Source organism: Perna viridis, chromosome 13, assembly GCF_037379345.1.
Source record: "Perna viridis isolate PV_CMFRI_1.1 ecotype Kerala chromosome 13, ASM3737934v1, whole genome shotgun sequence".
NCBI lineage: Eukaryota > Metazoa > Mollusca > Bivalvia > Mytilida > Mytilidae > Perna > Perna viridis.
In genome coordinates, this window is record NC_142457.1 from 28,886,495 (window position 1) to 28,996,939 (window position 110,445).

The following is a 110,445-nucleotide window of genomic DNA, read 5'->3' on the forward strand; positions in this document are numbered from 1 at the left end:
TTTAAAAGTAATCTATAAAAAATATCAAAACCAGAGGTCAAATTTCGTACCCCTTTAACTCAAGAAACAGTTACAGAAAAGTATACCCTGTAAAAAAACTATTAAAACAGAATTTCAAAAGGAACACATTGACATCTGAATAATCAAAATTGTAATAACAATAACTTGTTTCTATCTATACTAAAAATAAAACCTATTTTCTTCTTTTAGTCCCTTATTTTCAAAAGGGGTGGGCAAAAAAAAAAAATAAAACAAATTATAAGACCGTTCCCCAATACGTTCTAACACGACTGTTGTATAAAAACTGCACGTTGGTCCCACCCCTCCAGTCTGTATTTAGTAATAGCAACCATGTTTGTAGACAGATAGAAAATCCCCACTTCAAGGTAGGATACCCTATGGAATATTCATACTGTTTGGTATCCTGAGGCCATCTAAGAATCAGGCAAAATGTATATAAGGTGTGGCACATGAAGGAAAAAACCCAAAGATTTTATTGCATTAACCAATTAATTATGCATGATAACTACCAGAAATAACCATCAAAGTGTTTGTAAACTTTGCCTTTTTAAGATATTGATAGTCAAATTTAGTTGAAATGCACTATGGAAAAATGGCAGGAAAATTTTCCCACACTCTTTCCCTATATTAGCAGTCAAAAAATATCTACATCACAGATGCTTGTTGATAAATAGCTTTTTGATTGTTTTCTAGATGTACTGAATATATTTTTGGCAAAAATGACTAAATTGGAATCAAAGTGCTGTCAGCACAAGAGGTTTTTGATTCTTGTGAACATTGTAACATGAACAAAATTTCAAAGATTACATGATGTAAAATAAAATTGTGATCATACATTTCCATTTCCATATCTAACACCAAGAACTGTTTTTCCCTAATATGTATAAACTGAATGTCAATCCGTACTTATGATCCAACTTCAAACACAAATACAAATTTTGTTCCATTTCACCTTTTTCCTAATTTTTTAAAACTGTCCAAAAATTAATCTGCATTATCATTAAAAAACTACAGTAACAGATTATTTATTATACAATGTACTCAAATAAAACCCATTTCAGGTTAAGAAAATAATTTCCATGATGAACAAAAGATTTCCAAAAACTCTCATCAATTTGAATTTTCCGGCCAATTTTACTTGGTTAAAATCACAGCTCATCACTTCCTGTATACTAATGGTATATTATTAATGAAAGGATGGAGAATATGATTGACAAGTGTGTGAAATGGTATATGCTTAACACATTTCATGCTTCTTGACTCATTACTGCAAGAACTAAATTCCCTAAAGGCAAACTTATTTCTTAATATCTTCCAATTCCTAAAAGGAGTCCCTCAAATCCTCAGCTGATATGAGGATTAGATCTCAATTCTACTTGCAGAAAAAATAGAATAGTACTGAGCTGAATAATTGCAAGAAGCATATTTACTGGTAATAAAAGAGGTATTGAATGATGTAAAAGGAATTAAATTTTGACTAAATTTTTGTGTAGTGTTCAGAAACAGTAGAGAAGTACAAGTGATAGACCGGCAACATAAGGTATTTTGATAAATCAAAAAACCTAAAAAATGATGTGCCACCCATTGCCTGATTCTTACACAGAATGGTACTTAAAGAATCTCAACCTGTCTTAGTTTTCTTTTCCTCTTTTTCTAGCCCGGACTTGACTTTTTATGAGCAGCTCATCAGGTGTTTTTAGAGAAGCAAAGGACGCTTACCCTACTGGTGCAACCAACTGGTCTATGCTCCCATGTTGTAGTGGAGGTGGAGTCCAAGTTGCACATTTGCTTTCGTTGCTTTGTAAGTGTTATTTTGGTTATTTTATGTTCTTTATTATGTGTATCTGTTTTCCTGTCTGGTCTTTGTCCCTGAATTACAATCTTTCATAGGCATAGGAAACAAAAACTTATTGGTACTGTTTTGGCATCCTATATTTAAAGTACATAACATCTAGAAATGTCTTAAGAGGATAAGAAAACAGGTGAAAGATGTCAAAAAAAAAATTATTGGTACTGCATACTGTACCTGTCAAAATTATTGGTAAGGTCGGAGCAGTACCAACTGTACCAGTTCCTACACCCATGTCTTTTGATTTCCACTTGAATCTTGATTCCCTTGATTATCTTTTTATGGTCATCCACAATTTGATTGACAGATAAGAAGTTTCCAATTCACAGATGAGACAAGTTATCTTCAGACAGATTTTATATGTTACTGACAACCTACCACAGACTAGCTGTCGTGGTGTAGCTCCAACTTTACCATTGATCTACCCATAAATAAAGCCTTAGGTACCAAGCATGAGCAAATATGTCGTTCAAATCTAATAAACAGGTCAAATGGGTTTTCTTATGTTATTGTAAATATTAAGTACAAATACAAATGTAAAAGAAAACTCAAAAGAAAATGTTTAACAATACAGTTTGTAAATACTCAAAATTAATCATATTGTTTATCTCACAACAAACCTGACACATTCTTTGTATAGCAATAATTTTGACTATAAGTGTCATAATAACACAATGTTTCTCTATTTACACAAGGTATTCATCCTTAATAATCATTAACATGATCCAGGAAATCCAGGAAATCAATGAAAATAACTACATCTTAGTAGCATAATTGGTGAAAAAACTATGTTATTATTATCTTTGTTTCTGATTATCTTCTATAATTGTGGCACGCCTCTTTGCTCTCATCTTTGCACGTCTATCTCCCAGAACTGATTTCTGTACACCTAGAAATCCGAGTGGTCCAATTAGTAATGCCAAGGCCCTAAAACATAAAACAGCAGCAATGTCATACGTATTATAGAATTAACAGCCAATTAACTATTTAACTATTAACTATTTAAGAACTTAAAAAAAACATTGAAAATAAAAAGGTAATCTGTCTCATGTCTATGAATATAATCACTATGTTGTAAATTTGAATTTAAGGTACTATCTTCCTGTACAAAAATGTCAACTGGAATCCAACTGGACTGCACCAGGATTCCAGCAGGATTTTGAAAAAATAACTAAAATCATCCTGTTGAAGAGCAAGACACTTAATTAATGAAAATTCCTGCTTTGAGAATCCTTGTCCTGCTTTCAATTCCTGTTACAGTTATTTGTACTTTCCTGGTCATTACCAGAACAGTAATAGGATTTTCTCTTAAGTTATAAACACAACAGGAATTTTTAGTTTTGTTATTTTTTAGAACTGGATTTTTTTACTTAGAATTATTTTCATCCATACAGAACAGGATTTTTATACCTAGTCATTTTACCCACTTCTACATAGTTCTAAAGTAACACATGATTTTGACAATTTGATGTTAACGATTATATTACTATTTCTAAAAGATTTGAACATTATGAAAGTCAATCATGTTTTAAACCAAACAAGTCAGTTCAAGTCTAAATTAATATTCAAGAATTGTTGGCTGAAAAAAAGTCTTTTACTGCATGCAGATAGCAAAAGTTCATCTAATATTGGAAGATTACCTGACCTTACATTTGTGTAATGCCTAATTATTCTTCAATTAAGCAGTTGCTGATTATTTTTCATTTTTTGTTATAATTTTACAAGTGATATCCTCTACTTTCTGGCTGTTGGCCATTTTTGCTGACCTATCAATATTTTGAACATCTGTGTAATTCTGGAAGTTCTCATGGTCAGAGGCAAGCTTGAAATAAATTTGTTTAAAAAAAAAAATAAAAGCTTTTTTTGTGTTATATTTTGATTTTCCTTTTTTTTACCCATCAAGTCTGATATTTGACATTGAGAGATTATTGAGGGCCCCAGGGTTGATATTTTTTTCAATAATATTATACACCATTTATTCAAGCTTATAATTTAAAAACATAAATTATAATGAAAGTACAAACACTTTAGTATGCAATATTCTTAATGATGAATTGTTAGAAAGTATTGCTTTGCCATTTATGATTATAAGCTAAATGATACCCATTAGGATCCCTTCATTCCAGAATGCATTGGTAACCACATGACATGAGTATTTCAACTATTTGAAAACTGACTGCCATTACTATCTGGTAGTTTAAGTCTGGGCATTTTCCTCATTTGTTCAGAAAAATTTCTTAGTATAGAAGATGAATTCTCTTTGTGTTCTGTCAAGAAATGATAAAAAGCTGCACATAAGCCTTTGATGTACAATGGGAAGGGAATGTTAACAGGAAATTTGGAAAAGAAAAATTCTCAGGAGTAAATATAACAGTGACTGGAGTGAGTCTGGTAAGTTTTTGTTTTGTTAACTTGCAAAAATTGGCTTCATTACTATATCTTATTGGATTTGAATGGATCAATGTGAAACACTTAATAGGAAGTATAAATCAAAAGTGCATTTTTTCAGTACACACAAATTATATCTAATACAGGGAATATTTTGACTGAAAAGACTATGGTCAATACTACTACTGAATACAACTTCTTTTGTGTATAATCTGGTAGTCTGTGTTATTTATTTAAACTTCTGATATATCAGACACTCTTATTGTAGCCAATCACTAATCCCATGTTATATAATATCATCTAGAGGTCTTAAGATGATCCAAGGTTACATAATAATATCTGGAGACCTTAAAGTCTCGAGGTGCCAGTGTAAGTACATGTAGATCAACCAATATTGTGCCTTAAATCAGTGGCATGCTGGGCCTGGGTTTGCCCTTTGAAATAAAAAGAATGTTTGTATATCCAATTCTTGTAGATCTCTTAAGCAAGTAAAGTTTATTTACCTGCAAGAGTAAATATGGGTAAAAATGAATTTTCTGAAATTGGAAAAGGGGGTGGTGGTAATCAGAGTTCAAGGGATCATGTGTGGATGCATACCTAGTCCTACTTTTTTTGGTCAAATATTCATCTATGTCATATTCTCAGTAAACAAGAATAGTTTTTTACACTGAGTTAATTACTGAATACTTCATTTTGATTTTAATAGAAACCATCCTTAATTTTTTTTCAGGTCATGTATCATCCTGGTGCAAAAAAGAACAAGAAGCAACTGTGTCCCTCATAAAAGCAGCTGAATGCGTAGATAACAGAATGTTTTGCATATGCAAAAAAAAAAGGCATGGACCTTTATGAAACCAGAATAAAACTTACATTCATGTGTTCTAAAGTGTAACTGATTGAAATATTAGAACTTATCTGTTTTTAGTAAATTTTGTATTCATAATTGTGTTTTGTCCTTTTTAAATTCACACTAGATGTTGTACATAGTTTTGCTAAAGATCTGGGTTTAGATTTTGAAAACTATATTTCATATATCTTTTAAAAGAACAGGATCATTAGGGAAACAGCATGATTTATGGCATCATGTAAAGACAGCAGGGTTCCTGCTATGAGAGCAGGATTCTAGGAACATTTGTAAATTCCGGGTTTGAGAGCAGGATTCCTAGTTCAGAGCAGAAATCCAGTATCAGAGTATGATTCCTGGCATTAATTGTTGAGAAGGAATCCTGTTTTAGTTCAGAGCAGGATTCCTGGTTTCAAAAATGGGATTCCTTCTCTGCTAATTTAAATATTTCGGCCTATTTTCCAGTTGGTTTCCATGTCTTGCTCACAACAGGATTTTGTAACTTTCCTACTGGAATTTGGAATATCCTTATCAACCAATAATATTACAGTTATCTGGAATATCCTCATTGGCTCCCACAGATGAAAATATCCTAAAGGAAAATCTGCAAAAGTGGTAAATGATAATGACATGCCATCCACTTCAGTTAAAAGGCAGCTTATGCTTGGCAAGCACTTTATGTCACTTTTATAGTAAGTAATTGCCTAAAAATCAAATTGTATATGGACGCCTATAGTTATATATGTAGATGCTTTTGCTTCAACTGTATGACTTTTTACAGATAACTGATATTGTCCTTATATACAAATTTTAATGTTGTTATATTTGTGTAATTAATACTGCATAGTGAAATCAATCAGTTCAGATTGGCTTATCATTTCATGAGAACCATGGTAGCTATGCTACACCCCAACTGCTCATGCATATTCATTATTTTGAAATGCAAAAAAGCAAATGCAGTCTGGGAGATGTAAAAGTAATTCATATCAATTTTAGGGGAACTTGGATTTCAATATGCCATGTTTTCCCTAATTTTTGCTGGAACTGGCCAAAAATAGCTATGAATAGGTCAAAACTTAATGTTGCGTACAGTTGTTGAAAAAAAAACAGTTTGAATTGAACAGGCCAAAAGTATGCTTGAACCATGCAATTTGACCTCCAGTCACTTCTTGGGAAAACCATGTACATGAGGGTGCAGTTGTACATATGTTTGAACGAATAAATATTTGTATTTGTACTATTGTGTCTCATGGGTTCCACTGTAACACGGTATTGCAAGACATGTAGAATAAAAACATGGAAAAATGCACTTTTTTTGGTATTTCTGGTGCTGAGAATTGGGACCAAGTGTTAACACTAAAACTATATTTTTAACAAGTTTTCCCAAAAAATACTAAAAATAAGCCAGAATTTTTTTTCAAATTTTCTAAGGTCATGAATTCCATGATTGAAGATGAAGCTAATTGAAGGGTTTACAAGTTATCACGGTCTCTTGATTCTTGTAGTTACCATCCAGTTGAAATTTTCCCCATAGGTGAAAGCTTCATCGTGGCAAAGAGCTGTTATTGTTACAACTTTTCATTCATGCCAATCATGGTATAAATAAAGGCCAACGAGTTACAATTTAGAGCGTATAATTGAAGACGATGAAAATTTTACCTCCAAGTCACTCATGTGTTTAAAATTATCATGGTATCATGAATTAAAAACAATCGACGAGAAGAAGTCACCTATTTTTGATTTTTGGGTTTTTTATACATATATACAAAAATAATGAATTATAAAGTTATCAAAAATTGAAATATCAACCTATCGAATAATTGAAATTTCTCTTCTTCCGTTCTCAATTCGAAACAAATATATAATGAAATTATTTGTTTCTGAAGATATGTTTTGAATACTACTTGTTACTTCTCGACCCCTCTAGTCGGTAATTGGTGAGGCTGCGCTCGTGAGACTGAAAGCGTCTTAGTCACATTGACGACATCTGTCAAATTTAGAAACACGTGTTGTGTTTGTTTACATTTGCTGAAATGGACAGCGAAAATGTAGATGATGTGGATGATCAAGTAGCTGATATAAACGAGGAAGACATTGTTGAAGTTCTTGAAATAGAGGGCGATGGTACGTTAACAATTTTGCTCAAATATAAACAATAAAGCAACCGATGTCAAGCAGAAAAAAATAAGTGATATGCAATATTATGAAATACATGTACAGTGTAACGGGAGTTCGACTGTCTCTGAGTTGTCATACTAAAAATTTCCATCTCATTAAGTGTCAAATAGATTGGCAATTAAACAGCCAAATAAAACAAATGACAATAATGGCGATGTTGAATTGAAATATTACCAATGTTCTAGGATTTTTCAGAAATTGAGGTTTCCTCGGGAAAAAATCCATATAAAATCAACTTTCCCACAGTCAATGACTGCTGTCTTAACAAAACAAATCCTTACAGCATTTGAAGTTTTCAACTTGCCACAGGAAAGTGTAACTAAGTACCTAACTTTCCCTGACCCAAATTTCACTTGCCCTGGAAACAGGAAATAGGAATACTAGAATAATGATTACTGACTTATTTTATTTACATGGACATTTATATCAAAATGGCTATTTTGTCAGATCTGGTAAAAACTCGGATAGGGAGGGGGCACTCCAATACTTCTTTGATAGGGGTGCCACCATATTAATATATTTTGCCTTTGAAAAAAAATGTAAACCTCTTCATTTATTTGGTCAGGAAAAAACTTAATCCAGTATATGTAAGAAGTGTTCCCTTGATTATGATACACTGGTACATATTATAACAATATTGATCATTCATTTATTCTACAAATATGAAAATAGTTACAACAGGTCAGATGACAGGACAAGGAAGTTTTTAACTATCCATATAATTTGTATTGTAAACTTAAAAATTATTTCCCCACCTATTCACATATTTTCAAGCTAAAAAAAAAAAAACACTCCTTGAGATGTTTAGGTTTCCCACACACAAAATAAAAGAATGCTTCTATTGTGCATTTAAACACAGAATAAATGAACACTTCCAGTGTGTGTTTAAACACATGATAAACGAACACTCCTAGCATGCATTTAAACACACAATAGACGAACGCACATATCGTTTATACGCACGATAGATGAACAATGAAAAATAATAATATTTACAAATAATGAAGGAATAAAAAGAAGAAAATTAAGAAGAAGAATTAATGAAAATATATAAATTAATAATAGCAATAAAAATATAAATAAAAGTTGAATCGGAGTACAAAAATAGATGAACGCTTCTATTGTGAGTTTAAATAAACAGTTGAATCGTGCATTTAAATGAATGCTCCCAGTGTGTATTTAAACAAATGCTTCTTCATGTAACGTGTGTTTAACTTAAATGAACGTTCCTATCAAGCGTTTAAACGAATGCTTCTATTGTGAGTTTATTGTGTGTTTAAATGATTGCAAAATGATGTGAAAACACATGATAAAGCTAAATTGGGAAACGTGAACGTCTCAAGGAGTGTATCTATTTCAGTGGCATGTCTTATCACCTTATTCATGTATATAGGAAGTGGCCTCCCAGAGGGTAAAATGATCACAAAGGCTATTTTGCCAGCCCTAATTAAGGTGGGACATTACCAAATGGTGTTACCGCATGAGTTATAGTTCTTGAAATTAGAAATAACACAATATACATGTAAATGGGTATGCTTTTAGAATATTCATTAAATAGTTATAAATGGGTTTGAACAAGTTTTTAGGCATAATTTGACCAATTAAGATGATATATGATCAAATACAAATGTAATGTCCATGGTACTGTTATGTAAGGCAAAAACACTTGACTGTACTAATTAAAAGCAAACAAAATTCTTGTCTTTAGTCATCACTTTGTCAAGTGATGTTTAAACTTTTTCAAATGTCTTCTCTGAAACTACAGGATGGATTGCAACTAAACTTGGCATGAATGTTCCTTAGGGTGTTCTGCAAAGAACTGACTTGGGGATTTTGATCCTTTGAAAAACATGGTAGCTGTTACTAGAAATAGAACATAGGGGCCAGACAGAAGTTTTTCACATTTATCTTCTGTCATAGGGGTAAAAGTACTCAGCATGATGAGATCTACATGTATCTGTGGTCAAATTTTTATGTTAATAAATCTGTCAAGCTATGTTTGAGTAATTACCTTTTTTGAAATTTTTACCTCACCTGGCCCAAAGGGCAGTGTGAGCTACAAAAAAGATGTATTACTATCACTTGGATCTGTTGTTGTGGTCTGTCGTCATTGCATTAACAATTTTTCAAAACTCTTCTTCCTGAAATTACTTGACCAATCAGGACCAAACTTTGTATAAATGAAATCTATCTGTGGTCAAATTGTTGTATTAATCTGTTGCACCATGTTTGAATTATTGCTCTTTTTCGACGTTTTTCTGTTTTTAATGTTATTTCTTTGAAACTGTTCTCCTCTGGAAATACCAGATAAATTAGAACCAAACTTGGTATGAATATTCGATAAGGTATTCTACATATAACTTATTTGAAGATTTTTGACTAGAAAAACATGTTGCTAAAAATACAACAAAGGGGTCAGTCAGAAGTTTTTCTCATATATCTCCAAAACAGTTACATGTACATGTAGGTTTAGCAAAATTTTTCATATGCTGAAATGATCCTTATTTTAAGGCCTACAAAAGTGCATTGGATTATAGTCATCGTACGACTCCTTATCAGAGATGTTGGCCTTGAAAGGTGAAAAATTATGTTTATTTTTTACTGTTTTCAGCCAATATCTTGAAAAGATGATAGGTAGGAAGAAAATTTAATTGCTGAAATGATCCTTATGATAAGGCCTAGAAATGTCTGCAGGGATCAAAGTTGTCGGATGACTCTTGACAGATTCATTGCCCTTGAAAGGCAAAAAATATGTTTTTTGCAGTTTTCATACAATACATGTATCTTGAAAACTATGATAGATAGAAAGAAATATTCTTTGATGACATGATCCTTATGATAAGTCCTACCTAGGTCTTTTGAGTCAAAATTGTCAGACAACTCCTTGTTAGAGTTATTGCCCTTGAATGCAAAAAAATTACCAGGTGAGCGATTCAGGCTCATGGTAGCCTGTTGTTATACCCCTGCAAACAAAGTTTTGGGGTATATACATGTAGGAATCACCCCAACTCAGTGTCTGTCTGTCCTTCTGTCCTCATTTCTTGCAAGCACAAGTCCTCCTAAACCGCTGTAGGGATTTTGATGAAATTTTATAGGAAGGTTGGATATCATATATATAGACGTGTATAAAGGAATGTAATTACTGCTGGAGGACTCCTTAGGAAGATAGATCAAATTTAGGGTGTTATATGATAAAACTTTATAAGTGCAACTGCTCCTAAACTGCTCAAGGGATTTTGAAATGTAATTTTATGGGAACTCCTAAGATTTAGGTATCATATGTAGATGACTCCAAATGCAGATAATTGAAATTAAGGGTTTTACATGGGAAAACTTTGTAAGGGCAACTCCTGCTAAACCCATCAATTTTAGAGGAAGGTTGGGTATTATATGTAGATAAGATGTGCATGAAGAAATATAATTACTGTTGGGAGACTCCAAAAGGAGATAATATCAACAAGTGTTTTTTACATTTAAATCCATTTGAAGTGGAGATATTCTCTAATTATAATGATTATAACAAAAATAAAATAATAAAATATACACTATATGAAAGCTGTAAAAAAAATACATGTATGTATAATTACATTATTTGTCTAGTACATTTGCAGTGCCCTGTGTCTTTATCACATTGAATAATACTATACCACGATCTTATTGATGATCACAAACTTGTAACAAAAATATTAATTTGTCTAAAGTTAAGAAAGCATCAAATGATGCAACAACAATAAGGTAGGGAGAAATAATTTTCATGAACAAGGCACTTAACAGGTCTGTATAGCTCAGAGCTTGCAACTGTTCATACTGTCATCCAATAACCTGGTGAACTTATGTTCATCCAATATCCTGGTAAACTTCTAATTATACTGTCATCCAATAACCTGGTACACTTCTGTTCATTCTGTTCATACTGTCATCCAATAACCTGGTAAACTTCTAATTATACTGTCATCCAATAACCTGGTAAATTTCTGTTCATACTGTCATCCAATAACCTGGTAAACTTCTAATTATACTGTCATCCAATAACCTGGTAAACTTCTAATTATACTGTCATCCAATAACCTGGTAAACTTATGTTCATACTGTCATCCAATAACCTGGTAAACTTCTGTTCATACTGTCATCCAATAACCTGGTAAACCAAAGTTGTTCGCTATCAGTGTGTAGTTTTAGCTTGTTTGAATTTTTCTTTGGATCTTTTTGTTTGTATTAATTAGGGCCGGGCATAATAGCCTATGAGACTATTTTACCGGATCCGGCAAAAAAGCCATGTCCTACATGTATTTATATCCAATTTGCACAGTGTTAATATTCATATGGTAATTATTGGAGATGTGCACCTTCCTTTTTGGAGAAATTCTACAAGCTAGAATCTTGGTTCCCTTGATAATTCTTTTGGAGAAATTCTACAATTTTTCAACCTTTCTTACACGTTGAACTAAGGTAATTTGGTCCTTTAACATAATAAGTTGTGTACAGTACCTACTTTGTAAAATCTATAACTAAAAAACATGTGAACCAATATCATTCAAAATTTGCCCAGTGCTTTATATTTAGCCTGATACATGTGGACGATATGAATCTTATTAGTGAGAAACTGTAACATATATTTTATATGGATATTTACATGTTGACCTCACTCATTATTTTAGCAGTATATGCTACATGTATCATAAGTACTTACAGTAATTCATAACACACACTATACATCTATAGTTTCTTTAAAAACATGTAACGTAATTGTTCTTGTTTTTTCTTTTGTTTCGTTATTCTGTATTTTAACATTTTAAAATATTTTAGTTGCTTCATACACTCCTTTTTCAGTTTTTCTCATAGAGAAATGACTTTTAATTGCATCTTGGTGAATTGAAATATAAAAGATAGCTGATTTGATTTCAAAACAACTTACTTAAGAAAGAATGAAATGTAATTATCTACTTTCATATATCTGTTAACATTTATTATACCCCCGTTCCGTAGGGGAGGTAGGTACCAGTATTCTGTTTTACACTAGTCCATCATTTTGTCATTCTGTAATATTTTTATTGTAACAAAATTCTCAGCTTCTTTAAATCACAAGCTGTTGATATTTCATACAAAGCTTCATATGGGTAAACTGTTTCATGGGATGTATTTTTATTCTCATATGACACCTACTTCCCACCCCCACCCCCATACCTTTAGGGTAATTTATTATTCGACTTGATGTTAAGCCTTACTTGTACACTCTTGTTCTTTGGCTTTATCATGGTAAATTTTTTATCTACAAAAGAAAATAACTTGACAAGGCTTACACAATGTATTATTTTAAATGTACATTAGTGCATGTACATGTACAGTTTTATAAACCTGTTAATGATCTAGGTATTCATTTATCATGTTGATATGACTTTGTGTTCTTTTAATTTCAGGTTTGGCAGAGAATCTAGATGAGATAGAAATAGAAGGAGATGAAGATGTTGGTGATGTTACAGATAACTCAACTGTTGTCTTCACAGAGCATAAAGGTGGCTGCTAATTCTTAAATAAATTTAAGTGGATGATTGACAAAAGAACATTATGCCAGCACATGTGAAAAATCTTATTTGGCAATAGATGTACAATACATTAAATTTATTTGATGAGCTTTAGGAACAGTCAAATGATGACATTTCCCTGAGCTGATTGTTTCTGAGGGAATAAACCTGACCGTTTCTGAGGGAATAAACCTGACTGTTTCTGAGGGAAATAAATATATTGATATTGATATTTTGCGTATTGTTTTTATCATGCAACCACATTCTCTAAATGAAAGTTAAAACATGTGAAATTTGTCGAAAATAATTTATCTTTCGAATGTGGCGGTCGGCGAAGTACCTTTACACTTTTTACCTGTTTCCCGTTTTTCACATTGCTCATAACTGAAAAGATAACCAGGAGACAGTATAATGCAGTTGAGGAATGGAGCTTTGTATTATTCAACACCCTTTATTTGTATGGTAGAAAGATTAGTTGCAGGATAGATAAATATACTTGTATACCTACACTTATACTTTTAAATTTCAAGCTATGCCAGAGATTTTTTTCTGTTCTGGAAAAAATCTCTGGCATAGCTGAGAAATGTTCTGTTTCTCTTTGTCCTTGCTGTAAACCTCTTTGCATGTCATCAAACATTGAGATATATAGCACAATGAAAAGTGAAATAACAATTAATACAAATTGTACGACTTATATTTTTTACAATTTTATTTACTTTTGTAGTCATGGAATACATGTATGTGTCCACTGTCTCTAATAACATGTAGTTATCTTATATGTTATGTAGTCTCATACCAATAGTTACATGTAACTTATTTCTATTTACTCTTTGAGTCAAAACTGACTTAAGTATTGTATTATTTCAGTATGTGAAAGAAGTATAGATCTTATTTGCAAATGTTGAAAAAGTATTGTCGTCTAAATAACAAGAACTTAACTCTAGCTTTAACTGTTTGTGGTTTTTTTTTATTTTCAGATGCTATTTTCACAATAGATATTGATAAGAAGTCCTGTGATCTAGTTGTAACAGGTGGCCAAGATGACCGAGCATTTGTATGGTCTTCAAGTACTGGAGAACAGCTAATGGAGTGTAATGGTAGGTAATATATAGTGGTGGCCAGGATGACCGAGCATTTGTATGGTCTTCAAGTACTGGAGAACAGCTAATGGAGTGTAATGGTAGGTAATATATAGAGGTGGCCAAGATGACCGAACATTTGTATGGTCTTCAAGTACTGGAGAACAGCTAATGGAGTGTAACGGTTGGTAATATATTGAGGTGGCCAAGATAATCAAGCATTTGTTTGGTCTTCAAGTACTGGAGAACAGCTAATGGAGTGTAATGGTAGGTAATATATAGAGGTGGCCAGGATGACCGAGCATTTGTATGGTCTTCAAGTACTGGAGAACAGCTAATGGAGTGTAATGGTAGGTAATATATAGAGGTGGCCAAGATGACCGAACATTTGTATGGTCTTCAAGTACTGGAGAACAGCTAATGGAGTGTAACGGTTGGTAATATATTGAGGTGGCCAAGATAATCAAGCATTTGTTTGGTCGTCAAGTACTGGAGAACAGCTAATGGAGTGTAATGGTAGGTAATATATAGAGGTGGCCAAGATGACCGAGCATTTGTATGGTCTTCAAGTACTGGAGAACAGCTAATGGAGTGTAACGGTTGGTAATATATTGAGGTGGCCAAGATAATCAAGCATTTGTTTGGTCTTCAAGTACTGGAGAACAGCTAATGGAGTGTAATGGTAGGTAATATATAGAGGTGGCCAAGATGACCGAACATTTGTATGGTCTTCAAGTACTGGAGAACAGCTAATGGAGTGTAACGGTTGGTAATATATTGAGGTGGCCAAGATAATCAAGCATTTGTTTGGTCTTCAAGTACTGGAGAACAGCTAATGGAGTGTAACGGTTGGTAATATATTGAGGTGGCCAAGATAATCAAGCATTTGTTTGGTCTTCAAGTACTGGAGAACAGCTAATGGAGTGTAATGGTAGGTAATATATAGAGGTGGCCAGGATGACCGAGCATTTGTATGGTCTTCAAGTACTGGAGAACAGCTAATGGAGTGTAATGGTAGGTAATATATAGAGGTGGCCAAGATGACCGAACATTTGTATGGTCTTCAAGTACTGGAGAACAGCTAATGGAGTGTAACGGTTGGTAATATATTGAGGTGGCCAAGATAATCAAGCATTTGTTTGGTCTTCAAGTACTGGAGAACAGCTAATGGAGTGTAATGGTAGGTAATATATAGAGGTGGCCAAGATGACCGAGCATTTGTATGGTCTTCAAGTACTGGAGAACAGCTAATGGAGTGTAACGGTTGGTAATATATTGAGGTGGCCAAGATAATCAAGCATTTGTTTGGTCTTCAAGTACTGGAGAACAGCTAATGGAGTGTAATGGTAGGTAATATATAGAGGTGGCCAAGATGACCGAACATTTGTATGGTCTTCAAGTACTGGAGAACAGCTAATGGAGTGTAACGGTTGGTAATATATTGAGGTGGCCAAGATAATCAAGCATTTGTTTGGTCTTCAAGTACTGGAGAACAGCTAATGGAGTGTAACGGTTGGTAATATATTGAGGTGGCCAAGATAATCAAGCATTTGTTTGGTCTTCAAGTACTTGAGAACAGCTAATGGAGTGTAATGGTAGGTAATATATAGAGGTGGCCAAGATGACCGAACATTTGTATGGTCTTCAAGTACTGGAGAACAGCTAATGGAGTGTAACGGTTGGTAATATATTGAGGTGGCCAAGATAATCAAGCATTTGTTTGGTCTTCAAGTACTGGAGAACAGCTAATGGAGTGTAACGGTTGGTAATATATTGAGGTGGCCAAGATAATCAAGCATTTGTTTGGTCTTCAAGTACTGGAGAACAGCTAATGGAGTGTAATGGTAGGTAATATATAGAGGTGGCCAAGATGACCGAGCATTTGTATGGTCTTCAAGTACTGGAGAACAGCTAATGGAGTGTAACGGTTGGTAATATATTGAGGTGGCCAAGATAATCAAGCATTTGTTTGGTCTTCAAGTACTGGAGAACAGCTAATGGAGTGTAACGGTTGGTAATATATTGAGGTGGCCAAGATAATCAAGCATTTGTTTGGTCTTCAAGTACTGGAGAACAGCTAATGGAGTGTAATGGTAGGTAATATATAGAGGTGGCCAAGATGACCGAACATTTGTATGGTCTTCAAGTACTGGAGAACAGCTAATGGAGTGTAACGGTTGGTAATATATTGAGGTGGCCAAGATAATCAAGCATTTGTTTGGTCTTCAAGTACTGGAGAACAGCTAATGGAGTGTAATGGTAGGTAATATATAGAGGTGGCCAGGATGACCGAGCATTTGTATGGTCTTCAAGTACTGGAGAACAGCTAATGGAGTGTAATGGTAGGTAATATATAGAGGTGGCCAGGATGACTGAGCATTTGTTTGGTCTTCAAGTACTGGAGAACAGCTAATGGAGTGTAATGGTAGGTAATATATAGAGGTGGCCAGGATAATCAAGCATTTGTTTGGTCTTCAAGTACTGGAGAACAGCTAATGGAGTGTAATGGTAGGTGATATATAGAAATAGCCAATTGCAAGATGATCAATCAACTGTACAGACTTCTAATACTGGAACACAACTAGTGTAGTGTAAATATTAGGGTATATATAGTAATGTATGGTCACTTAAAATTTTGATGTCCCTGCTTACACACTAACTTGGTACATCTTAAGTCCTCAGAGTATTCTTGAAGACAGTTTTGTTTTAAGTTACATAGGAAGACTGGTTTTCCAGAAGCACAGGATATTGTACTTTGCATCACCCTTGTTTAATCTTGTACATTTTTTATCATTATTCACAAATTTTGCTTTCTTCTTAGGTTTTAAAGATTCAGTAACATGTGTAGGATTTAGCCCTGATGGTGGTATGGTTGCCATGGCAGACCTAAGTGGTGTCATCCGTGTGTTTAAAATAGAAACCAAGAAGGAAGTGTGGTCATTTGAATGTTCTGACACTGAGGTATGTAAGATTACCACATTCTAATTGTAAGTTCAAACACAAGCAGGCCATTGATAGGTGAGTATCATATATATTTATGGTAAGATGTCATTCATGAGGGTTCAACATCCCTCTGATGATTTTCTCAAACACAGAACCAAAAGTCCTACTTAGATTTTAATGGAGATTGATATTGAAAGCTTGAATCTTGAAGATCAAAATGTTTTGTTTTTGTATTACATGAATCACTAGTTATATAAACCTTATCACAGTCAAGACAGTATCTTTACAAATTTTTAGACTTTACATTGACTCTTCAAGTCAAAGCATAACTGATGTAAAATATATTATATCTAGTTTGTCACCAAATTCTTTATGGGTAAATCCATGACACATTAGTGATCATATTACATTTAAAATAAAAAAACATCAAACATTACTAATTGTTTTCAAAAGTATTTATTGTATTGACTGGGACTATATTATGTTTTTTTGACAACTTTCCTAGTGGTTACAATGGCATCCTGTTGCTAATGTCCTATTGCTAGGGACTACTGATGGAGATGTTTGGATGTGGAAGATACCAAGTGGTGACTGCAAAACATTTCAAGGACCTGGATTTACTGCTAATATAGGCAGGATATTACCAGATGGTAAGTGATAGTAACTGGTATACACAAAGTGCCTGCAGTAGAGTGTATTAAATACATGACCTGAGACGACAAGCAATATGTGTTTTATTATACTAAATACCTTTGAGCATGTGAATTGATATAATGTATATAAATTGCTAGTCTAGAGAGTGAAACATCCTGGGATCATCATTCATCGTGTCGTTGTTTACAGGCTGGGAAAGACAAAGACCCAAATAATACCCCACTATATTTCTGTGAAAAAAAAAAACATGTGGGACTCTTTAAAAAAACATGTAAAAAAGAAACATGTATATCATGTGCTGTAGTAAATCCGTTTATTATCTGTTCAGGTATCTATTTTTTCTGTGTTAAACTGACCTAAAATATGTGTAATAATTCAGGGATGTCAGTAGTATTTCCAGTAGCTGGTAAATTGAAGAAAAATTTGCAAGAGATTACCCATTTTTTAAAAATAGTGTAGCCTTCAAAAGATGAGCAAGTAGCCATCAAATTTTGCCTTTTGACGGCTTCTATTGATATCCCTGAATAATATTGTCACATTCTATTCTCCAGTTACTGTACACTGAGTACAAGTGGACTTAATGTCGTAAAACAGCAAAATGTACTACCAAAATTAACATGATTTCTAGGTTAAGTTCGTTTAAGAGAATGAAATGAAAGAACTTTAATGCTGTATGACATTTGTTATTTCAGGCAAAAGACTTTGTGTAGGCTATGATACTGGATTGGTCAAGATATGGGACCTAAAGGATGCTACCACAATACATAGTTTTAATCCTGGTAAACTCTTAATTTCTGTAAATAACTCAAATTCAGTTAAAGTGCGCCAAAGGCAATTTTCGTAGTCACAAGCTATTTTCAAAGACAAAAAACTATTTCCTGATATAGCTTCGGGTTCAACTTACTATCAGGGTTATGCCAGATTGTAAAAACATAGTTTACGGGACATTGATCCGGTTCACTGAACAAAAAGGATAAATATCTAAGACTCAGTCGACAAAAACCCTATGTCACAAATTAGGGTTCCCTTAAAGAAATACACAGAAAAATATCAAATACTCCAAATGAAGAACACCCAATAAGTTTTCTAGGGAGAAAAATGGCTAGTAAACATAATTGTAACAGTTATTTTTACACCAAAAACGATTTAAAAAAATTTTCCACAAAATACGGATGTCACATGAAACACAGTGAATTATGTTACAATTTTCCTGAAGCTGTAATGCAAATGTAACTGGCACATACAGTAAGTCTGTGTGAGGAAAAAATACCATGAAATTATAAACAAGATAAAAATGAATGATTCACACGTAAAGGATAATGTTTTTATTGAAAAAAATACATGATTGTTATCTTTTTTCCAAATGTGCATTTAATTGTGAATTACGTTATGATGTCTCTTGCTTCTGTTAATGGTGGTAGCAAACTTTCCATATTCTTATTTAAACACGCATCAATGTCAGTCATAAATGGCTCTTAAACAGATTTTCAGGTGCTATATATTTTTTCACATTCTTGGTCAAGTACAAATCCAAGAATTACATTACAGTGAATTACGTTCAGGTAATTTCTTTTCAACAGATAAAAAACACTGTTCTCGGAACAAATTAAGTATAAATCATTATCAGTGACATCGCCTGTCATTCGGACATCTTTAAAAGGGAAGTTGTGACACGGGAACAATTTTTAGGCTTTCATGAGGTTAACATTCCCTCTAGTCTTAAGTGTCCTTAATTTCTGTTAAGTGCAGTTATTTAGATATTATTGATTTTCAGTTTAATTTAATTTAGAAATGGAGAATTCTTGTATTGGTAAGATGTTATGACAATGGTATATTGTTATGTATGATATATAAATTAAGCATTGGTATATATTACGGTGTGACGTAATTCACAACATTGTAACGTAATTCACTGGTTCATAAACTGTATTTTGATTCCAGAAAATGGTTTTACATGACAAATTGTCTTGAGAAACATTGAATTAATGCTGAACAAAGATAAGAATAACTTTCAAAAAACAAAAGTCATTCAAAAACTATTTAATCATTGCAAGAATGTAATTAACCACAAAAAAAGATATGTGTGCTTCTTCGTGAACCGACATAGATAAATTATTTTTTTGTTTTTGTTTACTCAGACCACTTGAAAACAAGGAATATATATTGAACTCAGGCATAACTGCAATAAAATATTTGATAATGCACCTTTAAGGATATACCAACGATCAATTTCAATTTCTCAGCTATATAGATGACGTAATATCTTTAAACAATCTTAGCTTCAGGGATTTGATATATCGCATCTTTCCCAAAGAACTTGAGATAACGGATACCACAGACACTGTGAAGTCAGCCTCATATCTTGACCTGCAAGTAGAGATCGATGGTAAATGAAAACTATTGACCAAACTTTACGAGAAACATGATGAGTTTTCATTCAGAATTGTCAACTTTCATTTCATCTCTGGCACCATCCCTTCAGCCCGCGTATGGAATTTTCATATCACAACTCAAACATTATGCCAGAGCTTGCCGTAACTACGCAAACTTTTTGTATCGTGCTAGACTTCTTGTAATTAGGCTTCTGGAACAGGGTTATGTTGCTACTAGATTGAAGTCATCACTACAGACGTTTTATGGTCGTCATCATGAACTTGTGGATCGTTATGGTGTATCCATCTGCACCATGAAAATTGATTTGTTCAACGTATCATAGTTTTCCTTCCCTCTTTCGTCTACCCCAGATTTGACTTTTTATGAGCAGCTCAACGGATGTTTCTGGAAAAGCAGAGGACGCTTACCCTACTGGTGCACCTGGTCCATGCTCCCAGTTTTCAGTGGAGCCCAAGTTGCTCATTTACTTTTGTTACTTTGTATGTATTATCTTAGTTACTTTATCTTCTATGTTGTGTTTGTCTGTTTTCCGTGTCTGGTCTTTGCCCCTGGATTACATTCTTTTAATTTCCACTAGAATCTTGGTTCTCTTCTGTTATAAAATATAGAGCATCTTAAAAAAGATAACAATTTTTTAACAAATATTTGTTGCGTGTTGTGAATTTATTGTTGATCTATCAAATGGTATCATTTGAAGCACAGTTTTGAATAATTATATGATGAAACTATTATTATTCATCATGGGTGTTCAGAAGTAACGTAATTTACTACCAAAATATACTGGGCATGTTCAAAATTTCATACAGGACATAAATCGACCCATCAAGAGCTATCTTGTGTGTTTTCTTGCAATTCAAACTTTGTTTTATTAAAATTAAAACATTTGAGTTGTTTCCAGTATTCAAGATGTCTGGCCGCTTTTCTGCTCCTGTTGGGGCACTTTAACTGAATTTGAATGTTATGTTTAAGTAGCATTCACATTTGTCACTTTGCTCCAAATAACCCCAGATTTATCTCTGAATAACCTTTTGACGTCAGAGAAACAATGTAATTTCACATTGTACTTGCATTAATCGTTAGGATGAAATGTCTGAATTTTATATGGACAGTTACTCAATACTAAACAAAAAGTTGCAGTCACTTTATGGAGGGAGACATGTTATAGTGACTGTATTTCTTTCCTTTTTGTTCTCTTTCTTCTCATGGAAAAGTTTGGTGGGGGCCATTATTTTTTGTCTATTGACTTAGATAAAAAATACTAGCATTTGGCATGTAGATGTATTACCATGGCTGTCACATATTATGGTGACATTAGCAGGGGTGGACATCATTTGCCATTTTATTTCTATTTTACACATGAAATTTCCAATAAAAGGGGGTGCAAACCCCCTGCACCCTCCCCCTGGATCAACCACTCTATTTGTGAGATCTTTACTTCACATGACTCTTTACCTTGGAATTTAAGCTTACATTTATCACTAATTGTTTTTACAATGTGATGTAATTAATTTCTGATGCTATTGAGTAGCATGCTGCTAATGCAAGTAAATAAAGCTTAGTAAAGGTTACAAAATTTTGCTTTTGGTGCAATAGGATACAACTATAAATTCTAACATGGGATACATTGTTCATACCGTAATTACTCCTAATGCTCTGGGTTTAAATATCTGGTTGTATCATGTCACATCCAAGAATCATTTTGTCTGACATTCTTTTCATTTGTAAAAATGTTATTGATACATTAATATTTAAGGTCGAGAAGGTCATAGCTCAACTGTTGTCTGCATGGACTGTCACCAAGACAACACTACAATAATGACAGGATCTACAGATGTTACCTGTAAACTTTATAACTCTAGCACAGGGAAGGTAACAATTTCTCTAAGATTTAATAAAAATGAAATGTGCTGAATTTTATTGAACCTTTTATCGTGTAAAGTTAGGTAAACTAAGAAGAATGTTAGTCATCATTTGAGAAGTATCCTAAGTAACAGGAATCAATTCAACTTTAAATTATTATCACATGACTTTGTAATCAGCTTTGTGATTGGTTAATTCCCTGTTTATTTTGTACATGTTGTATAATCTAATTTGGATCTGTCATTCAAATGGATATATATATATTTCTATTTGATTTTTAAATTCTTGACAAAATGCTTACATTATCGAATGAGGAATTATTTATTTGATCAAAACTTGAAAAGAACTTCTGATGTCACTTGATAAATGATGTTCAAGACTTTATCATGTACATAGTTATTGTGCATGATTTAATTTGATATAAAACTGAATGCCTTATTGGCTTTTTCTTTTGTTTATTCCAAGAATTTAATTTCAGAAGTACATGTAACAAGCTTTCTGATTAGGTAAAACATTTTGTTTGTTATCTCAGGGACAAAATTTTGTTGTGTTAACCTTCTTCCGTCAAATTTTGATACTGAAATAAAATAATAAGCAGTGACTTATGCTTGTTTCTGTCTACATCCCCAATGCTCCTAGTGTGTACTTGAAAATAACCTGGTTAGCAGTTTATATAGTGTGCACCACATGATTTGGGTTATTTCTTCATTGACAAAATATGTATACACTATTTTACAGCTTCTAGGAACACTAGATTGTACAGATAAAGATTCAACAGAAGACAACTCTGTAGAATCATGTGGATTTTCTAAAGGGTAAGTAAAATAAAGACCAAGACTATTTTACTTTGGATGATTATACCATGCAAAACAAAAGAAATATAAAATTATTAAACTTCAACAGTTCTGTTAAATGGTTGACACTCATATTGTATTTTTAAATGGATGAAAAGACACGAGAGGACCTCTGAAAAGGGAAATTTGATTCTCCAGTGCAAATATGTCAAGGAGGGTTTAAGTGTATCTTTTTGTGAGCTATGTTCACATTATACTTGATGTCAGAATAAACATTTGATAGGAACAATGGTCAAATCACCACCAATTGAAAATCGCCTTGGTAATAGAATCATAGCCAGTGTGATAATGTAAACAATAAAGTGCTGGATGGCAGTGTTGTTGGATTTAAGCAATTAAGATTTTAGGGAAAAGGTGTTAAATTTTATAGTTGAGCCAGTCTTTCAAAAATGGTTAATACATCACTGACCAAGTTATTATTTGCCCCACAGGTATAGTTCAAATAATTTAAATAAAACAATTACAAATTTTTGATAAAAAAAGATTTCTTTAAATTTTTGTGACATTTTACATGAAAGTATATTATACAGTGTTCTGTTGACATATATTATAGGTTGATTTAATGATTACAGCATATTTTTTTTTCATTATAGACAAAATTATGCAGCATCTGGCACATTGTTAGGTAAACTAACAATATGGGATGTACCAAGTCAGACAGCAAGAAATGTTTGTCCACATCAGGTAGGTCGGCTGTACCAAGACAGACAGCAAGGAATGTTTGTCCACATCAGGTAGGATGGATGTATCAAGTCAGACAGCAAGGAATGTTTGTTCACATCAGGTAGGTCGGATGTACCAAGTCTGTTCACATCCGGTAGGTCAGATGTACCAAGTCAGACAGCAAAGAATGTTTGTTCACATTAGGTAGGTTGAGTGCACCAAGTCAGACAGCAAGGAATGTTTGTTCACATCCGGTAGGTTGAATGCACCAAGTCAGACAGCAAGGAATGTTTGTCCACATCGGGTAGGTTGGATGTACCAAGTCAGACAGCAAGGAATGTTTGTTCACATCCGGTAGGTCGGATGTACCAAGTCAGACAGCAAGGAATGTTTGTCCACATCGGGTAGGTTGGATGTACCAAGTCAGACAGCAAGGAATGTTTGTTCACATCAGGTAGGTCGGATGTACCAAGTCAGACAGCAAGGAATGTTTGTTCACATCAGGTAGGTCAGATGTACCAAGTCTGACAGCAAGGAATGTTTGTTCACATTGGGTAGGTTGGATGTACCAAGTCAGACAGCAAGGAATTTTGTTTGTGTACATCTCCTGTGATGTGTACAAACTTTTTGGAAATTAAGATATTGATTATTGTACATTTATCGGCAATTTGTCCTTTTTTTTCCTTTAATGTTTCTGCCTGGTATTTTTGGTATCTTGCATGCTGGTTGTATCACAAAAATATCAGATAAAACAAACATGATTGACATGATGTAAACATGGAAGAATCGATTAGGGATGTGGTCTTTATCTTACTTTTTTACTTGATTTTTTCTGGGGACAAAAGTTAATAAAAAAATGAATGTATTTTATAAGTAAATAAAAATCAGATTACTAATAAACAGAATAATAGTTACTTTTAAAAGTTACTACTTCAGCACCTGGAGTGTTCGTATCGCAACTTATACGTTATGCCACAGCTTGCCGAGACTACACAGACTTTTTGTATCGCACTAGAATTCTAACAAATAGGCTTCTGGAGCAGAGATATGTTGCTACAAGATTGAAGTCATCACTACAAGTGTTTAATGGTCGTCATCATGAACTCGTGGATTTTTTACGGTGTATCCATCTGCACCATGAAAACTGATTTGTTCAATGTGTCATAGTTTTCCTTGCCTCTTCCATCTACCCCGGACTTGACTTTTTATGAGCAACTCGGTGGGTGTTTCTAGTAAAGCAGAGGACGCTTACCCTGCCGATGCACCTGGTCCATGTTTCCAGTTTTTAGTGAAGTCTGAGTTGCTCATTTGCTTTTGTTACTATGTATGTATGATTTTAGTTACTTTATGTTCTTTGTGTATGTCTATTCTCCATGTCTAGTCCTCGTCCCTGAATTACATTCTTTTGATTACCGCTATAACCTTGGTTCCCTTGATTACTCTTCCAATAAAGCTACTGACAATATCATGTGGAATATCTCGAACTCAATTTCACGTGCTTGTTGAGATATTCCACATGATATTGTTTGTATTAAAATTGAAAGTAACTATTATCCTATATGTATTGTAGGCTGGTATTGTGAAGTTACAATGGGATGCTTCATCACCTTTAGTGTATACAGCCTGTTTAGATGGTATTATCAGGTTATGGGATGCTAGAAATGGACAGTGTGTAACACAGTGGACAGGACATCGGGATGCCATCTTAGATTTTAATATCTCTAGGTAATCCTTTTCTATAATTTCTGGGGACTTTTTTTCTATTTACTGTGCATAGCAAATAGCAAAAGAGAGCTCTGGGTAAGATCTCAAAGAGATTATGTTGGTTGTTGTCATCAGCTCTTGCAACTAAGTCATAATATACAAAACTGGAAATGAAAGCATAGTTTTCTCATCAACACTCCATTCAAAATATCACAAGCAATTAGTTTTCTATTACAGTAACAGGTACGGATAAATGCCAAAATATTTTAGGTCTCATCACTCTCAAAATAGGGAATGAAATTGTGGACCATACTTTTATGGCATCGTATCACATCATAACATTAAGCTGTTTAGTGGTAGTTGTGTGCAAAAATTGGGGTTGGAATTCAGCTCTAAAGGGGATTTTGTTTACACAGTGTTGAGATTTACACGTGTTGACATTCACTTGTGTGTATTGTATGCATAATGTTGGTAGAAAAAAATCTGTCTGTGAAATTAGACTCGGTCCAGAAATTGAGTAAGATTTTTTTAAAATACATTTCCAAATAAATCCAGTCTAATAGACATTTTTCAGAACGGCGAAAATTGATACCTGTGAATATGTTCACTTGACAGAATCCGCGAAAATTAACAACTGAGAGATATAATACAATTCCAGTAATTGGCTTAAAATCTACGAGTTCATTTCTTCCACCTAAGTTGTACATTTTAATTAGCAAAACTTGCAGTGTCTATGTAATATCCACAACTTCTTTGTTTTAATTGGAAAGTTTTATGCTTGCCTTGTTTTGTTTATTTTTCTCTCTTGTTTTGTTTTTACTTTGAACACCATTATTACTTCAAATTTCAGGGATGGAAAGACACTAGTTTCAGTATCAGAAGACAATACAGCCAGAGTTTTCTCACTTCATACACCAGATTGATGATGATGATAATGAACATAATAAACTGCCCAATTTTTCATGCTTTTTTCTTTTATTATTGCACCTAATGGATCAAGTATACCTGATGAATTGATTTGACTCTAGTTTTAATTTATTGTCCTTGGCTGCAACATGACCTAGTTATGATCTGCATCCATCTGTTACTTTTATTTTGTGGAACTTCTTCACTGATTTATTTTATTTAAATTAGCACAATATGAAGTTGATCATCCTGTACCAGCATTTTGATGAAACAAGTTTTACAGTGACTTCCTGAATAGGACACTTTTGTGATATGTTAGTCATAATTTCATATTTACTAATATCTTAAAAGTCTATAAGAGTCCATATATTACAATATATCATTCTTTAAATACATTCATTGAAGGTCACACCTTTCAAGGTGTGACAACTTGTATAATCTACATGTATAGCAAGACAAAGCAATGAAAACCACTAATTTTCCCACACTACATGCAAAGGCACACAAATTTATAAAAAAAAAAAATTAACCAAAAAATATTCACCAAACATGTCTGTGTACAATTATATTTCACTGTTGCCATGGATACTGCCCCTGAGTGTTTCGGACAGAAGTGTCAATTGGTACAAGAAGTTTTTTTACAATGGTAAATGTTGATATTTTCAGCCTCGATTCTCCAACTATACATGTTATTAGTGAACATGTTTTAATACAAATAAAATTATTGGTTTTACAGAGTTACAGCTTACATGTACACAAAGTAGGTACCCTTTAAGTACATCAGACAGACCGATGGAGTCTGGTAGCTTCTAATTCTGAGGTGCCTTCAAGTGCATCAGACAAACCAATGGAGTCTGGTGGCTTCTAATTCTGAGTTCGCCTGAATATAGCTGAAATATTGCTGCTTGGGCATTAAACCCCAACAAACAAACAAACATCTAATTCTGAGGTGCCCTTAAGGAGGTAGACCTAAGGTAAGGGACACAACTCTTAAAAATCATTGGAACGTTTTTATTCAGCATTTTACATCAATCTCATGTAAGCATCAAAGTGACTTGGACTAATTTCATTCTGTTTCAAATGAAAGCTTGGTAGGATTTGTTGAAATTGAATATGATACAAAATATATCACTGATTTCAAGAGTAATGTCCCTTACCCTAGGTCTACCTCCTTAAGTGCATCAGACAAACCGATGGAGTCTGGTGGCTAGTAGGCCTGATGTGCTCCTTAAGTGCATCAGACAGACTGATGAGCCAGGTGGCTACTAGATCTAAGGTGCCCCTTAAGTGCGTCAGATCAATGTAGTCCGGTGGCTACTACTCCTGCATTACAAAGAAAACTGTTGTTCTCTGGTAGCAAGCCACATGAAGGACATCTGCCATAAAGCGGACCAAATAAACAGAAATCAGCAAATTAGGTTTAATAGATTCTGCATGCCTGTCTAACATTTATATTTTTGACTTTTTAATGGTAAGCAATCACATGGTCTACATCAATATGGGACATGTGATTTAGAGTGACAGGAGACAAGCTTTCAGAACACAAATAATAAAGCCACAATGGAGATTAAAAATCCTTTTAATTACAAATCCAACAAATTAAGGAATATGACTGAAAAATTGTACAAGTTTTGTTAGACGCATAAATGACTTTTTTTTTATATATATGTATATATATATATAACATTGGTGAACTGACTCACACAAATATACATTACATATACATATATGTAACATCGGTGAACTGACTCACAGATATACATTACATATACGTAACATCAGTGAACACACTCGCCCATTACATTCTTTTATCATATAGTAGGCCAGTAATAGCCAAAAAAAAAAAAAACTTCAAATTTTAATAGTTTTTTTTTTTCATTAAACTTTCAAAACACTGCATGCAATGTACAATGTGACTTTTTCAGAAAATTGATCAGACTTATAATTCAGGACAACAAGTGATGACTCTAACCAAAAGGGAAATATGCACAGATTGTATCAACACTGACTGAAAAAAATGTTAAAAAATTATCAGTACAATAAACAGTAAATTTATTGTATCATATAACATAACAAAACATCAATGTAATTTACTAAAAAGCTACACATTGTGTAGAATGAAAATGGATTTCTCACAAATCATATATCATGGTCTTTTTATCTGAATTTCATAACAATATTCTATAAATGTTATCCACAAACCAAACAAAAAGTTAATACCAATTTTCCACCCATATAAATACAGATAGACAAATGAGAATAAAAGACAAGTTACTTAGATGTATATTTGAAGTTCTACCATTTTATTTATAGAGAATAAACCAAGTAAACATAAATGGTAGATTCTCATCCAACCTTCAATATAAATATGGTTAGGGCAGGAGGATTTTATTTTTTAATTTTATTTCTTACTTCATATTTGCTAGCCTAATCTTGGGTATTTGAAGTTTAAATATGTTCTAAATCCATAGCTACGTCAGTTTCAGAGAAGAAACATTGTTTTAGTCACCATGAAAAAAAAGATTTGTATGTTATAGTATCTTAATACTAGAAACTGATGCGAAAAAAATCCTGATTTTTTTAACCCCCCCTTTTTTTTCTTTTCAATTAATTTTATTTGGCCGATCTGATCAAGAATGCAATGCATCTGATTTGAAAAAAGTATTCTATACCTAAATCTGTTTCACGAAGGTGTGATGTACCTATTATAGTTCTCCAACAACTCAAATAATTTCAACAGAACAAAAACAAAAAAATTACTGATAACAACCATGAAATTGAGTAGATCTCTCTATTGCACTGTAAGATATCATTAGTATAAACATTTGAGATTCATAAATCCAGACCTCGATCACCGTAAAGAGTAAAAAAACATCAAATAAATAACATCAAATACAAATAACGTAAGTCTATTGCACAGTCTTCTAATGTAATTAATGATAATTACCTTCTATAGTCTTAAGATATTGATCAAGTTCAATTAAAGGCAGATATATTGTAAGTAAATAATTAAAAAAAAAAAAACATGAAAAATGTTTAACAACCATTAATTTATTTCATTCACAATGTATACAGATATAAATGTTATCCATAAAGATAATTGCACATAACATGTAGAACTCCTTGTTTTTATTTGGAACAGCCCGCCCAACTTTTTTAACCTCATTTTAAAGATGATTTTTATAATAATTGATCGTAATATTTCTCAAATTGACATTTTCAAGAAAAATTCTTATAACAACAAATGCATAGAAAATTAACTCTAAATATTAGTCTCACGCTTTGGAACCTTATTTGAATTTTAAAATTGCAACAAATTGAAAGAAAAACCAGCAATTATAAGTTAGATACTTGAATGTTGTAATTGCTTGTACAACTTTAAATAAATATGGCAAAAAAAAACCCAAACATTCATAAAATTATCAACAACAGAATTAACAGATTCCAACCATTCACATTCATACTGAGAAAATCTAGTTAAAACTTTCCATCCATGTGACATTAGAGTACAATTCAAAAAGGTGAAAAAAAATTGAAAAATCACATGACATATACAGGGAGATAATCTCTGTTCAAATATCAAATTGCTACTTATTGATTGGTTAACATATGGATGCACTAGAGTTTACATATGTTGATTGGTTGGGTCCAGTCACATGAAGATGTACTGTTACTTGGTTAATACATTGATTGGCTGGTTCATTGAGTACAGGTCTACACTGGTGAATGATGAACTATTCAAAACACAAAAACCATGTAACAAAGATGTTGATTGGTTAGTTCCACTATGAATGTAAACTCTATATTGATTGGCTAACTTAGAAAGAATGATGACCATGCTGACAGGAACAAATTGAAATATTTAAATTAATCATTATTGATTGGTTAAATATCTATACTGGCTTGCTTAATTGGTTTAAATTTAGAGTTCCGTGACGGTGACCCATAACGAGGATCCATAGAATCATCACTATAAAGTCTATCCTCATGTTTATAATCATGATCACGTAGCCGATGGTCTCTGTGATCACCTGACCTCAGATCACGTTCATGCATTTTATCGTAAGTTCGTCCCCCATCATGTTCATGTACATGTCTATTGTGATGCCCATGGTGTCCATCATGGCCTCGTTCTGGCGATATTGAATGCCGACGATGTTGATGTTGTCCACCATGTGGGGCCGTATTGTGCCTACTGAGTGATGCAGGGGAGTGTGGGCTATGTAAGTGATGACGCGGTGTATGGTGAGGCGCCATGTCAGGAGGGTTGGCAGCACGATAATAGGCTTCTAAAAACTCTGCTAAATGTTCACAAGCATCTTCTAACTGGTTCTCATCAAGTATCACATCAAACATATTCTGAAAAAAAATTAAAATCAACATTTATCGCCTTGTTACAGACAATGTATTGCAGACAAAGACATAACAGAAGTTTATTTTACTTGTTTTTGAGCTGATTTTTAATCTATCAGTACACCCAATATATACCAAAAATTACTTTTCAAAATGATACTAAAAAAAACATTTTCATACATCTTGCAATTCTGGTACATATACCAAAAAACTGAAATATATTTCACACTCTATTGGTAGTATTCACTACTTCTCTTTATGGTTTCAATACTGAAATAACTATTTCATACAGGTTAAGATACAGTATCAAGATGATTACATTATGTTGACCGAATGCCATTCCTGAATAACATGCCTTTACTTTTGCTGAGATGATCTTAAGGCTGATGCAAAGGTCTATATGAAGTTGATAAGACAATATATAGAACTTTTTTTCTTTATTCCCAGTCGGCAACTTTTACAAAAGAGGACTTTAGGTTTTACACTTATTCTGACGGGCAAATTAGTTTTCCACCCTATTTTAGCCATTCTAGCAAATATACAACTGATATTTAGTACATTGCTTTTCCAAGAAGTTACAGTTCAAGTTAAAATGTTGTTTGGGTCCAGTTGTTGAATTATGACCCTTGGACTTTAAAAATTAGTGCAGAACACTTTTTTTGTCATACTTGCAGAAGATTAAGCTCAAATTTTGTTCTGGTCTGTTGAATTTTCCCTGAATTATGGCCCTTGGACTTACAAAATTTTATTGCACTCAGTTTTTCACACTTTGCTCGTTAACAAATTATGCATGAAGTTTGCATAATTTTCTCTGGTAGAGGACTGTATTGCCATGCAATACTCTCAGCATGCTTGTTTACCTAAAGACTTCTTAAACTGATAGGTTGACATTGGGTGACATTTTCATGTCTATTAAATAAAAAAAATGACCACATAAGGATAAGGGACAAGTTAGACATACTGTCCCCACTTCAATATCCAGGACAGTTTTCTGAATAACTATTCATACCTTGCAAAAATTTAATGTTTTAGGACAAAAACAAGAGGAAACTGGGCTGTTTTATATACGTGTATTATAAACTTACACTATCACATTGATTTAACTTATCAGCAGCTACCAGCTGTACATTCATGTTACGACTCTGAGATTTACCACGGGATTTGATTAATCGCTGTAATACCTGAAATAACAAAATTCTATGAATCATTATCTTCTCAAATAACATTGGCACAAATGCCCCCACTGCAAACTTGAGGCTAAATAAACCAATTAAGTCCAGAGGGAGACAGAAATCGCATGCAAGAGCAAGGTTTTCTGTAAGGTTGGTGGCACCAAAAAAATTTGGAAAAAAAATCAAGAAAAAACTCCCTTTTATACTGTACAAGTAACTGGAACTTTTGCAATGTGCTCTATCAGGACACAGCATGATACACCTGTAGAGACTGAAGACTAATTTGTACACAAGACTTGAATTTGATACAATTATGAATTTCAATTTTGATTAAAAGTTTGAAACCAGATAGGATTTTTACAAGTTCTGAAATGGTCAAATAACTGAATTACATACAATATAACTTGGGGAAACAGACGGAGTGACAATATTATTTCTATATGCTCCCAAATTTTGCTTCCAGTAGAATAAACAATTTAACAAATTTGCCTGGAAATTTATGTGAGTGTTCATGAGAATTGAAACCACCCTAATAGTGTATAAAATTACTCCAGCAACTCCAACACATATGGTTGGAAGCTTATAAAAATCAAAAGGGAGTTAGCAAGTCATCAAAGTTCCATAATAATTGCTGAAAATATTTTTTGGTTGTGCCAAAAACTCTCCTTTTAATAAAGTCCCATACCTCAGATATTTAAAACAATTAAAAGGGAGCTTACATCAATAGAAAGAAGCTTCATAAAAATTGGTAAAAGCTATAGTGGCAAGTGTGAACAAAGGATGGACAACAGCATAATGATATTGGTAATAGAAAGAAACAATTCACCAAAGCTTCATAAAAATTGGTAAAAGTGTTTTTTAGTTATTGTGGCAAGTGTGAACAAATGATGGACAAAGCATAATAATCCTGGAAAGATTGCATTATTAGTTTCTAATGGATTTTTTTTGGTAATATTCTTCTAATCAAAAAAAAATTGTTGCCAGTTCCTTGAACAATGCCATTAGTTGTGAGTGGTAACAAACACTTAAGTCAGACTCACAGTAACATAGATCCTAATCCTAACCACCACACACTTTATACAATATTGCAAGATTTTACAGTTAGAAACAGATAAAAGTGTATTCACAAAAAGTTGTAAATGTAAAGCCATACTCTAGTAGTTACCTTGTGTTAAATTAGAAATTATTGAGATGTTTTTTATCATTCCAAAATTATTACTTAACATATATAAATAGACAAACATAGATGAAGATTTTTTTTTTCAGTATAATAAATAATACACAATAACAATGATAATGACCTTTGGTGAAGCTATTTTGACATAAACTATGATGGGTGCTAACGAAGTCTTGGCTAGTTGTGATGGATGGTTTATTGTATCACAATCTAAGGCTACTAGTTGTAGTTGTCGACATAAACCAAATATTCGTTCAATTTCCTCCTGAACCTCCCCTAAAAATAAAACATTTGGTGAATAAAATAGGTAAAAGATATGCACTATCTGATACAAAATTACTTACACCAGAGTATTTAAAGCTAAATCCCCTTCACTCCTATAATGCAAGAGGTTGGATTTCCTTCTACAGAGTTAGAAATAGAATACCCTTGAAAATGAAACAGGTAGGAACACCAAATCTCATATAATGAAGAAGGCAGGAACTCCATTCCAGCATACCTTAATTTTGGGATCCCCACCTTAAAGCAGGCAAGAAAAGCAAATTGCTCTTTCAACAGATAAACTGTATTTTTTTTTGACATTTCAAAACAAACATCTTCACAGAGGTTCAGTATAAAATTCTAAGTAACCTTTCTTCAAGAAAAAATAAATACACTACATTCTCTTCATTGCAGTTTTTATATAACATGAACCTTTCTAAGTAATTAAAATTAAAATTAAAAATAAAAATTAATTGTGGAAGTACCATTCCATATAAAATCAGATTGTACAGCATATGATAGAAACTGATTCCCTATGATTGTGTGGTTATGTATTTACTTTTAACATTTCTTTTCCAAAGTTTGAAGTTCTCTGATCTCAGCATTTTCTCTTCAGATATATATTTTACTCAAGAATGCACTATGATTCGAGAAGGTAACATGTGTCAGAAGTGAATGGTTTTGTTGTAGAGGTAAAGCCTATAAAAAACACATTAATTATTGCAGATTTTTATGTAGCTTAACGTGCTATACTAAATGCCATCCTCTTCATACCAATAGCATTCTGCTCTTTTAAGATATTTTTTAACAAAGAAAGCATTAAAACCCTATTTTGCAAGGGAGATAATTCATAAGTATTCAAAAGAAAACACAAACATTTTAATTAGTTATAACTGTTCAACTAGTGGTTTATCATATCATTGTTTGTTATTGTTTTAATCCTTAAACATTTAAGGAAAGAAATTAAATTATAATTTGGAAACCATCACCTGTCACTCATTCTTATATATTTGTTTGATTTTTATCATCATTTCCGTTTAACTGTTTTATATTGTATAAATTAGTTTGTTCAAATACGATAGAAAATATTTTCTGTTTTACATGTAGTATGAGTTGAATGTGCTGTTGTACGAGTGACCATATCTTAGATTATCAGGGTCATAGATTAAGTTAATAAAATAAAATACAACTTATTAAAACAGCAAATATTTTCTATCCTATTTGGACAAAATATTGCAATGGAAAAGAATGTAGAATATTTATTCTTCAAGGAAGGTTACATAGAATTCTATATTGCCTATGAGGGACAGACCTATTTGTACTAAAATATTAGACTTTGTTGATGACACACTGCTACAATCATGTCTAGACCAACAGGAATATGTGAGATGTCTTATAACTTGTGCTGTACATCTGCATTTGAAGTTCAAATAATCACTTCCTAAGTGCATACAGTACAGAGAGATTTTGAGCCATTCTTCTATCAGGACATCTACATATATCACGACATATATAGGACCTTGCTAACACTTTATTTTTTATACAGCAGGGATGATTTTAAGCCATTAACAAACAAGGCAGAAATGGGCAAAATCAGAAGTAAATAAATAGTTAAACAAAAAAAGAATCATAACAGTAAAATCCGGATTTGAAACAGCAGAAATCCTCTAAAATACCAGAAAAAACCATCCCCAATACTAACTCATATTTATAGAATTTAGTTATCGACAACATTAATTTTGTTTTGTGTGTGTACTTACCAACAGCAGTCATTTTATTGGTACTAGTACCCAGTACCCTATTTGGTTTGTTAATTATTGATTTTCTAGCTAAAGATATATCTACAGAAACTCTTGTAATGATTATTCTGAAAAAAAAAAGAAAAAAAAACATATTTAAAGAATGGTAAGTCATTAAAGCATTGTAAGTTTCACTCTGATAATCCTACCAACAACTACCTGTCTGTCTAAGATTTTCATGGGGCACATTTTTCAATAGCAAAATTTTTTTAGGTAAAAATAAAAAATTTAAACAGCAAGATACGATCCACACCAGTCAAACACTGTGGACACAATGTTAGTTTTTGATACACTTCAACATAGGACTTAAAAATTCATTATGGACACAACTGGTTTGGAAACAATATTGCACAATATCTTGAAATTCAATTCAAATTAAAATTCTGCTTTCAAAATACTGTCATGGATCACTTTGAATCCCATTATCTCAAAAGCAGTTAATGATAGAGTAAATTTGCTAGCATACTTATTAAACCCCTTGTAAAGAGGAACAATTTTCAACAACAAAAAAATCATTAAAATAAGAAGAAAACTTTTTAAATACAGTCTTCCAAAAAATGATGTTTTCGTCCCCTTAGATCCCTTGATATTCATAATTGGTGAGAAATATTCAAATACTGATTAAAAAATGCAGATATGAACTTCCAGTTAAGGAATCCAGAGGAAAAAAATTCAAGTGGACCAAAAAATAAGTTGACTTTTTTTTTCAGGATGTGTTGCCATTTTTGCCCCTTATAACAAAGCTGTAAGATATAAGAATTCTGACTGACATAAGGAAACAGGGAATTTCATAAAGAACTAAATAAAACAAGAATTCTCAAATTTGGACCAAATATAAAACAGTTTTTTTAGGGTGTGGCCACTTTTTGGCTAAATACTATTGAAATCTGTTATATATTTGTAACTCATTTTATAAGAAAACAATAACTGTCAAAATTGAATGAGAATTAAACCTTCTACGTCAATTTTCGATAAACACCCATATTTGCCCCATTAATATTTGATGCAAGTATATTATTTCTAGGTACTTGTTTTAATTATTTTCTTTCTAACAAGAATGATTAAAGCTACATTGTACTTACTTGCCCTCAAATTTATGTTTTAAGAAATCAAAAAGAGCTTTCTGCATCATATCAGTAACTTCATAGCCCTTTAATGAAGGTCCTACCAAAACTATAGGTCTCATAGAAGGCACTACCTCATATGGTGGAATACTATCAGACTAAAAAGAAAATATTGATATTACAAGGAATTTTAATTGCAACAGGATTTCACTTTATTTTCAAAATCCAGAACCATTTATTTTAAGATTTGATTAAAACCGCAAATGCAAGTTATTAAGTAGCACTCCAGCTAAGAATCATGCAAAATGTGATTCATGGGTAAAAACCCAACATATTTTTATTTTTGATATTTTGTTTGAAATGCCATAATAAACAGAAATTCAGCTTTTCATATAACCCGTGTTCTTAAGAGATAAAAATTATATAGAATGCACTGCAGATTTCAAAATTATGTGAGATAACTCTATACTTAAGAGCAGGCAGATTTGAATGAATAATTACACATTTCATAGTGTAGACCAATAAAACAATTTAATTACAAAAATAAAATATATGTTGCTTTTTTTTGGGGTGTATCACATTTTTCAGAGTTTGCATGATTCATACAAAGACAGCTACTTAACAACCCTACGTAAAAATTGATGATGTTTCTGTTAACAGTAGTGTTGAATAATATAAAGAAGACCAAACAAGCCCAAGTCGCTAAAGGTTTATTTCAATTGGAGGAATACAATCACAATAGGTTACAAATTAGATACTGATCACACTGATTACCCTCCTTTGTATGAAGACTTACCTTTTTGAAAAACGTCTTCTTTTTCTCTTTTCCACTAGGTGCTGTTACACTACTGGAAGGTTTTGAGTTGCCAGCACTATCACTATCATCCACAGTGCTTTGGCCTCCATCCATACCATTTTCTGTGTCCATTCCAATAACACCTAGATCTGGAGTAGGAGGTGTTGAGCCACGAGAATTGGAAGGATTTGTACCACTACCTCCTATTTGGGAGGAAGAAGGGTCTTTTCTGTAACCATAAAAAAAATTCTTATTTTCTATCAAGTGATATAAATTCTCCTGTCATTGATCTGCAGCTACAAATAACTGAATGGTAACTTAAACTACGTGTCAGGGTTTTAATGGTTACTTCAGAGCGGCTGCATCCACCTGCTGAGCCACACAAAAAAGTGGATTGTTTGTAGAGGGCATTATTGTCATCATACCTATCAAGTTTCAAAATACTGGAACCCATAGGTTCAGGAGTTGATCTTTGAACATTACACAACCAGAAGCTTGAATAGCCTATGATGGCCATCTAGTTTGATCAACTAAAATTTATCACATGTTAAAGTTTTCCTTTTCATTATTTTTGGCCTAGTTTAGTCACCATTGGTTGAGTAGAAGCAGTGGTTTAAGTGTATGCATAGTATTTTAATGTGTCTTATACTGCAATTATTTTATTTGAATAACCAAAATGTATTAATAAATTAACAGTCACTGACAGTATATAATACTATGCCTTCTTTCCCACCCTTGCATGGACTACCTGTTTATCATTTTTGGAGGCCACCAGTGGGGAAAAATATTATACATATATATGACATATAAAATTATACTTGATTAAAATATGATTAAGACTGCAGTATAAAGACAATATCAGTTTTTGACTAGAATACTAGAAATTAAGATATAAGAATTATGCAAGAATGGAAAAAAAAACTGGCTAAAGAGCTCCATAGAGCACAAGTAACTTGTTTTAAATATTTGTATATACATGTAGTATTGGACTCTATACAGATATTACTTACATATAAATATTTAACAATCAATACTTTATTCAACTTCAATGAAACATGCAGTACAATTAAGGCCTGTAAGTAGTACATAAAGAGTTGATAGTACTTACATAGTACAAAGTCCACCACCCCATCAACCAACAGTTCCTGACTGTAGTTGATAGTACTTGCACAGTTAGTGTGCCCCCCCCCCCATTAACCAACAGTTCCTGGCTGTAGTTGATAGTACTTAAATAGTTACTGTGTACCACCCCATCAACCAACAGTTTCTGACTGTAGTTGATAGTACTTAAACAGTACACAGCATAAAGTCCACCACCCCATCAACCAACAGTTCCTGGCTGTAGTTAGTAGAACTTACACTATATTAAGTCCCCAACCCATCAATCAATAGTTCCTGGCTGCAGTTAGTAGTACTTACACTGTATTAAGTCCACCACCCTATCAACCAACAGCTCCTGGCTGTCACTGAGAGTACTTACACAGTACACAGCATTAAGTCAACTACCCCATCAAACCAACAGTTCCTGGCTGTAGTTGGTAGTACTTACACAGTTTAAAGTGTATCACCCCCATCAACAAACAGTTTCTGACTCTAGTTGATGGTACTTACACAGTATAAAGTCCACCACCTTATGAACCAACAGTTCCAGGCTGTTGTTGGCAGTACATACACAGTATAAATTAGACACCCCTATTCACCAGTAGTTCCTGGCTGTAGTAGGTACTATTTACACAGTAATTAAATGACCTCCCTGTCCACAAGCAGTTCCTTGCTGTAGTAGGTAGTACTTACACAGTATAAAGACGACCACCCCGTCCACCAGCAGTTCCTGGCTGTAGTTGGTATTTCATGTTTTCTAACTTGGCAGGGCTAGGTATGAAGCCTACATTACATCCTTCCTTTACTACACGCCCTATCCACCAGTCATTGTTAAATTTCTGAACAGAAAAATCAACATTATCTCAGAGTTTTGTAGGCCAACACTTACAACAATATAAGTAATTATTAACTTACATATTACATAAACAGCAGATCATAGGATAATAAAGATATACAGATTACTATAAATATTTAAGATAATTAGTAAAAGTCAAACCTAAATTAACACATGAAAATTACGAAGTGTAGCTACAGGCATCTTTTTAGCAAATGTTCTAAATACAATACCAGATAGAATACACACTGTTTTCAGAATCTTGATAGTCAATCAGATTCTGATAAAAGATTAAAATATATTTAAATAGAGTTTTTATGTCTTCAACCTTGCTTTTAATCACATGCACATGCACATGCTGTGACATGGTTAGGACCTTTGACCATTAACAATTTTACATCACTGAATTTACAGATAAATGCCTCTAATCCAACCCCCCCACCACCAAAAAAAATGTATTCAACTGCTTTATAATAGGAAGCACACGATGAAGAAAGGGAGGTAATAAAAAATAATAATGAAGAATAAACGCGATATCATCATGTTGGAACTACCAACAATGATACTGTAATGACTTAGAAGTGTTTTGAAGATTCTGGCCTTAAATGATTTGGACTTAAGTAGACCCCATCAGTGAGTCATGTCGCCCTCTAAACCCAATAAGTGTGCCATCCCCCCTCAAAACCCCCCTCTAGCAATTTCTCTTTACTAAACCAAGACAGTAAGTCATGTCTCTCTACAAAACCAGACAGTACACCATTTCCCCCTCTAAACCCTAACAATGAGCCATGTCTTCCTTGTAAACCAACCAATGTGCCATGCCCCATCTAGCGAAATCCGAGAACAATGTCTCCTTTCTAAACCCAATCAGTGAGCCATGCCTCCCTAAAGTAAAATCAGAGAGCAATGTCTCTCTTCTAAACCCAAACTGTGAGCCATGTCTTTCTACAAAACGAAGTAAGCCACTTTCCCCTCTATACCATAACAATGAACCATGTCTCCCTTCTAAACCCAATCAGTGAACCATGCCACCCTGTAGCAAAATCAGAGCAATGTCTCCCTTCTAAACCCAGATAGTGAGCCATGTCTCTACTTAATAAAGAAAGTAAACCACTTCCCCCTCTAAACTCTAATAATGAGCCACATCTCCCTTCTAAACCCAGATAGTGAGCCTTGTCCCACTCTAAACCCAACCAGTAATTCTTTAAAGTACTGTTTTATGAACATTTTCATACTTAATTCTAAAAAAAACAAAAAAAACAACAACAAAAAAAACGCCTGTATGCAGAAAATGGAAAGATAAAATATAAAGAGAACTTAACCATATAGGAAAATATAAAATATCAGAAAAACATGGCAATTCCATGATTAATTCAACACCTATGGGAGCCAACATCAATATCAGAATTATGTAATAGACAACAATAATACTGCTCTTCTTTCAATCATTTACAAGCTTAAGGGTGATTATAAACCAGAAGTAAGTGTAAGTTTGAGATTTACAAAGCCTTGCTACATTCATTCAATTTAAATATTCTGGCAGTTCCTAAAATACGTTGTCAATTTTTATGAACAAATAGGACTAGAAATCTCCATATGATTGCAATATTTGTTGTAATTTTGCTTGTCATTGGATAACACAATTAAGTTTACAGATTATGGCCATACATTAAGTCCCTTCAGGATTATTCATAGCTCACTACAATATGGTATCCATTTCTTCATGTGTGTACTTCTTTTTTATTGTAGTATACTAACTGTAAACTTCCTTTGTGTACTTTTTATTGCATTATACTAACTGTAACTTCCTTTGTGTACTTCTCTGATGTCTGTTGCTGATATGAAGCAATAATGATATGATTGATTGATTGATTGTGGTTTGAAGTTTCCATGACAGACACTCAGTAGACGGTGCATTTCAGAATAAAACATTAGACCAATTGAACAACCTCTGACATAATTAGTCAGATCTTTATATTTATAAACAATAGCTGCTTTTTATTACTCTGACATAATGAGTCAGATCTTTATATTTATAAACAATAGCTGCTTTTTATTACTCTGACATAATGAGCCAGATCATTATTTATAATGAGTCAGATCTTTATATTTATAAACAATAGCTGCTTTTTATTACTCTGACATAATGAGCCAGATCTTTATATTTATAAACAATAGCTGCTTTTTTATTACTCTGACATAATGAGCCAGATCTTTATATTTATAAACAATAGCTGGTTTTTATTACTCTGACATAATGAGCCAGATCTTTATATTTATAAACAATAGCTGGCAAGCAGACATTTAAGGATTTCAACACATAATATCAATGATTACAACAGCTGGAAATCCTGATATATTTCATAACTGCTGAAAATCATGATATATCTCATAACTGCTGGAAATCATGATATATCTCGTAACATAATAAATAGTGAACTGAACAGCTGAAATATGGCAAGTACTGCAGGACTTCAATCCAAACATCTTCTCGGGAACAAGGCACCCATGATTTTTCTTTAAAGAGAACAGACAGAGGGAAACGAGAAAAGAAACAATGTGCAGGGCTTCATCATGAATAATTCTGACATTCTGAAAATGACAGCATAAAATACAAGCGTGAGTAATCAATAAGTGTTATACAATGACTGTATAATATAGCTATGACTTATTGATTTTTACTCACTACACCATCCTAATCAGCTGTAGACCTTCAACTTATCTTTCAACTTCAAATTTGCAATAACGTACATGTATTACAAAACATTGCGAAAATTTTTAAGTTTTCTTGGAACTATGTTGTGGTAAATGACCAATAAAATGTTCTTTCATTGTCTCAAATTCCTAAAAACTCCATTCTTCTCGAACATTTGTAGGCAGTCTTCACTATTAAGCAGTAGTCCAAAGCCCAAGGAAGTGGGCCTGTAAAATTAACTACTAGCCAATAGTCACTTAATAAAAATTTCGGAAAAATGTATTTCAGGCCAGTGAACTAATTAGTTGGTTGTGAAAACTGTATAGGAGTATATAGAATAAAACAGCTGGTAGTTTCTTAGATGCTTCATATTGTGTAATACCTCTTTTATATGAAGAAAATCTTTAATATCAAAGTTGACATGATGATGCTCCACTGGACACTCTTTGTCACCATCCCCATTATATGCCACATTAGTACGTACAGCAAATGCTACTGGCTTAGTCTGAAAAGAAGAAACATTCAAATACATGTAGTATAGCAACATCAGTATACAGGGCAAAAGGTACTGGCTTAGTCTGAAAAGGAGAATAATTCAAGTACATGTAGTACAGTAACATCAGTATACAGGGCAAAAGGTACTGCTTAGTCTGAAAAGAAGAATAATTCAAGTACATGTAGTATAGCAACATCAGTATACAGGGCAAAAGGTACTGGCTTAGTCTGAAAAGGAGAATAATTCAAATACATGTAGTATAGCAACATCAGTATACAGGGCAAAAGGTACTGGACACAATATCAGTTTTTGACACACTATTCATAGGGACTTACATGTAAAGCTCATTATGGACACAATATTGCACATTATTTTGAAATTCAATTTAAGAATAAGGGTCATTAATGGATCACTTTGTAATGTTTTATCTCAAAAAACAGTAAATAATATGACTAATTTGGTATACATACTTCCTCTTGTATTTTGGCTTGGACTTTCATATGGGATCCACAATCTAGCACAAATTTTGAAATGCAATTAAACAAAATTTATATGTCATTTTTTTTGAATGTGGCCCATTTGACCCCTCATAACTTGAAAATAGTAAGAGATGACATCTGAATTCTGATTGACAAATGCAGGCTGTATTGTTCATAAGAATCCATTTTTTTTTTAATTTCAGAATTGGATCAATAATAAACAAGCTACTTTCTTGACATCAGGAAAATGATGCATGATTCTGGCATCCTCCCCTTTTAGGTCCCAAAAATACCAGAAGAGATCTGAACAACCTACTAAAAAAATATTTCAAAATCAGACTAGAAATAAACAAGCTACCTACAAGGAATTGAAAAAAAATACTTGTTCCTGGCCCCTTTGTTGTCCCTTATTCTTACTTGGCTCAAGTCACAACCCTAAAATCAATAACAGTCCTTGGCACCTTAAAATATAATTTGAAAAGGATTCATTCACTTATAGTCAAGTTATTGTCTGAACATCCGGAAAATGCATGTTTCCGGCCCCACTTTTTGGCTCCTAACTTCTGAAAAGTTCCAAGTCTTTACCTAATAAATCAATCCAAGTCAGACCAAAGTGGTATAGAATATAAAGGAACAATACAATAGACATTCCTATGCTTTTATTGGAGTTATATAGTTAAATTTCATGAACTGTTTGTTTTAGGCCCTTTTCGGTCCCTTATTCTAAATGGGTTGAAGTATAACCACCCCCCCCCCCACCAATCATTAACAACCTTCCTTGTGCTGTTTGGAACCATGTTATAAAATTTTATAAAGATCAACCAACTACCAACTAATACTCAAATTATGGCATGAAACCAAATGTCTATGAACAATGATGACACAGAAGACAACAGCGCCATACCAATATACAACTGCAAATTTTTAAAACATTATAGCCAATGTAACTCAGCTCAAAGGAGAACTACTGTAGTTGACATTTTTAACAGATTTTTGTAATGTAAGCATTAAATATTACTTTCAGGTACCAAGTTCATAGGAAAGTCTTGTATACACTTGAGCAATATTTCATGAAGAGTCAAAATTTCAAAAAATGTTTGATTTAAAAGTCATCAATTTTTTTTATAATTTCCTCTAAACTTAAGCTAAAAATCCAGAAAGTTTCATGTCAACATTAGTTTTTATTTGCAGCTGAAATAGTAGCGCAATGTATTGAGATTTCCCAGACAAAATTAGTATTATATAAGTCTAGCACTATTGCTAGTTAACTTACTTTAGCCTTTAGTAGCTGGTCCTTGGCTTGTCTTGATGTTTCTTTTCTAAGAGCATCTCGGTCATCATCCAGTGAGACATCTGAAGGTTGACTGTTATTAGATTCCCCTGAACCCTGTAAATAAATAATGTACAGATCATTCAACACTGAAAATATATGAAAATCACGACTTAGTTTGTGACTTTAAACAACATTGAAATTTTACACAACATGGACCATTAGAAGTTTGTTTTTGGTCCTTTTTGGCCATTAATTTCTAAAAGTTTGAGCCACAACTGCTAATTTCTAACCTAACCCTTCTTTTGTGTTATGGAACCTTGTGATAAAATTTCTGTTATCCAAATGATTAGAGAGGACATGGGTAACACAGATGACAATAAAGCTGCTGACAACAGCCCCATACTATATTATTGCTAAAAATAGGCAACAGCACCATACTACGTGTGTATATTACAACTCAAAGTAGACAACAGTGCCATATTATATCACAGCTAAAAGTAGACAACAGCGCCATACTATATAACAGCTAAAAAGTAGACAACAGCGCCATACTATATAACAGCTAAAAAGTAGACAACAATGCCATACTATATCACAGCTAAAAGTAGAAAACACGGCCATACAATATAACAGCTAAAAAGTAGACATTAGAACACATACTTTATAAGGGAGGTGCCCTGTGCAGGTCCGGGTGTTAAAAGAATAGGCCTGCAGCAGCGCTAAGTTTGTCGTAAAAGGCGACTAAATAGTGCTCAGAACCCTAGCCGGGGGCTAGGGCGCTCTGCCCACAGAGCAACTGGGATGTGTGCCCCAGGTGGTTGAATGGGGTACCCCTGGCGTGTTACATGCTGGGGTTGTCAGGCTATAATATGGAAAACCTGACTGCAAACCATAGTGGTACCCTGTGTTGCGAAAGATGTCACGTTCCTCGCACATTAAAGAACCCTACTGTGGTATTCTCCCGGAGTAGGAACCATAGGGTTTCGCCACAGGAGGCTAAATTGCCCGACCCTACCCACCTCTCCCTATTTCCAGTGGCAATCTAAATTTGTCGACCCCATTGTCCTTGTGTCCCATCCCTCTTTCATTTCATCATCATTTCATGTTCATCGTCTGAATATAGCTGAAATATTGCTGCTCAAACGTTAAACAAACAAACGAACAAACAAATAAGGGAGGTAACTCAGAAAACACCTATTCCCCATGTTAATAATGAACAGGTATACAAAATTCAACAGTAATGAACAAAAGTTGTAGTAAAACTCTAGGTCATTAGTACCAATTATTGCTTAAGTACCCTAGAGTTGTAATTATAGATCAGCTAGTACAAGTTACCAGGGTCAGTGTTGATTGACTGGATCGACTAGTACAAGTTACCAGGGTCAGTCCTGATTGACTGGATCGACTAGTACAAGTTACCAGGGTCAGCCCTGATTGACTGGATCGACTAGTACAAGTTACCAGGGTCAGCCCTGATTGACTGGATCGACTAGTACAAGTTACTAGGATCAGCCCTGATTGATTGGATCGACTAGTACAAGCTACCAGGGTTAGTCCTGATTGACTAGATCAACTAGTACAAATTACCAGGGTCAGTCCTAATTGATTGACTTGTGGTACTTACCAAAGAAGATGAGCTATCCAGTAGATTGTACTGGTCCTGTGACTGCAGTTTTACTGCAACCATCATAAACATATGTGAGAGCAGTGAGCTAGCAACTTTTTTTACATTCTGATTAATTTCCAAAGAAAAGTGTTCTTGATTTGATGATAATTTATAGCTCAGTCCAAAGCATGAACATCAAAATCTAGATCCAAAATATTGTAATACACTTCATCTCTGTTCTCATAACATGATTCATCAAGCATACACTAACAGAAAGCTGTCTGATCTATTTATAATATTGAGGGTTACATTACATTTCCTTAAAATCTTTCGACATCATCTGTAACCATCACAGGAAATGATAGACACATTAAAATCTCAGAAGATTAACTGGAGTTTCCAGCAATATCCAATATTACAGGTGGCTAGACACACACAATACAAACAAAAGTACTACAAATCCAATCAACCAAACAAAGAGATATTGATCTGTTACAATTCAATGCCCTCATCGAAATTTTTGTAAATCATTAGCAACTAGCTTAATCAAACGCAGATATTCATGATCAGCACTGTCATTTTCTACAAATTGTCATTTCTAATTAAGTCAAACACCCAAGAGACTAGGATACAATTTAGAGTTCCAGGAATCAAAGAATCAATGATACACATAGCAAAGGGAGATAAATCAATATAACAAGTCAGGAAACATACTACAGGATCATTTAAAATGCAAGCGATTTGAGGTCCAAAATGATAATATGATAAAAATACATGTATAACTGAATGTATCAAATCTTTCTCTGCAAGCAGTTGATCTGCATCTGAAATTTAAGTTTTTACATCTAAAAAACCAAATGCTCTTTCCAAAATGTAAACTACATCTGTAAAAAATAAATAAATAAGAATTCTGAGTTCATTGAGAATTTGTTCTTTATAAGCATAATTTTCAAAAGTACATGAAATTTACGAAAGCATATTGACCTGCTGAAGTGGTACAAAAAACACTAGTAAAATGGATTTTAAATTCACAAACAGAAGCAAAAAAGCAAATCAAGTATCTTTCGAGAAAAAAAAAGACAATCTGAAGAAGCAATGGGTTACTGGTATAAATGATGATTTGTAACACCAAAGAATCGAGTGAAATTATCACCAAAAATATTTAAAACTAAGCTCAATATACGCAGCCAGAGTACCAAGCATGAGAATCCTGATTATCTTATGAGGCTCTTTTGGCTGCGTAGGTATTGACATTAATGCAATGGATGCTGTGCAACTTGAAATACATGTACATGTAATAACTTACTATTAGCCAAGCTCTCAAATATTCATTCAACATCATAATGTCAGCTTTAAAAGACAAGAATTTTTGTTAAAGACTTTTTAGTGACATTCAATCTGACAATGTACCTGGGCTAACATCTACTGACCAGTAGGGTATAATACATGTTTTTTTTATGATACCAGATTTTGACTCAAATATTGGAGAATAATAAATAAATAAAAACAAATACAACTGTATAATACTTCTAACAGGAAATCAATATATATTGACTTTTCATCATGTGTAAATTAATAATTCATTATTTAATTCTGCTTATGTTTGTTGCTGGTAAAAAGCAGAAGTGTTGAATTTTATGTCAAGGTCTGTGTAATTAGATTATTGACATGTCATTTGTCAGATACAAACAAATCTTAGATGCAAATCTCAAGCATCTATAATCATTTCGTAAAGTAACAAACTTTAGAATCATGACAATACCTACTGTTTAATCAAATATTAATATATTGTTAATTCTCAGAACAAATACTTCTATGTACTCAGTTCTACAGAGCCAGTTTCACAAAATAATCCCAGGTGTAGAATTGGTCATAAGTCATGACATCGGTAATAGAATAGTGTAATTACCACCAATTTTACACTGAGGACTTCTTATGACTGCAGGTTTTAAGTGCACATCAAAGACTTGACACAAAGACCAAGTACATGTACCATTACAAATCTGTTTCTCTGATCCACAAACTGATAACTTACATTCTCAATCTTGAAATATTGGGAAAGAGTAATCATGGGAACAAAGAGTATGAGAAAGGAAACTATTATCATGATTATTATGTTTCTAAAGTAGTAAAGATGCAAACATAGGCAAATACTGAGTCAACACCTGAGCAACACAAAAAAAACTGAAGTTTTGAAAAGTCATATATGTAACAATTCTTTCTCCTTTGGTTTCACATTAGAAGAAACTTGAAAAGCAGCCAAAGAAAAAAAACATTAATTCATAGAAACCCATTCATACATGTCCATCATGTTACTCAGATGTTATGAAGAATGGGCCAAATGCTGAGTTACAAATTGTATGATAGATTATGAGAAATCAGGTCATTGATTAGAAATGCTAAAAGCACTAATATCATTTGTTTGTAAAGATTGTCAGTCAATGAGAGGAAGACCTGACAACTAAACATTTGGTCAGTCAATGAGAGGAAGACCTGACAACCATTTTGGAGACCATCATGCTTGATCAACTTCAAAAACTGTAGATTTCTATCCAAATGTACCCTCCTACCACTTCTCCAGTCATAACTTTTCTTCGTTTACTATCCCCCAATTTTATAATCTGTTTAAATTGATTTGGTTCTGGGCTCTGTCCTAATGATGCATGAAATATTTACAGCTGCACTTTAAAATCATAACAATCAATGCAAGTAGCTGAACAATCAAGTTATTCAAATTTATGTACGACTCCAAACAACATTCACTGCTAGACAATTGGATACAAAGTTATGTATAAGATGGCAGTTGAACATTTGGTGCAGGCAAAATAACCTAAGAAATACAAGGAGTATAAACTGTGATAGACAGAACAGACAAATGTCTCTCTAGGATCATAACAAGTTAGTATGCCGAGTTATAGATTCATATATGAACAATCTAATTCAGTTAATTCTACAGGGAAGTAGTTTTCTTAGAATATCTGTAGAAACAAATTAAGCATCCATAAAATGAACTGGTAAAGAACTATTTTATAATGGTGCTGCTTACATTGCTAAAATCATACAAATAATCAGCTTACAATCAGCATACCAAATAAAAAAGTCAGTAAAAATGTCATGGACAAGTATGTCATCTGCTTTTTTTCAAAAGGTAGGGAGCTTGTCTAAGACACAATATATACAACTTATCATGTTTAAACTCCTTCAATACTGTTCCCAGTGGTTCGGAAAGAAATTTTGAGAAGGGGCAAATTTCATGTTTTTTCAAAGACATTCAAAATATGAAGGGACCAAATTATGTTCTTTTATGTGCAGATGCTGTTTTCTGACAGTGCTTATCAGTTGCTTTTGGATTTTGAACTAGCTTACAGAAAACGCAAGTACTTTTTCGAGGTAGATACAGCTTCTTGTCTTTTGTCCTATTTGTTAAAGAGTAATCAAGGGAACCAAGGTTATAGCGGTAATCAAAAGAATGTAATCCAGGGACAAAGACCAGACATGGAAAACAGACATACACAACAAAGAAAATTAAGTAACTAAAATCATACATACAAAGTAACAAAAGTAAATGAGCAACTTGGACTCCACTAAAAACTGGGAGCATGGACCAGGTGCACCTGTAGGGTAAGCGTCCTCTGCTTTTCTAGAAACACCCACCGAGTTGTTTGTATTCTGTATTGATCTCAAGAGTGAATACGAATTCAACAGATTTTTATAGTTTATTTTATTGATGTATTTTCCCACTACTGCCCCAGGTTTGGGGAGGATTGAGTGCTCACAAACATGTTTAACCCCGCCACATACTTCATTTGCCTGTCCCAAGCCAGAAACCTGTAGTCCAGTGGTTGTCATTTTTTATTTTCTTTGTTATTCATTTTACGTTTTTTTCTTTAGATTAAATCCATTTTCGTCTTTTATGAAGTTTCACTTAATTTATTTTGGGGCCTTTTACAGCTTGCATTATTGTATGAGTTTTGCCCATAACTGAAGATTGTGTGGTGACAGTAGAACTTTAATTGTTCTTTGCCTGGCTTTTGGTGGATGACTGTCCAATTGGCAATAACAGCACATCTCCTATTTTTATATTTGAGAGAGTACACACAGTACAAATTATGTCTTACCTCCACTTAACTTGAATCATGTAAAACCCATAAGTTCAATCACCTCCCCTTACAGGCTTTTATTAGTTTACATTTTTCTTCCATCACATACACTTTACTAAAACATTCTTTCAGATGGTTACTGGTATCAAACATCGTGGAACAAGTTATTACACAGACGACCATAGAACATTGTTAATATATAACAAGAATGGATATGGTGAATATGCCAAAGAGACAACAACCCCATCGCGATGAAAAATGTCAGCTCAAAGCCAACCACGAGGAAACCCTCACACAACAGGGCAAGCTGCATGCTAGCCCCTTCTTTGGCCTTATATTAGTACTTGGTTAAGGTTTAAAATCAAAATCATTCCTAGCTTAACTTTTGTGATGTGCAATGGTTTTAAAATCAAAGTTAATCTTAGCCTGACTTTTGTGATATGATAGGGGGTTCCTAGCTTGACTCTCATGATATGGAACACTGTCATACTTTTACTAAGTTATCATACAGAAAGCAAACAAAAATTATTTGTTTTTGGCAACTCTTGGTCCTTTATAACAGTCATAACCCTTAAAATCATTCCCAGCCTGAACTTTCTGGTAGTGAACCCAGTGGTACAAGTTCACAGAAATCCATACATTTACCTCACAGTACCTGAGAAGATCTCAAAGAATATGACATCACCATAACATTATATAATTGGAAATATTTTTAAGTAGTATAAAAACAATTAAATGATTTAGAATTACAGATTGTTAGATAGGACAATTTGTGCTGTTTGTAAAAATCATGCAATTATTCTGTTAAATGTGAAAGCTACACGTTTTTATTTTTGTAGTGATGTTGCTTTATATGTTTTTATGATGAAATGTATAATTAATCATTCCAATCCGTCTGCTCCAAGGAGTTATTTCACATTGAAAATCAAATACTTTCTATTGTATTTTACTGTCATTTAGAGTTATCTCCCTTAATTTTAAATTCTACAGTGCATTTTATATAATTTTTACCCTGAAGTCATGTGACTTCTGATTCTTATAACCATCTGAAGTCAATCAAAAGGACATCTGCCTTAAAAGTACTTCCAGCACAAATGAGATCTCGCGGATGAATATTAAAATGTATTAAATTGATTTTTTCGTGTAAACACACTGCCCATTTTTGCGGCATATGCTTGAAACTATATTTTCCATAATTGATTGTCGAAGAAAAATTCAAATACATATATAGAAGTTTGAACTATATTTATCAATACATGGATTCCATGTGACTGACTACATTTAAATCTTAAAATACGCTGTCAAGATTATACATTGAGAAACTAAATAGAAACGAAACGAAATGAAACGAAACGAAACAAAACAAACAAAAAATGGAAATGAAATTTTGAATTATCAGGTATTGTGTGGACGTGTGGTTTTAGTAGTCATGGTGAAAATGCTGATCCCGTGGTAAATAATTAATCTTTTTGAAAAAAATGTAAAGAACAAATTGCCATCAGCATATTCAGATTAACGTCGACATACTTATAAATATATCATGACTTCTGAGGTTCAGTGCCATGGGTGCTCTGATGATCTCTTATGAACAAGAGTTCTTTGAAAAGTCAGATGTAATTTTCTGTTTACTAAAGCATTTTAAAGAAAATATCAAATATAAAAATATGTAGGCTTTTCAACCATGTATCATATTTTGCATGGAGTACTACTTAATGTGCCATTAAGCACAGTGAGATTTATAACCAACAGAATCAAACAAACACTAAGTGTATTTGCTCACATAATACAAATGCCAACTTTTAGAAACAATTCTATTTTTCTAATTTTAATCTATCATTGCTATTAACTTCATTAACACCTTTAGAATACTTAAATAAAATCCTTTGCAAGGCACAGCTTGACAAAGCCACAGAGGTCAAACCCTGAACAATTGGGAGTAGTGTGGATACAACAATTTCTGACTTGACACAAACTCTGAATTTAAAAATGAATACAAGTTTCACACAGAATAAAAAAGTCTGAACAGCAAAAAGTGGTCTAGGAACATTAAATTTGCAGTTAGATAATAAAATAAATAATAAATTTATTCAAGAAAATGTTTTAAACTATGACTTGCATGATACCATAAATACAACCACAAAATTTGTTGTTAATGTATTAAAATTAGAGGCTTAAGTCGTCACTACAGAAGTTTTGTGATCGTCATCATAAACTCTCGAATCGTTACGATGTATCCATCAGCACCATGAAAACTGATTTGTTCAACGTGTCATAGTTTTTCTTTCCCCTTTCATCTACATGTACCTCGGACTTTAATTTTTATGAGCAACTCGGCGGGTGTTTCTAGAAAAGCTGAGAACGCTTACCCTACCAGTGCACCTGGTCCATGCTCCCAGTCTTTAGTGGAGTCCGAGTTGCTCATTTGCATTTGTTACTTTGTATGAGTAATTTAAGTTACTTTGTCCTTTGTGTATATCTGTTTCCCATGTCTGGTCTTTGTCCCTGGATTACATTCTTTCAATTTCCACTGGAATCTTGTTTCCCTTGATTACTCGTTCTAAATATTTGAACTACTCACCTGGATTTAATTTTATGCAGAAAACTTAAGCACAGTATAAAAAGATTTCAATCAAAACAATTAATCCAATTTGACCAAGTGACAAAACAGGCAATAAATGCTTGATCCACAATAAAAGTAGCCACTAGAGCTATATAGGAGGTAATACATTTTGAGGTTATTGCTATCAACTATGGTATCTTGTAAATTTTCAAAATATATGTATCACTAGGAGAAAATGGTAAAATTGGTAAACCTCTAGGTTGTATGGCTTTCATATAATTCCAACAAATCTACTAGAAGTGAATGTGCACTATACAAAGCAAAGTTTGGTTACCACTTCAAGTATACATGTATGCAAAAAGTTGCTATCTGATAATGATTAGATGACAACTTTATAAGGTCACTACTGCATGGGAAGCCACAACAACTCACTCCCACTACTGCATGGCACATTGTGGTATAACTTATGAAGTCCATTCACAAATACTAAATTTATAGTCTGGAAACTTAATTGTCTATGGATGCCAGGCTGCCACTAACAATAACAGCATGACACCACCATATGACAAAACAAATTTCCAGTCATATAAAAATTAAAAAGATGAATAAGTGTTAAAATAAATTTTAGGTGGGCAGGTAAAGATTTTACAGTTATTTAAATAAAGCATCATATCCTTCACAAAATCAACAAAGGATAAGCAAAGATCTGAGTCCCTTGCAGTGGAAGCTATATTCTTCAACACTTGGACTAAATGACATAATCACAACTTACAGAAAGCAGTATTTAGAACTACATTGGAAACAATAACCTATGTTACTGTATTTTGATGATGACAAATCCCTTCCCACTAACTTAATACTCCACAATTTTGATATATTAACCTGATTTTTCAGTTTTATACAAAATAAAAGAGTGAAGTAGACTTCTAAACAGTACCATCAATGTTAAATCTGAGACTGTAAGCAAATGCTTTTTTATATCTGATGGAGCATATGAAGCTAAATGATACAGAGGAAAAGATATCATTTGTGTGTTAACTGATTAATCTTGCTCTTTTAACCTGTACTTTAAAGGAATTCTTACCACAAGTGAATCATTATCACTCAGTCCTGATACAACTTTACGAATTCGTCCCATCTCAGTTTGGTCTGAAATAGGTTCATCCTGGGTAATATTCCACCTCATTGATGTCTCTATACACGTCAGAACATCCCAATTATTCACCAAAGTACCCTTTTAAACAATTTCTGAGCTTCAATTTTAGAATCTAGAACAACTTCTTGTTCAATTGTGAATAGTTAAAAAATCCACAATAAATCACAGGAGTCAGAAACCTCTGAATACAACAGTACGACCCCTTGTAAGATGAAATAATTCTGATAAGTTTGAAATTATAGTAACTTTCACAGTAATACCATGTAAATCAGGTAACACTGATATCACTTATATATTCCAGTGTAGAAGTTATTATCATGTGTTTATAAAAGAGAAATAAACAAGTCAAACCAGTTCAGCTTGCTTTTCTTGGTCATAAAATCCATACAAATGTCATTAAATGAACTAAATTCACACCATAAAGTCAACTACCAGCTAGAGACCAGAATAATTTTCATACCAATACAATTTCCATGTTTTACATCAGAATAATTCCAATGTATTCTCATTACATATTCCACTATAGCATTCCCCATTCTCTCAGTCTGCCATATTAGATTAGCAGACGACACCATAAATGTCCTCCAAAATTTTGAAAGGACATTGCCAGAAATTCCTACACAGAATCAAAATGGAGGACTTATCTTGCCGTTACAATAATGATATTTACGATAAAACAATGGTAATGGGGTCTTGTCTAGATTCATTAAAGGGAGATAATAACTAGAAAAATCAATATCCCGTGGCTGATCCATATAGGACAGATGATCAGAATACTGCACACCAATTACTGGCTCTAATTTTCTAAGTGTAAATAATCAACTTATTTTCCTTTTAATTCAACATTTTTATCCAATAAAATTTCATCAGCAACTATTTGCAGAGCATTATTGACTTCTGGTCTCTGTGTATATACCTAGATATAATGTTTGAATAGCATTGGGAATGTGTTAATAATAAATAGAAATTGTAAATTTTCATGGGAATCACAAAATTCATACTTACTATGTGCTTATTACTTACATGCACATGTACTAGAAACAAATAATTAAATTATTCTGTCCTTCAATCCAATGTTGGACCCATTTTCCCCATACTGAGCCCCTGACAAATTGCACTTACTATCAGTATCATATAAATGTAATCTACATGTTCATCATATATGAAAAACAGATGTTAATTAATTAATGGTTGCACAGCTTTACATTGGTAGAGTAACACAGAAAAGTTGTTGTATAAAATATGTAACTAGAATGATTATTAACCTACATTACTTTACAAAAATGGAATCATTTTTAAAAAGTTTAATTTCTTCAACACGTTCAGCCATGGATCTTATGTCATCAGTTAGTATCTTTTATTGATGATCATCTGTTAATATTCTCATTCCAAACCAGAGATCTGTTATATTTGATGTAGCTCAAATTCTGTTTTTTGTTTTGTATTTTCCTTTCATATCATGTATCCCCGGGGTTTAAAATTAGCAGGAGCCCCTTTAATTTGGTGTGGGCAAATAAAATTTCTACTGTGACTACATGCATACCTATTGGCAACCAAAATTTAAGCTGTGGGCTACCAAGCCAAGTATTTAGGTAAATTTTCCTTAATTAATACTTCGTTGGTTTAAACATTACATTAAATCCACAGATACGATGACCTACCTGTTTAACAAGTATATTTGAGGAATCTCTCTTCCTATGAAAGGCTTTGTCTGAGGCCATTACATGTACTACATCTGAAAAAAGAAAACAGTTAACATTGAATGGTGAAGAACAAAAACTTCATGATGAGGTAACATACAATGTATGATAGTGTATATACAGTGTATCTTACAATCTATCAAGTTAGAGTTAAACCAAAGGAAGGCAAACATAATTTTTTTCAAATTATCTTTTTTCTGGAAATTAATATGATTTTAGGCTATGCTTATGACGGATGGAGCTAAATGTCATATATAAAAGACAAAACAGCACCCCCACATTTGCACAACTGTCTACTTCTGTGTAGACAAATTTTGTCACTTCCTTCAGAATATTTTTTAGCCATTCATAGTTCTGGTCTTAAATTCCACATACATGTATAAAAGATGTCGCTGGCACTCTGTGCACACAACTTTTTGAAAAAATCTTGACAACCAAATTTTCATACAGAAATAGTCACTAAATTACACTCTACAAAAAAATCTCTGATACAAATAATCTGTCATTAAAACAACAGTTCAAGTACCATATAAAAATCCTCACTAATTATTGCATATGTTTAAGCCTGTATCAGGTTAAAAGTACATACAAAAAACAATTATTCTGCAGAAAAAAGGACTTTTTAAAGAATTATGTTTTATATATCAGGATTATAAATACTTTCAATCCTTCGGTTCAATGTTTTACATGTCAGAAGTCAACATATTAGAAGAAACTTCTGAAATACAAGCCATGATTTGTTGGTTCACGGAACTACTTACTAGTATCATAAGTCATGAATATAAATAACAAAGTTTTAATAAGCTTCCATTATATACATCCTTTACACTCCGACCATCCTTAAAATATTTCACTCGGCACTCATTGATAAAAATTATGCATGAGAATTAAGAAATTCCTTAGAGTTCACTCGTACTACAATGAAGTTACAAACTTTGAGAAATCAGAGGAAGAAACAATCCTTGAAGTAAGCTTAGAAGTTTAAGAGAGAACACCTCAATACATAATCCTCACTGTGTAAGTCTGTACTAATTACATCCAGGTATGTGATCATTGTTTCTATCAGAGGCTCAACATAGGGTTATGCACAGCATCAACTGAAGCCACTGTTTTTTTTTGTGTGAATTGTTGATCAATCATGCATTTTCAAACTTAGTTCGGGTCACTGTATGACAAAAAAAGCATAAAGAAAAAAAAACACAAATTATCAAGATATAATATATATATAAATCAGTCTCTAAGTAATACCCCAAGCCTCTAATATTTCCAGTAGTTTTTTTGACTGAGTTTTCAGTTTTAAAAGGAAGGAAAGACAGGAAATAGAAAATGTGATGACACTTAAGCACACAATACATCATACCTCTTCACAGTGAGCATAATTCTATTAACATACAAAGACATCAACATCTCTCAAGGTTATAAATAAAATGTACGAAATAATCTAAAAACTGCTAACTTAATCAGTAAAGGCTAGTTAATAGTACTCTAATGCAGAAGACCAAAAACTTGCTGACCTGTCTTTTCATCATATATATTTGTCAGCATAAATGTATACCTTCAACAAAAGCATAAGCACTAAGCTGAGTTAGAAATAGTATCCTGCCCGCCAGCTTGAGCCTGGCTATTTTATTTGCAGGGCTGGCTAATTTTAGCAAAAATTTATATAGCCATATAGTAAATATACTAAATCATTGTATTCAGGACTGGCTAGAATTTAGGTGAGTTCCCTGGTAGTATGTCAAGTTCAAATTATGTAGTGGAGGGTTTAATTTATACAACATATAAATAAATGCCCCTTTTCACGACCAGCAACCCCTAGCTAAAACACTAAGGGTATAATGCTAAAAATGTGAATTTGGTCCACAAAAGAAATGCATATAACCGCTGTAAAACAATATAAGTTCAACAACTAATCAGTTAAAAATTGTACAAACTGTGTAACTTCAAAACATAAAGGGACAGAAAATGGCCATGTTCAACATACTAAATATGTAGAAGGAAAACAATTGGTAACTTTCTTCACATCTTTTACATTTTAAACACGTACAAAAATGTGTGTAGACAAACTGCAATTTTGAATATTATTTTTTTAGTTACACAGTTGTCTAGGATTTTTCAGAAATTGAGGTTTCCTCGGGAAAAATCCATATAAAATCAACTTTCCCACAGTCAATGACTGCTTTCCTAACAGAACAAATCCTTACAGCATATGAAGTTTTCAACTTGCCTCGGGAAAGTTTAACTAAGTACCTAACTTTCCCTGACCCAAATTTCACTTACACCGGGTAACAGAAAATAGAATTCCTAGAACACTGTTACATAAAGTACATGCAAGTACAGTCAACAACATCAAGGGAAAAAATTGGCCCAACATGCTGACAACGTAATGGGAAAATAACAAATTTCTCCATTTTAGGAGTTAGACAACTTCAATATGAACATAAACACTGCAAATTTATAACAACAAGAGGCTCTCTTGCCCTATTAATTAAGTCATTGGAAGTAAACGTATTGTGCTTTGTCACCATTTGATAAAAAAAAATTGCTGAAAAAAACATACATTGATGAATGCTTTAAGTTCACTCTAAGGCACACTAAAATATTGGAAATGCCTTCAAAGTGTTTTAGAACCTCTGGAAAAAATTTGGGCTGTTCCCCTATGCCCTGTTATTCCACTGGGTCTGAGGGGGCATTAGCCCAGTATATGTTTACTGAAAAAGAACATACAATGAAGTTAAACCATGGCTATGCAACATTTTCATCATCACCATTCAACTCAGGAGACCAGGCTTCTGGGAGAAACAAAAATCATTGGAATCTGAGCAACTGGTGAAAATGGTTGCAAATTGGCAGCTATTTTAAAAATTGTTTCCTAAACAAATACTGCCAGTCAACTCAGAATATCATTTTGTTCTTATGAGTAGCTTTCATCTTGACCCCTATGTTCTATTTCTATCTATTTCTACTTATATGTTATGACAGCCATATTTTTTTACCCTAAAAACTTTCATTAAATTTTGTCACATGGTTTCAGAAGATTTTAAAAGTTGTACATGTGAAAAACAAAAACAAAAAAAAGTTTCAGGGGCCATAACTCCTACATCTGGCAACAAATCATTTTGAAAATTTTGAAAAATCTGATGATGAAAAATAATATCCCATCAGAATTTTGTTAAATTCAATGAATTTTTAGTTATTTGCAAAAAAATTGCTGTCTGATCCCCTATGTTCTATTTTAAACCTAACAGTTTTGGAGATACATGCAAAAGACTGCTGACTGATCCCTATGTTCTTTTTATAGTAACAGCAGCCATTTTTTTACAGATCAAAAATCCCAAATGTTTTTTTGTGCAGTATACTCTAAGGAACAACCATGCTAAGTTTCATCCAAATTCTGTACAGTGGTTTCTGCAGAGAAGATGTTTGAAAAATTGTTAAAGACGATGATGTAGGACACCAAGTGATGGCAATAGCTCATATGGCCTATGGCCAAGTGAGCTAATAAAATACTATTTTATTACACTATGTGTGACAAACTTGCAGATTGTTGGACACAGTGAATTTAAAGGCAACAAGAATTAAGTAACCTAAAATTGCAGTTACAGAATACTTGAATGCTTATTTACAATGTATGAATTTATTTTTTTAAATAATTATATTACAGGAACAGGAGATAGTCATTTGATACTATCAAAGTAGATTTGGCAATCAACTTATTGATACACTTCAATGGCATATGTTTCTAATCTATATCTAGGCCAAACTGTGTATTCAATGTAACAGTCAATACACATTGTGTAATTAGCAATATCTGCTGGGAAATAAAATATTTCTACCATATAATGTTACTTTCAAACAACTAAACTGAGACATAGTTAATTTATATACATGTAATCTACAATGAGTATACTTTTAACCAAACTGATTGATTATTTCCATCAAACAGGGGGTAGTAAGGCACACACTGGTCTTTCAATCATGTCTATCAGCCAAGCGAATATCAATGTTTATAAGAACTTGCCCCCCTCCTATCCACTACCAATCAATTCAAGCATTAGACCCCCCCCCTTTCCACTACCAATAAATTCAAGCATTAGACCCCCCTTTCCACTACCAATAAATTCAAGCATTAGACCCCCCTTCCCACAACCAATAAATTCAAGCTTTAGAACCCCCCTTTCCACTACCAATAAATTCAAGCATTAGACCCTCCCTTTCCACTACCAATAAATTCTAGCATTAGACCCCCCCTTTTCCATTCCACTACCAATAAATTCAAGCATTACACCATCCTCTACTACAGGACTCACATACAATGTACATGCATTTTGTAAGTTTATAGGAATGAGCTGATATTATACACCTACTGCCTGTAATTGAGGGTGGTATACTGGATTACCACACGAAGGAAGAATATCACCCGAGACATTTTACCTGGAAAGAGTGAGAGAAAAAATACTTTCAGTAGGTAGGGTTTCTAATGAGTTGGTTGATAACAAGAGGATCCCAGGAGCCAGAATCGCTCACCTAGTTTCATTTTGTCTTTCAAGGGCAATAAATTAAACAAGAAGTTGTCCAACAATTTTGACTCAAGAAAAATTTGATAGGACTTATCATAAGGATCATTTCAGTAAATGAAAGTCTAAATCTATCATAGTTTTCAAGATATTGGCTGAAAACTGTAAGAAAAAAAAAAAAAACCTGTCATTTTCCCATGTCAAGGGCAATAACTCATATAAGAAAGCATCAAACAAATTTTATGCCTGAAGACTTTTGTAGTCCTATCAATAACGATCATTTCAGCTATTGAAAGAATTTGGCTAAACCTAACGGTTTTGGAGATATATGCGAAAAACTACTGTCTGATCTCTATGTTCTATTTTTAGTAACAGTGGCCAAGTATTTTCAATGGATCCAAAAACCCCACTTCAATTCTATGCAGGATACCCCAAGGAACACTTATACAGAGTTTTGTTTCAATTGGCAAAATAGTGTCCGAGGAGAAGATTTCTGAAAGAAATAACATTAAAAATAGCAAAAAAACTTTGAAAAAGAGCAATAACTCCAACATGGCTTAATAGACTACAATGAAAATTTGACCACAGATAGATCTCATCATGATGAACACTTTCACCTGGTCAGAGTTGGGCTTAACCTAACTGTTTTGGAGATATATGCGAAAAACTATTGTCTGATCCCTATGTTCTATTTTTATTAACGGCAGCCATGTTTTTCGACAGATCAAAAATCCCCACACCAGTTCTATGCAGGATACCCCCAAGGAACATTCATACAAAGTTTGGTTCCAATTGGTTAAGTAGTTTCAGAGGAGAAGAGTTTTGAAAAATTGTTAACTACGGCGACAGACAACAACGGACGACAAGTGATGGCAAATCAACATTTCTTTGGCATCCTTGTTTGCTATAAGTTCATTAATTGCATCTTCATTAACCTTGGCAAAAGCCATTGCAAGTGTCGTCTGGTGCTTTTGTTTTGGGCGGAAATTAGAAAATGTACAGTAATACCAGACTGCGCAACTTAACCCAACTAAAACCAAGTGTCTATGGACAACAGATGTCAATACAGGAATGGACTGATACACAGTTTCAGCAATAACCTGTTTTAAAAGACCATGATAGAAATTCTCCTATGTAGTGCATTCTTTGTAAAATGAACCTGTTTATAAAGTAACCTTACTTATGTGACCTTAATGTTGCTCTCCTTTGGAAGATCATTTAAGACAGGTCTAACCTGATATATGTATAAGGACATAGGGTGTACACCAAAGTATGTTTGTCAAACTTGACATTGTAGCAGTACAACATACTGATGCTTTTAATCATTCTTTTGATTTTTTTGTAAATTTAACAAGAAGCACAATAGTTTAATATTATGCTGATACAAAAGTACATAGAAAACCTTACTTTCTGTCTCTAAAGGTTTAGTTTTTTTCTGTCAGGAAAGGTTTCACTCAAAGTAATACACGTACGCACCTGGGAGTATAATGCATATGTATGTTGAAATATACACAAATCAGTGATAAAAAAACTTGCAAAAAAATGTAAATGTACTCAAATTAAAATACTCATTCATTTTAGAATGTCAATCCAACAAAATAAATATTCATACCTGATAAAACAGTTCTATCACATCAGATCATTCTTATACATGTATTTTGCCATCTGTGACAAAGAATTACCTCCCTTCCAATAGCATACATTATCCTAATTATTTTATGACCTTTACAGAATAAATAGTTAATTAGTTAGTTTTTGATGCCCATAAGACCATAAATTTGCATGCCTTCAGAGTACTTTCACTAACACCAGTATAGAACCACACCTTATATTTTCGTGCAAACATGTACTAGCTTCCGTAAAATGCTTCAAATGTTGACCCCTTTACTCAATCAGGGCACATTATTAAATTTTGCACTTAAAGATAATCATAGTACAAATATTCACATTACTGGTAATAATGAACAAACTTGACACAACTTTCATACATGTACACGCAATGAGAATTCTTACAGAGACAAGGTAAAACTACATGTATCTCAATGCAACCTTTAACACAAAAATATATCTTGTGTATTTTTAGTGCCATATTTAAAATATGATTATTCATACATTTTTGTACATGTAAGATACAACTTCAACAGTTACGACTTCTATACATCCATATTTCATCAATACATGTAATACACAAGGGTGATGCTAAATTAGTGCTGTACTCCCAGAAGGTGGTTCCATGTTTTAACACATGACTTATTCATTAGAAAAGGGACAAACAACTTCATTACCATTCAGAACTATGATCAATACCTGTTTCTATCAGGAAACTATACATGTACAATGTAAAGGTGATTGCCAACTAACAAATTGGAGTCATAAATTCAAAAATATACTTCAAATAAAAAGAACATGGTGCTTATATTAGAATTATTTTTGTTTGCCCATTATCTACAAATGTCTCTGAAGTTTTCGACATAACCATTACTTCCTCTTATAAAAAAGCTGAGATAGTGTTGAGAAATGTTGAAAATAGTCAGAAAGTCCCATAACTCTCAACACAGTTTGTTTCATTAAAATAATAATATAGTATGCACATATAGTATTCATTACAATACATTCTACAAAATAAAAAACACTTCTTGGCAGTTTTAAAGAAGATATGTCCACAAAGGTTTAAATTTTAAAAATCCAAATTCCGTAACTCTTACAAAAATTCTCGATTCATAATGATGGTAGTGTATGCTCAACTAAACTTCATAAAAATACATCTATGAAAGGGCTGTGCCCAGTTTTAATGAAGATGCATCCACTAAGTCTTTAGTTGAGAAATCTTGAAAACAGACTAAGAAAATTGCCCAAGTCCTATCACCTCTTCCAAATAGGCTGAATGAAAGGTGGTATAGTATGGACATCTATACTTACATAACCATGAATTCTGCCAATAGGAAAGAATCCAACAAGTAGTTTCAGAGGATGCATAACCACTAAGTTACAAGAATGAATAAAGACTATTACTAAGTTGGAGTATGTCCTGCTGTTTCTCCTTGACTGGGGATAAAAATTCATGTTCCTATTGCACCTTGGCAGGGGATAAAAGCTAAAAGCTCATATAAGTCTGAATTGCTCACCTTGCTTAAAAAGACACATTCTATTGTTTATCTATGTTTGTTTCTTGGATAAAAATTCCTACTGCTCATATCTAAAGAACAATCATACGAACTTTCATTGAATTCTACCCAGTAGTTTCACAGGAGGAGATTGTCAAAGTAATAACATCAAAAGTAGCAAAAAAAAAGGTCCAAAAGGGCCAATAACTCCAACAGGACTAATAGATTTACACAAAAATGAAACCACAAATAGATCACAGCATGCTGAACATTAAAAATTGACATTTTATTTTCAAAAAAAATATCCAGTATTTTAGCAATAATGAAATACACTTGTATCTAAGCAAACACATACTTGCCATCAGTTACACTCCTTGTATAGAGTTTACGGCACTAAACAACAACTTGATGTACTACATTTGTAACTTATATACATGTACTTATTCAATGATGGTGACAGCATGGAAGCTTAATGCCAATTCAATTATACAGAGTTGAATTACAAGAGGCTCCCAGGAGCCTGAATCGCTCACCTGGTCAAATTTAATCCCTTGGAGACTTTTGTAGGCCTTATCATAACGATCATTTCAGCAATTGAAAGAATTTGGCTAAACCTAATGGTTTTGGAGATATAATAAGCAAAAAGCTACTATCTGACCCCTATGTTCTATTTTTTGTAATGGCAGCCTTTAAAGATAAAAAAATCCCCACACCAGTTCTATGCAGGATACCCCAAGAAATTTTCATACCAAGTTTGATTCCAATTGGTCAAGTGGTGTCAAAGGAGAAGATTTTTGAAAGAAAAATTAAAAATAGCAAAAAAATGTCCAAAAAAAACAATAACTCCAACATGGCTTAACAGATTAAAATGAAAATTTGACAAAGATAGATCTCATCATGATGAACACTTTTACTCACATCAGTATGGTTTTGGATATAAATGCGAAAAACTACTGTCCGACCCCTATTTTCTATTTTTAATAACGGCGGCCCTGTTATTCAACAGATCAAAAATTCTCTTATCAGTTCTATGCAGGATACCCCATGAAACATTCATACCAAGTTTGGTTCCAACTGGTCAAGTAATGTCAAAAGAGAAAAGTTTTGAAAAATTGTTAACAACAAGAACGAACAACGATGATAATGACAGAGACCAAGTGATGGCAATAAATACTACTTGAATTCTTCTTGATGCTGTAATATCATTACATCACAAAATATGCCTTATTTTGTTTTTTTTTACAAATGTATTTTCAGGAGCAGGAGAAAATTGGTAGAAAAGTAAAGGACATATTACTCTTTAAAAAAGACCAGGAAAGATTAATAAATTCAGCTATGAATATTTCATATTGGCCCAATACCTTTCATGAAATTTGACCTGAGTCAGATGAAAAAGTAGTACTGGACAGACACTAAATTCCAACCAATACTTGGATGTCATGCAAGAATATCAAGTTACATTAATTACTCGGGGTGGAGTGTATCAAAGCCTCTAGAATCTTTGGAATGCGCGACAAATGATGGAAAAAATAAAATATATACTCAAAAGAATTATTTAAGATGCAAACCAAGTGCCAGTTTCAAGGATTATTTTGGTACTCTGGAGGACATTTAGGCATACCTTGGGGTTTGGAGAATAGCGGAAAAAAGAATCTCACTTTGTCCCTGATATTTTAAGAAGACTGTCCTAGGTGTATACCGGTCTATTTGAGTGGACTTTTTCCATCAAAATGTATGATATGGTCCAAGCTACAGCCAAAAATATCAGTACAAAAATGTATGGAAGGAACCCAATGTAATCAATAATTAAAGGGCTATGGCCATATGTGAATAAATAGCTGCGCCATGAATTCATGATACGCCTGTCTTCTTGTGAAAAAATATAATATTTTTGGAATAAAAATGTGATGTACAGGATGTCGTGCTACATCATGTACATGTATATCCTTACTTACCGGTATTCCTTATTCCCTCTTAATAGGAAATTTATATAAGGGACTGACAAAAAATTGGTATCAACATATCATATAATATCAAAATTGAAGCAATAATTCTGATTATGGGAGCAAAGATTTTTGCAACGAAAATTTTGTTTTAAAATAAATTGAAAATTTCTACGTTCCATAAAACAGAAAGTTGATAGATGAGGGTAACAACAAAATTACCGAACACTAATCCTATTAATAATCAAGTCAAGTCCAAAATAAATCTGTCAAAATAGATGTAACATCACTGAGCAGCTGGTACCACAATGGTCCTGACCTGGTGCAGGCACTTTAAACAAAATGTTGGGTTAATCTAGGTTTCACCTCCCTCTTCCACTGTGACGTGTATACCAGTGGTGATTAAGCAGCATTTGCATGCTATTGTCATAATCGGTAAATCAGCTGTCACATCAGAACAAAGAACAATTTACAAAAGAAGACAATCATTACTCATTATTTAAGAAGAAACTGAGTATTTTTCAACCAAGGACTGATACCTAAAAAAGAATTTGGCAAGAGACCTTTTAAGATGCATTTCCTCATACCCCTGATTCAGAAGTCTGTTACGCAGACATTTATGGCATTCAAGGAAATCATAGTAGTTAATACTTGCTCTAACGTAGAGTTGTGAAATATAAACAACATAAAGGGATATTACAGCAAAGGTGAGGAAAATTTATGATATTAAAATTCAAGTCATCTCTTTTATCATAAATCTTAGCGCTGAGATGACCACTGTGGTCAAATTCGAGATGTACAATGTAGGTCCAAATAAGATGCAGAACAAGCTGTTTCTGTGGCCTTCTTTATCTCAAACTGTGGTGAATAAATTGATGGCAAATATTTACCAAAAGAAGGGTTGTTGACCAATAATACATTACAATATATCTGTATGTAAAGTTAAAGGATTTAGAAATTTCATGAAATTTGGAAAAGTTGTTCTCTAGTTACGGTGCAGCATGTGAAAAAAACATGTTGCAAAAAACTCTATGACTTCAAAATGAAATACTGAATCATCACCAAAAAGTAAACAGATCTTCTGATTAATATAACTAACAAGTGTGTCAAGTTTTAAGTAAAATCATTTTTGAGATATGGCGCAACATGTGAAAAAAATTGTAAATGGGGTTTAATTTTCATTTTCAAATATAAATGTTACTTCTTATTACAATCATATACAATGTACATGTATTTAAAATATCACTGTTTAAATAATTGTGCAGGGAGGGAATTGGAAGAGTCAAATGTTTTGTATTCCTAAGGAGTGCCCAACTTACAAAAATGACATTTTGCCATGCTAGAAAAGAAATAATTCCTGCTTGCTGGACTTACATGTAATGCTTATTTAAATAAGTGTGGCCACTAGATTTTCTGTTTCTCGTACGTTGCATATCCTGTGTGTGTCCATTATGCATTTGTAACGCATCCATTTCATTTGGTTAGTACAGCAAACAACTCCCAACAGATAAAAATTTTGTCTACAGAAAACTTTTTATTCATCCATTTAGTGTCCGTTTGAGCTTTACTGACAGGTATAACCACAGCTTAAGTGTCTTCAAATATTGACAAAGACTTGTAACTATGATGTAATAGGAGATAGAATCTATATAAAACACTACATGTTTCTGGTTGTATAAAAATGCATGGCCAAGAAAAGTTGAGAGGTATGAGAATTCTAAAGTAAATGCAGACTGAACTATAAAAGGGCAGGGTTCTAAGATTCTCAAACAACACCAGTATTTAAAGTTGGACTTGTACAATGTAATTAAATTTCAAATATCTTACCAGCATATTACAAGTAGGTACATGTAACTTTCCTATTTTTTAACATCTTACCTGCACATTACATGTAGGTTGCTTTCCCAAACATCTTACCTACATATTTCATGTGGGAAAGAGTAATTAAGGGAACCAAGATTCAAGCGGAAATCAAAAGAGAATATTCCAAGGACAAAAACTATACAGGAAAATACACACATACAACAAAGACATGTCTAACAAGTGATAAAAAAATGTCATTAATAAAAGAAAATCGCTAACACATTTTGCATATTTATTTAAATGGTCTATTGACTTCTGTGTTAAAGGGATTCAATCGATGAATTAATAATTACAAACTACGTTGGATTCATAGTTTCAGTTCCATGTGCTTTCGTTACCTCTGAAAGATCGGTTGGAAAATGGTAGACTTGTTAATCTTTTTCTAAAATAATCAACTAATAAATGTATGAAAATTCTCAGAGTTACTTCAAAAAATTTGTACAGGCAATAGAGCTGCATGTTTACCGTTGATTCAATTATACAATCAACTAATCAGTTACAGGTAAATCACAGTCCCAGGACGGGCCAGGTGGCTGCACATCGGATAAAATTGACACACACCTATCAATTAATTTCCTATAAACAATTAGGGGACTGGTAGTCTGGATATTTATATACTGATAAAACCATGCAGACTGTAACTTATAAGGGTTGAAAATTTTTGATGGCCGATATTGGAAAATGAATGTCGGTCATTTGCAAATTCTGTCAGTCAATGGCCGGCATTTTTTACTGCTTCCAGATCCATGGTCTAACATGAAGTGATCAAAATACATTTAAAACTTACAAAGAAATAAAAGTAAAAAGTGCAACCCGGAATCCATAAAAACCTGGGAGCATGGACTATGTGCACCAGTTCAGTGTGCTTCCTGTTTTTCTATATACACCTGTCAAATTGCTCATTAAATGTCATATCGGGGTAGACAAAGAAGGAAAGGAAAACCAAAACAGTTAACAAATCGGTTCTCATAGTGAAGATGGATACACCTTAACAATCAACAAGTTGATGACCATAAAACTTTTGTAGTGATGACTTTCATCTTACAGCAACAAAACCCTGTACCAGAAACTAATTGTAACAAGTCTAGCACAGTACAAACATAGAAGCTGTACAACACAATACTCAGAAGCTGATGTTACCACAGATCAAAGGAAAATTGATAAGAATGAGAAATCATTGTGTTTGTAGTATAGTTTGGTCATGAGTTTCCCTTTGTCATTAAGCTCTTAATGTAGGTCAAGATAAATGTATGAGGCGGCCTTCATAATGTCTGCTGTATTCTCAAGTTCCTTGGGGGTAGATGTCATGTATAAAATCCCTAAAATTAGGATTGATTAACGATAATACATCATCTATATAGCAGAAACTGAGATGAAAGGATCTGGCTATACAATTGACATGCTCCTTCTTTGGGATAAGACCAGCTATAAAGTTAACTTCATACAAGTACATGTAAGTAACTTTCCCAATCATACTTCCTACATACATTGTATAATATTACATGTTAGTAAATTTGTAAAATATCTTACCTGCATATTACATGTATTTCATCTATTTCCATTGGATTTCACTTTTAACTGGAATCTACAATATAAATCAAAGTGCTGTTAGCACTGTTTTTTTTTTTTATTCTTGTAAAAATTGCAGCATGGACAAAATTTAATGATTACATGATGTAAAATGAAACTATAATCATGCAATTCTATTTCTCATATCATTTTACATTTCCTAATATGTACAAATTGAGTGTCAATCAAATACCAATTTCTGAAGTAAAAACTGTAATGGATAGTTAAACAGTATCAAACTTAAAAGAGAAAATTGTTGCTGTATACACTGTTTTTAATGTTCTATATTGTATTATCTTTGATATTGTCAAATCAGCTTCTGTTTGTGTGTATTTTTATTCTGTAGTTATAGTTTTGTGTGTGTCTCAGGGAAGATTAGCTTCTAAACTAACAGTGTAACCCTCATGAAATAATAATTTTATTATCATTATTAACTTAACACGCATTAACAATGTGAAATTTCAACAGAGTATTCCTACACTGTAATTATACTCAAACTAATTTCAGCTCAGGAAAAAAATTCCTTGTTCAGTATAAGTAAGTAAGTAAGTAAGTAATTATTTATTATAGTGACATGTGTACATTAATGTATATTAACCTTAAGATTCTCAAAACTAAACATTTGAATTGTCCTGCCAATTTTAGTTGCTTAATATCACTGCTTTTCACTTCCTGTATATTATTTATTAATATCAATCATAAAATATTGATGATAATATGGAGATTTCGACTGATAATTGTAGTAAATAGAACATGCTCAGCATATATTTATGCTTCCTGGCACATTACTGCAAGAACTTCATGCGTACAGAGTGTTCATATCACAACTCAAATGTTATGCCATAGCTTGCAGAGACTACGCAGACTTTTTGTATCGCACTAGAATTCTAACAAATAGGCTTCTGGAGCAAGGTTATGTTGCAACAAGATTGAAGTCATCACTACAAAAGTTTTATAGTTGCCATCATGAACTTGTGGATCGTTACGGTGTATCCATCTGCGCCATGAATGCTGATTTGTTCAACATGTCATAGTTTTCCTTTCCTCTTTCGTCTACCCCGGACTTGACTTTTTATAAGCAACTCGGCAGGTGTTTCTAGAAAAGCAGAGGACGCTTACCCTACCGGTGCCCCTGGTCCATGCTCCCAGTTTTTAGTGGAGTCCGAGTTACTCATTTGCGTTTGTTACTTTGTATGATTTTAGTTACTTTACATTTGTATCGTCTTTGTTGTGTACGCCTGTTTTCTATGTCTGGTCTTTGTCCCTGGATTACATTCTTTTGATTGCCATTATAACCTTGGTTCTCTTGATTACTCTTCCCTAAATGCTAATTTATTATTAAACATCCACTAAAAACTCAAAACTAAATTTGAGTCCCTCAAATATTCAGTTCATTTGAAGACTAGATCTTAATTTTAATCGAAGAAATAACAGAACTCTGTTCATGTAACTCTAAATTGTAAAATTGGAAAAAAACTACATTTATTAAAACCAAAAGAAGGTTCACAAAGAAAGAAACAATACACCAAAGTATCATAAAATTGAAATGAATGAATGCTGGAAGGACAGACCTACAGGTATTTATGGTTGTCATTGACATCACATGTACAGGTAGCCCGAAAACTAATTAGGGCTCATAAACAATTGATTTGCAATTCAAAGTAATTGATTGATTGTTAAGGTTTCATGCCCAAGCAGTAATATTTTAGCCATATTCAGGCAATACAGTAATATGATGTCAACCACTCGATATGGCTTCTGCCACCATGACATTAGAAGGTATTAATGTAGTAAATATGCATGACAGCACAAAGACTGCTGCTTTTGGGGAAAACAATTTGTCATGAAGTGAAGCCTGTGCAAATAGGTCATTTCATCTACTTTCAATTATGGAAACGGCAACTTATGGTTTTTTAAACACACATTGCAGACTTGACCAGGCATTTAAAATATTTTATTTAGTAATATTTACAGACTTTCAGACAATAGACAATATTCCAAATTGGGAAATCTGGAATTACTCCTGAATTATACAACCCTACTGGACAAAAACTGGTACCAAAATAAGCATACTCATATAACAAATCTTTTGTCTAAAGTATTGTTGACCTTTTAAAACAGTCAACGTCAAAGCTAATTTTCGGTCTGTAAAAAGTAAGGGTAATGTTCAGCTTCAGAAATCAATTTTCTACTTACAATCAATCAACATCAATTTCAACACGACTTTCTGCATTGCTCTTCATTAAGTGACCTGCCTTTACACTCCAAATAAGAAGTGGGATAAAGTATAAATTAAATATTTTTTTCATAATTTGGAATATTGTCTATGCAAACATGGCAGCAAATCCTTTTGTTTATCCTCTGAATCTGATATAACTCATGACACAGAATTATAATTGGCACAGGGGTTGTGTACAAAAAGTATTCAACTTCGTCAGACACAGTCCTTTTCTTTTTATCATGTCAGAGGAGAGAGGGTGTGTCTGGTGATCTTGAATACTCACTGTGGATAATAGTAATACATTGTAGGTTGTTGGAGCATACTATACACGTCAACAAGTCAAATGTTTGCATATTTCTCAATCCTAGCTTGACAGTAATTGATTAAGCCAATTAAGATACATTAAACCAAATTATTATAACATTTAATGAATTATATCTGAAGACCTTTACCATTTTAACATCTTAAATGACGTTCAGCTTCAGCATCCCAAAATAAGTGTAGTTAAATAAGTAAAATTGACGAACGCTGCAACTACATACAAGTAATCTACCCATAACATAATGGTATACAGTTAGGTAACATGTTGTATTTGTGAAAAAATTTATCAGGAAGTGAGCTTAATCAATCATATTCTCTTTTTTTATTTTTGTGTGTACTTTTTCGATGAATGAAGAAGCAGGTTCCCCTCTCGAGCGTCGTATGTTTTTAAAATCATGAATTCCGATTAAGTTCATTAACTTATTTCTTTTATAAACCATAAAATTTACACTTCTTTTTTGTTATACATAATAAATGAAAAGATCTTGTTGAATTTAAGCAACAACACGCCCTACTGTTGTAGGGAATAAATATGCATTGAGAAATAATTTAAACGTTTACATATTTACTCCTCTTGGGTCTCTCCGTCAATAAGTAATTGTGACGACACAGGCTTAAAAGTTATAAGAGAAATCATTGGGTAAACCGAAAAATCTAAAAATAGAATCCAATCATAATGATTTTTTCAAAAATGAATTTGGCTGCAAATGGACATTAAAAATTTCACCAATACTAAAACGGAACGAAACACTGGGAAAATATCCAGATTTTTTTATAGTTAATTAGAGACAATATTCTTATTTAAAGTTTTAATGATATCATTAAAATTTATTTTCTAAATTCAGATATGGATGTATTGCCAATTATTGTTTATTTAAAACGTAATATTTGGAGTTGCGAAAATGAAGATTCGTTGTAATTTGTCTTGCTCAACAGTATAGTGTATTCTGCTTATTTGCCTAATCCAGGGAGTGTATATCAAAGTCAAAGGGTTTGTTTTGAAAAATATTTTTTTTTTAAATTGGATTTTCTCAAAGAGTAATCAAGGGAACCAAGGTTATAGCGGTAATCAAAAGAATGCAATCCAGGGACAAAGACCAGACATGGAAAACAGACATACACAACAAAAAACATAAAGTAACTAAATTCATTCATACAAAGTAACAAAAGCAAATGAGCAACTCGGACTCCACTAAAAACTAGGAGCATGGACCAGGTGCACCGATAGGGTAAGCGTCCTCTGTTTTTCTAGAAACACCCGCCGAGTTGTTCATAAAAAGTCAAGTCCGGGGTAGACAAATGAGGAAAGGGAAACTATGACCCGTTGAACAAATCAGTTTTCATGGTGCAGATGGATACACCATAACGATCCACGAGTTCATGATGACGACCATAAAACTTCTGTAGTGATGTCTTGTAGCAACATAACCCTGTTCCAGCAGCCTATTTGTTAGAGTTCTAGCGCGATACAAAAAGTCTGCGTAGTTTCGGCAAGCTCTGACATAACGTATGAGTTGTCACGTTTGTCGTAAAGTTTGGTCAGTAGTTTTCCTTTACCGTCGATTTGTAAGTGTAGGTCGAAATATGAGGCTGATCTTACAGTGTCTGTAGTATCATTTCATTTATTCACATCATTTCAAATAAAAAAAACGCAACTGATAATTGATAGTAGACCGTGTCCCCCTTTACAACTTTCAACATTTGCCCTCGAGGTAAACCGTATAAGGCCGAAAATTTGGGCCTCATTTTCTTTAATCTAATGCTTTGTGTTTGTATTGTATTTGTATTTAGTCCCCTTTTACTTTAAGTGTGACTATTGTTCAGTTATTTGTCAAGTTATTCTTATTAAAACTGATAGCTCCAACAGTGCATGATTGAAGTAAGATTTAAAATAGGTATAAAATAGGAAATTATTTAAAATTTGAAGACAAAAACTTCGCGTTTCTCTTTTTAGCGTCAGTGCACTGATGAGTCCTTGCACCACGAACAATTTACCCTTTCAAGAACAGTGCCGTCAGTTTTTGGTACTACCACATCTTATATTAGTGATGGCTTGCCATAAATTTGGAAAGAAATCAATGTTTTGACTTATAATGTCATTAAGTTCGACATTTTGGCATAAATTAAGTTGAAAATCTGCTGATGAAATTGCAACTTTTGGTCAAAGAAATGTTTATTTATTTCATACTGAAACAACATCCCTTCAGCATCTGCGTATGGAGTTGCGATGCAGTAAAATTCTATATGATTAAGCAAAAAATAAAAATAAATAAAATTGCATTTTAGCTTAAGTAAATTGATAAAGTCTTGACATATTTGTAAATTTAGCCGAAAGAAACAAATATGTGTAGTGTTAAATGCTACATAATATGTGACGATAGACTAAATAGATTTGAATTCTTTGGTACTTGCTTAGTTGCCTTGCTAACAATTTATGTAAACAACTGACACTTTATAAAGATTTGTAAAATGTATTTAATTGCTCTAGGTAATAGTTTCCATTGTTTAAGGATAAATAAATTAAAAGAGTATTGACATAAAAGATAAAGTAAGATTGAGTAAACAGGTCCGTCAGCACGTGATACTGGGTTTTTATGGGAGCCCTACCCAGCCCTGGTATCACTGTGTACATTTAGGACAATAAAGAGTAAAAACTTGATATCTTTATTTACCAGGTACGTGAACAATTTAAAATTAATATTTTTTTTAACTTTTATAATTAGAATTGTGGAAGTAAAGTTTTTAGTTAAAGTTTCATTAAAAGCAACTAAGTAAATGATTAAATTCTTATTGAATACATAAAAGTATAAATAGTATTAAGATTAGATTATTAGAAAAATATATTTTGATCACTATGTACGTTTAGGACAATAAAGAGTAAAAACTTGATATCTTTATTTACCAGGCCAGCCTTGAAAGCATGTAGTGTCCGATGTGCCACGGACATAAAACAAAACTACATGTATGCCAGTCGTTATCAAGAAAACCCCACCACTCCACCAAGACTCTACCATGAACTAGTTTTTCCCAAACGACAAAAACGACAGTCGAAAAGCATGCCCCATATAGAACGCGTCGGACGGGAGACAGTCGACATCTCGAGGAGCCATACCATGCCCTCGACCTCTCCGCTCCGACCGCACTAATTTTACAACATTAAAGAGTGTTCATATCACAACTCATACGTTATGCCAGAGCTTGCCGAAACTACGCGCAGACTTTTTGTATCGGGCTAGAATACTAATTAATAGGCTTCTCAGTTCTGGAACAGGGTTATGTTGCTACAAGATTGAAATCATCACTACAGAAATTTTATGGTCGTCATCACGAACTCGTGGATCGTTACGGTGTATCCATCTGTGCCATGAAAACTGATTTATTCAGTATGTCATAGTTTTCCTTTCCTCTTTCGTCTACCATGGACTTGACTTTTTTATGAGCAACTTGGCGGGTGTTCCTAGAAAAGCAGAGGAGGCTTACCCTACCGGTGACCTGGTCCATGCTCCCAGTTTTTTAGTGGAGTCGGAGTTGCTCATTTGCTTTTGTTACTTCGTATGTATGATTTTAGTTACTTTATGTTCTTTGTTGTGTATATCTGTTTTCCATGTGAGGTATTCGTCCCTGGATTACATTCTTTTGATTACTGCTATAACCTTAGTTCCCTTGATTACTCTTAAAAAGCTCGATCTGAGCAAATCGAATTAATTTTAAGTATCAAGCATGATGAATTTCATTTATAAGCCGTGCACATTTTACTTTCTTCAATTGACTATTGGGAAATGCGTATAGGTTTGTACGAGTAATCAAGGGAACCAATATTCTAGCGGAAATCAATAGAATGCAATCAAGGGACAAAGACCAGTCAGGAAAAACTGACACTCACAACAAAGAACATACGTTAAAAATACTCAAAATGATACGTACAAAGAAACAAAAATAAATAAGCAACACGGACTCCACTGAAACTGGGAGCACGGACCAGCGGCACCGGTAGGGTAAGTGTCCTCTGTTTTTCTAGAAACACCCAACAAGTTGCTCACAATAAGTCAAGTCCAGGGAAGACGAAAGAGAAAAGAAAAACTATGACACGTTGAATAAATCTGTACTCATGGTGCAGATTGATACACCGTAATGATCCACGAGTTCATTATGACAACCATAAAACTTATGTAGTGATGACTTCAAATTTGTAGCAACATAACACTGTTCTAGAAGCCTTATTGTATCAAGTCTATAGAGCGCTACAAAAAGTCCGCGTAGTTACGACAAGCTCTGGCATAAAGTATGGGTTGTGACATGAAAACCCCATATGCAGGTGCTACAGATGAAAGGAAAGTTGACTATACGGAATGAAAAGACATTGCGTTTGTCGTGTAGTTTGGTCAATACATTGTAGTTTACCTTTTCCATCGATCTCTAAGTGTATGTCAAGATATGACTTCACAGTGTCTATGGTATCCTTTGTCTCAAGTACTTTTGGATAGATGCCTGAAATATTAGGATTGTTTAACGATAATACGTCATCTATAAAAAGGAAACTGAGATCAAAGGATCTTGTTCCTTCCTTTGGGTCAGATAAGCTATAAAGTCAACTAGCCTCATAAGAGTACAGGAATGGGTCAGCGAGTAATACAATTTGTTCCCATTGGAATACCGACCGTTTGTTGAAGAACGCGTCCACCGCAATGGATATTTTCAGCATTTTGAAAGCATATTCTTTGGTATATTTGGAAGATAATTTGGAATCGTTTTTTTTTTACAAAGTATGAGGATTTCTACCGAGTACTACGTATCTGTATCTAGATATACCATATTTTCTGGAGTAACAACGATGTATAATTTTTTAACTGAGTATGGCCATGGAATGGGAATTGTTTTTGGTTGTAATTGTATTTTTGTATTAAAAATTTTGAAAGTAGAGTTTCCTTAAATCACAATTGAAGTTGTCAATTATCACTTAGAGTTTAGGTCTTTTCAATGTGGTTATTGATTTTATATCAAACGTTGCTTAAAAGTTTAATTGTCTACTTGCAAATATTTTATATATCGTTTGATTAATGTTATAAAAAAGAATTAAGAAAAAAAATAATATTTGACTTTGAATTGAAATATTTTATAATTCAATGTTTGATTGTAAAATATGACTTGATTATGAAGTAAAGCACACAAAAAGAATACCTAGAATACTCAATCCTAATTGCAGACCTATAGTTAAAACATTTAAGTGAGCACACATAGAGAATACCTATGATACCCCACCCTAATGGCAGACCTGACAATAATGTTCCTTCGTGGACAATAATAAATGTCTTGTAAAATATTGTTGAAATTAATTAGGTAGGACTGGTGGAGATCGCGTATAATTCTAGGGCTCATAAATGGATTATCTACCCTGCACGGATCATGCAGACAATAATTTCTTCACCTCCTTGGGTGGCCCTGGGCTGACATTTTTATCCTGAGATTTTTTGTCTCTTTGACATATACACCATATATACATATTCTTGATACATAATAGTACCTAACCCACCTATAAAATGTCATCAAAACCCACCGAGTGATTTAATAAGGAGAAGTTGCACCAGGAACAAACAAATATGTATAATTAGAAATGTAATAAATTGCTTAAATGAAAATGAAAATCACAAAACAGTCGAAAATATCGTTGTGAGCGTACCAGACACACAATCATGGACGTTCAACATTCCATTAAAAGTTAATTTTGATCGATTTTAACTAGATAAAAAATAAATGATTTTTCACATTATATTTTTTATTCATGAAATTCACCTTCCACAAAACCAGGAACTATTTATAAAGTCTCTAATGAAACATAATACGCCGATACTTGTTAAGTAGTTATCGTTCGGCCTTCTGTTTGCGTTGGTGTCTAAACCCAGTCTACAATTATAAGGACTTTCTGGTTCGGAAACAAAATGGTGTCACAGAAACTGCTGATTTTCAATATCTGTTTAATTTTATTTGTTTTATTAGGTAAGTTGTTTAATTGTCTGTAATCTACAAAAACAAAATTTTCGTTTTACTGGTCATTTTATCATGTATAGTGATTTTTTTAGCGCTCGTCATTTTCGTCATTGACGAAAGACTCTTCAGGATGACGAAAATAATTTAGTCTCATTTCAACCTGAATTCTTTGAAAGTACTGAAAACATTAAGAGCTGTAAGTCCAGCATTGGTTCAATTTGCGAAAGTGACAATTTTATTACCCTAGTCTTGTTCCGACTCTCAACAGGTGTCAAAATTTTGTGTGTAAACAATCACCTAATTTGAATTGGCCAATTACAAGGAGTATATATACATGTAAATGGCAATCTCTTGATTGAGATAAAGGATACTACAGACACTGTGAAGTCAGCCTCATATCTTGATCTATACATAGAAATTGATGATAAGGGAAAACTATTGACCAAACTTTAGGACAAATCTGATGACTTTTCATTCAGAATTGTCAACTTTCCTTTCATTTTCAGCACTTGCTTATGGAGTGTTCATATCACAACTCATATGTTATGCCAGAGCTTGCTGAAATTACGCTACACTTCTAATAAGTAGGCTTCAGGAACAGGGTTATGTTGCTACAAGATTGAAATCATCACTACAGAAGTTTTATGGCCGTCATCATGAACTTGTGGGTCATTATGGTGTATCCATCTGCGCCATGTAAACTGATTTTTTCAACATGTCATAGTTTTCCTTTCCTCTTTTGTCTGCCCCGTACTTTTGCCCTGATTATTTATAGCATTGCAGTATTTGCATCTGGTACTAATCTTACTGGTGTTTTCATCAATGGTGTAGAAGTTCCAAATAGGGTCTAGATTTCATTTTAATGAGATTTGTAGTGACAAGACTGAGTAGTATTTTCAGTGATAGTATAAATCTGGACATTTAAGGGCAGACTTTGGACATCACTATAAATCATCAGGTAGAAAACTACAGTTATTCCTTAGAAATTCTCCATTTTCTTATACAGAAGAATTTTGTTTGATACATATAGCAAAACATGAACTTCTTCAGTTGTTAATATGGGGAAATGGGGTGCATCTCTTATTCTCTACTCCTTCTACACCACTGAATGTAATTGAATGAAACTTTCACAGAATCTTTATTAGATGTTCCTGTTGTGACCTCCTATTTTAGAATTTGATCTGAATCAATTTAGAGGTTTCACATAGCAAAGCATATCCCCTAGTCATTTGTTAACATGGAAACGTGGGGGGACCTACATTAATATCTAAGTATTCACAACTAACTTTCCAGTTCACAGGCCCAAAATACATTTTTCAGAAATTTTTATTTATTGACTGTTGACCTGTAGTAGTTAATTTTACAGGCTCACCTCCATTTTGACAAGTCTTGGGCCTTGAACTACTGCTTAGTAAGTGAAGACTGCTATGTCTTATCCGCTACTCCTCTCATACCACTGGATAGAATTGCATAAAATTTTTACAGGATCTTTTTTACATGTTCTTCTTGTGCACCTTCTGTAAAGGAATTTTGATTCGAATCAATTTGTGGGTTTCACATAGCAAAACATAGACTACGTTATTGGTCATTTTATTATAGGGACAAGGGGGAACACATCTCTATCCGTTATTCCTCTTACACTACTGATTGGAATTGAATGAAATTTTCTCAGAATCTTTATTACATATTCCCATTGTGCACCTCCTATTTTAGAATTTGATCCAAATTAAGGTGCATCTTATCAAACAGGGGAGTAGGGGGTTTCAAGTTAGTAAGCATTGCTCACATTTTTTCTAGTTGTCTACAGTGTACATGTACATGTTTGTATATCTACATCATTGCCTACTGTATGCATGTACATGTATACCTACACATGTACATTATTGTCTACATTATTATCTACCGTCTACAAGTTTATCTACAAAAATGTACATTATTGTCTACTGTTTACATGTATACCTACATATACAACATTGTCTTCTGATTACATGTATATCTACATGTACAACATTGTTTACTGTTTACATGTATACATGCATGTACATTATTGTCTACTGTTTATACCTACATATACAGTATTATCTACTGTTTACATGTGTATCTACATCTTTGTCTATCAAACTAATGTTATTTTTGTAGTTTTGGACTATGCAGAATGTCGAGGTGGAAGGGGAGGGAGTAGAGGAGGAAGATTTGGGACGAGATCATATCGATCAAGGTCATATCGATCAAGGTCATATCGATCAAGGTCGTACAGAGCCAGATATAATGTTGCCAGATCAAAATATTCTGCATATCGACTTGGTTCAACACGTGCTAAACAAGTTGCCATTACTGCTGGCTTAGTTTATGGTGCCTCTAGGTGGAGGACTAGGAGAACCTACATATCAGGAGCTAGAAAATGTAAGAAAATACATTTGTATATACTCTAGTACATGTACTCGAATTCATTAGTTTTTTATTTATACATCAGCAAAATATTTATGGTTGTATAATGGGCTGTCATCGTCTTTGTCATCATTTTCCATAGTTACTTGATTTATTAGCAATATCTTGAACGGTAGTAATTTGGTCTTGATTTTTAGGATTATGACATTAACTGTTTAAGAATTACGGTCCAAAAAGGAGCCAAAAAGTAAACATTTAGCTGAAGTGTACGTGAATGGTGTACTCTAAGGATCAATACCACAAAGGTCAAACTGGAATTAAACCTTAACAGAAATTAGAGCCTGACAAGTTCCAAAACATGTATTTTTATTTTTTTTTTTTTTTAAATAATAGAACGAGTTAATAGAGTATGGATCTCTTTTAAATTATTCCTATGGTTCCATACCACAGAAAGTAGGTTTGATTGATTCCTGTACTGTTAAGGACTACCAATACAGACTAGAAAGGAACCATGAGCAAGAATTTTACTAAGCATGAATATATACAATAATATAACTCATGATCTCTATGACATTGTATTGCTAGGTTCCATACCATCAAAGTCACGCTGGGATTGATTTTGTGGGTGATAACTGGATCCATGAAGGAATTAAGGCCTAAATAAACGTGTTTCGGGTTTATAAACTAAAAGTGTATGGATGTCTATGAAACACCAATACAGTGTACTAGGTTCCAAGTCACAACAGGAAGGATTTATGGATTTATAGGTTTATGGTCTTTACATTTTCAGAATTAAGGGTGAAAAAAATGAAAGGATTAGATTTTTGTTTTATTTTGTATAACTGCAAATTTTATGTTCTTTTGACCAATTTCTATGTGGTCTGAATCTTGTCAAACATTTGATCACAATCCAAATTGAGAGAAGTGTATATACATGTGTAAAGTTTGAATTCTGTGTCCATACTTGTTGCAACTTTTTAGGGTTCAACTACTGAAGTGATATGAAGCTGAGTCATGCAAAGTATTTACAATGTAACTTAATTTAATGAGAAAATGTTTATGTCTTGTACAACAGATACATTATAAATTTGAAATCATATGACGGTATTGAGATTTCACTGTTTTACAAGAACAGGCAAATGTAGAATTTAAGGAGGTAGATCTAGGGTAAGGGACACAACTCTTACAAATCATTTGAATGTTTGTACTCAGCATTTTACATCAATCTCATGAAGCATCAAAATAACTTGGACTGATTTCATTTTGTTTCAAATGAAAGCTTGATAGGCTATGGTGGTATTGAATATGATACAAACATATCACTGACTTCAAGAGTTATGTCCTTTCCTTAAACCAAACAAATAAAACACATAGGTTAAGATTACGTTTCAATAAAAATTAATTCATCTTTTCTGATAGTTTTCGAGTCAATTTTTTTACTAATAAAAAGAAGTAAATATGATGTTTTTAAAAAGTTCGTGAAACACATGGATATATATAAGTGTATCTTTGCTGTTCCACTGTCGCTGTTGTCAAGAACCTAACCCGCCTTGGAAAAAAATATAACTCTGATTATATTATCCATGTTGAAGCATAGATTTTCTAAGATAGGAAAGGCAATAACTTTTTTGTATGGAATTTGCAGCTATCGTCTGAATTTTGTTTACGTCACATGATATGTGTAAAATATTCCCATCATCCGTGGAGAACTACAATATTTCCTGTATCTGTACAGATTGATCTGGCAGGCCGAAACTGAAAAGGATGTTGCTAGAGATGCCTTTAAGGGATAAAATAATTCTGTAAAGAATTGCGATATGCTATAAAGTTATCGACCATTTTCAGAGTGAGGGGAAAGGGGGTATGGGGTTGGAATTTTGGAAAAACTTTTTTTCTCAAGTTATTTATTTATTGAAAAAAACTTCCCCATTAATTAACAAGACAGATTTTCAAATAAAAATATTGCATTTGCAAAGTAAAAATTTTCATCGGGATCGACCCCCTTTGTAATGTCCTTTATTATTTTTACGAGTCTCACACAGACGGTACATGTATAATAAAGTTCACGGTGCTTGCTGATTTAGGCAACACCTACCTCATATTAATTAAAACACTGCAGAGAAGAGAATATCTTTATATACCATGGAAAGGCTTGCATTAGTTTTACCTTCTCCAGTATCATGTAATAGTGTGGTTCCTTTGAGTGCAGGAGAATGTTTGATCTGGCCAACTCATACCTAAGACTTGAAAATTGCTAGTGGCTGCTTCTTTTGTTTTATCTGGTGTAACCAATAATTGTTGTGGAATATTACATACTATTAGTTAAATAATTTGAGACAAAAATGACATGACTAAAGCTGTTAATGAGCCATTTTAACCCATAGGGCCTGAAGTATGCTACAATGATATGTATGAAGGAAACTCAACAGTGAAATACTATGGCCGATTTGTCTGCCCTATGTATAACCAACCTGATGATTATATCTACTGTTGTGGTGACATCGGTGAGCAGAGATGCTGTGAATACTTTGATACTGAGTAAGTATATGTATCTACTGTTGTGATGACTGGTGAGCAGGGATGGAGTAAGTATATGTATCTACTGTTGTGGTGACTGGTGAGCAGGGATGCTTTGATTCTGAGTAAGTCTATGTATCTACTGTTGTGTTGACTGGTGAGCAGGGATGCTTTGATTCTTAGTAAGTATATGTATCTACTGTTGTAGTGACTTAAGTGAGCAGAGATGTTGTGAATACTTTGGTACTGAATAAGTCTATGTATCTACTGTTATGGTGACATCGGTGAGCAGAAGTGCTTTGATTCTGAGTAAGTATATGTATCTACTGTTGTGGTGACATTGGTGAGCAGAGATGCTGTGAATACTTCACAACCAAGTAACTATAAGAGTCTACTGATATGGGTACATTCATGACATTGAGCAGAGGTGCACTTAATGTGTCCCTATTTATTCCCTTATTTTTAGCTCACCTGGATGTAGGCCATGGGAGTTATTGCCATCACTTGACATCTGTTGTTGTCATTTTTAACAATTTTTTAAACATCTACTCTGAAACTACTGATTGGATTTGGATGAAACTGTGACTGTTCCTTATGGCATTCAGCAGAAATTTTATGCTTTAATTTTTGATCCCTCAAATACATGGCAGCTGTTACTAAAAATAGACCATGGGAGTCAAACAACAGTTTTTCAGCAAATATGTAAAAAATCATTAAATTTGGCTGGGTGAAAGTGTTCAGCATGATGAGAGCTACCAGTGTGCCAATTTTCCTGAAAATCTGTTAACTGATGTTATTATTTCAAAAATCTTTATCTCATTTGACTGGCTGTATTGAAATTTTTTGTGTTGCCATTTTGCGACTAGTTCCTTGGGATTCCAATTATTTTTTATTATTTTTTATTTATTTTTTTTAAGGAAAGATGAGATTCTAAGTTGAATGGTGATTACAAAAAATTTTATTCTTGCTTTGATTTCATCAATATTTGATTCACATAGTAAACATGGTTTCCTGTGTTGAATAGTGATGATGAAAATGTTGTAATGTTGTATAGCCATGGTTTAACTTCATTTTATGCTTTTTTTTTCAGCAAATGTATAGTGGGCTAATGAACCCCCTCCCACCCTAGACCCAATGGGATAACAGGGCATGGGGGACTCTGCCCAAATTTTTTCCTGCTGTTCTAAAAAACACTTTGAAGGCATTTCTAACCTTAGGTTCTCAGTTGAACTAATAGCATTTCATTAATGTATGCTCTTTTTCAGCAATTTTTGTCAAACATGGTAACAAAACAGGATACCTTTACTCACTTCATTAATAGGGCATGGTTCCAGTTGAGCAATTCAGCTTCTTCAAGAGTCTCATGTTTTCACTCCATTCTTGGTATTAGGATTATTGACTTTTTTTTGGTTAAGCATGTAATTATTCAGTATTTGTTTTAGTTTTCTCTATCATGCCTAATTTTTTGACCATTTGTGCTTATTTTTAGACTTGGAGAATTTTCCTTTCTATTTGTTTAGCAATTTTCCTGCCAAAAATTTACATAGAACATATAAAAGTGTTAACAAAAGTGAGCCATATTCTGTTATAAATTCTTGCATTTCTAAGTGTTTTAGACATTTCCAGATGGAAAAACATCAAAGTCAATGTTAATGTGAACAGAAGTGTCCATGTTTATGTTAATTGCAGTGTCTATGTAAATTGTAACAGAAGTATTGAACTGTCCATATTATGTTAACAGAAGTATTCCACTGTCAATGTTCATTGCCTGAATACAGCTGAAATATTGCTGCTCAGGCATTAAACCTCAACAATCAATCAATCAATCAATCAATCAATCTGTCAATGTTTATGTTAACAGAAGTGTTCAACTGTCCATGTTTATGTTAACAGAAGTGTCCAATTGTCCATCTTTTTGTTCACAGAAGTGACTATGTAAATGATAACAGAAGTGTTTATGTTAACATCATTGTCTATGTAAATGTTAACAGAAGTGTTCAGCTGTCCATATTTATATGATCAGAAGTATTCAGCTGTCCATGTTTATCTTAGCACAATTTTCTATGTATATATTAACTGTAGTTAAAATAAAGATTTGAATTTATGTTAACAGTAGTTCACAAGGATCAGGCAGGATAGCAGGAACTGTTATTGGAGTAATCATAGCTGTCATTGCTGTAGCTGTTCTGGCATACTGCTGTTTTAAGAAGAGGCAGAAGTTTGCTGGGAAAACTCTCTCCACACGTAAGTACTGGTACTTTAGAGATTTCATAGTAATTAAGTGTTTCTACCATGTGTTAATGGTGAGTAATACACCAATAGGTAAGACATTTTATTATTATGTGGTGAGTTACACATTAAAAGATAATACATTGTAAAATTACATGGTGAATTACTCATTAGTAGGCGAGTCATTGTATAATTACATTGTGACTTTCTCACCAAAAGGTAAGACATTGTGTAACTACATGGTGAATTACTCACCAATAGGTAAGACATTGTATAACTTAAGGGGTGTTACCAATTGGTGAGTTATTGAATAACTACATGGTGACTTACTAATATGTAAAACACATTTTATTATTACATTGTGTGATACAAATCAATAGGTAAGACATTGTACAATCAGATGGTTAGTTACTCACCGATAGGTAAAACTTTGTATAATCAGATGGTTAGTTACTCACCGATAGGTAAGACATTGTACATATATAACCAGATGGTTAGTTATTCACCAATAGGTAAAACTTTGTATAATTAGATGGTTAGTTACTCGCCAATGGTAAGACTTTGTATAATCACATGATGAGTTACACACTAATAGGTAAAATTACAGTAAATGAAATGTTCTGTCATGACAGTAGAGTCACTTATAGATGTAAGAAACTTTCCATTCTATTCACATTTTTTAAGATAAATGGAATTGCAAATACTGTGATGGAGTTTGAGTTTCAAAGCTCCCATTTTAGATTTTATTTATCGAGAAGTTAAAACCACATTCAGCTTTAAATATAAATTACAATAATAACTGTAAGCAATACTTTTTTTACTGTAAAGTGATCAATTTGATCAATAGATTTAAAACATTTATAAATGTTATTGAAACTTCTCTGTATAAATAGATTTGTTTGTATCTATATTGCATTGCCTGTTTGTCTAGTGGTAGTTAGATCAATTACTGCTGATAATTTGATTGTTATTAAGTGATATGACATGGCTGGTCTTTATATTGATGAGTATATTAGTATATATTGATTGGTATACAATATTCCACATCATAAGTTCATCTTAATGTTGGTTGTTTTAGTTGAAATAGTGTAGGTTCACATGTATTAATGGCCTAAAGGAACCTAAAATGAACCTATTTATGAAAGTTTGTATAAATTCCTTAGATTTCAACTAATTCTAATTAAGGGGGCTTATTTTAAAGTGGTTAATTAGTATATGGTCTAATCCCCTAGTAGGAGATTCCGAAATAATAGGTAAGAAATTTGAGTTCAGATTATTCAGACTTTTTGGACCAAAATAAAAATATTTTAGGCCCAAAATCAAGGGTTTGAATGAAAATTCTGAACTGAATTTGGAAAAATATTTGGAATTGTGCAACTGGTCTATTTGAAAAAATAATTTGGAATTCCATGCTTCATTCAGAATATTTGAAAGGAATTCTGAATAAGCTCAGAAAAAAATTCATTCAGAAGAGTCAGAATATTCCAAACTAGTTTGGATTTATCATTTAGAATATTCTGAATACTCCGAACTGGCTCGGGAATTATCATTCAGAAAAATCTAAATACTCTGAATGAAGCTTGGAAATTTTGATGGAATTCCAAATGATGTTTGGAAGTACAAACGCATTGAAAAAAAAATCCAAATGAACATGGGAAAAATTCTGAATGATTTTGAATCAAATTGAGCTTGGAAAAAGTTTCCGAATACATAAATACTTGGAAAAATTACAAATGAATGAAGAACTGAAACCAGATTGATGTCCTTATGTAATGTGGATGACCACTTTGATGTCCTTGTGTAATGTGGATGCTACTCCATGTGTTTTAAGCTAATTACTCTGATGTAAAACCTGAACACAAATTGTATTAGTTCATACCCTTGAGCATAAATGTAGAATTACTGTCAAACCATTATACATGCCATGTTTCTATTACAGTAAACATTACAAATTATACTGTTCAATTTGATATGTGGAATCTTGTTTAAACCATTTAAGGGGAAAAGTTCTAAGTCCAGCTTTTCTATCATATTTTAAGTGGAAAAAATTCCAAGTTCAACTTTCAGAATATTTTCCAAGTGATAAAAATTCTAAGTCCAACTTACCAAATGTTTTCCATGAAAAATAATTTTCTTAAGTTCCTACTTTCTGAAAATTTTCAGAACAAAAAATGTCCTCACTTTCTGAACTATTTCCGAAATTAAATACAATTTTCTGAATGATTCATTCAGAATACCAAACTTAAGGCTTGGAATTTCAAGTAAAGTTTGGAATCTCCTGCTGCGGGTTATTTGTCAAATGGGAATTTTTTTTTTAATTGTGTACAATTACTCTTTATTTTTGCCCCGTGCAGGTCTGGGTGTTAAAAGAATAGGCCTGCAGCAGCGCTAAGCTTGTCGTAAAAGGCGACTAAATAGTGCTCAGAACCCTAGCCTGGGGCTAGGGTGCTCTGCCCACAGAGCAACTGGGATGTGTGCCCCAGGTGGTGGAATGGGGTACCCCTGGTGTGTTACATGCTGGGGTTGTCAGGCTATAATACGGAAAACCTGACCGCAAACTATAGTGGTGCACCGTGTTGGGAAAGATGCCACTTTCCTCGCACGTTAAAGAACCCTACTGTGGTATTCTCCCGGAGTAGGAACCATAGGGCTCCGCCACAGGAGGCTAAATTGCCCGACCCTACCCACCTCTCCCTATTTCCAGTGGCAATCAAAGTTTGTCGACCCCATTGTCCTTGTGTCCCATTCCTGTTTCATTTCATTATCATTTCATGTTCATTTTATCATCCATTTCATGTTCATCGTCTGAATATAGCTGAAATATTGCTGCTCGGACGTTAAACCCTAACAAACAAACAAAACTCTTTATTTTTACTTGTCACCAACAGTGAGAGTAGGTCTTGTAGGTGCTCGACTCTGTCGGTCCATCTGTTCGTCTGCCCATCCATCTGTCCCTCACATGTAGGGATACCTACTTTTGAAATGTTTTACTCAAAAAGTATTATAGCAATATAATGCAAACTTTGTAAACTTCCTATTAGGCCAGGTAAACTTAAGTGGTAGATTCTCATACAGCCTTCACAAAAAAATATGGGGGTGGGGGGGATGGAGTATTTAATTTTTTAATTTTTTTAACATTTATTTGCTAGCTACGGTAATTTCAGCTATATCATTTTCAGAGAAGAACTGTTATTTTAGTCACCAAGAAATGAAAGATATGTGTGTTAAAGTATCCCAATACTAAAAACTGACTTGAAAAAAATCCTGATTTTGAAATTTCCACCCCTGTTTTTATTTTTGTCAATGACAAAGGGGATGAGAATCTACTAGTTAATTTTATTATGGAGAAACTTGATTTTCTTTTTCCTACAATTTGAGCATGTTGAACATTTTTGTCACTTTATGCTATATAATCTGTAACTCTGAAACTATTGGAGTAATATTATTCAAACTTTGATCTATTGGAGATGTTCAATTCTAACTAGGGAGAAATTTGATTATTTTTTTCCTACATTTTGAGAATGCTGAAGGTAGTCAATTTAAAACAAAATATTTCTTATCTAATTCGGTTTTAAGAGTATTTAACAAGAGTTTCAATAGCATAAATTAAGGATTGTTAGTCTTAGGAGGCCAAAGTGGGACCAAACTGTTTTGGTCTGATTTTGAAATTAGATTTCTCATGAAAATTCCTGCGTTTTGTGTCTCCCCCTCCCCCACCTCTCCTCCACTTTGGTGGGAAGACATATTGTTTTTGGCTTGTCCGTATGTCCATCACAAAGTTTGTCAGAGCAACTCCTTTGAAACTACTGAACCAATTTTACGAAACTTTGTATGTAGAAAGAACATCATATGTAGTTGTACGTATTACCAGGAAATTTTGATCCCCCAATTTTTGTAGAAGTTATGCCCGTTTGAACTTAGAAATTTGCCAAAAATGCTCATAAATGACCTTGTCAGCACAACTCCTCTGAAACTACGAACCTAACTTTACGAAACTTGCTAAGAAGCAAGAAAATCATATGCAGTTTGTGCATATTACCAGGAAATTTTGTTATCCCAATTTTTGTAGGAGTTATGTCCCTTTGAACTTAGAAATTTGCCATAAATCCTCATGAATTAATCTGTCAGCACAAGTCCTCTGAAACTATTGAACTTAATTTTAGGAAATGTGATATGTAACAAAAAAACATCATATATTATTTTTTGGGAGTTATGTCCCTTTGAACTTAGAAATTTGTCAAAAGTACTCACAATTACCTTGTCAGATCAAATTCTCTGAAAATACTGAACCAGTCAATGCAACTTTTCTACAGCCTCTCGACATAATTTTATATTTTATGAAGCTGTTCTGTGGATCTGGTGGATACTGCAAGTGGATCCAGTTTGTGTGTTAAACAAACATTAATATTTTTCAATCTGATTTCAGATATCTCATACGGTTTTGGGGTTATAAAGGGGCAAAGGGAACCACACTCCAAAAAATTTCCTTCTTTTTGTGATTTTGATAAGTTTTTTTTATTAGATTCCTTGTGAAAATCCTGGCACTTTTTAAAGCGGATTTCAGATATCTATTACAGTTTTCCAGTCTGTCCCCTGGTTGGTGCCTCCATTTTTTTTTTTACTGATTTTTCCTTCAAACTTTGGTGAATGGTTTGTAGCAATAAAAGCTTGGATGGGATTGATTTTCACAGACAGTTTTTCTAAAGAGTGCAAATGTATGCTTGCATGGTATTCGTAAGGTTCTTTGATTAACTCTCCAATGGAAATATTTTTAGTAGTAATTTGAAATAAGTTTATTAATTTGTCTTTGGTATGTTTTTGGCAATTTGGTCAACGTAACTTTTTCTTATTCCATTTTCTTTTAAATTTTGATTCCTTCCAGAGTTTCCACAGCTTATTTTTAAGCGATGTAGCCCTTTGAAATTGTAAATTAGTGATATCATGGGCTCAATCAGCGTCTGTGAAGCAATTATAGAGAAAGTATGAATACTTTGTGTCAGAATTTTTTTCTGGGACATGCAGATCAAGCAATAGCATGTAGTACATTTTATTATTGTTCAATAATGAAGAATGCTACTGTGTATGAAGAGTACTAAACATAGTTTTATTTGCATACTGTATTATTTTCAACTAAGAAAATATCGGTGTTGATATAAAGCAAGCTTAGTATGCCTTGTTTAATTGTCTGCTTAGGTACACCAGGAACGCATCATTTCACAGGTAGTAACTTTGTTTATCTTTTTATTTATTTTAACCATTAGCTGTGTTCTTTTTTCTTTTTCTTTTTTTTCATGTAGTGCATGTATCTCACCAATCCTTAAACTGAAGCCTTGTTTCTTTTTACATTAGATTAGATTAAATGCATAGCATGCTTTCAATTGTCATGAAAACCATTCATATTTAAGCAGATAGGCCTAGGGTAAGGGACACAACTCTAACAAATCATTGGAATGTTTGTATTCAGCATTTTCATGTAAGCATCAAAGTTTCTTGGACTAATTTCATTCTATTTCAAATGAAAGTTTGATAGGCTTTAGTGAAATTGAATATGATACAAACATATCACTGATTTCAAGAGTTATGTCCCTAACCTTTTGTCAACTTCCTTAAGCGACATGTATATAAGGGATTGAATCACACTCTGATTTGCAAAAAAGGTCAAAATACCCTCAAAAGAGTGTAACTTAATCCTTTAGTGGTACAAAAAATCCCTTCAATGCATATCTGGAAATCACGATGACAAAATTCTTTCATATCATTTGAAAATGAGCGATTGGTGGCAATGATTTTTTGAATATAGAAGGACACTTCATGGTGTGGGGAAACATTGTTCATCATAATTAGGTTTGTACTTGATTAAGATAAATTTTTACACTCCATAAGTGAAATACTGTTAACTATTTTTTTTCTGCCAGCCTGACTTTGCCATGCTGTTCAGTTGATAAAATGATCAACCAGTTATCTTTGAATAGAAATCAATTGATTCAATTAAATTTATCACAATTCAGAGAGAAACATAATATCCACATCAGAAAGCTTTTAGTCTTTATTCATTGGTATCAGTTTTTGTGGTTTCTCAAAATTTCATTATTTGAGTTTTGAATTTGATGATATCAGTACAGCCTCTTAAGTTTTCAACACAAATTTTTCCTTTCATCATGAATAGTTGACAACCACAGAAACTACTAAATTAGTAATCCACAAATGATAGCTGTTCCAATTGTTATTACAGTGATACCTATAAGTTACCAAGCTCCAAAACAGCATCTGATGCTCAAAATTTTCTCTAGATTCTGCAGCCAGCCCTCTAAGAAAGTGCATGAATCTTGCAAAGTTGAGGAAAAGTAAATGATTGTACGCGACTTTACCCAATTGTCATGCAACGTTTGATTTGAAAAATGTTGTGATAATTTCGAAAGGCCTGTCTGCAGCAGTTAGTAACAGACTGAAAGAATGTCTGCCACTGCATAGGATACCTTTCTAAACGAAGCCCCATTTGGAATGTGACCAGTTTAGACAGGTGTTTTTGTTTGGTTTACACAGGTTTAAATTACATTTAAATTGATTTGAAGTGACTGCTTTATACAGTGTTTGCCAATCTGGGCTCAGTTAAGATAGGTATCACTGTAATACCACTCTGTAAACAATGAGTCATTTAATTTGGTTTAGTGGTACATACTGTTCTGGTTACATTGAGTCTAATGTATTTAGCTTTTTTAATGTTTAAATAATTGAATATTTTTTAATCTTTGTAATAATTTAATGAAGGTAATTTTTGAAGGCTTTTATAAACTGCAGATGTTTACATTGATAAGATAAATATATGTGAATTGCCTTCAAATATTTGTATTTATTTACATTGTATTGAAAGTGTTTAACATTTCATGATGAATAATATTAACATAAGTTTTTAAGTGATTGATATTTGACCCAGATTTTGTCCTTCCTTATGAACTTGTCATCTGTAATTTACACAAGAACTCAAAAAACCCTTCTAAACATTTCTGGCAATCCTTTGCGAATTGTTTATATTTATTACTGTAAGCTTTAAAAGACTTATACATATTTTTTTTTTGTTTTCTGACACATCAAAAAACAGAAAAGGAAGTTTGATTATCATGTCAGATCCATAACTGTTTTATTCATATATTTAGATTGATGCTAATCTGGGTCATGAATTTTAGAGAGGCAGTCTCTCCATCAGCATGAATAGATTATAAACCTTCATTTGATATAAAAACAAGCTAAAAAGGGACATGCTCATTGTGTACTGATTTCACAGCTTTTATTGCAGTTAATTTTTGGAAGGCACTCAAAATTTGTTATAAAAACTTAAAATTATAAAACATTTGTTCATAAATAGTGTTAACCTGGCTACTAATTTTATTCTGATACATCAATATGTAAGTAAAAGAAAATATCTACAGTACATATACATTATTTAAAGTTTTAAAAAAAAACCTTGGATTTGCTTTCTTTCGCTGCAAACAAAGTTTGGGAGCATAAAGAAGTCTGTCTGTCTGTCTGCATTTCGTTTGGTACAATTCATTTGTTGATGTACATGCAGGATTATAATAATAGTTGGACTCCAAAAGGAAATAATGTAACTTAGATTCACAGTTCACATTTTCCTTGCTTACCTTGAATGTAGATGTAACATTCACCTCTTTCACAAATTAATAACACTGATTTCACCATAGCTATGATATAAACAGTATAACAAAGGTTTGGAACTTTAAGTTGATAGCAGTATAACAAAGGTTTGGAACTTTAAGTTGTTAGCCATAATTAGTAGTAGTACATTGTATTGTTGATCTGGGGTTTGTTTGCAGAAAAAATAAATTAACATATAATAATAACTTAATGGCACTTTTGACTTGCTTTAAATACTTTTTCATTGTTTCAGATGAGACAGCCAAGCCTCTTCAACCCATGGGATACTCAGAGCCTCCACCTCCTACAACTGCAGCCTATGGAATTCAGCCTACTGCTGACATGGGGCCACCTCAACCACCAAGCTATGGTGATGCCATGGGGACACCTTACCCACAAGCTGGAGTCCCTTACCCACAAGATGGAGCTGCTTACCCACCCACTGGATCTCCCTATCCACAGCCAGCACCTTATCCACAAACTTCTTATGGTTAGGATGACATTGTAATGGTTTTTATAAACCTGTCTTTTTAGACAGGACGTATTATGGTATACCAGTGTCCATCCATGCATCTGTTGTTCACACTTTCCACAGTGATTCAGAAATGCTTCTAATTTTTTGCGAAACTTAGATTTTGCAGTTCAGAATTAAGGGAACTTGTAATAAAAGGGGATTCTACAGTTTTGTACTACAACTCAATACTGGTTGTACCCATTGTCATGAAACTTTGGAAAATACTTTATTTTCCATTGATGTAACCTCCCTTTTTAATTGGGTTTTTGATTTATCAAAATACCTTATGTCACTGGTTCATGCCTGTAACTTTCCTACTGTTTCTGAACGCTACATAAAACTTCTATTGCAAAAATCTCATCAAACTTCCATGGGAACAATTTTAAGTTTGATTTACAGATTGGCCTTGATGGGATGTATTATTTGTAAGCAGAATGGCTCAGCTGTGGATCAACTTCCTGTACTGTTGCCCTGGTTTTATAAATTCTCTACAACCCTTCAAGGGAATAATTTGAAATATGATTGAAAATGTGTAACCTTTGATTTGGAGATTGTGTTGTATTTGCTTTTGGCCAAGAGCTTTATTCAATTTCTTTAATTTTCAATTTGAATTTGGGGATTTTGAGACATCCCTGTCCTATGGACACATTTCTTCAGCATTTTATAATAACAAAAACAAACTGAACTGAAAACATGTCTTTAAAATAACCATACAAGTATAACCTTGAAATTTAAAAAAAAAATAAAAAAATAAAAAAAATAACCATTATCTATATATTATCTTTTTTTTTTTTTTTTTTTTTTTTTTTTTGTATTTTATAATTCATGTACATGTACATTTGTACTTTTATATTTTCATTGTGTGAAAAATAATAACAATAAATACTTGATGAAATGCTGTAATGGGAAGTCAGTTTCAGTTACAAATTGATGTTTGTTGTTTTAGATGACAAGCCTCCAGTGCCTTCAGCTGAAGTCAGTAGGGGAGAAAATCTGCCCTATGGTTTGAATCCTGAAGCTAATGGTAGGTTCTGTTACAATGTATTTAGAAATCAAATCTCTGAAAGTGTTTCCTTAACTTTTATCTTTGGAGAGAATGGCTGAGAGCTGGTGAATTAAATAGTGAATTTGTATGTCATATTTTTTTTATCAATGCACCTTCTTTTCTTGGAGAGAATGGATATGAACTAGAAAATCAAATGGTTTACTCTTGTGTCTTTAAAATATACTCCTCTAACATCACAAGGTGAAGGGAATGTCCTTGGTAAAAATAAACTGTTCTAACAGATATTGTTTTCCATTTTTAGGTTCCCCTTACCCCCCACCAGCTGGTAGTCCTTATCCTCCCCCTGGGAATGCCTACCCACCACCGACTGCACCCTACTCATCAACAGGATATCCGCAATGAGGAGTGGTAAAACCTATTTAGTAGGTAGATATCAACAGTGAAGAGTGTTGAAACTTTTTTTAATGAAAATTTCTTGTGTACACTATTACATGTACTAATATATTTACTGATTTTAATGTATAATGAGTAGTTTTACCTACCGGTACATGTTTTCATACTTTTAGAATCTTTATTACATAGTTTTGCATGCCAAGATACAATGTATTATACATACTGTTTGAATTCTTCAAGCTTTTTTGCATATTTTATGTAAATTACATTTAAAAGCCTAATTGATGTTACACAATTTATAAATGTGTATAAATAGGCATTACTAAAATTGTCAGATTTTCTACATTGAGATGAAATAAGCAACACTTCTGATGGTTCCTTGATATTGTTGTTACTGGTTTGTGAATTTTGGAGATTTTTGTTGTGTTTAATATTTGTGTCTCTCTCAGTCAGTGTCTCTGTAAGTGACAAAGTCATATAATTCTGTCTTCCTCTGTCTGTACTTTCATCATTCCCTCATTTTTGCAAAAAGTACCAAGTAGCTGGATTTTTCAAATGTTTGCAATTACTTGATTTTTGGGGTACATGTTCATGGGATACAGATCAAGATTATGTTGTGTGGAGCTCAACTAATTTTTGATACTTTATATTTCATAATACATGTATTTTCATATTTTTTTGTTTATATTAATAATTAGCTCACCTGGCCTTAGACCAGGTGCACTATTGCCATTCACTTGGTGTCTTTCATCTTCTGTCATCGTTAACTTTTCTACTGAAATGTTCTCCTCTTAAACCACTCTCTAGGTGTATTGAAGTTCAAAGTTGTAGGACAACTCCTTGATAGAGTTATTGCCCTTGAAAGGCAGAAATGATTTTTTAGCAGTTTTTAGCCAATATCTTAAAAATTATCATTGATAGAAAAAAAATTTCAATGATTGATGAAGTGATCCTTATGATAAGGCCTACTCAAGTCTTTTGTTAAAGTTGTAGGATGTTGCCTGACTAGAGTTATTGCTTTTGAAAGGCGAAAAATGAACCAGGTGAGCGATTCAGTTATATTGTTTGCTGTATCAACCTTAAAATAATTGTCCAAGTTGAGAGACCTGTCAAACTTAAATGAGTAGGTACATGTTTTAATCCCACTGAGTAGGTACATGTTTTAATCCCACTGTTCTGGTCTTAACCTTCTCGTTTGTGTCACTCTTGATACATTTAATTCCTTTTTGTGTCTTTCCTTCCACTTTTTTTTTAAATTTTGACAAAGAAATTAACTCGAGGAGATATTTGGAAAGAGATAATTCTTTTTTATACTAAATAGTCTAGAAAAAAACTAATGCAAGTATACAGGTTGCAATACGGATTTTATTGGTTGATTTATTGTTATTTATACAAGTTCACAGGCCAATCTATTGTACAGGTTGTTTTGCAGGTCAATCTATTGTACAGGTTGTTTTGCAGGCCAATCTATTGTACAGAATGTTTTGCAGGCCAATCTATTGTATAGGTTGTTTTGTTGATGTGTTGTATTCTTTTGATTCTCTAAACAAACCATACATTAGTATTGTGTAATAAATATTTGTACTTAAGTTCCACCACCCAGTTTCTAGTGCCATATTTTTTTATACAATGTATGTGTTGTTCAGAAATATGTTCTCTTGCATCAAATGCATTTCAAAGATAACTTTTCTATTTTGTTGTTGATTGTTTTAAGTACCATTCTGTGTAAGAATCAGGCAATGGGTGGCACATCATTTTTCTCAATTTAGTCTTTTTTGCCTTAAACGTATTTAAAACATATAGAAAGCTACAGAAATGCTACTAAAATTTATCCTGAAGCATTTAGTTAGACTTTTTTTTTTTTACTGCTATATAAGGACAAATTTGTGTGGGAAAATTTTCACACCATTTTTCCATAGTGCATTTTAACTAAATTTGACCTATCAAAGTCTTTAAATGGCCAACTTTACAAACACTTTTATGGGCATTGCTGAAGGGTATGAGGTATACATACTTGCATTACATGTATGTGGATTATGCAATCAAATCTCTGCTTTTTTTTCTTCATGTGCCAAACCTTACACATATTTTGCCTGTTTAGACAGAGAAGTACTGAGTATGCATTTTATGTGCTGTGTTTTGTTACCGTAGGGGAGGTCTTGGTATAGTCTTTTATTTCTTTGTGACATTTGTTTGATATTTTGTCTCTTTCTGTTGTTATATATGTTACATACAATACTCTTTTCTTGTAAAGACTTCACTTAAAACCTAAGCAAACCTTTAAAGAATATATTTATATGTTAGCCAACTTTAACTGCTATCAGGACAAGCTGTCAAAATTTAATTTTTTTATATAGAGGCTACTGTAGATTTTATACTTTTATTAAATTATTTATTACATTTTATATACAATTTTTAAAGTATTTTTTATTAATATATTGAGCTGTCCGTGTAATGTTTCTTTAAAATGTTGTTTCAGTAAACATACTATTGTCCAATTTTCTCACAACTTGAAAAGGCAACTAAATTTAAATTATATTTTGAAATTAAAACTTGGGCACAGTCATAAGGTACCTAGGGAAATCTCATTACTGAATGTGCTTTAAAATCCATTTTCTTAACATTTTTTTATTCCATAGATATATTAAAGAAGTGATGCAAAAGTGTAATAACTGAACAGCAAACTAAGAATGGTTATCATGTGGTCTGTAACTGTTTCTGAATAAGTTATTAATGTGAACTTGGTGTATTTTTAATGTGCAGGAATCACCTCCTGTCTGATTTTTTATAAAGACTACTACTTAAGTACCTAGACTTAAGATAGATGCTTTGTTGGTATATATCATTATGCTTGCTATTTCATGTGGTAATAGGGCAAATTAAGTTATTTGTCAAAAAAAAGTTTTCCACAAAAGGGTTTAAAGAGTACTGTGGTATTTATTTGTATGGTACCAATTTTCAAGGTTATTTACCAGATTTTCTGAAGGAAAAAAAAATGTTGTCCTGTATTAGTTTCTGGTGTATGGCAGGCCCGCTTGGCTGCTGCCAAAGCTTATCCAAACAATAATTTGAAAAGTATGTGGCAGATTTTTTTTCAAATTTGGATATGTTGTGTCATGTGATAAATGAAAGTATGAGTGACATTTAGAATACTCTGATTTTATCCAACTTATTCTCAAAACTTGTATAAGTGACATTTGGCACTCTCTGATTTTTACTACTTTCTATTGTATATCATACAGTAGCACAGTGTTGTAATATTTTTATGTTTAGATTTTTTGCTTTGCAGTAGTAAAATTACTATAATTTTTGTTCAGTAACACCAGACCAAAGCTGAGTTTCTGTTTCCAATTACTATATATATATATATATATATATGAGGTTGACAATATTTATGTCTTAATACATACATCTTGAGTATCAGAAGTCAGTAAGGCAGAAAAATATTTAATTAATGTTATCTTTTTCCCTCTGAAATCTTGGTCTGAATAGTTTCAATCCATCAAAAGTCAACATTTTGTAATCCAGGAAGAGAAGAATTTCTAACAAAATTATAATTTTTTAAACCATGAAGATTGATACCCATAAAAAGGTAATTGTTGATAGTTATAGACGTTGTACATAGACCATTTTACATTTATAGCTTCCCCTATTTTATATCATTTATCTGTAGATACACAATATATATATATATTGGTATGAGTTATTATTATTTCTACATAATACTTTTTGTTATATCACCAAGAGGTTCCTTTCGTTAACAGTTTCATTGAAATGCAGATTCTGGTTCATTTAACCACCTATTTTATTTATTTTCTGACAATTCTTGAAGAACAATCACTCATGTTTGGTATATCTGACATCCATTTAATGAGTGATATCACAGAATGCTAAAATGATAAATTAATTTGGAACATCAGCTATCTGTGTACAGTGTTCTTTAATCAGATTTATATTATTTGAAGTTTTTACATAATCGCTAAACTTTTTATTCCTTTTTTTTGTCTGTGTTATTGTTCTACCTCTCAGGAATCAGAAGTCTGTAATCTATGATTACCTTAGTTCTGTATGAGGTCAGTCTAATTATAATAAGACCTCTCAATTGCTCCATTCAGTCACTGCATATAGGGTCTTACAACACTCCATTCTACTTTCTGTTCAGATACTCCGGTTTTTCCCTTTGACTAATGCTGTCAAAATCTTGACAGATGAATCAAGAAGGTCATCTGAACAGAAAATAGAATGGAGTGTTGATATATTTTGCATTGTATGGAACAATTGATAGGTCTAATTAGATTGGTATGAGATTGATTTTTTATTGAAGGAGTATATGTATATAATCATTTTACTACAGGGGGAAAATTAAGACATAAACTGAGTACTTGTGTAATATTCGTCCCATGGATTATATTGATTTCAGCGATTGGACAAAAGTCATTATAATGTTACATGTGTATTGTTTAGACAAAAGTCATGACAATGTTACATGTGTGTTGTTTTTGGACAAAAGTCAAGACAATGTTACCTGTGTATTTGGACAAAAGTTATGACAATGTATATGTGTATTGTTTGGACAAAAGTTGTGACAGTGTAACATGTGTATTGTTTGGACAAAAGTCATGACAATGTAACATGTGTATTGTTTGGACAAGTCATGACAATGTAACATGTATTGTTAGGACAAAAGTTGTGACGGTGTAACATGTGTATTGTTTGAACAAAAACCATGACGATGTTACATGTGTATTGTTTGAGTTGGTGGTCAGTTTAACATCACTGTACACGATCTGGATTGTTAAGATATTGTATCGACATGGTGTTAATGTGTGAGATTTATAGTAATTCATACCTCATACAGATTGTAATCTGTGTATTATGTTCTGTCAGATCTTGTTTTTTTTTTTACATTGTTATTGTTGTCACATCATTGTAAAACCAGCATGCTGGATCTAAGGGTATTAATTTTTAAAATAATTACATTGATGACTAAGTGCATTGTATATGTTTAACACTTTAAATTGATTTACTTAATAATCTGTTTTACAAAATCGAGGGCTTTATCCCTTTTGAGTACACATTGACAGGAATTGGACATTTTAATTTTTTTTATAATGTAATTAATAACAAGCATTAAAAATATGTTCCTCCATAGATAAATGTGTGATCAGGTATTACTTAAAGGTAAAATCCAAGTACTGTGAGATCAAATTTCCAGATTTTAATTTATGTGTGCATTGGATCGTTAGAACATGATATACAGAAAGGAATCTTATTAAATATTACATGTGGCCAACAGGAAACATCAGGGCAGTTGTAAAATTGGACAGTAGTGATAGAAGGGATTGGGTATTTGATACTGCATGTACAGAGTACATTGTTTTGTGCCATTTTTTGGTCACAGAAGCATGACATTCTCTTTCACATCCAAATTTTAGTGGTCTTGACATGTGATGATGACTATGTTCTGGAAGTGTATTGTTTGATTGTGATACATCTGATATTAAGTCCAGTTTATTTTTACTGGACTATTTCAACCTGTGTCATCAATATTTCTATTATTTATCTTACTAAATGTTGATGGTGACTTTTTAAAATAAATTTATAAGCTTTTATTGTTGTTTGTTTACTTGTATATTGTCACACAGATTACTTGCTTAGCAGTACAACTTAATATATGTTTATATGATGCATATTGGAAATTTCCGTTACAAATTTTTCAGTTTCTATTGGAGGTAATGTTATTGATATTTTGTATATTACATGACAACATACATTGTCTCTCCTCTTGTTCTCTTCTGTGTGTTTACAGTAAACTTGGCATTTTTAGGTGATGCACAATTGAAACTTTTGTGAAAGATTTCTCAGCTTCTATTAGAGGGAATGGCTTATATATTTGGTGTATTGCTTTTGTATGAAGACTTGTACCATGCCCTCCCCCATTCCAAGTTCCTTGCTTTCTTTTCAGCTGTTTTATCTTGATTTTACATATTTATTTTTGGTTTCATTAATGCAAACATTTGACAAAAAGGATTGAGTAGGGTAGTTCTTAGTACAAAGTACTGTACAACATCAAAGGTATGAGGTCAAATCATCATCCAGTAAAGCCAACAGACTGCAGGACACACACTATTACAAGTTTTAATATTTAATGGGTGAAAGATGAAATACTGACTTATAGAAATCAGCGCTGTTTTAAGACACTTAATCTTAACACTGGAGTCCGTAGTTGTTGATATGTGATATCTACATTTTTTTGAAAGGTTGTACAACTTGAAAACACTCTTTATAGAAATGTAAAATTCTTGATAATATTGTCTACGTACTGATTCAAGTGAATGTGTAGATGATATACACACCATGATGTATACTGATTTTCACAGGTCATTGCTATTGGTACACCTCGTTTAAATGTACCCTATAAGCAAGTCATCCACAGTTAACAGAAAGCTGAGGTTAGCTATCCACAATTAACAGAAGGCAGAGCAAGCCATCCACAGTTAACAGAAAGCTGAGGTAAGCTATCCACAATTAACAGAAGGCGGAGCAAGCCATCCACAATTAACAGAAAGTTGAGGTAAGCCATTTACAATTAACAGAAAGCAGAGGTAAGCTATCCACAATTAACAGAAGGCAGAGCAAGCTATCCATTATTAACAGAAAGCTGAGGCAAACATCCACAATTAATAGAAAGCTGAGGCAAACATCCACAAGTAATAGAAAGCTGAGGCAAGCCATCTACAATTAACAGAAAGCTGAGGCAAGCCATCTACAATTAACAGAAAGCTGAGGCAAGCCATCTACAATTAACAAATGTTACGTTCAACAAAATCTGAATAGTACAAAACAAGCATAACCATGGAAGAATACAGAAAACTTGTGAATTTATGAACCAAACTTCGAAGCATAGAGCAAACTGGTGAATTTAGTTACCTTACTTTGAAGCCTACAGAAAACTGGTGAATTTAGTTACCTAACTTTGAAGCACACAGAAAACTGGTGAATTTTGTTACCAAACTTGGAAGCAAACAAAAAACTGGGGAATTTAGTTACCAAACTTTGGAGCATACAGAAAACTTGGGAATTTAGTTACCAAACTTTGGAACATACAGAAAACTGGAGAAATTAGTTACCAAACTTGTTTTTATCCGTGCCTACTCAACATAAGGCTTATTTATTCATTTATTTTATTTGTTTAAGATAGATGGAGGACTATATCTATCACTGAAAAGTCTCGCTGTTTATTTCAGAATTCCGTCTAGATGTAGTATGTAAAAATAAATATCGTGAAAACCAATATTTTATTTTGATAAAAATTTGAATTATCAATGACATAATATATTATAAACAGTACACTTATCATACCAATGGCTGTATAGGCTATATAGGTCCATGCACACTATTCTTATTATACCCCCACTTGCAAAGTGATTTATATCAGGACATTAGTAGGGTGATTAGGCACATGACTAAAGAAACTAAACTAGAAGTCAGCGCTGGAGACATGTTGCATAGGTCTGTGCTACAGAAACACTGGCTTTCGGAAGCTGATACTGTGATACATCCGTCCAGAGTTAAACTTGAACATTCTCTTCCAAAAACTAAAATAGTAGAATAAGTTATCATTATTTCAATATTGCTAAGATAACTGACGTGACATTTATCATGCATGGTCCAGAATAACAAATCTCCTCAAATTGAGATTTTCCTAATAATTAACTCGTGTTTCGTCCAATGAAATTGCCTGAGGAAAATCTCAATTTTTCAATTGAGCCCAGCCAGGCCAAAGATCTTATTAATTAAGTTCAATTCAAATACATATATATTGCATACATACATGTCTTACGATGAGTAAAGGCAGATTGTGTATTTCCTCTACATGGCCTTGATAATTTTATACAAGTCAACAATAAAATATTAGGTATATGTCCTATTGAAAAGCGGAAGGACACTCTTAGAGCTAAGTTTATTTATTGGTGTTGTTTTCTGCAATAAATGCGTTTCTCAAAAAAAAAAAAAGGTACACCTAGAAACAAATACATAGTTCTTGGTAGAGATTTCTCATACTTTGTAAGAAATAATTCCAAATCATCTTCCAAATATACAGAAGAAGATGTTTACAAAATGCTGGAATTTTTAATCGACAACATATTTGTCCAGTGTGGTGGACGCCTTTTTCAACAAACGGTCGGCATTCCAATGGGAACAAATTGTGCTCCTCTACTTGCTGGCCAATTCCTTCACTCTTATGAGGCTGGCTTTATAGCTGATCTGATCCGAAAGAAAGAATAATTGTATCGTTTAGCTAGATCCTTTAATCTCAGTTTCCGCTATATATATGACGTATTATCTTTAAACAATCCTAATTTCGGGGATTTGATACATCGCATCTATCCCCAAAGAACTTGAGATAAAGGATACTACAGACACTGTGAAGTCAGCCTCACATCTCGACCTTAGAAATCGATGGTAAGGGAAAACTATTGACCAATCTTTACGACAGACGTGATGACTTTTCATTCAGAATTGTCAACTTTCCTTTCATCTGTGGCAACATCCCTTCAGTACCTGCGTATGGAGTGTTCATATCACAACTCATACGTTATGCCAAAGCTTGCCAAAACTACACAGACTTTTAGTATCGCGCTAGACTTCTAATAAGTAGGCTTCTGGAACAGGGTTATGTTACTACAAGACTGAATTCATCACTACAGAAGTTTTATGGTCGTCATCACAAACTCGTGGATCGTTACGGTGTATCCATCTGCGCCATGAAAACTGATTTGTTCAACGTGTCATAGTTTTCCTTTACTCTTTCGTCTACCCCGGACTTGACTTTTTGAGCATCGCGGTGGGTGTTTCTAGAAAAGCCGAAGACGCTTACCCTACCGGTGCACTTGGTCCATGCTCCCAGTTTTTATTGGAGTCCGAGTTGCTCATTTGCTTTTGTTACTTTGTATGTATGATTTTAGCTACTTTGCTGTGTATGTCTGTTTTCCATGTCTGGACTTCGTCCCTGGATTGCTTTCTTTTGATTACCGCTAGAACCTTGGTTCCCTTGATTACTCTTACAAAACAAGGTAGTATTCAACAGTACTGTTTTCTACAAGTAATGCGTTCTGACAGGTAAGTATTTATTGGTACTATTTTTCCAAGTAATGCGTTCTGATGATGAAGTATTCAGTGGTACCGTTTCTACAAGTAATGCGTTCGAATAAGGAAGTAGTTAGTATGGTATTCTGTGGTACTGAATGTAGAAGTAATGCGCACTGACAAGGAAGTATTCAGTAGTACTGTTTCTACAATTAATGCGTCCGAATACGGAAGTATTCAACGGTATTGTTTCTACAAGTAATGCGTTCAAATAAGGAAGTATTCCATTGTTCTGTTTTCGACAAGAAATGCTGTCTAACAAACGAGTATTAAATGGTGCTGTTTTTGACAAGTAATGCGTTTTAACAAGAGTATTCAATTGTGCTGTTTTCGACAAGTTATATCTCCTAATAAACAAGTGACATAGTATTCAACGGTGCTGTTTTTTTTTACAACTTATGCTTATTCTACGGTGCTGTTTTCGACAAGTAATGCTTTCTAACAAGAATGTATTTTATTGTGTTGTTTTTTATAATTTATGCGTTCTAAAAAGAAATTATTCAAGGGAGCTGTTTCGACAATTAATGCGCTCAAACAAGAGGGTATTTAGAGGAACTGTTTCGAAAAGTAATGCGTTCTAATAAGAGATTATTCAATGGTGCTTTCTAAAAGTAACTAGGTGATCTAACTATACAGTATTAAATAGTGCTTATTTCTACAAGTAAAATGTGTTCTCGGAAGAGATTATTCAATTGTGCTGTTTTCGACAAGTGATACATTCTAATTAGAAAGTATTCAGTGGTTTTGTTTCTACAAGTACTAACACTTGACAATTATGCAGGTTTTTATAATAGTCGAAGGTAATTTCGTTTGCCTAGTAACTATCCGTGATTTAGCATTGATATGTTGAACTGTTTGGATGACAACATGTTTGTACGGTTTGGTGGATTAGTCGACATTCTTAAAGGTATCAATGAACATCTCTACTCGCTAATCTTTTCCATTGCTCCTGTGACAGACCATCCAAAACTTCCTCTAATAAAGGGAATGCAAGTTGGCACAGTCTTTTGAAATTTCAGCTTCCGCTATGAAGATGATGTTTTATTTCTAAATATATCTTAATTTTATGACTACCTTAACTTATCTATTGGGATTGGTGCTAATCTTTTTGTTCTGTGTTGTTTTTTCAGTCCTTTGCGATCTGGAATTTTATTTCATTTGTTTAGATATTTTTTTCGGAACTGAAACTAATAAAAACACCTTATGGTAATTCTTATCAAAAATTGCCGTTAATGACCTGGAACTGCAAGACTAATTGAAAAAAAATATATAAGTTCTTGGTGTCTATGGTTCTAGTATATACTCACCAGTTGTGCCGTTATTTACAGTGGTGCGTTCTAGACATCTGTTACAAGTTTCTGAAATGTACTTCGTGTCTGTTGAAGAAACAGTGAACGGATCTCCACAAGTCGGACTGATCAGGGAACTACATTCATAACATCTGACACCTGAAGAAAATGCATATGGATACTATTCTTTTAAAACTGTGAAAATACATATAAATATCAAGACGAATATAGGACCCATATGTATATATTGTTTAGCATTTAATTTATCAATTTCATGGCTGCAATAAAAAAAAATACGTTCTACATGTAGTTCTCTGGATGTTTTTTTATATAGATCCTCTTGTTTGAAAACCCCCGGATTGGCTCATGCATATATACAAATATGTACATCATCTAAAAGAAATGTATAAACAGCTCTGAAAAGATGTTTGTCGTAACTTTATAACATCTTTGTTTTATCGAACAGGTTTCTGACCGAAACACTTTTTGTTACTACAATGTTTTACCTTTAAATGTACAGAGTGACATGCACATATACAGAATACATCAGCATATATGAAAATACTGTAAAAATACACAAGGCCTGCAGATCTCTTCTGAACCAGTAAAAGATGATTGATGAATTATAGCGAAATTAATGGGCAGCAACTTTATCAGTACAATACGATGCACTCGACAAAATTCACAACAATACCAGTAGAACACGATGCAATCGACAAAATTCACAACAGTACCAGAAGAACACGACACAGTCGACAAAATTCACAGCCAAGAATCGGAGCTGGTCACCTAGCACTGCATGACCCAATAGAGTACACAGAGGCAAATCCAGAGGGATCATGGGGTTGGCATCCCTCCTTTTTATTGAAAATATTGTCATTTTCATGTGTAAAAAACGCTCCCCGTTTGATAAAATGACCCTTTTGACCTCTCTCTCTGGCATTTTAAAATGTAAATATACCAGGAAATGACCCCAGATCCCTGCTGAATTCTATTGACTCGCTGCGCTAAGGGAAAGTATTTTGTCTTACTACGAAAAGGGCCTTAGCTACGGCATGTACAACTACGGGGCCAAATAGTGCCTAAAAAGTTCTGTAAACGTGTTAATTTTCGCTGTACTGACCGCGAAAATTAGTACTCGCGCAATGGATTTTTAACACTGTACAACGGTAATCATTTATTTTAAAATTAAAAATTGATACTCGCGAATATGTTCATTTGACAGAATCTGCGAAAATATAATGTATTCATTGTTTGTAACATATTGAGTTTCGTCAAAACTGGATTTAGAAGGGGGAAAGTTCGGGGGTTTAATTTACCTTTTAGATGGAAAATGTTGCGCAGATTTTGGTGAAAATGATCGAGCATTTAATCCCTCCTTTTACAAATTTCTAGATCGGTCCACTCACTCCTTTTATATTGTCTACTTATCATTCACACGCTGAAACCTATTTACCAATGGTATCTGTATCTCCCGAAAATAGAGTTTCTTAAAAGTGTTCACTTTTACATGATATCTAACGGAAAAGACAGCAGTCGCCCAGAAGGTCTCCATTATACACATGAAAGTCTCCATGTGCATTGACCCATGTAGGTCAATTTAATATCTTTTTTTTTTAGGGTAAAAAACTCCAAATACTTATATTATACACAAGTATAATACAGATGTGCAATATTCGTACCAAAAAAAATCGTTTAAATGAACTTTGGTTTGTACTTGGCTCGTTAAATATACATTGTTGGACAAAAAAAGTTTCCCAGATTTATAAGAGTAACCAAGGGAACTAAGATTGTAGCGGAAATCAAAAGAATGTAATCCAGGGACAAAGACCAGACATGGGAACAGACATAGGTCTCGTATTTATGTGCGTTGGTGGTGTTTCACTACAGTGTAGTGAAATACGCCTAGTGTGATGAAGATCAAAATAGTAGGTCTACTGTTGACTCTGGCCAGCCTGTTTTAGGTGGAAGGGATTCAAATTTCTCAGACTTAATTGATGTGGATCTCGGAGCAGCAAGGGCCGCAGAGATGTAGTGTGTAAGCAAACTGGCGTGTGGATATATGCCTTAGCACTCATCAACCTTTTCCCATCTATGAGTCAAATAGTTCCACTGCATTGTGGATACCCATTTATTGCAATGTCTTCGGGAGAAAAACAAGAGGATAAATCCAGTATAGGACCTATAAAGTCCCTCCTTCCTGTGCTTCAATGAATGGTCTAACACCGAAGCTGTAAGAGGTTACCGTAACAATAAAAGAAACTCTTAGTGCTGAAGTTAAAGGATTTTGGTCTATTACTGGTACACTGTAACAAACCAAAACTCCAAGCAGACACTTGGTACACCTTATTTATCATCGAACATATTTTATATTGACGATGACGATTATACAAGCACACAATTGTAATTCAAACGCGGTGTAAAAACAATACTACTTAAATTACTTGGTTTAGTTTATTGAATACAATGTAGTTTTTATTGAGAAATTACTTAAACAAATTAATCGAATATCATCTGAGGTATATTACGCTGTCCCCATGAAAACGTTGCTCTAGAATGGGTTTATTTGGAATAATAATTTTAAATGAGTCTTAAATGACCAAGAGAAGTGGAATATCCGGGGAAAGTACGCGCCTTATAAACACTGGCCCTTTCCTGAGAAATGATGCAGTCCGTTAGTTCATTTTACAATATTGTTAACTCAACTCAGTTTTTATTTTGACCTGTTTATCAACCGTATTTGCGATAAGCACCGTTCTTGAAGAAACTGGCAAAGTATATGTAATTTAAGTAGGATCTTAAGTACTCACTGTGTGATCTTTGAATAAAACAAATCAACATCAGAATAACGTTCAAACTAACTGTTTTAATATCCATCATCTAGACAAGGCGTGTGTGTCCTCAAACATATCTGATACTTAACATGTCGGAAATGAAATATTAATACCGATTCCGGGTGATCACATCGGACATTACACTGATGTAGTGTATATACTAATCTATTGTCAGTTGTAGATGGGAAAGTCAAAATAAGACGGTGGAGTATGTCTTCACCTCTGTCCTAACTATCTCGACGATTCTTATTTAGGTCGCCTTTACTTTTGGATCTTTTATACTATGAATAAAATTGCTGAAGACAACTTTGTCCTCTACCAGATTACTTCCAGAACAGGATAACTCTTACATCTATTACACACACCAAAGATTATTGTACCTCGGATGAGAAAAACAGATTATTTTTGTAACACTAATAAACAAAACACACACACAAAAATGGTTGAGTATAAATGGTGTATCGCATTAAAGGCTAAAAACCACTAATTCCACTTCCCATAGGCTTCTATGCTAATTTCACAATATTCAATGGCTTCTCTGGACTTTACCTTAACTTTAACCTGCAGAGGACTATATATCAGCATGATTCTACATATGTCAGCTCACAATCCTCAGAATGGCATGTGGGGTTAGCAGACTTGCAGTGCAGTACTGGTCACCGGAAGTGAAGTGTCTATAAATAGCATGGGAAATCCCAGTGTTTTCACAAGATAGGGGTATATTTAGAAATCATTATGGAGATTAGGCTTCACATCACAAGAAGCAAAATGCACCTATAAAATGTACAGAAATGTTTTTCCTTTCAGAAACTGTTTAAATTTTTTAAATGAGATGAGAACTTTTTTCACAACACTATGAGGAACAGGGGTAATTTCTGCGTAGGACTATTTTTGCGTACGTTCCAAATGCTCATTGGTTGAATTGGTGGTCTGTAACCTAAATACCAAAGATTGGGTATTCAAAGGGGTGCGTAAGGTTCCTCTTCTAAAATTACAATTTGTTTTTTAAAAGTTAAAGCATTTAAAATACTCAAAAAAGAATATCTTTCAATAAATAACCACGAAAAATCGGTACTTAGTATCGTATTATTAACGCAGACCCGCACATTGAGATAACCTTCATCGACCAAAGTATGATTTTGATGTATCCTTATATCTCCCATTTACGAACCTTTCTGTCACCAAAAAATAAACTGAAGCATTTTTGTATTTTTTGGCTACTCATACCTCGTTGAGGTAAAAATCATTTTTTTACGTTTTTTTTATTCTTCGGACTTCTCCTGTCTACAAAACGAAATAAATTGACAACACATAGTCCAATGTCTCTGCTTTACAATGGTACCAAGAAAGTTGCGGTAACACCTAGGAATTTGGGGTAAAATGAAAAAATGTACCCCTACCCCACTGAAAAAAAAACCGCTTAAATTGACACATTTTTCAGTGTCAAAACCCCTAGAGTATCTATGCTTCAGTAAAGAATTGTTTATTTGGCATTTTTTGCTTAGTACTGTCGCAATTAACACTTCTAGGGTTCTTTTGAAGACTTGTGGCGATTTATGTAGTCATTTGAAAAAAAAAATACAATTACCGGTGAAATGGAAGAAAAAATGAAATTCCAAAAAATTTCCTTTTTATGAAAAACTCATTATTGTCAAATTGAAATTAAAATAAAATACGCGTCTGAAATGAGTAGATATGTTGGATACATTGGTAATTAAAACAATAGTACCAAATATGTCTATTGCAAACCGTTTATAAGCTGAAAATTATGTTTGTTTGTTTGTTGGGGTTTAACGTCCGAGCAGCAATATTACAGCTATATTCAGACGAAGCTGAAAATTAACATCTTGGTTCATGTTGAGGTATTTTTTTCATGAGTAGGGGTGGCGATTTTTCATCTGACTTGGAACAGTTAGAATATTTATTAATTGGGCTCATTTGAAAGCTACGACACTGTATAAATGTACTATATCTCACAAAAGCTTAATTGTTTAAACTACGGTGCTTTGAAAAAAAAATGACAATAACAGGTGATATAGAAGAATTTCTAAAAATTCCCCTTTTTACAATTTTTAAGTAATTATAACCCCAAAAAGAAAATATAAGCGCTTAAGTTGATCAGATATGTTGGATATATCATTATCTTAAATTAAGACTGACTTGTAGTTTCAGCACCATATATGCTTTCGTTACCTCTGAAAGATCGGCGGAAAAATGATCGATGGACATCTCGATCCTTTTTCTTTATAAATCAAGTTATAGCGAGCGCGAAGCGGGGTGAGCTCTACGGTTATTACGTGTACTTTCTAAATTTCCCTTAAGGTTGCCCAATATACTAACGAAAAAAAAGTCATGTCCCTAAAATAACAAAAAGTGACTATCCTTACGGAGAAAATTCATCATTTCCTTCAATCAAACAAATAAAAAAATTAGGTTAAGATTACGTTTCAGTAAAAATAAATTCGTCCTTTCTGATAGTTTTCAAGTCTTTTTCTATTGTTTTAAACTTATTTAAAGAAGTGAATGTTATGTTTTTAAAAAACTTCGGCAAACACGAGGATGTACGTACGTGTATCTCTCTGTTCCACTGTTGCTGTTGTCTAGAACCCTAACCCGCCTTGGAAAAAAATATAACTCCGATTATATTATCGAAATCGAAGCATAGCTTTTCTAAGATAGGAAGGGCAATCATTTTCTTGTTTGGAGCTGTCGTCTGAATTTTGTTACGTCACATGATATGTGTAAAATATTTCCACCATCCGTGGAGAAGTGTAATATTTCCGGTATCTGTACAGATTGATCTGACAGGTCAAAACTGAAATGGATGTTGCTAGAGATGCCCTTAAGGTTACAGACCACCAATTCAACCAATGAGCATTTGGAACGTACGCAAAAATAGTCCTACGCAGAAATTACCCCTGTTCCTCATAGTGCTGTGAAAAAAGTTCTCATCTTATTTAAAAAATTTAAACAGTTTCTGAAAGGAAAAGCATTTTTGTACATTTTATAGGTGCATTTTGCTTCTTGTGATGTGAAGCCTAATCTCCATAATGATTTTTAAATATACCCCTATCTTGTGAAAACACTGGGATTTCCCATGCTATTTATAGACCCTTCACTTCCAGTGACCAGTACTGCACTGCAAGTCTGCTAACCCCACATGCCATTCTGAGGATTGTGAGCTGACATATGTAGAATCATGCTGATATATAGTCCTCTGCAGGTTAAAGTTAAGGTAAAGTCCAGAGAAGCCATTGAATATTGTGAAATTAGCATAGAAGCCTATGGAAAGTGGAATTAGTGGTTTTTAGCCTTAAGGGATAAAAATCACTGTATTGCTAAGTGCTATAAAGTTATTGACCATTTTGAGAGCGAGGGAAAAGGGGGTATGGGGTTAGAATTTTTTTGGGGAAAATTGTTTAAGTTATTCATTTATTGATATAATTCCCCCATTAATTAACAAGACAGATTTTCAAATAGAAATATTGATTTTGCTTGCTTCTTAAATATAAATAAAAATAAATATTGCACTTGCGACGCAAAAATTTTTATCCGGGTCGACCCCCTAGTTGTAATGTCCTTTATTATTTTTACGAGTCTCGCTCAGACGGTACATGTACGGTAAAGCTCACGGTGCTCGCTAATTTAGGCAATGCCTACCCCATATTAAATGTATGAAAATTGTCCAGGTAACTTCAATCAATTCGTTTACGCAATGGGGCTGCACGTGTACCGTTAATTCAATTATGCAATCAACTGATCAGTTACAGGTCGCAGGTGGCTGCACATCGGCTAAAACTGACACGCACCCAGGGGCGTAGCTAGGCCTGTTTTATTTTTACGCAAAATTACGGCGAAGGGTCTTTGACCCATGATCTTAATTATAAATGCCTAAAATATGAGTTCCACAGTGTCGGCGTGCTTTGAATGAGAATTCTGTTTGATACTCCGACAAGTTTTCTAGGGGTATGGGTAATATTTGAATTTTTTTTTTTAAATTGCTTTTCGAAAATTAGTTTTTCGTAGTTTGGTAATGTAGAAAATAAAATTATCTATCGAATGATACAACATTTTAGACGTTTTAGTTGAACAATAACATGTAGAGTCGAAATTATGCTATTTTTTTTCGGGAAAATCGAAAATCCAAACTTATGTGGCATTTATTTAATTATTTCTGACTACCAAAATCGCCACAATTCATCGAAAGAACCCCAGAGGTATTAATTATGATAATACTAAACAGAAACTACCAAATAAACCATTTTTTACTGTGAAGCATAAATACTCTAAAGTTCTGACATTGAAAAATATGTCAATTTAAGCGATTTTTTGGTGGGGTACAAATTTTTAATTTTACTCCCCCCCTCCCCCCCCCCCCAAGTGTTACTGCAATTTCTTGGTACCGTTTTAAAGTTTTAAAGACATTGGACTACAGGTTGATACCTATATTTGTCAATTTATTTCGTT

The 110,445-nt window shown here is 33.3% G+C and overlaps 4 protein-coding genes and 1 long non-coding RNA gene across 10 annotated transcripts; 2 read left to right on the top strand and 3 right to left on the bottom strand.

Annotated features, from left to right (window-relative positions):
* Positions 1-2,362: 2,362 nt before the first annotated feature.
* Positions 2,363-6,768, bottom strand: LOC148600235 (uncharacterized). The gene is made up of 2 exons (XR_015917950.1): positions 6,612-6,768; positions 2,363-2,797 (listed from the first exon to the last, which is right to left on the bottom strand). It is a non-coding gene; the product is annotated as an uncharacterized LOC148600235 (long non-coding RNA).
* A 297-nt stretch (positions 6,769-7,065) lies between these two features.
* LOC148600236 (angio-associated migratory cell protein-like) lies at positions 7,066-25,914 on the top strand. Its single transcript, XM_088559683.1, has 11 exons — positions 7,066-7,226; positions 12,698-12,793; positions 13,780-13,899; positions 16,703-16,842; positions 17,330-17,474; positions 18,171-18,257; positions 21,626-21,741; positions 22,471-22,547; positions 23,180-23,270; positions 24,820-24,974; positions 25,804-25,914. Exons 1-11 carry the CDS (start codon positions 7,136-7,138, stop codon positions 25,874-25,876), a joined length of 1,191 nt encoding a protein of 396 aa, XP_088415809.1. The 5' UTR covers positions 7,066-7,135; the 3' UTR covers positions 25,877-25,914.
* A 1,506-nt stretch (positions 25,915-27,420) lies between these two features.
* Positions 27,421-70,396, bottom strand: LOC148600237 (voltage-dependent L-type calcium channel subunit beta-1-like). 5 transcript variants are annotated; one of them, XM_088559682.1, is made up of 12 exons: positions 70,359-70,396; positions 67,440-67,494; positions 54,444-54,517; positions 43,361-43,474; positions 41,495-41,617; positions 38,276-38,421; positions 36,482-36,710; positions 35,704-35,843; positions 34,583-34,689; positions 32,686-32,837; positions 31,298-31,393; positions 27,421-30,218 (listed from the first exon to the last, which is right to left on the bottom strand). In XM_088559682.1, the coding sequence occupies exons 3-12, from the start codon at positions 54,501-54,503 to the stop codon at positions 29,745-29,747; spliced, it is 1,641 nt and encodes a 546-aa protein (XP_088415808.1). In that variant the 5' UTR covers positions 54,504-54,517; positions 67,440-67,494; positions 70,359-70,396; the 3' UTR covers positions 27,421-29,744. The 5 variants fall into 5 exon arrangements, with proteins under 5 accessions (XP_088415808.1, XP_088415807.1, XP_088415805.1 ...); XM_088559681.1 differs by having other exon boundaries at positions 70,152-70,396; XM_088559679.1 differs by lacking the exons at positions 67,440-67,494; positions 70,359-70,396 and adding an exon at positions 55,244-55,533.
* Positions 70,397-75,916: 5,520 nt separating this feature from the next.
* On the top strand, positions 75,917-98,315 carry LOC148600238 (uncharacterized). Of its 2 annotated transcripts, XM_088557317.1 has the most exons (8): positions 75,917-76,014; positions 78,145-78,408; positions 80,778-80,931; positions 83,024-83,154; positions 88,333-88,359; positions 91,046-91,282; positions 92,253-92,330; positions 92,614-98,315. In XM_088557317.1, the coding sequence occupies exons 1-8, from the start codon at positions 75,957-75,959 to the stop codon at positions 92,712-92,714; spliced, it is 1,050 nt and encodes a 349-aa protein (XP_088413443.1). In that variant the 5' UTR covers positions 75,917-75,956; the 3' UTR covers positions 92,715-98,315. The 2 variants fall into 2 exon arrangements, with proteins under 2 accessions (XP_088413443.1, XP_088413444.1); XM_088557318.1 differs by lacking the exon at positions 88,333-88,359.
* A 1,671-nt stretch (positions 98,316-99,986) lies between these two features.
* On the bottom strand, positions 99,987-106,119 carry LOC148600239 (uncharacterized). Its single transcript, XM_088558972.1, has 3 exons — positions 105,955-106,119; positions 103,163-103,303; positions 99,987-100,303 (listed from the first exon to the last, which is right to left on the bottom strand). Exons 1-3 carry the CDS (start codon positions 106,022-106,024, stop codon positions 100,140-100,142), a joined length of 375 nt encoding a protein of 124 aa, XP_088415098.1. The 5' UTR covers positions 106,025-106,119; the 3' UTR covers positions 99,987-100,139.
* Positions 106,120-110,445: the final 4,326 nt, after the last annotated feature.

Excerpts from the sequence above, each read along its gene's own strand:
- LOC148600236 (XM_088559683.1), top strand. The coding sequence starts at position 7,136 with ATGGACAGCGAAAATGTAGATGATGTGGATGATCAAGTAGCTGATATA. Across the intron at positions 21,742-22,470 it reads ATAACTCTAGCACAGGGAAG|CTTCTAGGAACACTAGATTG; the intron begins GTAACAATTTCT and ends ACTATTTTACAG. Across the intron at positions 22,548-23,179 it reads TCATGTGGATTTTCTAAAGG|ACAAAATTATGCAGCATCTG; the intron begins GTAAGTAAAATA and ends TTTTCATTATAG.
- LOC148600237 (XM_088559677.1), bottom strand. The coding sequence starts at position 52,812 with ATGAGGTGGAATATTACCCAGGATGAACCTATTTCAGACCAAACTGAG. Across the intron at positions 41,618-43,360 it reads ACCAGCTACTAAAGGCTAAA|ACTAAGCCAGTAGCATTTGC; the intron begins GTAAGTTAACTA and ends TCTTCTTTTCAG. Across the intron at positions 30,219-31,297 it reads AGTTAAATCAATGTGATAGT|AATATGTTTGATGTGATACT; the intron begins GTAAGTTTATAA and ends ATTTTTTTTCAG.
- LOC148600239 (XM_088558972.1), bottom strand. The coding sequence starts at position 106,024 with ATGATGGATATTAAAACAGTTAGTTTGAACGTTATTCTGATGTTGATT. Across the intron at positions 103,304-105,954 it reads TTTTATTCAAAGATCACACA|GTGTCAGATGTTATGAATGT; the intron begins GTGAGTACTTAA and ends CATTTTCTTCAG. Across the intron at positions 100,304-103,162 it reads TGTAAATAACGGCACAACTG|TTTTTGGAAGAGAATGTTCA; the intron begins GTGAGTATATAC and ends CTACTATTTTAG.
- LOC148600238 (XM_088557317.1), top strand. The coding sequence starts at position 75,957 with ATGGTGTCACAGAAACTGCTGATTTTCAATATCTGTTTAATTTTATTT. Across the intron at positions 76,015-78,144 it reads AATTTTATTTGTTTTATTAG|TTTTGGACTATGCAGAATGT; the intron begins GTAAGTTGTTTA and ends TTATTTTTGTAG. Across the intron at positions 83,155-88,332 it reads TGGGAAAACTCTCTCCACAC|GTACACCAGGAACGCATCAT; the intron begins GTAAGTACTGGT and ends TTGTCTGCTTAG.